The sequence below is a fragment of the Acipenser ruthenus genome, chromosome 21, assembly GCF_902713425.1.
Source record: "Acipenser ruthenus chromosome 21, fAciRut3.2 maternal haplotype, whole genome shotgun sequence".
Classification (NCBI taxonomy): Eukaryota; Metazoa; Chordata; class Actinopteri; order Acipenseriformes; family Acipenseridae; genus Acipenser; species Acipenser ruthenus.
In genome coordinates, this window is record NC_081209.1 from 22,678,227 (window position 1) to 22,797,661 (window position 119,435).

Consider the following 119,435-nt stretch of genomic DNA (forward strand, 5'->3'; position numbering starts at 1 on the left):
TTACAAGTAACAGGGTTGACACTTTGGTAACAGTGTTGACAACAGTAACATGGTTGACAGGGACAAAATAGGTTAGGCATCTGTTACCTTAGGCAGTGACCTAAGGTAACAGACACAAGGAGGACAAGAGATCAAGTGAAAAAATAACAGATTTTTATTAAAAACATTGCTTAAACATAAAACACCAAAGGCATAATATTCAGAAGTTCTAAAACCCCTTAAAAACTTTAAACTATTACTTAATTCATAAAAATAATTAAACTCTTTAATAACTACAAACTGTTATTTGATTATATATATATATATATATATATATATATATATATATATATATATATATATATATATATATATATATATATAATGCATTAGAAAAACTTTCTTAAAACTTAGCCTGTTGCTTTCAATTTCTAAGTTTATACATTCTTTTAATAGTTTTGGCAAATGACCATAAAAACAAAATCATAAAGTCACCAGTCAGTCTTTAAGTCACCACATGGCCTAATATATTCAGATGAACTACTCTGGACAAAGATCTACCCAACAAGCTCAGACCATATGTCTCTCTGAATTTCGACACGGCGCGCAGTGACCGGCAGGGGAGGTGGAATTAAGCGAATGATGTCAAACATGTACCATATCATACCCTCTCGAGCTGGCCAGATCGTTAACCTAGGGGTCATGAGCGAGGATATAGGGGTCATAGCTGACACGATCTGTTCCTTGGTAAATGGTTAGTGTTGAAAACCTACAAGGAGTCTGTGTGCTGTATCGTGAACCGTGAGTTTTTGTCTTGTGTTTGTCAGTGTTTTGTTAACTGTCGTCTGTTTTTTAATAGACTACCAGTTGCACGATCCGGAGCTGTAGCGAAAGCCAGCATAAACCCGGACATCACTTTCACCCTTGCATTTCACGGATAACTGTATTACAACACTTGCACGTATTCACTATCACTAAGAACTGTGTTTTGTGTTTAGTGTTGGTGTGTACTGGACTTTTTGGTTACGCGTCTGTAACGGGAGACCCGGACTAGCCATCTGACGTATGCACGATGCTACATGAAGAGGGTGTGTGGGCTTTCCCCCTCTCTGAGTAGCTAGGAGCCGGGTCTTGGGGTGGATTGTTGGTCCTATAAATTAATACTTTGTGTTTCTTCAGATCTGCCCCTTTAGACCTGTACAAAGCAAGCGGTCACGCTGCTCGGCAAGACCGCGGACGGACGGACGAAAACTTCCAAAAAGAAACTTAAAGAAAAGAATCTAAAGAAATAGAGAGAAAGTGGGGAATCCTTGGGCAGACCCCGATATTGTTTTAAGGTGAGCTGAGGAACAGCATAGCGTAGGATGGAGTCCCGGGTCGTACGGGTAGTGGCGACTGGGGAAAATCACGCTGCAAAGTGCAGCACCTTTATTTTGTAGTTTTTATTACTGTGTTTTATTTTTCCCTTTTTCTTTTTGCCTTCTCGTTTTCATTATTTTTGAGCACCTGCGAGTGCACCTGACCAGTACTGTGTACCCTGCCGTGGTATTCCCGTAGGTTCTGGATATCATAGTTGGTATCCAGACCACAGACAACAGCGCCCTCTGCGGGCTAAAATAAATCGGTCAAACCCGGGGAATTACAAATACCGAGTGATACACGCCGCTGTATCACTCCAACATTATTATTTACAGGTGTTTGCCATAAGGCTCTGGACATTGTTAATTAAATCAATAAACACCCTTGCACCTGGAAATCATTGTCTGTCTGTTTTGTATCTGCTCTGCACTGCACTCACCTGTATTCACTCACCACTTTGCCACAAGCCCTGTTAACAAATCTGAAAAAATTACTGCCCTCTCTACCTTAACCTCTATAATCCATTGTAATGTCAAATTAATCCCTATTAGCTCAGCCATCATAATAGATAATAGATAATAGATCATAATAGATGTTATCTGTAATACATTTCCTACCAGAAATTCTGGACTATAAATAGTTGCTCCAACCCTACCATTATCTGTAATAACTGTAATTAGCTTAGTGCCCTGCCTTGCAGAAGAGTTCCCGGTATGCAGGTAGAAACTGATCACTCTATTTGTGTTATGGTATAAACTAATTGATTAATATGATCTGTATAAGAATATATTTTGCTTTAATTGTTTGCTGTTCTATCACTATGCAATAATGGAAATAATGTTATTAAATAAATAGTATAAGTAGTTGTACTGTAATCAATACTTGTCATTGTCTATACTATTCACTAGTAAATCATATAAAGCTTAAAACTACAGGTGCTAAACAGATTATCTTTTGAAATCACCTAATTATTGAACCACTGAAGTTCTTTTTTTCATAGTAGTCAAATATGTATTTAGGAAAAAATGAAATTCCAGTACAAACTAAACTGTATTATTGAACAAACAAGAACAGCATTTAGACCTTCCAAGAGAAAATTACTTTTCAATTTAACGAAACATAAATGAATTCTAAAAACAAAACAAAACAAAAAAACTTGCAGTAATATGTAACAACAACCAATAAATGATCAGAAATATAAAGCCATACATACCATTATTTCTTACTAGATTTAGTGTAATTTTAAAGGAAACATAATTATTAATATGAAAACTTATACATTTCCATTACCACTTTAATAATAAACCTCTCCCCGTTTATATAATTCTCAAGTCCCAGTTCAGGCTAATCACAGTGTCTATAAACCTTCTCCATAAATAGCCTTGCGCCTGAGATGCTCTTCAAGACATTGGATTGCAATGTCATCCACTTGAGTGTCAAATTTATTGGCAAAGAGATGATGATGTCCGAGTATCCACTGAAGATCCCCAGAGCCGTAGATGCAAACTAATCTTTGATAAATCCCAGTGCAGCGTGGATAGGGAGCCCCTTTACTGACATCTCCTTCCAAGAATGACCATTTCACTAGCCGGGCAATGGAGATCATATCTGAGGCATGGAATTTTTCATTTGGTGGGTTGGAGCCCGGTACCCCAGGCATTCTTTGGAGAGTGGCCCACAGGTGCTCATCAGGGCTGTAGGTATCCTTTTCCCATTCAAAAAACTTCTGTGCTTCAGGGCTTTCAAGCAGGTACTCCACAAACTCCCTGGTGACAACAAAGTAAGCACTGCCTGAGAACATTGGGGTGCTAATAGGAGGTGGGCTCTTCTTTGTATCAGTCCTGCTTACGGAATCTGTGACCTCGTAGTGGTATCTCCAACGTTTTTTCTTATACCTTGGGGTAGTTTCAGACTCTAAGTTATTCTTGCCGTTCAGCACTTTAAGGCAGAACAATCCACAGTCATGTCCAAATAGTCATTCTCAGTTAAAGGCTTTTTCTTATTTGCAATAAGTAATTGGCTCAAGAGTGCATGCTCAATGGCTTCCACGTCCCCTTTGATGATTCTGGAGCAGTTACTGAGGAAATCCTGATTCTTTCCACTGAGCAGATGAACTGATCTCTCTGCATTGTCAGTGGGCTTGCAGGGCTGCCTCCAAAATTGCAGCTGCAGGACCATGAATAAAAAGACTAACATGAATAAACAAGACTTCTTAAAAAATGCATTAGTGATCCACTTTGTACAAGACAGTGCCATTCTATGAAATTTCATTATTATAATGAATCAATCCAATACTGTGCATACAAATTACAAAATATTTTGCTGAATCACACTATATATATAGCTAAATTGTAGTCTACCTTAAACCAATGCTCGTTCCGGGCACAAGTGCATGGGACTGAATCCTTTGGGCTGTGCTACTTGATTTAATTTACTCCAATAAGGACATTTTTTTCTTATTATTGTTATGCAAAATTACACATCATGGATAGCCTAATTTGAATACAGTACAGGAACAAGACAAAATCATTGGTGCAGTGAAATGTGGGTAGGCTGTCCTTGTGCTTTTCTGTACCCCTCCAACAGTACAAATGTACACACTTAGGAATTGAGTGCACATATTTCCCAATACTTGCAATAAGATCATTGCAGTCAGATTCTGAATGTGCCCAATGTTTTCTCGCATACTCCTAAGCTTTATTTTTTTTTCAGTGCACATAATACAGAGAGCCTCTTATATAGTTTTTAGCTAAAGTAATTTCTCTAAAATCTTTGTACAGTAATATATATCTTTGACCAGATTTGAAAACCAGTGCTTTAGCGAAAGTTCAGATGAGCTTGGTGTTGGGAAAATAATAGGGAACAAATGTAATTCATTAAGAAATAATGATCACTTACCTGCTTTTTGAAATGAGGGGATCCAACCCAGCTCACAACTTCCACGGTGACAGTTGCAGAATCAATAATGAATGACTCAGCCCCTGACGTTTGATCAAGAGAAGGTCCTAATGTCCTAAAAATACCTTTCTGAGTTATTTTAATCAATTAATCTCTCAACTATCTATATACAGGGATGGAAAATATGACTCCCATTACATAGCCAAGTGGTTTGATCCATTCTTGTTTTTATTACAAGTTTAATAAGACACACATGAGCTCAGGGTCGGATTCACGCATAGGCAAACTAGTCATGTGCCTAGGGCTCTAACTCAAGGAGGAACCCAAAACGATTATGTTTTTTTTTTAGTTTTTTTTTTACATATGCAGATTTGACTGGAAAAACTTCACTCACTAACATTAGAACCGAGGCATGTATCTCAAAATCAGATTGTTCTGACAGGTGTTTCTGTAACATTACCCCATAGAATTCTGTATCCCCACATTATTCCATGCTTGTACAGATGCAGTTTTTAAAAGATCGCTGGACGTGCACTCGCGATATTTCTGTGCCCGAGCCCCACTGTATTCTCTATTGAGTTCTGCTGCAGCTTGCAACAAACTTTGTAAACAAGACAAAATTAATTCTGTGGCAAAATAAAACAGCACATTTAACACCACTGATTGTCTACAGTACGTTCAGCAGTGGAGATTATGACTTTTATAACCTTCTTATTATAGGTGGTTTATTTAGTTGTGTGTGACCTGAGTGACAAGAAGTCTTTAAAGGGGAGGAAATGTGTGTGCCTACATTTATAGTGTTGGATGTACCTTAATGCATAGAACAGCAAAAATATAGACCTTTTTAATATCAATTTTATACTGTAACTGAAGACTAGGTGTGTAAGGAAAAATACTTAACATAAGACTTTGTACAATAACTGAATTTCTTTCTTTATAAACTTTGCTCGACATATTTTGTACAGCAGAGGTTTTTTCTATCGGTAATTTATCTAATTATTCTGAAGCTTAACTTGCAGGGCGTCCACAATTCTTCAAAACAGACAGAGAAAACGAGAAAATGAAATTTTCCTTCCATGTGTTGCTAAATAAGTGCAAGGAAATACTATTAAGTATATATTGTAAAAAAGAAGTAAAAAAAGTCTCGACCCATGTCTTTTATGTTGTAGGGAAATATTGGGAAATGTAGAAAACTATGTATGAACAACTAGACTGTACTTTGCAAAAGAAAGAGTCCACGTATGTTTAAAGAAGTTGTGTAAGTATGCAAGAGTGAGTAGATCAGAAGCAACTGTGAGTGCAAGTTTTGCAAACCGAAGGAGAAAATCCTGTTATTAGTACATTTAGTGGTAAATAGGACAGGTTTAGCAAGAACTCGTTAATGTAATGTAAAGAATGGTTTGAGAACATTAATAGGTTACCCGAGCTTAGCAGATGATTAGATACAGGGCAGGTTATGATGACTGATATAATCCAACTAAAGGTCATGAATGCACTTAAAGTTGTGTGTTGAGGAAATAGGTGGTGATGTCACCAAGTTGATAACAGTAATTAGCTTAGTGCCCTGCCTTGCAGAAGAGTTCCCAGGGTGCAAGTAGAAACTGATCACTCTATTTGTGTTATGGTATAAACTAATTGAATAATATAATCTGTATAAGAATATATTTTGCTTTAATTGTCTGCTGTTATATCACTATGCAATAATGGAATTAATGTTATTAAATAAATAGTATAAGTAGTTGTACTGTAATCAATACTTGTCATTGTCTATACTATTCACTAGTAAATCATATAAAGCTTAAAACTACAGGTGCTAAACAGATTATCTTTTGAAATCACCTAATTATTGAACCACTGAAGTTCTTTTTTTCATAGTAGTCAAATATGTATTTAGGAAAAAATGAAATTCCAGTACAAACTAAACTGTATTATTGAACAAACAAGAACAGCATTTAGACCTTCCAAGAGAAAATTACTTTTCAATTTAATGAAACATAAATGAATTCTAAAAACAAAACAAAACAAAAAAACTTGCAGTAATATGTAACAACAATCAATAAATGATCAGAAATATAAAGCCATACATACCATTATTTCTTACTAGTTTTAGTGTAATTTTAAAGGAAACATAATTATTAATATGAAACTTATACATTTCCATTACCACTTTAATAATAAACCTCTCCCCGTTTATATAATTCTCAAGTCCCAGTTCAGGCTAATCACAGTGTCTATAAACCTTCTCCATAAATAGCCTTGCGCCTGAGATGCTCTTCAAGACATTGGATTGCAATGTCATCCACTTGAGTGTCAAATTTATTGGCAAAGAGATGATGATGTCCGAGTATCCACTGAAGATCCCCAGAGCCGTAGATGCAAACTAATCTTTGATAAATCCCAGTGCAGCGTGGATAGGGAGCCCCTTTACTGACATCTCCTTCCAAGAATGACCATTTCACTAGCCGGGCAATGGAGATCATATCTGAGGCATGGAATTTTTCATTTGGTGGGTTGGAGCCCGGTACCCCAGGCATTCTTTGGAGAGTGGCCCACAGGTGCTCATCAGGGCTGTAGGTATCCTTTTCCCATTCAAAAAACTTCTGTGCTTCAGGGCTTTCAAGCAGGTACTCCACAAACTCCCTGGTGACAACAAAGTAAGCACTGCCTGAGAACATTGGGGTGCTAATAGGAGGTGGGCTCTTCTTTGTATCAGTCCTGCTTACGGAATCCGTGACCTCGTAGTGGTATCTCCAACGTTTTTTCTTATACTCTGGGGTAGTTTCAGACTCTAAGTTATTCTTGCCGTTCAGCACTTTGAGGGATCGGACTATCTCAGCATTGGTCTTGATAGGAAAGTCAGTCCCGCAGGTGTTCAGAAGATACCTCCATTGGACAGCTGTTGCAAGAAGATCCTTCATACAGTTCAGATCAGCCTGCACCCGTGACCAAGAAGCATAGACCACTTTCTCCAGCTTACTGGCCACAAAGACATTCGGCAAGCAGGACACGATGGCTCTCACAGCCTTGGTGAAGTCCTCTGGAGACTTCTGGTCTACATGGACACAGTATACATTCTGGGGATTGTAAATGGCCCTCAGAAGCCTTTCAAACATCTCGATTTTCTCATGCACCACAATGGAGTAGGCGATTGGGAAGTCTGTTTCCTCCTGGCTGAGTGGGAAGGTAAGGAATCTTCTGTTTTTTACAAAGGCAGGACAATCCACAGTCATGTCCAAATAGTCATTCTCAGTTAAAGGCTTTTTCTTATTTGCAATAAGTAATTGGCTCAAGAGTGCATGCTCAATGGCTTCCACGTCCCCTTTGATGATTCTGGAGCAGTTACTGAGGAAATCCTGATTCTTTCCACTGAGCAGATGAACTGATCTCTCTGCAATGTCAGTGGGCTTGCAGGGCTGCCTCCAAAATTGCAGCTGCAGGACCATGAATAAAATAACTATTGTGAAAAAATAAGCTGTCTTCAGAAATGTACAAGAGACCATATTTGGACAAGAAGGTGCTGCACACCCAATTCTTCTCCATTCTACCATAGCTACTAAAATGCAGGTAGTTTCTTAACTTTTTTTTTTTAATAAATAGGAAGGTAAATTTAAATATATATTTTTTTTCTTTTTATGTTAATTAATGTCTGCCTTCAATAAATCCTCTTTCCAGGCACGTCCAACTGATTTTTCTGCTGATGTGTGATCTTATATACCCCGAATAATTAATTTGCAAACAAGGAAGTATTACGTACAGACACACCCAGAGTGAAAGTACTGGCAAATAATTAATGGAGTTTTGATTAAGACATAATACGCAAACGTGGTCTCATTAAGTGAGGAAATACATCCTACTAACTTTCCTTTAACAGCACTTTGTGTATTTGTCAAATACTGTATTCTATTGCTCAACAATACTATTTACAAAGTGGGATTTCCTTATTGTATCCTCAAGTCTTTGGTATGAATTGTCCACTGGTGAAGCATTAGCTGAAACGTCTATTTGAATAAAAAATAAATCACAAGCAAATGCCCATCTAAATGTAATATTCAGTTGATAAAGTAAACTTGTTAGTTTTATATAACTAAGATTTGATTTTTATAGTAATACAACTTAATATTTATGAAGTTATGGATCACATTCACCAAACATCTAAGGCAATCAAGCATAAAATATAACTAAACATAAAATATAAGCCATCCGTCAGATATCAATACCTAATCTTAAAATGTGACTCCTTTTTCAAAAAACAGAAGGAACATTTTGATATTTCCCTTCGGTTTAAAATGTCTTACAAAAAAATAAACTCCCCTATTGTTCATTATAGGACATAGCCATGTGAAAAACATTTCCCGGGGTTAAATAGTAGTTGGCAACTAGGCCCTTTTCATATGTGAGCACGTGATCTGGAAGCAGGTGAGTTTTAAACCCTTTGTAGTAGCGATGTGCATTTGAAGAGGTTTTTGGAATCGGTTCCGAAACGGGTGTTTTAATTCCGATTCCGATGTTAATTGCAAATTTCACAAAGCTTACAATTAAAAGAAAATCTTTAACCAAATGTGCAAACACGTCAGTGTGTATGTTAGGATCCCAAACCGAAATACAACCCCATCGGCTTGGGGTTAAATTACATTTTTAAATTGCCGAAATATTATCATGTTCAGCTTGGGGTTGTCTTGCGAATGATCCCATCGAGGTTAAGAAAATTAATTTTAACCGAAGCAAATCTGAAGAAGATCCGATCATCCCTTCATGTCAAAGTAAGACTAGTTTGAATTATCTATCTGAGTTTTCATCCCTTCATATAAAAGTGAGACTAAATTATTCTCCAGGGAAATAAATATAATAATAAAAAAAACTTTAAAAACCCCTTAAGGCTGTAATAAATACATTGCAGCCCTTTTTTTATTAAATGTATTTTTGACAGAAATTTATTTTATTAAAAACATAATAGCACTCGCTGGACCCGGATCCCTGATATTTGTATCTGGTTCGTCGGTTCCAAAGCAGGTACTGGATACCTGGTTTCAAAGGAAGCGGTTTGCACATCACTACTTTATAGTGGTTTTGAGGTTATACATTCATATCCTAGCAAAACATTTCTGTCAATATGTAATTGTGTTTAAAGTGCTTTGTAAACTTTGATAAGTACTGTGTAGTTTCAGTTGTTAAATGCTATGCATAAATACTACTGACTCTACTGGGGCATTTAATGTAACAGAGTGATTGGAACACATAGAAAATCTACTGGCAGCAGTTTCTTTCGGGTTTCCTTACCAGTACAAATTGTACTGCCAGTAAGAAGCCCCCAAAAGACTGCTGCCAGTAGTTTAACATCAGGGCTGAAGAAAGAGAAATACTTTATTCACTTTAATGGGTGGTTATATTAAGAATTTGTTTTGTGCAGGTACTTGCAGCAGAAGAATCAGCTGACTTAGAAGAAGTAAAAATCCTAAAGTAATATGTTTTCATTAAATGCCATTTTTCATTTTTTATGCTGCCCATTATTAGTTAGGATGCAACACTAATTATGAATTGACCAACAAAATAGAATAGAAAATAATAGAATATATGGATAAAAGGGACAACAACAGACTTAGCATGAACAATTTTGTATTGGTTGTCAATGGATAACATTTGGGTCACCCCTGCACCTGTGTTGCAGCTTGCTCATTAAAATATTTAGTGTTTTTGCAAAGATGATACATTGATATTTAGTGAGCAAGGTAGGGTAAATGGAGTCAACAAATGGCGTACCCAAATGGGTTCTTTATTGGTTATATTGGTTACATTTGGGGTATGGCATGTTCATTAAAACGTCACCACAAATGTATAGAGCAAGTGACTATGTAGATCAGCAGATACCAAGATATTTACTGAGCAGGACTTATGAGTGGAGTATGTGTGGCAATCCATGACTAACCCCATGCATTCTCTATGGGTGATAATGGTTCATTATTGGGGTACTACCCGTACATGGGTACTACAGCTTACACATGAAATATTGTCGTATAAAGGTAGAGCAGAGATGAGTATCTTCCATAAGATGGCAATATTTGGGATACCGGTGATACAGCTTTCTTATTCAATATTTTTGTTTTACTTGAAAGAGGAGGTGATTGTCTTTTAAATGATACCAATATATTTATTGAGCAAGACAAAAAAATAAAGATCTTCTATTTTGTCATCTACAGTGTGAATGAGGAACTGGGGCTAAATATCCAACTGCCAGGTGGTTACACCCTAGCACTGTAATATTACTGTTCATATATTGATACCATTAAATGCAGGCCTTGGAGAATAAATATTTAGGAAGGTTGTTATGTCACAAACTGAGCATTCACATTTATAGGAGGTTCTTGAGAAATGTGTTTTTTATGTCCTTGTTCCTGTCTGTGACCCGGATGGCTTGTGGGTGATGTCAGACCAGGAAGAGATTGACACAAAAGGCAAGTACTATGGGTGAAGCACTGGTGCACACATTTAATAATAAAAAAAAGGTTAAAACAAAACGGCACATTGACCAAAACAAACAAACAAAACAGACAAACCAGTCTCTGATATTTGTATCTGGTTTGTCGGTTCCAAAGCAGGAACTGGGTACCCGGTTTCCAAGGAAGCGATTTGCACATCTCTACTTTGTAGTGGTTTTGAGGCTATACATTCATATCCTGGCAATACATTTCTGTCAATATGTAATTGTGTTTAAAGTGCTTTGTAAACTTTGATAAGTACTGTGTGGTTTCAGTTGTTAAATGCTATGCATAAATACCACTGACTCTACTGGGGCATTTAATGTAACAGAGTGATTGGAACATGTTAGGGAGCAACAGTAATTATGAATCCGGGATTAAAACACATTTTGAGTTTAGTCTCGGGCTTCTATTTACTTTGCAGCATTTTGGAACCACTTCAACAAGATTTTTCAAAAGTGCGGCCAGCTGCTTTATCAGCCATTGTGTTTAAATGATTCAGTCTCAGCTGTATGTTAGTTATTGTGCTATATCAATGCATTATGGCAAAATAAACATTGCATTTTCAGTTATTGATATCAACCATTACAGTTTTGCTAAAAAAAAAAAAAAAAAAGCGATTTCATTGTTGATATCAATAATTGTACTTAAAGTAGCAAAATAATTATCAGAAATGGTATATATCAAGAAATAATCCGATAAGGGAGTGGTTATGTTTTCTGATATCATAAATGTGCCACGACACCCTAACCACCTAAGTTAGTTACTTATTTCCCTGTTCCTTGTTTGCTATCTGGCTAACAGAATTGGAAAAGACTGTCATTTTGATTGCATTGTTTGCCCCACATATAGTGATTACTAAACATCTAGTTGCCTCAGCGTAAATAATCGCCTTCTTTACAAAAATAGATAAAAAAAAAAAAAGATGTGCAAGCGTAACATGGATGTAGGGTTACCACAAATCTAGCCCATTAAAAGCAAAATGACTAGGATCAATACAAATGACTAGGGTCAATACAAATGACTAGGATCAATACAAATGACTAGGATCAATACAAATGACCAGGGTCAATCTTTTTAAAAATAGTTCACTGATGGAATAAAAAAGACTAAAAACACCACTGTACTGTTTAAAAGGTAGTAACGGTTTGAAGGTACTGTGAAAGAGGTATTGTTTCCAAAGCCCTACACCAGCAAAATAGAACAGAAAATAATAGAATATGTGGATAAAAGGGGACAAGAGACTTGCCATGAACAATTTTGTATTGGTTGTCAATGGATAACATTTGGGTCACCCCTGCACCTGTGTTGCAGCTTGCTCATTAAAATATTTAGTATTTTTGCAAAGATTTCAGCTTTCTTATTCAATATTTTAGTTTTACTTGAAAGAGGAAGTGATTGTCTTTTTTAAATGATTCCAATATATTTATTGAGTAAGACAAAAAAAAAGATCTGCTACTTTATTATTTGTTTATTTAGCAGACACCTTTATCCAAGGCGACTTACAGAGACTAGGGTGTGTGAACTATGCATCAGCTGCACAGTCACTTACAATTACGTCTCACCCAAAAGACGGAGCACAAGGAGGTTAAGTGACTTGCTCAGGGTCACACAATGAGTCAGTGGCTGAGGTGGGCTTTGAACTGGGGACCTCCTGGTTACAAGCCCTTTCTTTAACCACTGGACCACACAGCCTCATGTACTTTGTCAACTACACTGTGAAGGAACTGGGGCTAAATATCCAACTGGCAGGCGGTTACACCCTAGCACTGTTTAAATACCTGTAATTGTTCCTGCCACACTGAATGACGTTCATGGTCATACTTTGTGACTGCCATGGTAATGACAGTGGTAAACACCAGATAGAACAGACTTCAGTCTCTTTATAAGGCAAGTGAAGATCATCTTTGTTTTGCCTAGTAATGGGTGTATAAGTAGAGATTCTGGTTTTGTTTGGTTCATATCAATTTAAATGGGTGCCTGATGGAAACATAATTTTGGGGTCACAAACATCAGTATGTCATGGTCTAGGGGTCACCCTATTTGTAACAAGGAAACAGGATTATTTTAACCAATGTGCAGAACTTTAGAACACAAATTACTAGGGTACAACTGTTTTTAAAGGCAATTTTCCACACCGCTTCCTCTTTTACACCCAAGAACTTGAGTGCGGATGTCAGCGAGCTACTGACCTCTGGAGGACAAAGGTCAGGGGTCACAGACATACTGTGACCCCGCAATTATTTTATCTAAGCCGAAGGTGCTAGTCCCCTCTCTTCCACTGGGGTCACTAGAATGATATTATTGTGTCTGAGGAGTCTGATTAAGGACCTGTTTTCTTCACAACGAAAGAACTGTCAATTAACATACTGTTTTCAGCCCACCTACTTTATTCCACCTACACACACTTGCAGATTAGCAGTGCAATTAGGTTTCCAGTGACGCAGGCTTTTGTGCGTTTTCTTTACCTCTTTTAGAGGTTGAGTGTTACAAGACCGGTCTCATAACCACATTTTGACAACACCACCTACCTCTATAGTCGTCTATAGAAGTCTTATACACTTCTGAATCTTAATAGTGTAACCAAAACAAAACAAAAAAACTGCCTGTAAGTTATGCAAACAGTCCAAAAAGCTTGTCTTCTCAGAGGCTTCACAGAAGCCTGGTTACACAATGAAAAATGAGTGACGAAGCAGTCAACAGATCATTGAATTCTATTGTAGTGTAATATTGTGTGTGTTTGTGGGACACTGCAGTTTTTTGTTTTTATTTTTTATTTTATCTTTTTTTTTTTAATTGTGTGTCCCATTATTATTTTACCCCCGATTTTCTCCTAATTTGGAATGCCCAATCGCATTTCTCCTCATTGAAGGTTCAGTGGGCGTCCTCCAATCCCACGACCGAGCCAGCTTTTTTTTACACCCAGGAACTAGAGAGCAGATGTCAGTGAACTACCAAGAGGACAAAGGCTAGCCCTGCAGTGTCTGCCTTGGAGCTTACTGGGTGCCTGGTCAGCAAGGTTCGCAGTGCAGCGCGATGAGGAGAAACAGTCTCTGCCAGCTTTGCCACCCTAACCCACAAGAGCGCCAGAGCCAATGTGACACTCCCTTCGGAGTCCCCAGCAAAGACCGGTGACTTCACACAGCCAGGATACAAACCTGTGCTGTATGACTCACCCTGCGCTTCTGCCAGGTGAGCCACTTCGGGACACCTGACACTGCAAGTTTAAGGTGACAAGAACTCAATAGGATTGGTCATGTTGTAGGACATGCCTTAGATATATATGTCCTGCATATCCCTGAGCTCTGTTCTTTGTTAATGGGGGGACAGGTTGACACATTTGCAGCCAGCTGGCTCAAGTGCAGGACAATTAAGTAGTAGTAAATCTGAGAGTTGAAAGATGAACTGACAGCACTGGTAATCTATCCTTTTAGATGTAGTGTACTAAACAAATCATTATCCAGTTATCAAATTACTTCATTCATGTATGGCTGTAGTGAAGTTAATTCCCAGCTTTTTGTGGAATGTCACACCAAGGTGATAACTTGGGCCCTGATATGATGTCTATTACCCAAGTGTCTGCTGCTTGTTATGACTAGAAATAATTATAGTCATACATACATACATACATTCATAGATATAACCACTGAGAATTCTAGAAACCAGTGGGAATTGATCCATTTAGCTCAATGTAATACATGTTGGGATATAGGGTTTTGGAGGGTAGTGCACTGTATATTAACAAACTGTATATTAATGATAAATGTAATCAAAGTATTTTCTTCTAAAGTAGTTCTGTAAAAAGGCCTTGCTGTGCAAAATAAAAAGCCCTGTGTAATTAACATTGTGATCGTGTAAATTGCACCCCATTTTACAGCCATGTTTATGAAGTCTAAGAAAGGCGTGATTAGTCATGTTCTTTCCTTGCGTGAGCTCATTGTTTTTTCATCAGACCGGGGGAATCCTTTCTCTTCAGCACCAGGGTGTGTCTTGAGGCCCTGCACAGCCATAGATGAGCAAGGTTCAGGGGAACTGATAATACAGAGTTGTCATGCCATGAGTGGTTGAAAGGAAGAGGAAAAGTGAGGCAGCCAAAGCCAGTGGTAATTAACCTCGGACATTAAAGAAACTCTTTCACTGCTCTTCCAGAGACATTAGCTGATCTGTTTTAGAAAGGGTGAGAATTGTTTGCTTTCTACACCGCTTCACTTTGATTTCCCTTGCTATATCTCTATGGAGGCAGAATTTGAATTTTCACACACAATTTTCATTAGTCGATAGAGCAGAGTGATAAAATTCTTGCAAAAAAAAAAAATTATATACATCACCTCGTCGACAACAGTACTTTAAATACTAGTGCTGAACTGCAAGTGAATCAATCTGATAACATGTTTCATGGGTGTTTGTTTTGTCTTAAGCAGTGCAGGAGAAGGGTGGATATAGGTGGCCAGTTAACTAAGCATTGCCATGCTACCAGGCATAGCACATTCACCAGGCATTTCCCCAGTGTGCTGCAGACCTGTCTTTTGTATATTTATACCCTGGATTTATGTTTGGTTTTTTTGGAGGGGTCAAATAAAGAACCATTGGCATTGGTTAGGCACATGGTCACATGGAACCAGTTGCCATGGACTTGCATTTATTACATTTTTCTCCTGTTTTAGAAACCACATTTTTAATAGAACTATATTTCTCTAAGCTTAAGGACAATAACATATTGATAATGCTCTTTAAACTAGGGGCTGGATATTAACATTTCAAGAGTTTTAGGGTTATTATTAACATTTTGCATCCCCAACCTCCCCTGTGGTTTCAGCTTTACATACATTCTCATGAAATCTGTCATCAGGTTGGGTGGGCATAGTTAGATGAAAGATTTTTTTATTTTTTTTTTTAAATCCAAAATATAAATCTGTTATTACGTCCTAATAAAACTGAGTTCTGTTTAAAGGACTTCATAAAGCTTGGGTTGAGTTCAGACATTTCTAGACAGGAAACGTCGATGACAGAAATGCAACATGATGTTTATGCATGTCATTTGAATGAAACATCAAAAGCTTCTTTCTAGTCAAATATGAAAGTCTCCCATTCCAACCAAGAAACCATGCTGTCACTGATTACCGTTCTGCAGTAAAAACAACTTGCAAATACATTTCATTTTTCTATCATGAAATGTTAACATTTAAACAAACTAGCTTGGTGCGGACTAATCACACAGCAGATGGCAAATATTGAAGGAAGACTTTAGATGATCAAACCAAAAAAATAAACAGAGGCTGGCCATCACTGTTTGACTGAACAAAATGTTCCTAGCTGACAGAAAGGTACCATGTGTTGCACAAATATAAACCATTGACCTACAAGGGGAAAAAAAGGAATGTAGTTCTCCCAAGCGCCAAACAAACTCCTGTGGAATTTCATGTCTTTGGGTGGAATATTTCTGCACTACTTTGTGTATATATATACAGACAAGAAAATCTTTTAAGGTCAAAGGTCTGAGATTATGCTCCTAGCCGTCGAATGATAACACTGTGATTCCTCCCTACAGTCAAGGCTTCTTCATGTACATAAGAGTGGGAGGTCTTTTTATATGGTGGCAGACACAACACGTTCTTGGGCTTGGATCACAGTTATTTACAAAGGGAACTGTTTTTCGACAGCTTTGCCAGTAAAACACCCTCCACTCTGGCAGTCGCACACAAAGACCACACAGGTCCCAAAAAAGAGAGCTGAAACTCTCTTCAGGCAGCCGCTGACCTGATACAGTCTCGCAGATCTATGAGAAGACATTCCAGGAGCCAAACAGATTCATCTGTTTCTGTGCCTATCTGCTTCACATTAATTATAGAGCCTGGTAACATAGTATTCAAAGCTGGGGGTGGGGTGCTTACCTACTGTCATTTTCAAGGCTACCCCATAACAGTAAAATAAAAAGTGTTAACTGCAAAGCACAAAATGCCATTTGTGGACATGGTACCATTTTGTGACTTGGGTCTATATTAGCTGGTCATCTGTTTGTTTCTTTAATCCTTTCTTAGGGTAGCTGTCAGTTGTTATTTCCAACCACTTTGCTATGTGCGTGAGCTGAATGCGCAGCACACTGTCTTGTGTATGATTTTTCTAAATAGCTCTATGTGCATTACCATTTGCAAAGACACTTTGATGTGATTTGCCATGTTAACACCCTTCTTGTTTAAGTTACAGATGTGGATATGTGTCCAATTCACCTCACTACAAAAAAAATCATTACACTTGAGAAGGTACGGTACAAAGAAGGCCAACACGGATTATTCAGTGATTCAATGGTACAGTATGAGCTGGGCGCATGGGTTACAGTTATTCTCAGTCTAGAAAAGGGGGGGGGGGGGGGGGCATTTATTTCAAAATTATGGCAAGAGGATAGAGGATAGTACATGCAAGATGAAAACTGGTAATACAAAGCAATACTTGCATGAAATGGTAACAGCTAAAGCACTAGCCGTAGTAATAATAATAAAACAAATGAGTCTTGCAATGGCCAAGCCTCTCTCAATAATTTGTGCAGAAAATATAGAACAATGAAATTACCCAGACTGAGGCAGTTTCAATGTAGTGCAGTATACAAGGGGCTGACATCTCATCAGAATGAAAGATAAAAAACCGAATCAGTAATTGTATTGTTTTCTTTGTCGCATTAATTGCCGTTTCCATGCATTTCAAAACAGAATATGCGATCACAAGATGATTGTGGTGTGAAACTGAGACAGGGCTGAAAAGCAAGCACTCTTTCAGGGTTACTCACTAACCCCACTGCATTCACCAGGAAGAGGCCACTCTGCTGTATGCAGGTACTTTATGGCATAACTTTTTAACACAATAAACATAACAATCTGTGTACTGTATTTGTAATATTTTACCTGAAGTGTATAACACCCTCAATGAAATGCATTGCAGTGGTATCATACTTATATATATTTTTGCAGCTTAAAAATGTTAGAGAGAAATGATTAATAATTCTTCCCAGTCTGTTTGAGTCAGTCCTACATAAGACTTAAAATACTTTGCAACCAGTCTTCTAAAGTTTCTAATGAAATCTAATAGACCCAATTGATATTCAGGTGCATTTCACTAAAAGTATTTTTATTTATTTTTTTTTTAAATGTATACAAAGCTGCTAATAGTATTATGGGATTTGATTTAAACTTTTTAGTGAGTCGAGGTAAAGCAAGGTAAAACTCAGAGAAGTGTGGCAAATGTATAGTCCATAGTAAGTATGGGAGACAACTGGCAATTCAGATTTACCATGTTAAACTTACATTGGGGTTTTCCCTGTAACCTCATATTTTATGTCCCCCCAAAGGCGGGATGCAATTCCAGTAAATATTATTTATCCAAATGAAGATCAGCTATGGCCAAAATGTTTCTATTACCCTACATAATTAATTAATTTTGCTTTATAAAGTCGAATGAAACCTGCTAATAATGTTCCGTTAACATATTGAATTACATACCGCTTTGTAGTTTTCCATATACTTAATGAAAAATGTGAAATTTCGAAATCTAACATGAAATACTGTACTACTATTATGACTTCCAGTGGACTTCTGAGATATCCTTTTGTAGTTTCTTTGATTACATGATGTTAAATAAAAGATCTAAATTATGTTTTATTATAGTTTATTTTTTATTGTCTCGATCCTAAAATTCTAGGTGATGTTTAACTTTTGGCCATAGCCGTATATAAATATTTTCAAAGATCACTTAAATTCCAATTCATACTTAAACAATTGGTGTCTGCAAAGGACTAATTTATCCCTTACCAAACCATTACTTAATTAAAGTACCAGTCGGTTTCCCAGAAGAAACCTTTGCAATCTATTAGTGAAACAAACTACAGTATCACAGACCATGGCAACAAATGGAGTTGGAACACGTATAGCACAGGGTCCTGACAGTGGTACTGTGAGGGCTTACCAGTGTGTATTGGTTCATTCCATTACCGTGTGGTACTATTCTGCCAGTAGTTCATTATTGTGTTTTTGCTACCATTTCCCATTGGAACAGGAAGCATTGCATTACCATTGAAGATTAGATTGTGATTGCTGATGCGTCACTGCTGTAGATCACCTCTTATTAACCTGTACCTGCTGTTCATTTCTGTTTTCAAATCCTCTTCATTGATGTTTTGCTTATGGCGAAAATGGTTCCAATGCAAAGTCTTTGACTTCACCAATTCCAGTTTGCAGTGCTTGGTGTCTTCATTCGCTGCCTTCTGTACCGCTGTCATTTTTCTAGTAATACAGTAAATCCAGGAATCTGTCGGTTTTCTTGTTGTATCTTTAAGTCTTTCTGCATGAAGTAACATGAAAAAAGACATATGGAAGCATACCCAAGACTGGGCCAGTGTAACACATCTGTAGTGTTTAGGAGTTATTTAAAGTGTCCACAAGTCCACATTGAAAACGTTTAGGGAAAATCTAAGTGACAGAACCTCAATCCATTACTAAATAGAGTATCTGATGATTCAACTCAAAACCAGAACCATGTTATGTTGTTTTTTCTTTAAAATACAGGTGTACTGTTTGTCATTTTACTGCTGAAACGACCTTTTGTGAAGTGTACTGACAAGCTTACAATCAGGTATGTATATTCCAAAGTTGGCATATTCATTCATTTTATGCTCAGGTATCAACAAAATGTGGATTTCTGTAAAAACCCCAAATACCATTGAATGGGCCCACACTGTGGAGTGAAGATGACACCAGTGTTAACAGCACACGTTTTTCAATTTGACATTAGCCTTTGCAGTAGCTGTTTTTTTCAGTTAGTTTGAAATAAAGTGATAAGGTGTTGGGGTGCCAGTAAATTAAAGATAAATAAATAAATAAAATAAAAAAACTATACACATGCTTAAACTTGGAAATATAAGAATTCTTATTAATTATAAGATAAATTAAAATATGAATAATCGTCAAAATCAGAATTGGTAATAAACGTCAAGGCTGTTATATTGTACCAATAGACTCCTTTTCATTCTGAAACACCTGAAAATATACATATGTTTATTTTAAGTTGTGTATCTTAAATGCCCTTCCAATGTTTTAGTCAAACACCTTTACAAACATCTTGTGTTCACTTTTTCCCCTCTCTTTAGTGGAAAATACATAGACTATAAAAATTTTGAGATTCATTAAATAGTATTTTTTTTTCTCTAAATGATTAAAAAAAATCCAAATATTCCTTTAATTTACACTGCGGGTGTATTGTATAAATATTGTATAAAATAAGGCAGTCTTTCCGTAGGATATCTGATACAAAATATCTGGGGAGAAAACTCTTTGAATTCCGAGGATGTTTTACAGTTAGTTCTCCTGTTTTTGAGACCTGGGAAGGTTACAATGTTACCCAAAAAGTTCATGGCTGGGATAATCACAGCTTCAGTGTGTATGCATACATTTTCCATTCCCTTAGGAGGAAACAGCTTATTCCTAATGACATCATCCCAAGTAATGGACAAAATATTAAAACATACGCATCTATTCTTACAGTGCAATAGAAAGGTGTCATTTAGTATTTTCATTATGAAAATAAAAGGTCTATACATCAATAAAATGTGTATGTATGGATATGACTCGTGTAAAACTGTAATGCTTTTAAAAGTCAGCTTTGGCTTTTTTTCTTCTTCAGTTTTTATAAATTCATAGAAAATATTAAACATCTAACAAAATAAATAAAATCAATAAAAGTCTAAATCATAAATGCTAATGATCAAGTTTGGAATGCTTAAAAAGCTCCTTCTTTTATACAATTAATTGCCCATCTTCGCAGACTGCACCCAACTGCTCCTTTGGGACTTGGGAGATGTGGTTCAGTAGACTTGTTTATGAGAAACAGTGAGAACAGAGAAGTTTAAAATGAAGAAGGAGTGTAGCACAAGTTTAGAAGTGTTTGCACCTTTAAAAAGTGCAAACCTAATTATGTGAACTTAACACGTACAGTATGTACACAGTACTCATGGCTTCTTTCAGTGTAATTTCTTCAAACTGTGTCGTCCTAGCCTTGTATCAGGCCACAGCAGTCCCATAAACAACAGTTTCCTCCATTCCTTCATCATTACTGTCTTGAAACCTGTTTCAGGACAACACTTGTTTCTGTCTGTTTGTTTTTCCACCTGGCATGCTTGCCCGGCGATACCGCGTCAGGTATACACAATAGGAATCCCATGTCACCTGAACCATAAAATCTTTAGGATTGTCACAGTCCGCAGGAACCAGTTGCAAACGCTGCTTTTGTTTTTGTTTTGTTTTTTAAAAACGTTTTTATGTAGTTAATGATAAGTCTATAGTTTTAAGGTACACCTAGTCTGGTCTCACTGTGATATTGCCATAACAGAAACAGTCTGTATCTTCATGAACAAGGGAGGTCTCAGGTGGCCACCCATCATGTTAATGATTGTGTCGTCGGAGGGGCCTGGTTGGTTATTCAGGTGGAGGTCGAAGACTCCGCAGCTTCTTTTCATCCAGTTCTTTCCAGTACTTGAAGTTGTTATCCAGGTGTTGCATTAGGTTGGGCAGGTCTGCAAATTCTAAACGACAAAACAAAGATATTTACTAACGAGAGCTGATGCCAAACAGTGATGTATTCAAAACTGAAATGTGAACTTAAAACTATTTATTATTATTGATGGCAGGTTCCGAAAAATATAGCGTTATACGTCCCCACGTGTTGCTACAACTGTTTAAATAATGTACCTGTAATTTTTATTTTAATTAACATCCTGGCAACTTTTTACAGTTACAACTTTAAAGTCTGTTTCAAAGCTCTTTTCAAAATGGCCGCTCTAGTGCACTGTGGTTTGAGATCTGTCCTCTAAATCAATGCAAGACAGATATTTAAATTAAAAAAAAAAAAAAAAAAAAAGAAACCACACACACAAAAAAAGTGCTCTAGCTTTTCTGTTCTGTACTACATCATGGATCATTGTTGCTGTGTTACCTGTTTGACAATGTGGGCAGTATAATCTTTACACTGTCAGTGCACTAGAGCAGAAATTTTTAAGAGCTTTAATTGTGCTCCTTGTGTCTGGTATAAAAACTAAAGTATCTACATATATCCTATTGCATTGTTAAGTTTTTAAATTGCAGTATTTAACTAAACTTAAGCATTATGTGTTTTCTCTTTCATATTTTCATTAGAGTGAAAACTGACAATTAACAAGGATCATTATATAGCATAGGGAGTGAACAGTGGAGCGTAGTAAAAGGATGCTTCTGTAACCAAAACATTTTATTAAGGGCAACACACATTTGGTATACTGCAGAACAGCAGTGCATTATTTACTTAGTCACATGGTCATAAAGCTCAGCACTGAAAGGGGGCTGGTATCAGCAGGAAAGAAACGTCCGCATTTTAGCCAAGAGCATATTACAAAAAGAGAACATTCCAGTGAAGCTCCACTGTGTTGTTGCTTTTAGTCTCAATCGCACTGTAGTTTTTCTTTCTCCGCTGACGCATTTATACAGTCAGTTGCTTTTCTTTGGTAGCGTATCCAGTCCTGATGACTTGCTTGACCATTAAGCTGTGACACTCTGTGATCTATATTGGAAAACTACAGTACTGTAGAACGACTTCTATTCATATAAATAAATATGAAGCACACTTTTGTGCACAGGCATACATTCTTTGCTACACATTTATAGATGCATATATAGTCTACTCGCCATCATTTGTCATGCCTTGCTTACTGCCCATCTTACAGAAAATAAATAAATTTCCTCCAATTCCTCCTGATTAGCACAAAACCAAAAATGTGAAAGAGTAGCATATTGAAAAGGAGCATTTTAGAATTGTTAACAGATGAAAAGCCATATCCATATTCAGAAACAACTCTTGAATGTTATTATCACTTGTGTGCTTTCGAATAGGAAAAAAAACAAACATTTGGCACACTCAAATGAGCCTCAATTGTTGTTTCTGAATATGATTGGTAATTCGTAATTACAGAGTATATGAAATATAAAAATAAAAACATATTGTACTTACCGTCCCAAGCATCAAACATGTCTGTTATGAAGTAATCAATGAAGGATATCTGTGATTTGGGGATGCTGCATGTGTTTCTGTCAAAAACAGGCATTACCACAGGGAGGCCAAGCCTTTTTTCTTCATCAGTCTGCACAGTGAAAATGACATGACAAATATTATTATTATTATTATTATTATTATTATTATTATTATTATTATTATTATTATTATTACCCTGAAAAACATCCTAACACGTGACGGGAGATCTACCAAACCTTTGCAACTACAGAACTACACATCTTCCAACCAAACCCAGCTCTGATCCTTCTTTGAAGGTCCTCCAAACTGTCCACTTGTATTACAGTAGGTTTGGCTTAGCCATTTCTCACTGGGAGGCTGAGCTAGATGTTCCAAGCAATAAACAATCAGCAAGATACACCCTCAACACATCTATCGATTACTGCTAACATCTAGTTAGTTAGCACTAATCATCATTAAAGCTATATATTTAAATGCGATTCATAGCATTCTGCATTAAAACCTTGTTTATAATCCCTTGAAATGATGGCTTGCTTACCTGTGCAAAGTATTCTTCTGAAATGCGCCCTGCCCACTCAATACACAGCTCTAGTGGTCTACAGGGATTGGAGATGTCGGCACACTTTATTAACATGCGTTTGACGAGAATACGGTTTTCAGGCGATGTCAAGATGCTTTTGACAGAATCGGCATCCCCATTTGCCTATACAGAGAAAGACAGTTTATATAGGTTTGGGGCAAATTAAATACTGTATTAATTGTCATCCTTACATACTGGAAATCTAAGAGTATTAGGCTAATACACAAAAGATAATGTATTGAGGTGGTCTTGCAAGTATGTACTGTACAGTGTTTGAAAAAAAAAACCTATACATCATTTATATAATTTACTCTATACTGTCTAATACATAACACATACATATTCTTCTATAGGGTGATGTTCTGTCTTTCATTATAAAGATGCCCAGGTCCTTTAAAATCCCAGGGCCCTGCATTCCTCATTCTCATGTGAAACTTGGTGGCTGCCTGTTAGATACCTGCGCTGAGTAGCAGTCCCCAGTACCCATCACTGAACACTGGAGTTATTTATAATCACTGTATCAGGATTCCCTTTTTAACTGAATGTTGTATTTAGTAGATTTCGCTTCAGTAAGGACGCATCCTATATACACGTGGATATGTTAGGATCCCAAGTAATAATATGAGCTTGATGTTCATATTGGATCATTTAAATGGTCTATTATAATTATCCACAATGAACTTCAAGCCCAAGGGGTCGTATTTGTATTTGGGATCCTAACACATATACAGTATCTAACTCTGGCACGTTGTTACTAGAATGCATCAGGATTTCTTTTAATGAAAGGAGCTATACAAAATAAATATATTAAAGTTATTATTATTATTATAGAACTAAATTAAAATGAAACACCATAGGATCCTTTTATTTTAGAGTATAGAAACAAAATCAGCTAAGTGATGAATTTAAACTTTTTTTTTTTTTTATTATTACATCAAATTCACCAGCCAGATTATATTTAATTAACTGGGTCGATTTACCTTTACAACACTGATATTATTATTATTATTATTATTATTTATTTCTTAGCAGACGCCCTTATCCAGGGCGACTTACAATGGTTACAAGATATCACATTATTTTTACATACAATTACCCATTTATACAGTTGGGTTTTTACTGGAGCAATCTAGGTAAAGTACCTTGCTCAAGGGTACAGCAGCAGTGTCCCCACCGGGGATTGAACCCACGACCCTCCGGTCAAGAGTCCAGAGCCCTAACCACTACTCCACACTGCTGCCACACTGATAAGATAATAAGACCCACTAGTTAGTAAAAGGACTTGTAAGTCAAGTGGAGTAAAATACATCCTATTTATAAACTTAAACTTCTCCATTTGTATTGTCAGTTTTTGGAAAGATCAGAAGAGCCCAATTGAACAGTGGAATATTAAATGCTGCTGTGTTTTTAAATGGGGCGTTTCAAAACATTACACATGTTGGATTTAGATACAGATACCGCGTTTTGTGGTGCTTATGATCAAGTCTTAAATTGCATTTGTTTTAAGGACAGGCTGAAGGGCTATACAGAACTTCCAGTATTCTGTGTTTCACTTGACCTTGCTTACCCCATTTTCTTCCAGTGCTGCCAAAGGCTTGTTAATGCTGTTCACAAATTTGTTGACGTGCTCAAAGTGCTTTGTCATTTCAGTTGCCAGAACCATGTCGATGATGGCTTGCCGGAGTGTTCGATATTCATTTCTATATATATATATAAAAAAAATAAAGAATGATGTCACTGTTCACCTCTTTTAATGGGGGTGTTTCAGCAGGTAAGAAAAGCTCCATTGTGTGCATTCTGTGGTCAAAGGGAGTCCTTCCATGTTAAAGATACCGGTACAAGATTAAACATTAAACGCATATTAGAGATTTTCACATGATCATTAAAAAAAAGGATGCACTGTTTTTTTTTTTTTAAATCCACTGATATGAATGCAAACTCTTATGGTCAAGTGACTTTGTATTGTGCTGATATTCTATAGATTCTGCATATACTGTATCATATAAAGCAAACACACACACATGCATATATATAGTATTTTACTCCAGTATACCAGGAAGTGGGGGGATATTCAGAATTGGGAACTTGCCTCTCCATGTTTTTAAATATATTACACTTTTCGTCTCGTGTGGTGAGTTGGAAAGCCAGCGCTGCATGGTGGCTCTCTAACACAGCTGTATCATTATAGAGAATCGCCAGCTCACTTCCTGCATTGCACAGGAAGGAGTTTGTCCTTCCGGGGTGGTCCACGTCATGGACAGTGGCAGCGATGAGGGCGGCTACTTCATCAATCTGGTCAAGACTTTGCTGCAGAATAAAAAAGTTTGGATAGGGTTGTTAAAGATCTATTATAAGCCAACTGGAACAAAAGCAGACAACAGAGTTACAGAGTCGCAACAGCAACAACCATCTGCAGGTGGCCAACATACAGCATACACGTTTCTGTTGGTATTTAAACACAAGTTAATAAATAAATAATGATAGAGGAAATCTGTGCAGCCCTCACTAGGGGCAGCGCAGTCAATGTCTGAAAGTATTTCTTAGCTGTGTCTGTTCCTGTCAGATGTCTTTCATGTGACCCCACAGACTTGTAAGGAAAGTGATATTTAATCCAGGCCTTTCTGACAAAAAACACACACACATATTATTATATATATATACGTATATACACACACACACACACACACACTTTTGGAAATGGGAAAAGCGAAATCCACACGATAAAGTACGTCTTGTGCAGTATTTGGTTTATTTGAATGTTCATAATGGGTCTCAAATGTTCTTTAGTGTGCAAAACATATATTTCTTTATTCTTACCTTTACCCTTTCTTTGCCAAGGAAATAGGCTGTTGCATGCAGTACATCGGCTGAGTGCGTGGAGTTGTGATAGGAGTTTGTTTGATGATAATTTGCTTCGATCACTTGTAGCCAAGACCTTAAAGTTACTTCAGAGCAGTTTAAGAATTCACAGACTCCAAAGCGAGAAAATACTTTGAGACCAAGATAAACCAAAGGCCTAAATGAAACAATAAAAAGGTAATGTATTACAGAATTTAAATAAATAAAGAAACACTACTCCCTACCCTACTTCATTTACACTTCAGCAAAGTAAGGATTGCTTTATTATGTTTTCATGTCGGACTTCAAGGCGTCTTTGACTCACACTAAATAGGTAAATTGTGTTTGTGAAGACAGTTACTCAAAACTGGAAGAGTATTTAATCAAACTTAACCTTTGTCCTTATCAACTCAGTACGGTGTAACATGGAAGTCATACTTGCTTTTATTGTTTTTGGATATGCAAATATTTAAAATACAACTCTATAAATAAAGTGCTGCATCCTGGTGCTATTGGTCACATGGTCTGATTGCGTGAGTTTGAACTACAACACATGATGCCGGTACCAGGATGCAGCAGGAACGTTTCATCTATAGCGTTATCCTTGAAACATCTGCATATTGACTTTGAAACCTTTTTTTAATTCTGAAGCCAATACAGGGCAGTAAAAGGCACCTGGATTGTAATGTTGGTATTTAAAGCAACCATGTGAATATTCGACAAATTCAGGACTTGTGGTCGGTAAAAAAAGCATTTTCCAATTGTAAAAGCACACAGCTAAAACACTAACCTTTTGATTGTTGCACCCTCCAGCTTACAAATATCAAAGTCCCAGGAGTCTTCATTTTCCATGGTCTGGGCTACGCGGGGTGGGATGTCATTGAGAGACAGTGGAGTGATCAGATGACTGGGGATATGATGGGGATCTGGAGAAAGGAACATAGTTTATCTCTTTTTCTTCGTACGTTTTGTCAATTTTACTTGAAATTTTGATTTGACCATACATATCAATTTCTGTGGTATTTCTGCCTCCCACAGATTTTAATTTAGAAAAGAAACTAGTGGCAAAAATAAAAACAATGGTTGTATAACTGTTTCGTAGATGTAAAATGTTTTCATAGCACTCAAATTGCTTGACTTAATAGTAAATCTGCACACTTGAAACATTTGTACAGCCAGTTTATACTTACGTTTTGTAGCTAAGAGGTATTCATTCCCTGATAACCTCCGCAAACCATCCTGCACAAAAAACAAAAAAAAATTGTCATTACATTTTCAGTAAAAATATCCTTACAAGAATTCCTACAAAAACACACGTTGTAAGGCATGCGTGTCCAAACCAATGTATTGATAATATACTGAAATGTACAAAATGAGCAGAGAATTAAACCAGTGATTAAACTAAAATTAAACACAATTACTTCAAGTATACATGATAGTTTAACAAGTTTACTGCATCTTCTGGAAAATTGGGGGTGGAAATTTGCAGGAATATATGTTTTCCAGAATGGACCACGGTCATCACTCGTTTCCTATAGTAATTTATGCAGTCTTGGATACAGAAGCAACGGCCAACCAAGCGTCTTTATAGGATGCATGCATTTAAAATGTTCCCATAGCAACATTGTACATTAAACATCAGTATATCTGTATCATGCACACCTACAGTGTTAAAGCAGGCCATGTTACAGTAGTTTTAAGCTGGCTGAGTGGAACATTAGTAACGTTTCCGGTGTGTATATTACGAAAAGCCCTGTTTACTTGTATAGTGAGAAAGGAAGAAAAAGTATTATCTCCTTTTGCTAATAGCTACATTAATACATTAATACATAAATGAAACATGAGCCACCCAAACAAACTTTGTATCTCATTGATATTTTCTGTGATGGTTTAATTTTTATTATTATTATTTTTAATTTCTTAATAAATTAGAGAACAAACCTTTGTTACTTTTTCTTTTCTAGATAAAGTAAACCTTACAGAAATACTTCATCCATAGATCACTGGGGTGATAAATTAATTCTCTGTAATTGACTGACCCCAATACGCAGATGCCGCTATAGTTCTGGTTTCAACTTTGTTTCCATTAATGATTTTCAACCATTAATATCTCGGCAATGGTAAGGGTAGCGTGGTGTCCTTTGGAACAAACACTCTGTCTCTATAAATCTCTAAACTTTCAATGGGATTATTAGTATAAAAGGAGTCAAAACGTTAAAATTCCTGTGTGCAATACGAATGATATCACTTTTTCAGCAGACGTGGAGAAAAAAAATACTACGCCACAGCTAAGGTGCTCTGGTCTCTGCTGACAATTTCCTGTGGTGGTTAGAATTTGATAGGATTTGTAGTTTAAGTTCTTTTTATTTTTAATGTCAGTTTTTCTGTCGTATGTACATTTTGAGTGTTTGAGAGTTAGTGGTTTTCCATCAGGTCTGCTCAGAAAGACGGCTTCCCTTATCACTGAATGCTACCATGCCCATCACATCTCAGTATCTCTGCTAAAAGTCTAACCTGGATGCAGCCGAGTTATGGGTGGTATGGCATTTTTGTGGTTTCAAGTTGAAGTTAATTTAATTGTCATTTTTTTGTAAGGAATTTCCTGACTTTTTTGTGGCTTCAAGCTTAAACCATAACTATTGTTTTTTAGTTTATTACACACACTCAATTAACAAACCACTTCCGTTCAAACCACAAGTGATTTCAAACCCAATAAGCGATCAAAACACATACTGCAGGTTAATCCATAAAAGAACAGCTTTACAATCATTTACATTGTTGATCGTACTTGGGAAGTGCATATTTGTATAAGTGTGTTTTTACATCTTTCCAATATAAAAGAGGCATCTAGGATTGAAAGGGACCCTTCTAATTTGAAAGATTTATTTTCTTCTTTCCAGATCTACTGTAGTAAAATATATTGGATAATAAATTACAATAATTTATCCATTGTTTCCACAACATAAAAGGCTACATCAACATGCATTTCATCAATACTTTCCAGACGTGAACACTCCAGTATGATCAAGGCACTGTTCCTGGTAAGCTGCCATTTGATGTAGCTGTTGTTCTGACTGTATTGTAATCCTGCTTCTAAGAACAATTCAATTAGACTGAAAGGATTTCTCCTGGGTTTTGTTTGTGCACCTCGCATACAGTAAGTATGACTCGTTCTACTGCCAGACAGACACTTCTGTTTAACTTTGCGAGCTATCGTTCTGAGGCAACACTGCTGGGTGTAGATTTCATTTACCGGGAAAAGAAAATTCCCCTTTCAAACCCTTTTGGGTCCAAGCTATTTCTGCCTGTTTTTTTTTTTAAACTTTTCTTAGACCTGTGTCAATAACTCTAATTATAAAGGTTACAGGCACATGTCATACATGAAATCAATGTGCACACACTAGGCTTTCATAAAAAAAGTTAAATAATCTGAGACACCCTGTTTCATGGGCGTCCGGAGATAGGCGCAAGGAGGGCACTTGACCACCCCCTGGAATCTGAATTTACAGAAAAATCCCTAATGGAGGCACATTTACAGTATTGTTTTTTAATCGGATTTTAGCTTAAGTCTGCGTTGTTAGAGTAAATGAGGCTTAGAAGAATTATTATGCAATCCAAAACCACGTTACCCAACTACTTTTAAACACCTTGCCCCCCCCCCCCCCCCCAAGAGTTAATTCTGTGGACACCCATGCCCTGTTTAGTACAGATAACAAAAAACACAGAAAAAGAGATGCTTTTTAGACAAACACATTATTTGTTGTTTATAAAATGTATTTTAGCATGGCCAGCTCAAATCTGACAGTGTACAATGAAACTTCGACATGTAGGGAACATGGAATTTTTTGTTTTAACAAATTGGTTAATAAATAAAGAAATTATGGCCATATATACAAATGGTACCAAAAAGCAACCAAAAAACCAAACAAAACATGCAAACTAAAAACAAATAACAAAAAAAAAACGCATTTAAAATGTTTCGTGCCAAGGACATGATCATGTGGTGTGAGATGGAGATATTTACTATGTCTTCAAAGCCATTCAATGTGGCAACCATGGCAACCTAATCCTAACAGCGGGCATCTGGTCCACAAAAACTCTCAAAATGGAAATACAAATATATACAGTACTGTGCAAAAGTTTCAGTTTCAGTTAATGATTGTGTTTCAACCTACATATTGAATTGATGATCATTAGCACCTGTTTGGTATAATTGTTTAATCATACACCTGACTATATGCCTACAAAATCCCTGACTTTGTGCAAGTGTACCTAGAAGAATTGATGCTGTTTTGAAGGCAAAGGGTGGTGTAGATTTTTCTTCTGTTCACTCACTTTGCATTTTGTTAATTGATAAATATAAACTATTAACATGTCTATTTTTGAAAGCATTCTTACTTTACAGCATTTTTTCACACCTGCCTAAAACTTTTGCACAGTACTGTATGTATCAGAAAATAGGTCCTTGTGCCTTCGATGTTGCCATTTCTCTTTTTTTGTAAAGATTTTGTGTGAAAATGTTTGTTTACTGCACCAAGGTAGGTCTGTCATACAATGCAGCAACAGCACTGCAAAACACTTTTCACGGCTGTCTACTGAGGTCCAATGCCGGAAATATACGAATAGGACATTGTTGTGAAGCCACAAGTCCCCTCTTTTGAACTGTGCTGTGCAAGCAGGGTTGTCTCTTACAGTGCCTGAGTAAAAAGAGATGGGAATCTAACACACATGACATGCTAACCCCTATAGCCAAATTAGGATAATTCTTTATTCACACATAGAAACCAGGGGATGTTTTTGAACAAACACAAGAAAATGCATTTTCATATTCCGTACGCAATGACCGTGTTTACATCTGAGCCCGACGGTCTTGTAAAAAGACATTTTTGAAAGTTAAGAGTGCCCATATAATGATTAACAGACTATTCAACAAAATGAGCGATTAAAACTGAAAAGCACAGACACAATTTGTGTTTAAAAAGTTCTTACTGCTGGTTTAGAGAACATTTGACTTTCCTTGTAAAACTATACAGATTCACAGACTTTTACTCCCACGTGCGTCTTTCAGTTGAAATTTGCAGTTTAGCAGCGACTGGTTAATATTCTGTGTGTTATGGACAAGGGCAGATACTGAATATTCTGAGACGGCTGCCTGGAGAACACATGGTCAAAGTACTACAATAAATCCCAGCATGATGGCTAGGGAAAGATGGCACAAGGAAGTAACAAAGGACAAAGATAATCATCTCAGGGAAGTCAATGTAAATGAGTTTATCATATACAATAAATTTAAGATTATTGCTGCAATAGCAACAAGTGGCCTCTCTGATACTAGGGGGAAAACCCCAGTGCTTTCAGCCAAATTTCAAGCATATCTGGTATATACTATATATTGTAAATATAACTGTTGAACAGCTAAGCAGAATGCACACTGCTACTATTAAATCGAAAATCAATTTTTCGATCGATTTCTCATTACATACATCAATATAAATACTGGAGAATCGATTCAATAATTACATTTTTGTAACATGCATAGTTAATAACGTTAAGTTTATCAACAAAAATGCACCGAACGCCCTGCCTTGGTATTTACAGTATTTCTGCCAGACAAGTAGTGGACGTGCCAGACAAGTAGTGGACGTGCTCTTCTTTTCCTGCTCGTGTTAACTAGCATCTGATTTGCTGGTCCCATCCTCCCAGCGAATCTGTTTTGAAAATGCTCTCTAAGTACGCCCCTGTGTGGTTGTTCGATATAAAAAAAAAAAAAAAAAGTGCGCCGCTTGGATCCAGAGCAGGACGACAAGCTTGTATTCCTGGCAAACAGCCTGTAAATAAATTGCGCACACTGAAGAAAACTGACTGTATAGAGTTTGTGCTTCTTTGGAGTTTAAAAATGAACTGTTATATAATTAATTTTTAACAATATTCAATAACATTAAAAAAAATAATAAATAAACGATCAGTGATGTTAAATGCAATTTTGGAGTAATGATCAGCTTGACCTATAGCAGGTATGCAGGTTGTGGTAAGTAAATCAATGTATTATTATTATTATTATTATTATTATTATTATTATTATTATTTCTGCATTGTGTGTTTCACAGATAGTGAAGTTAGCTGGTACAGTATTAACAAGATGCAATGTGTGATGCTGCAGCTGTCACTGAATAGAAAAAGACTTTTTCATAAACTATTGTCTAGTTTATATAGATTACATTCTAAAGTACTGTAATCTGTTTGGAATAAATATTTTAGTAACACCCCTGTAGTATGTTAAACTTGCTTTAGGATAGTTGTGAATGTTATGGTTTTTTTTTTCTCCTGAAGCTACCCAGGTGTAATTACCCCTTGTATTCAATTGTTGTGCTCAAGCTTTTACTTCACTGCAATGCAATTAAAATAATAACGCCGCGGGGAGAGGAATGGAGCGGAAATGTATGTGGGCGGTACAATCATCGATATTTACTCGAACGATTATACGTTGTGTGCCCAATTAATCGAGTGCTATTTTGAGGCTTAACTGACAGCCCTAATGCACACATCCAAACATTTTGAATCTTAAAATTCAACTTACTGTCATAAGACCGCCAACAAGGTTGCTTGTATGTGGATCTTCATCTTTAGCCCCAAACTGTGGGGAGTAGAGCTCTGTGGTCCGCAGGATCTCCAGCACTCGGTCTAAGGCTTCAGCTACAGGCATTGGGCTACTTTCTTGTGCAGCATTGATGATATTTATTACCTAAGTCAATAGAGAATGGTTAAATGGGTTAGAGGGTGATCACGAGGGCTCTGAAAGGCTCACGTGCTGTTGGAAATGTACTGAAGACTCTACCTTAGTGATGGGCGCTTCAATGGTCATGGAATGGATCCTGGCCATAGATGAGTGCCTTCGCTGTGAACTGCCTGCAAGGCACAAACAAAAAAAGAGATATCAAATACCTATCTAATATTGATGATGACACAAGCTCATCCTGTAGCTTCAGCTTACCATCACTCCCCCGTGAAGTGGTTGACTTAACATCTAACGAGCCTTTCCGTCTTTCTTTGTGCTTGCAAGACTGGATATCTGTAATGAAGGGAAACCTATTAGTGTTACAGTACAGTTTGTGGCAGGCTTTGAAACAGGACACATGGATAAGGCATGGTTTCTACACTTTCTATTCAGGTACAAACAATGGTTTTTGAATCAACAGCACAATAAGAAATGACATTCCCTTTGCTTATCACTCAATACAAACCCTACAACCTGAATAAACCACTTAAATAAAAATCAAGGCATATTTTTCTATGGGGGTGGTGGTGGACATTTATCAAAAGATGCAACAGCTATCAAGGAAACCCAATTCACAGACAGTGTTAAGATCAATCACACAGTTAAGGTTCAAGCGATCAGTTCATTCCCATGTTAGATGCATTATTCTGTACCTGTCTGAGATTCAGCCTGGACACGCTCACTTGATTTGTCAGCCTGTGAAGAGAAAAAGAAGCCGTGGTTCACAAGAAGCCTTATATAAACTACCAAACTTTTAATGAATGTAAAAACACACACGAATATGCAGCTTTACCTTATTGTTGTCATGTAATGGCCTTTTAATAGACACATAGTGTCTAATTTTTCTGCAAAAGAATGTGAAAAGATGTATTGATCACTACATTGTGTTTGTTTAAACATGCTTGCAATTCAAAAGCCTGAATTCAATATTAAATTACTAACTACAAACAGGTAGTGCACTTTACTTTGGGCACATATAGTAAATGCTGTTACATGTAAAATATTTAACACTTACCCTCCCTGTCCAATAACAGGTGTAATCTTCACATTTTGTTGTATGCTATCTCCATTTTTCTTTTTGGCATAATAAATCCCTTGCCACTCCTAAAAACAAAGGGAGTTATTAAAACATCAAAAGACGGGGTTTCTGGTATTATGAGAGTGATTAACCCTTGCCTATGCACTGACTGCATTAATTGCTTAACAGGACTACCCAAGGAGGGTTTGCATTGTCAACAAAGGAAGCGGTATTTTCACAGGGATGTTACCTCCTGACGAAGGCCTCCTTTGAAAAACTCTTATAAATAATCTGCTGGTGGACCCCTCTTGTTTACCTTTTTGTAATTGTTGTACTGTGAATAAAGTTTAGAGAAAATACAATTCATTCTAACGAAATGACCCTGGTGCGCTTGCGGACTGCCAAATTTGTTCCAGAACCAGGTCTTACAAAGCTACAGTCACCATCTATTTTTGTTGCCTCTACTTTTTTTTTTAAAGAAAAATATTCTAGGTAAACACAAACTATGATACATGTATGTGCCGATATACATACACTTCAAATAATCAAAGGGTGATAAAGTAACAGAAATCATTAATTTCTTTAACACTCTTCACAGTATACCTAGTTCGAAAGCAACTACCCACTGTTGGACTCGCTGTTTGGTTTTTCTAAAAAGTCACCTTACTATTCTCTGAACTGAATACACTCTGTGTCGGTACTGAACTGTACAGTATCCTTAAAAGGAACAAGTCTTTATTAAACCTAATCAAAATGCAGGCATCCCACTAGCCAGATAGCTCCAAAGATCAGGTTTGTTAATGGACTTTCCTTTTTTTAAACTATCAAATGTATCTTTAAAACATCTAAAGGGGATAGGTTTGTATATAGCTGTATACACAAATACTACGGAATTACCTCTCAGTGAAAATTATGGTTATACAAATTGTAACACTGGGCATGCGGCAATTAGAGTCCAGCACAAAAAGGTTATTGTGCAATGTGGCATCCTTCACTTGCTGCTTCAGCTACAGTGAACAAAGCTTTCAGTTTTACAGACTTCAAAAGGTAAATTAATTAAAATTAAATTAATTTAGTCAGTCATGAAGTATACCCTCAAAAGACCTTTATGAATCATCATCAGTCAAATAAAGCTCTTGAGTTGAAAGGGGGAGGCTAAACGCTCACAAACAAGAGCAGCAGTGTAGTAACAAAAAGGGATTCCCCATTTCAGTTTATTTTAACTACATTTTATACCATTTTGATTATATATTTCAACTGTTTTTTTTTTGTTTCTTTTTTTTTTGGATACTTTTATATTGTCTACATTTTCATAATGTTTAATTTCGTTCTCATTTAATATCCTATAAAGTGTTTTGTATATGAATATTAACTGTTGTTTCTTCTAAGATTATTATCATACGATAATGCTTACTACTACTACTACTACAGCACAAAATGTCACTTCTCATACTGTGTGTAAAGACTCTTAAAAGCTGCATTTCTGAAGCTGTTTGTAAGATCACCACTAGGGTGTGCAGTTGGAATTTCTGTCGTCTCTGTGACTGATTGTGTTTGTACCAACATCATTTAATTCCATTTACCAACTCCCAGTTGCATTGGAGGCAGAAATGACAGGGTATTTAGGTAAGCATGGTGGATAATGATCTAAGCAGGAACAGCAAAAGAGAATTATAAAAAGCACACAGGTATATTAAACAGATAAGAAATTAAATATTCCAGAAAGTGTCCCTTGAACCTCTGTATTTTTGTATTATTTCACTCTCTTTGAAATGATTTTCTAAAACATTAGTTAACAGATCAGTTGATAAAGTGCACTTCTTTCACTATGTCCTAGAGGTCTGTGTTATAAGAACCATCAACTACTCACCTTTCCTATCTTTATACAAGAATTAATGGTGTCAAGGAGGTCAGCTTTGTTGTTCTCACTTTTAGGCACTTCTGTAATGTCTTTCCCTAGAAGTTCCCCTTGCTGGTATCCCATAATGGATTCATAGGCAGGGTTTACATACTGAAGAAATTAAATGAAAAACAACAAGAATCCATTTAAGATTTTTTTTTTAAAAAGACACCACAGACTTTAGAAACAAAATGTAATGCCGTACACATGCATTCAAATCTAAAGAAAAAAGTAAAAACGGGTAAAAATTATTAATTTCCCTGTTTTCCTAAGTAAATATGTGGGTACTACTGACACATTGTTGAACTCAAGAATGACATTTCATCAGTAAGGACACAGTAATACATAGCTTTCCATTAAACTGGCAGAAAAGTGAAAATAAAGCTCCTTGATAAATGTATGGTAATTGCTACAATGTCATTGCTTTTAGTCAGCCATGACAACTTTCCCCAATAGCTCAATGAATGGACCACAATCCTGACCTGAACACACCCTGTCAAACAATCCTGAACTTTAGCCTGAGATTGCCATGGCAACTGGACTGAGACCTCCAGCCACCATTCACCAGATTCAGAGGTAAGGAATGAGAGTCTAGTAAATTACTGTGCTGTACCACCCAGCTCCTTTTAAAAATACATTTTTCAGCCAAATACATAGAACACTGATTGTATCGGTCCCAGGACTTGTAGCTAACTTTGAAAAGTCACAACCCTCACTTTTAACATGCACAGACATAAGGGAGTGCTTGGAACAGCGTTGTCTCATGTTTCTTTGATTACACATGATGGTACACTGCAGCAAAGTAAGAAACTGGATCATGTTTAGCGTCCCCTGAAGCGTACTATACAGAGCCATTTCATTCGAAACCCTTTGCAAACAATGAGCCTTTTGGTGTAATCATGAAGTCTTTACATAATATCAAAAACTGGTGAAAACAAACCTGGATCACGTGATCTTCACTTGTGATTTCAATGGCTTCCTGACTTTGCTCTAGTGCTGTGAAGATAGCATTGCATGCCCTTTAGGGAAAAAAAACACAAACAAAACAATTCTAGTACATCAAGCTGGATAAATGGGAGTTAGTCCCCGTAACATCAAATTTGCCTACTATGAAATGTGCTTATGTGCAACACATTTTACATATATATATATATATATATATATATATATATATATATATATATATATATAGAGAGAGAGAGAGAGAGAGAGAGAGAGAGAGAGAGAGAGAGAGAGAGAGAGAGAGAGAGAGAGAGAGAGAGAGAGAGAGAGAGAGAGAGAGAGAGAGAGAGAGAGAGAGAGAATAGGAATACCTTAGTTTGAACTGTGCCCTGACTTCCCCATGCTCCAACTGAAGAAGTTCATTGTAACAGGTCATAATATTGGTATTTTCTATGTATCTCTGTTGAATGTAAAAAAACCAACAAAAAAAACAGGAAACTTAATTACAAATGAGTTCTATTATATTAGCGCATGCATTTGATTCTACACTATTCAAAGGGTAGTCTGTTAAAAGGACAGTGTACTGCAAAGCTTGCTGTCTCCTCAATTTGCTGAACTGATATCAATGGCCTCAAAAGCATATCTGTGTTTGTGTATAGTGGTCAGATATTCCATGCTCCGGATTGTAGAGGGCATCACACCATTCATTTCAGTAGGGATTTGGTCAGGACCCAAAAACGATGCTTTATTCTACAGTGCCAGTTTGTGTAGGGTCTGGTGTGGATAGGTTTTACTGTATTTCAAAGCCGTTCTTTCGTTGGCTGCAGTTTTGGACCATACTGTCCTGTAAATATTTATGCAGTTGCATTTTGAGTGTGAGAGTTTCACATGCTAGCAGTCAATCCATAATGCAGCTCACATAACCCTCCCCTATCTATAAACCTTGATGCAGGAAAATAACGTTCCATAATGTGTGCTGCTTTATGTTCAATGTTGGATTCTCTGCGTTCGTAACGGAAACCCTGAAGTGCAACGGAGTCCAATTTCATACTGTAACATTCACATGTCTGCCATGGGCTGCAGCTAAACATCACTTCTGCTCTTTGTGCATATGACTATCAGGTGCAGAAACCTGACTTAAGATCCCTCTTTACATTGTATCACGTACCCTATTGAATCCAGCGTTAACCAGTGGCATAACAGAGGCATCTTCTCGATCCTGCCTTTAAAAAGAACATTTAAAATTAATTAAAAGGCGACGGGAATATGACCTCAAATTTTGCAGGCATTACAAAATAAAAATTTCAAATTTGAACAACAATTGCTAGTATATATAATTTTGAATGTCATTTTTTTTATAAAAAAAAAAAAAAAAAAAATCCTTGAATTTGTGTGCAACATTCCATTATACTTGCAATAAATAGTCATTTTTTTATTAAAAAAAAAAAAAAATCCTTGAATGTGTGTGCAACATTCCATTATACCTTCAATAAATACTACTACTAAATAATACATACCTTCTAACTACTGCAACAATGACTGTATTTTCTGAAGATGTTGCTGCTCTAATTGACCTGAACGGAAACAGCAGAACACATGTTAGCTTTTGAATCACAATAAAAACACAAAAGGGTTTAGTATGTGAGTAGCAGACATCCACTACAAAGCATAACAAACACATGGCAGTTGCCAGGACCATTTTAAGTTAATCAATATCAATCATGACTATTAGTCCCATTTGAAATATAAATCATGGTCTATTCTTTAACACAACTGAGCTTGCTTTTAATGACACTCATTTAAAATAAATCACATACAATGCTCCTAAGTTTGATCCTGAAATCTCTATGAAGGACATGTCGTGAGATGCTAGACCTTTTTAAACTTGCTCTGTGACAAAAGCATGTTGTGCACCAGTAACAGAACTTACCGACACAGTGCTTCCGCATCGAAGCTTCTGGAGTGTCTATGATCAATGATGATGATGTCATGGTGCTTCTCTAGAAAACTCTCCAGTGCAGATTCGGGTGTCTTGGCAGTGTTACACCTGAAGCCAGCTTTCTCACATGCCCAGCAAAATCCATTGCTCTGGCTATCTTCTTTGGCAAATACTAAAAGTACCTGTTGGTAGACATTAAAATTAAAAAATGTGATTAGTGTCAGAATCTTCAGTGTATTAGAAAATACGGCAAAGCCACACGATGTTCAGGGGCCTTATTTCTGTGAACTGTCAAACATTCCATCAATTGACAAAAAAAAAAAAAAAACACCTTTTCAAACAAGGTACCTCAGTAACACGTCATAAATATATATATATATATATATATATATATATATATATATATATATATATATATATATAATCACTACAAATGGTAAGAATAAAGCATTCCAGGTTTCTGTCCTATGAAAGTGGCTATGAATACATCGCCTTTTTTAGCCAGACCAAATCAGAGGCCAGAACTCTTTCTAAAATAGGTCTCTATGAACGTCTGGTAAGGCACGTCCCTGTGCAAATGACAAGCTCCTCATGATGCTTAAAAAGAAAGATTGTAATGATGTAATAAATTCAGAATAAGCTCTGAGACCAAAACCGCACACACACACACACGCACACACACACACAAACACGCAGGACTTCCGCCCTGCCACAGACAGACACAAACATTTAATCAATATTGTTTAAAAATGGTACCAAGAAAAGTTTAACATTCATTTATAATATGTTAATGTAAACTGAAAAAAATAATACAAATTCTAATGCTGTAAATAAATATAGCAAAATTTCAATATAGAGTACAGTTTATTGAGTAATTCTGCTATAAACAGTGTGCTGGTAACCAATCAAAAGCATCGGATAATGACATTTTTTTTTTACATAATAGGGCAGATTTTAAATATTTTTGAGAGGGGAAAAATTGGGAATGTTACACATAAGTAACAAAAACATTTCTTTTTCTTTAAAAAAAAATTGCATTCAAGTCCAAAGACCTTTGAAAATTGACTTACTGGGTTAGTGATTGTTATAACTAGTTTTAAAGTGATACACTGCTTAGACATGTGGCATCTCCATGAAGTTAACGTGAAACGTTTCTGTCAGATCAGCATTTAGAATCACACATAATGTCATTATTTCTGGATTCTTAGCTGCTATGTTCTAAGTGCAACAGATATTTTATTAATTCCTAATTGACATCAGCAATACTTTCTTTGTTCCTAGAGCTTGACTGGTCAAAAGAATTACATACAATTCAGAATGTACATTTATAAAATGGCAAAGCATTGAACAAATGGAGCTTGTGTTGCTTTTCCTAGAAATAAGACACTATTTCAATATGTTTACCACATCGGAATCAGTGTATCATTCATACATTTTAGGCGTGAAACAAGATACGGAGGGACTTATTTACTTGCAAGCTACAGTAGTTTTTTTTTGTTGTTGTTGGTTTTTTTAGTTTTAGTAAAACCAACCTGCTTATATGGCATTATGAGAAAGAAACTATTAAGCTGCATTTTCGGCCTTGTAAAAAAATCGAATTTTGGTATTTTCTACAACTAAACACAGAAAAATTAAATAATTACCAAACCAAAAAAAAACCAAAACAAAACAAAAAAAACAGGCCAAAATACCAGATATGACGACATTTATCAGTAATGTAGTCAAGCCAGAAAGGACATAATAGACAAGCTAAGTCACATGACTCACATCTCCTGCACAACTGTCCAATTCCTCTTGATAATAATAATAATAATAACTTTAATTTAAATATAGCACTTTTCCCACCAGTGTCCCAAATACAAATGACAGAATTTTCCAAATACATTGGTAAACAGTGTAAGCATAAAATCAAGATACAAAATCTCAGTTCATATTTTAAAAACTAGGATGCCTAAGAAGAGAAGACAACCAAAAAGAGGTGTGTTTTGAGAGAAGTTTTAAACTGGGAAACTGAAGCAGAATTTCAAATGCAGCTGGGCAGAGATCTCCAGAAGGAAGGGGCAATGCAACTAAAGCTGCACCCACCAAGAGTAATACGCTTAGGTGAAATTAAAAGAGCATTAGGAGCTTCCTCTATTATGAAATACCCCTTTAAGAAGACTAAAAATGATGATGAAGACGACAGCAAACAGTGCATCGACTACAACTGTGGACACTTACACAAACAAAGCTCTTCGGAGGGGCTCCCGAGTGGCGCATCCAGTAAAGGCGCTCCATGTGGAGTGCAGGATGCGCCCTATAGCCTGGAGATCACATGTTCAAATCCAGACTATGTCATTGCCGACCGTGACTGGGAATTCCCAGTGGGTGGCGCACAATTGGCCGAGCACCTGGGGTAGGGAGGGCTTAGGTCTGCAGGGCAATCCACGGTTCATTCAGATCTGTGTTGTCCTCCGGCACTATAGGTCTGGGTTCACTGTGGATCTGCAGTGCAAAAAAAGATGGCTAGGCAGGGACACATTTCGGAGGACGCGTGTGTCAGCTGCCATTTCCCGAGTCGCCAGGGGGTTGTAGCGGTGAACCGGGATTAATAAAATACAATTGGCGATTCCAAATTGGGGAGAAAACTGGGGTAAAATCATTGATGACAACTAAATTTATAAAAAAACAAAAAAACAAAGCTCTTCCATGTGGAATCCTCTCAGGTACGCCATCACTGTTCAGCTACTGACACAAACATGCAAAGTAAAGCATTCTGACAAGATGGAGAAAACTGTTTGTGAATTTGTATAATTCTTGTGTAAGAAAAACAGTAAAATATTGATTATCAGGTACTTTTGCATACCAATAAACAAGTCTCTGGATTGTTGTGTTATTTAATCTCAGACATCACAGGGGTTTGTGATCATGTGAATGCAAGATCAGCAATTTAGCCAACCTGTCTGAAGTAGCAAGGAAGACTCTGTCTGGAAGAATACACCCTGCACTGCCCTGTGTTTAAAAGGACAGAATGAAATACAGCTGGGCTTGGTAATAAAAGCCAGCAGAAACTTGAGCGAATCACCCTGGACTGGATCAACCATCTCTGCGTGATTATCCTGGGAATAAAAATGTGGGGTTTTCTGGAGCTGTAAAACGCTTTCAACATTTTACTGTACATGTAACAGTTTATTTTAGTGTTACTACATTCTGCAATTGAGCGTTTAATTTAGCTTTGGATACAAAAATAAATAAGAAACTTGAGTTACCTGATTTTATTAAGCTTTTCCTAGGAAAAGATCAGAAGAGAAAAATGCAGCTTAATGATGTACTGTTCAAAGCAGTTTAAAATGGTTTTAATAGGCAGGCGATCTGTCTTTTATGCTCTGTAAAGCTCAAACTACCTTTTGGTAATGCAAACAAACTGACAGTAAACACACTGGCAATAGTTTCCTTTCTGAAAAAATGTTTATAATGCAAAAAAGGGTTAAATATTGAAGACACTCTGGAACCGGATTTATGCAAATACATGGAAATAAAGAGTTACGTATATACTGCATGTAAAAGGAAATTCAGTTTGACAGTTGCCATGATTTTATGATGTGCCTTTCATCAAATCACTCTTAAAACACCACCAACCTTACGCAGAAAGGAAAGACAATCGTAATCGACTGTAAAGAAACAGGAAAAGGAAATCATTTTCCTAAACTCTGAAAGCTGAAAGCAGCAGGTAGAAAAAAAAACAAAACAAACACTGATGGCTCATTCCTGATTAACATGAAATGTCCACCACATACTGTACAGTGTACCTCATTAAACTAATGCAGGCACCGGCTGAAACATGTGATCATACAAACCTTCCTAAAAAACCAAGCCCTGTCAGATTTCAACAGGATTTTGTTAAGTTTCCAGTATCTAAATGGGGTGTTTGATCTTTGTCTTTAGCTTCTGTTATGTACATAAGTGGTCGTCTAGTTATATTTAAAACTCCTAAAATGTGATTTATATATGCTCATAAGCCTCCAAAATGGAGATGATCGTTACAGTCTGCTGTACCTGCATATTCAAGTTACAAAATGGTTTTCTCATGAAAGGTCTTGGATCAGTGTCACAGGGGTGAAGTGGATAATCTAAAATATGAATTTAAAAGAACACGATTCTATAATGCATGCTAGTCTATCTTACCCCACTTGCTTGTCATGAAGATCACACCTTTGTGTTGACTCCAAAGCACTCACACACGCATAACAAACACACCAGGTTTTATCATGCGAGAGTCACACCTGGTTCTAGGTGTGCATGTCTTTTTAAAAGTCAGGAATTATTCTATGGCTGTTGTGACACAAAATATGTTTTTTTTTTATTATTATTATCACTTTTGCTCTAGCTACAGTACTGCTATAATCCCATTCTGTAGATTAGTGCATCTATAAGTTCCATATTGATAGAAACTTTCACTTTTAGCATACGAGGAAGCGCTCATTAGTGTTAAACCAGTGACTAACACAAGCTTCTGTTATTTTCAGTGAATTCTAATAGGTGTATAGAAGGAGATCAAACTGTGAGTGTAATATGCATTACTCTGATTATAAGGGACAGGACATTTTTGTATTTAGTTTTTAATTTGTGCACACACCCAGGAGGGCAATATGGTTAGAAGTAGCCTTTTCAATAGATTCCAGAGGACGAAACTGGAATTCTTGCACATAAAATTGAAATTTACAAAGCGCAAACCAATGCAAGAGATATTAAAAACACCAATTACATGGACATTCTTAACGGTTGCATGACTAAGCTAGCAGAGGCTTTTGTAGCTTCTGGCAAACTGTTCCAGTGAACAGAATCTTTTTTTTTTTTTTTTTTGTAACATTTCTTTGCAACTGCAATGTACAATTCAATCTGAGTGGTTATCTAGATTTGAAATGCAGTATCGTTCGGCAAATTAAACGGAAACTAACAATCCTAGCAGTTACACTATATCCAGTTAGTGCATTCTGCAACGGTTTAACTCAAATGTCTTCTTATTCATTCTAGGTTTTTTGATGCAGTGTTACACAGCTAGACAGTGGAAATAGTACAAGAGACCAGCTTGATTACACTTCTAGCTAATTTCCAGTCACTTCCATTAAGCGTGAATGAAAAAAAACGTGCCAAACAGAAACCTGAACGAAAGGACCTCTGCACATCCCTATTAAAATAGTAACCTTCAGTAAGCACATGTGACAGTTTATTATACTGGAGTTGAGGGTCAGGAAGGCGTGATTTATGAGATTTTTATACATATGGTACCTAATGGTATGCAGCAGATAAGTACGTGGTTACATTTTTTACCATCCACCATCCTTTGATTTTGTCGCTATGGCAACAATGAGATCTGCCAATTACATGTTGCCCAATTTGCACATTGAAAATGCTCATTTATTTATTTATTTATTTACTTTCAATGCACTTCATGTTCTATTCAGCAGACTATTATCACTTGGCAAGTCATATAGTCAGGGGAGTGCAGGTTCGTGTCCTGACTGACAAAGTCAACGGTCTTCGCTGGGGATTCCAAAGGGAGCGTCAGATTGGCTTTGGTGCGCCTGTGGGTTAGGGAGACAAACCCGGCAGGGACTGTTTGTCCTCATCGCGCTACAGCGGACCCTGCTGGACAGGCGCCTAGTGAGCTCAGGTGGACACCTGCACGGTTGGCCTTTGTCGTCCAGAGGCCGGTAGCTCGCTGATACCTGCTCTCGAGTTCCTGTGTGTAAAAGAGGAAGCTGGCTTGATCGTGGGATCAGCGGGCGCCCACTGAACCTTCAGTTCTCCTGAGCTCTGTGGGGAATCGCTGCGGTGAGGGGACACAATTATTTCAAATTGGGGAGAAAATCAGGGGTAAAATAATTGGACACACTAAATATATAAAAAAGAAACAATAATAATAAAAATCAGAGGGCGGTTAAAATGATCTTAATGTGCACCTAATGTTGTTTGAACAATGTTATAATAAAGCTAGGGCCTATAAACCTAAGCACTTACAAATAAGGAGTGCAGATTTTCCCACTAGGAGATGCTCTGCTTGAAAATTAAGAGCAGTTGTTGTTTGCAATGGTTTATTTGCCTATACTCTGTTATTTCCATCCAAATACCTACTGAATAAACACATACCTGAAGTTGATCCACGTGGAGCTTCATTGGGCCGAACTGCACCTCTGTAAACGCTGTCTGCAGAACCAAATGAAAAAGTGCTGTTAAGAATTGTATTTGCTTTTTGCGAGTGAACCTCTTCCAAAACAATAAAAAAATAAGCCAAGACCAGAAACTAAACCGAATGTCTATTAATTATAATCGTTGCAGCATACAGTACAAACGTTTCTTGTAAATGATGTAAGTATAGTACATTTCAAAAGCAAGGTTACATAAAATAAAATCTGTTAAAAAAAAATATTGATAAGGAATTGGGTAACTGTAAAAAAGTTTTTCACCTCAAGAAAGGCAAGAATTTTACCAACCTCTTAAAACATCAATTACTTGAGAAATGCAATGTACATGTTACAGATTCACTTGCAATTCAGTCATATACCTCCAGATGTCTGTATAACCAAATAAGGGCTCAAATTGATCAAAAGAATAATTACATTACACTTTAACTAATGGTATTTGTTTATTTGAATAAGACGAAAGCCATAGAAATATCAAATGTCAAATAGTAAAGTTGAATTAATAAGATTATTAATATTTTTAATATTAATAATAATAATAATAATAATAATAATAATAATAATAATAATAATAATAATAATAATACCAAGCACTGTCATATCAGATACATTACTTGTGCCAGAGTGAAACGTTCAATCAAATTACTTAAATGTACAACTCTGATCACTGTAATTCTGATTAAATGCTTAACAATTGAAAAAGCTCCTTCATGAAAGACATCTATACAACTTCACAGGGATGTCAGTTTAAAGCAATTGATGTTTACGTGCCCCTCATTATTTAAATTGTTCTGTGTGTGAATCAATGATGTCACAGGTGTTTGCGTATAATCTTGGCTGATAGTTTAATTATTTAAGTTACTTAGCCTAGGCTAAAATGACAAATTGTTAGCCTAAATTACTGCTGAGCAAATGTTATTCAAATGATCTGTGAATTGCCCTACTCATACTGTAAGTTTAGGATACAGAGCTGCTTTTTAGGTACAATATTTTTGTAATCAGTGACTTCAGAGCAAATACCCTACAGCAGTGTGGAGTAGAGGTTGATAAATGATCAGGTTAAATGGTATCTTAAAACAGTCTAGAAAGTTTCATACACAGAAAGAAAACTGATAAAACTATTGTTTGTATTAAAACTAATACCACAAACCTCTATCTCGTCACTGTTACAATTAGTATTTACGTTTAAACGGTTAATTAAAGAAACAAAGAAAGACTCGGTTCTCGGTTGTTGTAATCACATTCCAATGGACAGACTGTCAGTATTGCATATTAAAAGGTCAACTCAGTGAAGCAGCCAGACAACCAAGAGGTCCTTGACTTATTCACTCCTCATCCTCATCAATGAACTGCAGGTTTGCAAAAAATAAAGTAAGAGAGCATGGAATATGTGTAAATAGGGTAAACCGTGCTATCTGATGAGAAGAAACATGCAGCTGCATAGACTGCAAACAGATGTAGTATTGGGAAGACAAACATTGCTGGAGATATTTTTCTTTAAAAAGTTCAGGCATATAAGAACAAGTAGTGTCCTCTTTTAAACAGTGATTAATGACTCATCTCTAGAAACTAGATAAGAATACAGCTAAAGCAGGGAGAATGGATGAGATGGGAGAGTGTGGAACAACGCAAGATCGGCTGGCAAGACCTATGAACAATGGAACAGAGCAGGATCAGTTTCCTCATCAGATCTACATATGATGTTCTCCCATCACCACAGAACCTAAACCTCTGGGTGGGTGAGGATCCCTCATGTCCTTTGTGTTCATCACCTGCAACATTAAGGCACATTTTGACAGGATGTAAGGTGGGTCTTAGCCAAGGACGGTTTACTTAGCGCCATGACCAGGTGCTGCGATGTTTGGCCTTAGCATTAGAAGGCAAATGTAACATGACCAATAAGTTGCCACCAGTTCCATCAAAGCATTACACACAAAAGACAATTCCTCCGTCCAGGAGAGCAACCACCAAGAAAAGGTGTTAAAACCAAGCATCACCCAGGACAACTGGAAGCTGCTAGAGACTGGAAAATGCTGGCAGATGTTGGTCAACGGCTTATTTTTCCTCCTGAGATTGCCACCACTAACTTTCGACCAGACACTGTCTTGTGGTCTGGATCAGCACACCTTGTTCATCTGGTAACAGTTAACAGTGCCATGGGAGGATCTGTGGATGAGGCGTATGAGAGGAAGAAACTTCGGTATGCTTAACTAGCTGCTGAAGCGGAACAGCGAGAATGGAGAGTCTGGGTTTACCCAGTGGAGGTGGGTTGTCGAAGATTTGTGGCACACTCTACAACCCAGTTTCTCAGAGATGTTGGGTTCAGTGGCCAAGAGTTGCGTTGCACAGTGAAGAACATTTGAAGCAGCAGAAAGGAGCAGCAACTGGCTGTGGTTGAGACGGAAAGATTCTGGCTGGGGATCTCAAGCACAATAGAAAGAAAGCAATGCTGATGTACGGTTAAGTAAGCTGGGCTGAGTTGAGTGGGGGGAGGAGGGGGGTGATGCTGGGACGCCAGAATCACTGTCGTGCCCTCTTGAGGTGTCGTGGGCTAGTCGAGGAAACACAGAGGGCGGAAGGTGCCCACTTAAAGACCCCAGAGATGTAACCTACTTAGCTCAATCCAGACGGTTGTCATGCTGATGCACTGGGGAGACCACACTGTGGTTGATCCCCGGAGCCAGCATCGCAGCCGTTGTGTGTGCTGATGCGCTGGGGAGGCAAAATAAGCTGATCCCTGGAGCCAGCATTACACTTCAGCCATCAACACCAGGCAGAACGATATCTACATCATCAGATGGAAAGAAACGCAAATGGATGGAGATGCAGATGGGTCACATTAGTGTACTGTAAAGCTACATCTTAGTTGGTGCTTAACTTGGCAAGAGCCAAGTTCAAATCAGCATGAAGTTTTAACATCTACTCTCATGTAATGGAAATCAAGAATGCTTATTTATATTATTTTAGGTTAATATCAAGTGCACTTGATATAGCACAAATTCAATTTTTGTTAAAAATAAATAAATAAATAAATAAATAAACATTTTAAATCCATTACCCTGGATATTTTTATATAAAAAATCCAACCGTTAGATCAAACATTTTGACAATTTGAATATCTTCCACCAAAAAAAAAATGTCCCAAGTGTGGTTTATGTAAGACAAAAGTTATGCCATGTTTCCATTTGCACTATAAAACTCGTTATAAACTGTCGAGGATCTTTCAGCCAATCACAGCACACGTTTCACCTTCTATATTCCACAACATATCAAAAAGAAATCCTATTCATGACATCAACCATGCCACTTTCGTGTTTTCTACAGATCAGCACGGTTCATGTCACCTGCTTTAAATAATGCTGAAAATGGTGACATCACAATCAGCCATCTACCATTACGGTATTCTCTTCATCAACCTTTCCCCTCTTTTCAATGAAATTGACAATGGGCTAAGTAAAGGTTGGTAATGATTAGAAAACAAATCTAGGTTGATTTTTAAATTGTGTATTAACAATAAAGCTGTATATAATAGTTATAGTACGGTGAACGCCTGTGTCTGGGTAATATGTATACTCTGCCTCTATCCGTTCACTTCTGCTCATGCCGATATTCCACCATCCACACACGTTCACAGTCCTGTAATAACCCTGTAATCTCATCTCGTTACAATATTGTACTGGGGCTGCTGCCAGTTCCATCTGCAGTCTACAATCAAATCTTCAAGGTCCAAGAAATTCATCTACCTGCCTCCAATATTTTACTGATTGATAAAATTTGACATTAGCCAAGTCATTGATTAACTACCCAAACCAACCAGTGCATTTCTGATGACAAATTACATCCCAATTTTAAAACTTGTATAGCATGAACCCAAATGTGGGCAAATAATATCACATTCTGATTTATTACTAAAATAATACTTTTACAGAAAGAACTACTCTCCCTTCAGAACAGTGAAACAACAGTGATAGGACTACACTGGCATTGTTTACAGGTGAAGCAATTGTCATAAAAGGTCTGTAGCTGTGGCCTTGACTATGTCTGGTTTCACAATTGCAAATTCAAATTTGTGCTCGGGTATTTTATTACATTTTATATTAATTTGACCCATAGTAATTTGTATCATTCCTCTATTTTCTTGTTGCAGCCATGAATGGTCTGCTAAGTATTACAGAAGGTAGAACAGTAATAGTGCCAAATGTATTTTTAGTACAAATATTTTCTGCGTAATTAATAAAGACTTTCGTCTTTTAAAAATAACATCAAAGTACTGCTCAAAACTTGATTCCCTGACAGCATAAACAAGAAAGCAAAATTATTACTATTTTTTAAATCATATATTAGAATCTTGGTCATAACGCAATAGTGTGCCAGTAAATGTTACTTGATACTTGAATATGCCCCATACGGGCCTTTTACTGCAGTCTAATTACCTATTTTTGAAAGGTTTTATTTTTATAAAAACAACTTGAGTGTTATTAAGAGACCTTTAATTATAATCCTTAGTTTGCTTCTGGTTTAGAAACAATAGGATTTAAAAGACTGGAATCGTATTTAGTGGAGTTTCACGGAGCCAGGTGGACATTGCAGATCTGTCTTTTTTCAATAAGTTGGCATTATTTATGTATTTATTTTTATCTAGCCACTTATTCCTTTCATAAACAAAAGCATCCAATATGGACAGACTCTCTTCTCCAGTCCTACTGTAGCAGTTACTATGGAGAATGCCATGGAGAGTTTACAGTGCTTGTTGTATTCATTGAGACCAATTTTTATTTCAATAACACTGCCATTTCTCCAGTCAATAATACAGTATGTGCAGGCCAAGCAGACAGCTAAAGTTCAACTCCATACACCTACTGTGTTTACTTAGCAATGCTGCATTTAACCCTGCATCCTGTCTACTGGGTGCATCCGGTCCTATGGATCTCTATGCTACAAAGCCCTTCATATAAACTGAAAGAGTGGCTTTCCACCAAAGCGAAAAACAGGAAATTTGATGACATTGTTCAGTGGGCAGACGTCAGCAGAGAGAGAGATAAAGAGTAAACAGCTCCCTAGCAGCAGCACAGGACTGGTCCGGAACTGCTGGAATCCTGGGATGCCTGTATTTCACATCACAATGAGTCCCTTGGTGTCACATTGTTCCAATTTTTATTACACAATGCACAGAATGAACCATTTCATTTTGTTGTCCTAGTATTTGTTTGTAACACCCTATATCAATGTATCATCATATGGGTAGCTAAACATGTATCATTACAGAACCCCATACAGATTTCACTTTTTTTTTTTTTTTTTTTTTTACACATTCAGTTTATGTTGTAGAATATGTGTCCACGTGGTGAAACTAAACAATGTGTGTTTTTGTTCTTCAGCCAGTGTCCCCACAGGATATACAGTATAGAGACATAAGCATCTAGTACAATCCTTGGTAGCTAGAGCTGAATGACAAACTACATCGTCACTAGCATTTTCCTTCTGTAAAGCATGTGCTTAGGGTTACATACACAAATGTATCAAATTATAGAAACCCCTAACCAAACAAAAAAAATGGATTCACTATAAAACATCCCTATAAATCTCAATGAGAAAAGTTATTTCCTAAAAATCTGAAGCAAATTCCAAGTTCTCAAACGGTGTCCAGTATGTTACAGCTGCAATGTATAATGTTTTTGAAACCAACTGGAAGCAGTTCAATGTACAGTGGTGATCAAGGAACATGAGCTATCCATATAAGCAACTCCACACATGGGATCTGTGGGCATTTCCTTTTAAACAGTATCTGCATAACAAAAACATCATGTCAGGTCCCCTTTTTCATTTGTTTACATTTTGTTTTGCTTCTCGGGGCAACAGTGAGCTTGCATTTGACATGAACAAACTCCTGCTGCTGTCAAATATGTAGAACATAGTTACCGTGGCGTCAGAATAACATTAAACATGCTATTACCCATTTTACATCATATAAACATGCTGCACTGAACAGCTCTGGCCAAAAGTTTTCCCTCACCCTATAGAATTAACTCATTTTGCTTCATAAAGTTGAATGAAAGCGGCTGAATAAAGTCACGTTAACATATTGAATTACATACAGTAACACTTTGTAGGTTTCCATTTACTGACAAATTGAAAAATTGGTTCTTCATTTTACCCAATAAATGTTTTGTTTTTTTTAGTTGTTTTCCCTTTTCTTTTCTAACAAAAAACATGTTTTCAGGAAAGGATTATGATTAACAACCTTATTAAATATATTTTAAAAAATAATACGACTTTTATGGGGAAATGGGTTTTCTGTTTAACCTTCTACAGTCTTGATAATATGATTTGTCACAATGGAAGAATTTTAAAGGTAACATCAATGAAGAGTTTGAGGTAAAGGTCTAATTAGGAGCTGTTTTCATGCTTGTTTTTTTACAGCAGGCCCCAGACTGCCACAATGAAAAGTCTATTCAGATGCTTGGGTGCCAGCCTCTTTTCTGCTTACACAGTTAGGACAAAACACAGCCTCTGCAGAAAACATTAATCATAAAGTAAAATTTATAAGACAGTTGGACAAACTGTATTTCCTAAATCAGGGTAACGATATACTAAAGAAAACCCAAATGTTTATCTTCCTGACTTAATTTTACCTTTTAACGTATGACTGGGTGTTTTTGAAATCTGGAAGAAAATATATATATTCAACTAAAACTTTTCACATGTTTCACCAGTACAACATTGTATGTTTTCAACTGAAAACTATTTGCTCCCCTCTCCCATCCCCCTACACTAAAAAAAAAAAAAAAAAAAAAAGATTTTTGTAATTGAAAGTGAGATTTAAAAATAAAATAAGTAGACAATGTCTCTGATTGTATTCATTTGAAAGGAGGTGTGGATGCTTTGTTTGACTAATTATGCAATCCCTGTAGAAGGGAGACACCCTCTGTGCCTGACCCTTGAAGAGAAGAACATACAGTAGCACTCTGGAAAGTGGCCATTTCATGTACAAAAAAAAAAACAACAACTTTCTTCAACCAATGATTCAAATAGAATATCAGATTTTTCAAGTCGTTTCATGCGACAATAATCTAGCAGACAGAGTGGATTATTGTTACACAGGGTAAACAGACAGATTCCCATGGTAGTTACAATACCCTGGACTGTATGAAAAACAAACAGAGCAGAGAGGGTTTACTCCAGCTCCACTTTGAAAACTAAGATGTCTTGAAAATAACATATTTTATATACTGTAACTACTGTGGTAGCCAAAAAAAAAAGCTTTTTGTTTTTAAACCTCAAATAATGTATATCTGCTAAAAATCCATAATTGATGCAACCAAGTCTTATACAAATAACAATAAAGGTATGAATATATTATTTGAAAATTTACGTTTAGTGAAGTCTGCTTTCTGCTTTCTGTACTAGCAAAGGTTACAAACACTGGTGTTGTTTAAATTGTTACACTTGGGCCCTCCCAGTCCTTTAGGGGTTTTCCATCACACTCTTCTTGTATTCTTCAGGAGACTGTCCCTCTTTCATTGTTTCAGCTTTCTGTTCAATTACCCAGGCATTACCGCAGTACAGTATATGAAATCATGCTACTGACTGGAGTATGGGAAGATACCTTCTCTTTTCATAACCTTCTGGCCTAATTCACAAGAGATTGCTGGGTAACATGAACCTCACTAATGTGTAGCAAGCCAGCGTAAAAAAACATTCTAGTTGTATTCCTTATGCTTGTGTCGAAACATGTAAGATGCTGTTTGCAATAATAATGTGTAGGCACCTATGTAAATCAAAAATATTAAGCTTCTTAAAATCTGTATCGACTAGAACACTATGGTCTTTTTTAAATCTGAACATCATCAATTTCACTTAAATAATCTGTCATTCAAAAGACCACAAAAAAACCAGCGGCACAGTTGGTTTTAATACTGAAAGCATTCTGTAGAATATACTGTTCTAGGGCGTTTCTTTGCTTTGAAAAAAATATTGTCTATCAACCAGGGTCTTCAAGGGCATACAGTACAGTACTATAGACATGAGGAGACAAAACAAAGCAAACAGATACACCATGGGCCCTCTTTTAAAGGGAAAATGACATTTTCAGAGAGCAAGAAACTTATCAGAACAATAATTTAACTGCAAGTAAATTTGTTCCTGCTAGATTTACATCATTACAATGCTCTTATTCCACTCAGAGAAAACGTGCCTTTGTGTTTTACACTTTTTGCTACACGTTGTAAACATTTACATTTCATAATCAGTAATGCAAGAGAACATCCCTAAACTTGTTCAGTTAGTTCATAACAAAATCTATGAAGAGTACCATTGACCTTTGCAGCATTAATAAAAGAAAGCTCAGTTACAGGTAAACAGATGTGAAAGCAGTGAAGAGGGTTCTACAGTACATCGGGTTTTGGTGACCTTAAAAACGCACTTGTAGTTAAGATTAGTTCCTTATTTGAAAGTCCACTTGGCTGTTGGGTTAGTCACAGGAAAGCCTATACAGTATGTTTTCAGAACAAAAGGTACTGTTTCCATGATACTCTAGAACAAATTCTACAGCACAGTAAGTGAAATATGCATGTTATCTATAGCAGGTGGCCACTTTTAAAAGCCCTGATATAAAATGTCAGCAACTAGCTAAATACTGATGTGGTCACTCAAGTTGCTATCAAGCCATTTTAAAATAAGGTATTTGATGCAACATAGCATGTAGTGTAAAATTCAGAAATATTGGCTCAAAACAAATCCTAGAAATGCCACAAAATTTTTTAAAAGGCCCACCTTTATACCAAAACGTATTACTTTAAAGTAATTGCAGATGACAAAATAGGTTCCATATGTCCCATGCCATGCACATACATTCATTATGTAGGTCTCAAATGTGCAGTTTTGAAATAAACTTCTATTTTTTTTAATTAAAAAAAAAACATGATATTGGGTACTATAGTAAATTAAAGACATTTCTGTTTACAAATCATGCATATAGACATGTACTTCCTGGGTTACCTGGAGGGTGAAACTGTCCCCACCCCTTCACTGGGTTTTTTCTGTCAATAACCAATCATCCACTTCCCCTGCTGACTGGTTTGCTTTCAGCCAGTAAGATGCTTTGACCCAGAGTGCACTGCTGGTGTGAAATGACCAAGGAAGTAAAGCAGTAACAGACTTCTTTAACTTTCTTTAACCTAGCGTAGTACCTGATGTTTGTTTTAAAATGAAAATACATGTTTGTTAAAACATGTGTTTCTTTAAAAACTCCACGAGACCTTTAAAACCTACAATACATCAATGGTTCAACTAGGAATGAGAGCGAGACATTAAAATAACTTTTATTTGGATTTCTTGTGGATTTTCCAATGAATCACACGGTTTGCCGTTTTCTTAAATCATAGGGATAAGCAGAAGCTCTCTCGCGGTGACTAATGTGAACACTCACCATATATTTGGTCACCCTTGTACAGGTTAGCAACAAATTGGCCTTGGAGAGCCAGCGAATTGCTAACTATTGAAGAGCGTACCGGACTACTGTAGCAAAACAAATCAGGAATCTTTACAGTAAGGCACACCTAGCATTAAATGACTTTGTTTCCATTTCCCATTTCCTGTTGGCTGTTGCCAAGTTCCTAATTAATAAGCACAGTTCTGACAGCACAAATTGTGAAAGAAATATGTCATTCTTACGTGTTTTAATATCCTAATATTTGTGTTTTCCATCATTCCAATTACAAAAAGATTAATTTATCAAACACAGTCGAGAAAAATATTCTTTTACTTTAACTATTTTATACAGAACTAATACGCAGGCAAGCAAACCATTTTGTAGCAAACACCCAAGTATGCATTTAAAGAATGGGCCCTTTTCAAAAAGCTTTGACTCATGGATTATTTCGGGTTACCCCATGTCTTTTTCAGAATGTATTTATGAATAAAATAAAATCCTGACACTGTTTGTAGGACTCTACAACAGAAATGTAATAACTGTATTTTATTCATAAAACAGACTTCTTTTTAAATAACTCTTTGTGAATCGGCCCAACATATACAGAGCACTGAAAAATGTTCTGGGTGACCTGACAACACAGAACTTAACACTTAATCTCTTTAAAACGGGTAGTTCTACAGTAGAAACAAAGTGCTAACGCCACTGGTCTGTGTTCTTTTTCCAGGCGACAACTGCTCCCAAACTGTCACTCGTATGCCTGTGTAGACTGTTTGACTGCTTGTTTCATGCCGCAGAAACCCTGATTTGTTGAGATGTGCTTTTTACGAGGCAGTCAGATTACAGAGTTGAGTGTGGTGGAATGTGCTCTCTCGAAAACCCATAAAGCATACAGCAGACAGAGTGCGCCTGTTTTACATCTTCAGGCAATGAATGCTCCCTGCCCATTACAGCTTGATGATTACCAGTCAATTCTGAACAAATGAGCTGCAGATTCAAAAAATATATAAAGTTAAAATTAGAAGAGGCCGGATTTTCATATATTTACATGTATTGCATATGATGCCACCCGAGTGGATTATGCAAGTCAAGCCCATTAAACATTTCCAACAACCTTAGTTAAAAAACAAAACTAAAAACAATCTAAAACGGCACTAAAATTAACCTTGAAGTTTTAAAAAGACGACCTGGCACCATCCTTTAATCATACTTATTTCAATTTTAATTGTAATACATTTTTGTAGATACATTAAAATGAATATGGCTCTGCATGCTTAATATACAGTATATATTTTTTTAAAATCAAAAATGAGTTTCATTTATTCATTCATTCATAACTTAATTCATAAAAAATCTAAATGAAGTTAAATAAACTTCATCCATTAACAAATGTCTAGTCGCAGAGTCTTATATCATGACATTGAGAAAAGCACCTTGTTGAAACCGTTATCCGAGTTTAATATTTTCTATTCAACTATCTTCCCAAATGTGACAACATTCAATGCATATGCACTGTAGATCTGAAGTTTGATGTAGAGCTCTTGTGCATACATTTGACTCTCATTAAATACCGTCTGGGGACACCAACTAAAGATGCATTTTATTATGTTCATTATAACGGCATTCAACATTGCTGGAAGACACTGCCGTATATACCACCTTTCAAATATTTGCTTTGTGAATGCAATTCTCTACATTTTTACCAAGCCATAATAACACAGGCTTCTCCAAAAAGTGAAATCCTATAGGTTTAATGTAACTATAGTTTCAGTTTGATTAACACCTACTACACCAGTGAAATGTGACACATTGTACCAACAGAATAGTCTACTTGAAGGTTTGATCTGACGGAAGGAGGCCAGGGCACCTACAGCTGCTTTGAGGTGATTACAATTATGTAACAATCCCAGAGACGTGCATTACTACAATGAGGCTGCTTCATTAACTGTACCTACCAGCAACAGGTCTGACAAAAAGGTACAGACACTTCTCATAAGTAAATGAGATGAGGTGTATGTTTATGACATGTCTCAGGTTTTAATGATATGTACAGCAGTAATATAAAGAAAAGACATCTACTGAAAACGTTTGTCAACACATTTAAGTGCAGGATTACTATTCTACTATTGAGTGAATATTCTACCATACATATTATGGTAGAAATGGTAGAACATATGTGCATATATTAGGGGTTTTAATGGGCTTCGATCAATTAAATAATCGATAATTGATCGATTAATCTTATCTACCTAAAATGATGCACGATATAATAATACATATAGATACACAATGGGATGAGGCTTAATAAACAGTTAGCTCTACAGCAAGCCAGTCTGCTTCAGCATTTACTAATTTGTCATTTTGTTTGTTTAAAACAGACACTACTGCTGTATAATCTGAGATTGGAAATTTCCTGAGGGGAAATGTGCAGAATTTCCCAAAAATATCAACATCTAAGCCCCCTGTCCCACCCTGATAAAGCTGGTCTTCAGGAGAAACGTTGACTCTATTTCAAAGAAGAAAATCTCCACAAGAAGCTACTGGGAAATGCCTGTTATGATGTCATCCTCCATAGTTGCAGTATATTAATACAAGGGGGTTCAAATGAAGAAATGAGTCATTGTGGTGATCTTATAGGGCTTTACCATATAACTTTCTTGCAATGCTCTTATAATTCCTTCATCAGTTTTTTTTTCTTCCACTTTGAGTCTGGTGAAGTCCAGTTAACCAGCCACCGCACCACACTGCAGCTCCTGAACTGGCTGACTTGAGGAACACACTCAGGCATTTACATTTACCTTACCATCTAAATGCCAACATTTTCTTAAAGCTATGAGAAGTCCAGCAAAATTAGAAAAAAAAAATATTAAAAATCAACAAACATAAACCCATTAACTCATTTTGTAATGTCTGACTATTCAAGTTAGCATACAGGGCTACCTCTAAGCTCCTGATTCAATAATGACAAGCATGTTATAATGACATTTACCTCCCACCTTCCACAGCTGTAAAATCTAAAATCAACGAAATCAGTAACATGAAAAAGTAGCTCACCATCATCCTTTATCCACTGCGTGCACATGTAAAAATACAGCATTACATAAAGACAGACGGAAAGTTATCATATACATCAAGATTATGATACATTCAGTATTGTGCTAAAGAAGGTTCTTCGCAAGTACTGTTTCATCTGGAGTTCTCTAGCTACTCTATATGCAACACTCTGAAGTGACATATACAGTACATCCACTCTATCCCCCAGCTGAGATGTACATCCCTAGCCAAGTACAAGAACACACTGTAGTTCAAAAAAATTTAACAAACAAATAAATACATTTTAATTAATCAATGTCGAAAATGTATTTTTCAAGCTCATGCATAATTGGATAGCATGAAACATAAACATGCTAATGACACAGCTGTAAAACAAGTACACCTTAGTAATATTTCACCTTCAAGGTATTTTTGTCCTTATCCTGATTACATACGAATCCGCACTAATGCCATCACATTAAGCTCTGTATGGTTCGGTCTATACTGAACACACAGCTTGCTTCTCACACTATCTAGAATCAGGTATCAAGTGTATTCTGTGTGCCCCTCAATTACAGTTACCTGTGCCGATACATCTAGTAGCATACTGGAACGAAGCTTGAGAATCTCTCCAGTTTTACAAGACTGTATACAAGGCAACAAACTCTTAGTACCCTGCTGAAACAAATGATCTAGAATAGGCAATAGGTCAGGCCTGCTTGCCCTGCAGTGTATACTGTACCAAATATAACCATTTTAAAATTCCGTTTTCATGTCCTTGCCTTCATTTCAAGTTCATCTCAAAGATTGGATTTCTACTAAATCTAACTGGGTTAATACAGAAATTGTGCTAGTCTTCAGCTAATTAAACCAATGTCCCTTTCACTGGGATATTTAATTTAAATAAAGGGGCAATTTCAACATAAGCTAACTAAGAGGAAGTGGGAACTCAAGGCCTCTGCTTTTTGTTTGTGTAAACACAGTCCTTTAAAAGGGCAATTAAGCAATAATTTAGTTAACTTACTATCTATTTCTTTGTGTATACGCGAGAACATTCTCTGCATTCCATTATGTGCTATTTTTTGCAGGATGTTTACATTTCTTTTTGAGCTGCAAACTCTCTTACAATATATCTTGCACACCCTCATAACAATGTAAAAAGGTGAGGTTTGTCTTATATCTAATGTTAAGTGTCTAATGCTTCCCCTATGTGAACAAAGTACTAAAAACAGCAATAAAACTTTACAATGCCACAGAATCAGGCAAGAGAAATTTACTGTAGGACTACAGTCTTTACCAGAACCCCACCAAATTCAAGAGAGAAAGTAGCTTCAGAAATTAATTTATTTATGTTTAAGAATCTGTGTCTGCAGAATTCCGTATGCCTGCTTTTTTTGTTTTGTTTTGTTTACTACCTGTATACAATTAAATATTGTGACCTTTCACCTCTGTCGGCTCCATATTAATAGTATGATGAAAGTGGGGTCATGTGATTTCGACAGAAGGCACAGATAATGTCAGTAGAAGCCCAGAATTCATGAGCAAGCAGATTATTATATTCTAATACTCCCAAGACTTTTCATCACACTACCACTACCACAGTACAATTATGACATACACATTAAATATAAAGCATATTGCTTGCTGAGGAGTACACTGCATTCATTACCTCTGGGTTCAACATGTTACTTCAACTTTAATAGATCCTTTTGGATACCCTTCTCGTTGTTGATTTGGCCCTGCATCCCTAAACCTGTGTGTGTTATTTCCCAGCAAGACAACAACACTCTCCCTTCACAGCTCTCTCTCTCGCTTCTTAATTTGTATTCTAGAAGTCTGCAGGTTTCAATGTTTCTTTCAATCTCGGATTCCTGGCTTGGCATCTCCCTTCATATTTTTGACCAAGCTCATTTACTTTGAGGTTTCCTCTTCTATGTTCAGACACGCCACTGTTCTCGTAGTACCAGGGAATGAAAACAGTCCAAGGTCATGAGTCACCGACACCTGCTGCAGGGAGCCAGGTTTGGACTGTAAAAACTATGCAAGGGCACCCAGGTACAGTGAAGGTAAATAGAATGCTTTAAAGAACTTCTTGAAAAATCTGAATTCCAAAATCGGAACCGCGTACATCATTTCATAGCTGCTATATGATACAGGGCCAGCAGGTGTCATTGGTGACTATAGGTGTGTAAGTGTCCAACTGGCAAACTACAAGATCAACTAAATATTCTGGGAATTTTATTCAATGGTTAACAATTACGGGTACCGCTGGCACCCAGAGTGTGACATTGTTTTTCTAGATTTCCATGTCATTGTACTGTCATCGTACTATTTCTTTCTAGATGTTAGAAATGCAGGCTCTGGAGGGGGCTAGCCAGCAGCATTTTGGTTCAATTGACATTGTCAGATTCTCGGAACAAATTGAAGAATCGCCATGTCACAGAGACTGAAATACACTTTCTAATCTTCTGTAATTCCATCTCTTGTTAAGAAATGCTTATCGCACGACATCAGAACATATATAACGGAAGGGCTAATGAAACTCGGTATCAAATAATAATAATAATAATAATAATAATAATAATAATAATAATAATAATAATAATAATTAAACCAAAGAAAGACCTAAAGCTACATCAGTGCTTCCCCACCGTTGTTAAAAGTAGTCTCAGGAATTTCACCACAGACTTCTTTGAATAATCTCAAAACAGGTTAATCTGTTTATACTGTACATTTTTTACAAATATAAATTGCAAATGCAACATATAGGTCGAGATATACACACCTCTAGGCTGTCACTGATAAACCACTGAAATCTCGGCAGCAAGCCAAACCCTCTGTGCACCTCAATCAATAAAACCTTAGTCCTTAAAATCATTGCATCTTATCTCATAGCATTGCGTTTATTTTGGTGGGGTTACCGGTACTTCTCCAAATTATACCTGCATTTCATGTGTACGGCATGAAGTATGTAGGTTTTCAAAAGCAAAAAATAATATTCTAGTGATCATTTTCTGTCTTGTGTTTTTTTTGTTTGTTTCCTGAAGTGTTCTGAACCTTCCATTACCAGCACACACACACACACACACAGTACTAAAACTGGGCTTACTTTCAAGGTTATTGTATATGGTGCTACTTTTCACTTGTAATTATACTTCCTATTCATACTAATAGCTGATGACGATAGCATAGTGATGGGACATTTCAAACCACAATTAAAACAGGAATAAATGTGTGTCTGTGTCTAGAGGGACCACTAGAGAATGGCAATACAGTAGAGTCCTGAAGTGTGAAATTCCCCACATCTGTAGTGGTGTTGGGGAGAGTGGAGTGGGTGACATTCTCTGAAGCCAAAAGACAGGACAAACTTACTGCGATGCTTGCAGAGAACAACCAACCCACATTCAATTCGTTTTTAGGGTCCAGATTCTAAAACAATTGATTTTTCCCACAATCTACATGGCGAGTGCAATAACTGCCTTAATTCTGATCCTCACCAAACGTTGATCAAAAAACTCCTTGCCTTTTTTTCAGATTGCATTTGGCTATAATCTGATAAACTCCTGATTTTATATAAATATTTTTGACCTTTTACTGTAGGTACTGTGCGAACCTGAAGACATTATTATTTGGGCTGTTTATCTCTCAGAGTTCTTGTTTATTTCCAAAGGAGTTTTCCTAACCACAGCTAAAATGTATAAACTAAACACTGAAAATTCTTAATATTTATCCCTGAACTGCTGCTGGGTAATGTGATATACTTGCCAAGCCAAGCTTCAAAGCACATTTTGACGTAAAAGCTGCTAGGCTAAAAGCCTATCAAATCTTGCGACAAGCCAAATTTTTTTTTTTGTTGCTGCAGAGAAGGCCTTGACTTTAACAGGTGACCAGGAGGTTCCCTTCAACGGTTCACTGAAAAGATGACGACAAGAATGTGTAAACTGTTTGCAATTATACAAGTAGGTTAAAAGCCTTTACCTGAGACAAGAATACGGGAACTCTGCACTATCAGATTACGTTTTGACAGCTGTACAGGTCTAATCATTTAGGGGAACTTGGATTCAGTAAATCCTTCTTCCTGGTACTGTATGTCTAGCCAGTTTCCTTAATCTCAGTGAAATACAGCAATGCATGTATAAAATATGGCCCTTCTAGGACACGTCACTGCAATCTGCGCATGGAACTAGTCTTTATCGCACTCATGAATGTATGTTTCATCTGACACATTCACATTAATAATTAACATCTTATCTCCCATTCCGGTTATTTTTTTAAGACCATAAAATTGTCAGTCTATTAAGGTATGCGCCTATTGCTGTAAGTCCATCATGGGGGAAGGGATGCTTGCTTTGAGAACTCTCTGCCTGGTTTTATACAAAAAGCTGCTACTTTTTCATTTGTAAGTCTGTGTGTTCTTGACGTGTATGAATGATCTGCTGCCCTGATCTTGCAATCTATCCAGGGCGTTCTTTGTAACTGTATGATTCATCTCGTCCTGTTTTTAAACTGCTTAATTTAACATTTTGCCAGTCAGGTGAGATGTTAACATCTAGACTAGAGGGAAGGTGTCTGGTGCACCCAAACCTTCTCCGGTAGCATGCTGTAAGTCACAATGCATTATATTGTATGTTCATTAGAACTGATATTAGAGCAGGTTATCACGTCTGGAGAGTATAGCTCTGATTCATTAATTCATTAATGGGATGATTAACACAGGCAGCCCTTTAGCAAATGAATGTAATAAGGAGTATAAAACAAGGAATAGTTCCAGGACTGGTTCAGGTATTTTAGTAACTGCATTAAATGGTTATAGGATGTAAATTACATTGTTGTCTTCATTCTTAAATATCTATACATTGAAAACAAATTAATAAATGCATAGCAAATGAGGTTTGGCAAAATCTTAGAATTCATGAAACTATTGCTAATGAGCAGTGCCACAAGTATTGATAATTTGTTATTAATTTAACCCCAAATGTTGAATGACCGTTTAGACTGGGTTAAAAGTCTGGTTTGTTAAATGTAATCTCATGTTTTATTCTCACCCTAAAGACACTCACAAAAACAGTGTCTAAATAATGTGACAATTACAAGATTGAAAGACCCCCTCCACAGGAAAACTGACTTCCTAAAATTATTTAGTTTAATAAACCAAAACTCTGGTATACTAAAATTCAATGCTAATAATTGGGCAACTTAAAATGCCTTGAGCATAAAGTCCTGTGATGAGTTACACATTCAATACCTACTTGCTGACTGCTAAAAGAACAGAAGGTTGGTTACTAAGTAAACACTTATGGTGTCTTTTTTTTGAGGTTCGTCTTTGAATAATGCTGTTTCAACAGCCTCAAAAAGCTATCACATGCCATCCCATGATTCAAACTCTGTAACCTTGAGGGAAAAGCACAAAAGTCTTCAGATTATCTACGACTGAATGCAGCCTTATTAATGACAGCTATTAAAAAAAATAAAAATTAAAAATTAAAAACACACACACACACACACAATGGCAAGGCCTGTTTCTGAAGTACACTCACCTTAGTTGACATTTTCACAGGGAACAGGCATATTTCAAAGCTGTACACACACTGCTTTACAACTGTGACATTTTTAAATTATATACACATATGTTTTTTTTTGGGGGGGGGGGGGGGTGGAGGGGGGGGGGCTGTTTTTGCTCAATTACTTTTTATTTTATTTTATTATGATGATAACATGTATAGCAATATTCTTCTTGATTATAATCAGGCTGGGTAATTGGGATCTGAAAATGTGGTTTGCCCTATTAGGTAGGGTTATTTTGGTACTGTCTATATTATGAAAGAATGTTCAAACACCCATTTTAGAATACAAAAACAACATGTTCCAAAATCATTCTTAAACAAAACTGTTTCTGAGTGGGTGGACCTGTACTATGTATTTTCTTTTTTCTTATTATTTTTTAGTTTAGAATTCAGTGAATACGCCCAATGTGTCAAAAGCAATGACTATAAGTGGATCTGACAGAACTTAATGAATGTCTCTGTGTTTACCGACTTCCCTTAGGTTTTTACAGTGTTAACTGTATTTCTTGTGTTACTTTGGTCCTCAGTTTTCCCCAGTCTTCCTCAGAGATAACTTGAGAACTGGAGGCCGCTGGTGTTTATTTTGGTGGTGTCTTTGAATGTGACCTTGTCAAACAAAATTTGTTTTGATGAGTCAAAGAACTGAATATTTACAGACATTACTGTAAGGCTGACGTAGGTAATGAAAGATAATAACACTGTAATATTTCGGCAGGTTTTTATTTGTATTATAGTGTGATTTGCTTATTTCCAGAAGTAGTTACTTTATACAAAAAAAAAAAATGCTCAAGAACAAATTTATTATCAGTGAAAACAGCTTTGTTAAACCTGGGAAATGTACTGTAATTATTTTGTTGTATCAAATCAATTCAAATCCTTTCAGTGGTTTTATTTTGGCAGCCTCGGTTTGTAAGGCAGTAAGAGGTTAAATATGTCTGTCTTTAAGTCACAATGAGAAGCTGCAGTACTTGGCGCAACTTACTGGATACAACCCTAAATCCGTCATAATTACATACTTCAAATCAATGTGATATAAATAGAATAGGTGTGGACAGGCTATTAGAAGACATTGTTATCCACTTTGTTCATCCAGACCGGCATAACCTACCTCATTGCTATACAGCAGATGACATAGTTTTGCTTGCCCTGACGTCACTTGTGAGATAAATATCATATCCAAAAGCCTGTCACCACCTATCCTTCTTATACATAAGATTATCACAAAACCACAATATTATAAGGTTCTAGTCAAGCCTGTTAACCCTGTCACTTCCTGTCAAAGCACAAATCAGTATCCACATACAACTCTTTCAGTGAGTCCCAAAGACTACCTACCTCAGCTTTTCTCTCTGTGGGGAAACTCTTTCTTTTAATAAGAGTATTTTTCACATTGTATTTCAGTCTGGAGTCCTGGACTCATACCTATTGTACTTTTCAGGTTTACATTTATAATTTTACACATATAATACACTACCTCATCTACATAGCCAGCAGTGAACATACAGTGCACTGTACTGTACCCGTTTTGGAGTAGTTTCTAGCTGATTTGAAGCCAATTTCTTTTCTAATAATGTGTATGACTAAAATATAGGTTTTCATCCTATTCAGATCAATCAGAAGCCAGAGGCTAGAACTATCATGATATTCTCAAGAACAAAGTTTAATCACACTTCTCAAAATGTATAATACATAATATTCTCCGCCACGGCCATCAATACAAAATTTAAGCTATCAGGATCAAGAAACTGATTTCTTAATACTGATACTCTCAATAATTTTTGGAAAGACTGTTGTAGCCAAGCTCTCAATTGGATAACCAGTTCACTAGATTTAAAGGGTACATAAGGACCTTTTTATTTTATTGTGTTACATGTTCCCATGTGTTGCTACAACTGTTTACGTAAAGTGTGTGTATTGTTTTAATTTTTTTTTTTTTTTTTTTAACAATTTGACCACTTTTTTAAACTTTTAAATTACATTCCCTGCCTCAAGATGGCTTCACATGTACCCGCATGGACCTCTCAGAACTACATTTCCCATCATCCTCCTGCTCACATATGTAACCAAGATGGATTTACCAGTGAGCAGGAGGATGATGGGAAATGTAATAAAATAAAAAGGTCCTTATGTAACCTTTAAATAAAAATGCTGGCGCCTCCACTAAATTGTTGGGGATAAAAAAAATAATTACCTAACAGAAAGCTATTGCTCATTTAAATCTAATCTGGATAAGTAAGTCAGCATACTTAACCATCATCTCCTCACAAACAGTAAGGTACTTAATTAGAGATTAGTACAATCAGGTTGGGATATACAACACACAATTGCTGAAATCAATTTATAATAAAAATGGAAATCATGTTGGTTGAACATAAGATTCCCCCTGAAAGGTCCCCACAGTACACTGCAATAGTAATTTAAAAACAGTCAAATCCTTTTCTCCCCCCACAATAGTTCAGAGATCCTTTTTATTATGCCCTCACATTTATATCTCTGCAGTGGTTCTGCTTCTAACAAAGTTATTGGATCCATTACTATTAAACCAATAAAACGTTGCAATAAAATAAAACTGGTTTCAGTGACAGAGATTTATTATCCTAGTGGGTCATAGAAATATATCCTCGATATGGACTTTACTGTCCATTCTTGAGCTCTACTGCACAGCCATGTCTCCAATAAACCCAGCTTCATTGGACTGTGAGAGGTAACGCTTTTTGTACCCAAGCCAGTGAAACCCTTGGTTACTGTACAGTGTCTGTTGACAGGTCTCAACCCTGAAGGAAACCAGGGATCGGAGGATGACTGGAGAGACAGAAGGAGGAGAGAACTGATCTCTGAAAATGTATGATTAACTTGACTGGGTAAATCCACAGGACGAGTGGAGCATAACGGTCCAGACTGAATAAAAAAAAAAATAATAATAATTTTACTATTTTATGAGATCATGTAAAAGCTTAAGGCTTGCCCAAAATGTATGTGGATATGGTCAATGTAATAATGTAAGCAGCCCTATATACATCTATATTACATTTCAACTGGTGTTTTTTCCTCGGGGTGACTTATTGACCATACTTTTTAACATTGCACCAAAACAAGAGTTGGAAAGAGATCTGTCACAGAGCAGTGTCATTAAAATCTCTACATGTTTTATATCATTAAAAATACACCTTGAAAACTCCATAGGGACAAAAGTGAAGAACTAGGAATTACAAACCAACAGAGAACTCCGTGGGAAAAGCATGTCAGCTTTCTGCTCTGGTACTGAAACTCTTTCACTCAGGGTTTCATCTGATCAACGCTACGCTGTAGGGATAAGCCGTACAGCTGGGATTTTTAGAGGATTTTACAGCACCAGGGTAACGAAATGCATGTCATCACTCTACAGACCTCAGTCTTTTAACATGCATTTATTGTACCGTCTATGGAGAGACTTAAGAGGAAAAAATAATTGCTCGGTTTTATAAATTGGCTGCCCTGCAACCACCTCTGCAATTTATTGAACAAATTATGAAAGTCCAGCCTCTACTACTGTAGCGCTGGTGTCCAGATGTTCAGTGTGATTTCATGGTTTGTGTCTGTCTTATCTTTATCTTGCATTGTCATCTTGGATTTTTATAAAAATACTAATCTAGTGACAGAACACGTGACATCATCATGAAAAGGCACAAAAAAAAAAAAAACCTTGTTCCACCTAGCTTAAATATTTTATTTTGTTTGTTTCGCTGTGTTATCGAGAATAATCCAGGTTTTCATCTCTGGAAAGCTATTTAATCTGATCAAAAAAACTCCTAAGAAACTGCTATTGTAAATGTATTGTTTTACACTGAACACATTTCCATCACAGTTTTGCAATACTTTAGCCTGCTTAGCTATGCTTTGTTACACTTCGCTGTGCCTTACCTTGGTTTTTATCATTGTACACGTTGTAAATTGTTACAAGGGTAAACAACCAAATTGAAACACATGTACAAAACATATCTCCTGCCTCCCTTGCAATTCCAGCCTGTTTTTATTTGGCTTGAAGGAATGCTGTATAAAGTACGCAATTCAACTTCAAGTATTCAACTGTTTTATCTTGCCCCAAACCCCGCACTGTACAGACACAAAGCAAGCAGTATGAAACCAGAGGAAATGCATGACGCAAGTGCTCTGTTATCAAGTGCACCCAGAAACATCATGCATTTATATTGAAGCACCCATTTCACACTGAATAATAAATACACTGTGTAATCTTTATAAACCTAACCCAGAGAAAAGGCAGGAAAAACAATTGTGAAACGCTGCAGTCCACTGTTTGTTACAAAACTCCTCAAGCTTTTAGTACACTTTTTAGTTCCCATTGTACTGCAGTACACTGTCACAGACACACACATGCCATGGGTTGACCACACTGACAAATACATGAAAAGCCTTTAAGATGCAGAAAATATAAGCATACATACAGCGCCCTAAGTGAAAAAGGAAGCTTAATAGAAATTAACATAAACAATCTTCTCTCTCTTTATATGACTCGTTTGGTTTTCTTGGTTGTATAATAATTACTGGAGTTTAAAAATAGTTCATTTTGTTTGAAGGAGAAAAGGGTTCTAGCGATTAAAAATAAATGTATTCTATTGTATGGCTCAGCTTAATAGAAGACATCAACCACCAACCCCGCTTTTTTAAGTCATTAAATCGAACCTGTCAGCAACGTTAATAAATGACTCTTATTTCTTCCAGATCCACTCCACCTCCTCCCCCTCCCCCTTGACTATGGTTTGCTCCTACTTAATAGCTCACTGGACTAAAACTGTTTCCGAGGTAACTTATTACAACATGTTACTCTGCTTTAATTAAAAAAAAAAAAAAAAAAAAAAGGTCACAGTCTACAAACAAAAAATATGAATGTTTGAGTAAATTGTACGTAGTGTAATATACCTACCACCATCATCATAAAAACTAAATGATACGGATACGCTTGGTATTATACAACATGTATTTAAGTATTTACTATTACATACAGCATTTACTATTATATACAATATTTATTATCTTGTTTCTGTAATTTATTAATATCGGAAAAACACGAGATACTGTATAAAGATAAAATTTTAGTTTTTAGCTGAACTATTAAATAATTTATATAATTCATTATATTCCCACATAACCACCATACAACAAACATGCTTTCAATATGCACACAACTACCACGCGTCCTCTTTATCATTTCAAAAAAGTGAAATCTTCCCATATTATCACAGAAAAATCTTAAGTAGTTGTAAACACCATTTTAAAGCAATGCCTGCTGGCTCCACCTTAACTGGTGTACAATGATGCCCACTTGCACGCTACTAGAAAGCAGGGTAAAACAATATTCTGTGGTATGACTGTAGCTTGACAACACTTTCATTCTGTTACAAACGTAGCCATTGTTTCCAAGTACCCACTGCAAATGCATTTCTCCACCTGGGTCTGATCAGTTCAGCCATATGCACTGACCGACCTGTTTCTGCACTAATTGCTCAGAACATAACAATATTTATTAGCAGGACTTGTCATGGCAACAGCATATAATAACCTTACAGCTCCACTGTTGAATGGATCTGAGTGCTGAACAGTTGGAGTGCCTCTTCACAAAACCGACAAAGGAGAGGGAACATTTCAGCTGCTTCTTTTTTGGCACAAAGAAATCTAATGTTTGAATAACTTTACCGTCCGTCCAATGTTAAAAATAGCCATGCTGTAGTGGCCAATATGTCTTTCAAAGCATTAACATCAGAGTGTTATCTGTTCTTCACTACTATGTGTGTGTGTGTGTGTAATTATATATATATATATATAGATATAGATAGATAGATTATATATATATATATATATATATATATATATATATATATATATATATATATATATATATATATATATATATACATATATATATACATATACACTACCGGTTTTAGAACACCCCCATTTCCCCAGTTTTTATTGAAATTTAAGCAGTTCAAGTCCAGTGAATAACCTGAAATGGTACAAAGGTAAGCGGTAAACTGTAAGAGGTTAAAAAAAAAAGTTTAGGTTACCAAAAACTGAAAAATAATGTACATTTCAGAGTTATACAAAAAGGCCTTTTTCAGGGAACAAGTAATGGGTTAACAACTTACAGCTGTTCTGCAGCAATGGAAGTAAATTAAGCCTTGAAAGTTGATGCTAACAATTCCTACATGTGTCCCAACTTTTAACCCTCTGTCTGTATAAAAGCAGTGTTGGAACAGACTGTGTTACTACACCCTCTTAAGCATTATTTGGACAGTATTGTACTGCAGGAAGTAGTATATTGCTCTCATAATGGCGAGAAAAAGGCAATTAACAAAGGAAGACTGACAGACCATTATAACTTTCCTTTAGAGAAATTGCAAAGAAAGCCAAGGTGTCAGTGAGTACAGTTTCCTACACCATCAAAAGGCACTTGGAAACTGGAGGAAACTCTGACAGGAAGAGGTCTGGCAGACCCAAAGCCACAACAGAATCAGAAGACAAGTTTCTGAGAGTCAACAGCTTGCGTGATAGGCGGCTCACAGGACAACAGCTTCAAGCACAGCTTAACACTGGTCGAAGTAAGCAAGTCTCAGTTTCAACTGTGAAGAGAAGACTTCGAGCTGCAGGTTTGACAGGTCGAGTGGCAGTAAGAAAGCCATTGCTAAGATGGCAAAATAAGAAAAAGAGGCTTGCCTGGGCCATGAAGCACCGCCAGTGGACTGCTCAAAATTGAAATCTTCGGTTCATCACGGAGGGTTTTTGTACGCCTTCGAGTAGGCGAAAGGATGGTTCCTCGGTGTGTGACACCAACTGTCAAACATGGAGGAGGAAGCGTGATGGTCTGGGGCTCTTTTGCTGGATCCAGAGTCGGCGACTTGCACAGAGTGAGTGGCACCCTGAACCAAAACTGCTACCACAGCATTTTGCAGCGCCACGCAATACCCTCTGGTATACGCCTAGTTGGTCAGGGGTTCATCCTACAGCAAGATAATGACCCAAAACATACCTCCAGGTTATGTCAGAACTACCTTAGAAGAAAAGAACAAGACGGTAGGCTTCAAATCATGGAATGGCCAGCAGTTTCCAGACTTAAACCCCATCAAGCTGGTTTGGGATGAACTGGACAGAAGGGTGAAAGCAAAGCAACCTACAAGTGCAACACATTTGTGGGAACTTCTGCAACAGTGTTGGGAAGAACTTTCCGAACAATATTTGATTTCCATTGTAGAAAGAATGCCACGAGTGTGTTCGGCTGTTATATCTGCAAAAGGTGGCTACTTTGATGAGTCAAAAATTTAGATTAAATTTTGTTAAACAAAACAATTCCATGATTTCTTTTTTTATCTCCAATTGCTTATTTGTTCTATGCTTTAATTTCAGAGTACACTGAGACATTAAACTGCGTAAATTTCAATAAAAACTGGAAAAATGGAGGTGTTCTAAAAATTTTGACCGGTAGTGTATATATAGATATATATTATAGATATATATATATATATATATATATATATATATATATATATATATATATATATATATATATATATATATATATAGAGATATATATATAGATATATAGATATATAGATATATAGATATATATATATATACACTGTACAAAACCACAATAAAAACAAAAACAACAATTATTTGTATTTTCGTGATTGATCACAAACAATATAGCTGTGAAGCAAATAAACACAGAAACAATTTTTTGTGCACGTGGAATATATTTTTAAAAAAGGCCTGCATGCACATGCTATATACGTAAAAAGAAAGGATTATATTGTAGTCTTTATTGATCGCCTTGCTATAGCAATATAAAGCTTTCCGACTCTCTCCAAATATAGAATATTGTATTTATTATATAGATTTACCTTCCAAAAATGTGGCTGACAGATAGGTAAATTGGTAGGTTAAGTTGAGGGGGACTAAGACGGCACTGAGAAACCCAGACTTATTTGTCACAGTAAAGAGAACTTAAATTGAAGACAAGTAAAAGACACAATTAAGAGAAGTGTCTAAAGCACATTATCTCCTGTAGTATGAAAACACATTATCAGTGTGTACAGTGTACAGACAAGAATGCATCTTTACAAACTAACAAAACTGCTGGGAGTCCTTGTACCTCATCATTTTATCATACAGCAAGCTGCCCAGCTGGCTTGTGGCCTTGACATAATATTTCCATCACTAGACATTTCACAGTTCTGTATTTTAACAGCCTTATCTCAACACCAGAGCTGTAGAAAACTCAACTAGCCTGACTTACGATGAAAGGATCTACCCCAACACTGTGAATTTTTTTAAGTGAATACTGATAGGAGCAATTAAACCATTTGGGATCTTTTACAGTCAGTTGAGATTTATAATTGTTCGGGAGAGTAGCTAAACTAGGAAAAAAACAGACTGATTTTGAAGCAAAGCCATCAATCATGCGATATATGTAGGATTATTTTAAGTGAAATTCTATCAGAAATACACCTACAAGGTCTTTAATCAATTTTTCTATTACAACTGACAATGCAACTTTGTAGTTCCAAGCCTTTTGTACTTATCTTTAGCCATGGGGCTTTTACTCGGTCAAAGGCACGAGTTTACAAACCTGTTCCCCTATTTGCAGGATTCTACTGTAGGTAGCATCTGGTTAATAAAATTAATATTGAGTTGTGTCATTCCAGCAAAACTCCTGTGGTATTATATTGTTTTATAAATTGTGTTGTTTTAAAGATTTTATTTCAATATAAAAATCCACAACTGGAAAACATTTACTGTTTAAAAAAAAAAAAAAAAAAAAAAAGTTGACATACACTGAATTTCTTGAAAACTTGATTTGGTTGTCAATCTCATATGCTCCTATGCAGCCATGCCAAATTTGTTTACGTTACTTTTTTGGGTCATTTCTAATCCCTCAGCAAGGCACGTGGTTTGAATCATTATAATTAAATAATTTCTACAATGTGTTCTCAAGCCATCTTCTCAAACCTTAAATTCGGAAAATTGATTTTGTTTATTTTGGTTTGGACAGGAACTGATCATAGTGAACTCACCACTGTACTGTAATAATGACACACTGATAAGTCTACATTGCAACATTGTACAGTATTCACCCGTGTCTAATCACCTCAATCAGATAAGTTTACACTGGTGGGGTCCTGGCACAGTCTGTAGTATCCAATTGTGGTCAAATATTAATTTATTAACAGTATTTATGTAAGGTGAGAAGGCTAACATGAGCCTCTGTATACTATATATTGTATTTTATCACATGAAAATGAATCCAGATTGTAGTCAGTTAAAAAGCTGGATATTTTGATTAACCATGCTATAGCCCTCTGTTGGGACAGAATGGGGCACCACGCCCAAATGATAGCTACTTACCCCCCTCTCACTCATCTGCCACACCTAGTGAAACACTGGTTTCATCTTTCAATTAAATCCAATACATCTCTGCTTCACATTTTAAATTTTCAGACGCCAGGTTTACAATGACAATGACAGGATGATTCTTCAAACAGGGCTGGTCCCTCTCGACTGAGAAACAAAATATGTTTTGGCAGGCTCTTTACTGTTAAGTAGAATGAATAAAAGGTTAACAGTATCACCGTAGAAATACCACAGGATGAAAAGATGCGTGACTAAAAACGCATTCCAGGAGATTTTAGAAAAGATTACACTGCATGCGAACACAGGCTAACGACTTGTGAAACATGGAAGCACTTTTAAAACAGTACCCTCTGGGTTCAGTTGCCCTTACATGTAGATAGAAATGGGTTACCATGGTACACTTTTGATTGAAAGCAAGTAAATATTTATTTCTGAGCATGGGAATATTTCACAACTGGCCTTTAGAAACAGAGTTTTGAGGACTGGAGGCAAGCCCATGGATAGTCACGAACGAACTCTTCAACTCTGCACTAAAAACACATACCAGCAAATCAGGTGTGGCAATTCTTCAGGTGACGTGGCATAGACAGCTTCTCGGTACTTTCTCACCACACTCATGAGGAATAAATGTTTGGGGGATGTAACTTGTTTTAGGGCACTGGGGGATGAACAGGGACCAGTTAACGAACCCAAGGTTAGTTGCATCACCTTACTATACCTCAGCAATTGAAACTTGGCCTGTCAGCTGTGTGTATTATCAGAAAAAAAAAACAAATAGAGGAAATGGAGACATGTTGTAGGGTGTTTTTGTTATTTTAATAAAATAACAAAATCCTATTCACCCTGCCCATGAAAGCAGTTATTTTAAATTTGCTAGTGTTACTAACCTTTGTATAGCTGCATGTTCAACTTATTTGTTACACATTTTACACAAACACATTTTTAGAAGTGTGAAACTGAACGTTTTACAAACGGCTCTAGTCAAACAGCTCTGGTCACCCCGGTTTACACAAACTCATCAGTGTTCTAAAACTGAAACGAGCATAAAACTAAGACAGTGTGCAGCCATTTACAAAGCGACAATTAGCATAGTTATCAAAAAATGACACTGCTGCAATATTGCAATCAATAGAAAATGCTAACTGTCTTGAAAGGGGCAGAATACCTTGCCTTGACAAAGAGACCTAAATCGACTTAGTGTGTCATACAAACATATGAAAAATAGGAGACCCTCTTCATTTTACACATTCCAGAGATTTCAGAAGGCAAAGTAGAGTAAATCAGAGTGAAAGACTGGAGACAGAAATCCAAGGTAGCAGAGAGGGATGGATATACATGAATGGGAACTGCACTGTAGTATAAATACTGGAGAAACATGTGTACTTGTATTGTATATGCATGTAAAATAAGTGTTCTTACCGGAAAAAAATGCATGCATTGGGTTGGGGTTTTATACTGAATTTGCTATCGTATTACTTTCAATGATGCATATTTCTTTCTCAAAGTATTCAATGTTGAAATGAGTTTTGGTTCACATAATTCTATCACTAGTGGTAAAGTGTAAATGATCTTACAGTCTTTAACCTTGCATGTGTAGGAATGATGCTAGTTACAGTAGACAAGTATTTATAAGCAAGGTAGAGTAAAGAAAAAAAAAAACTAACAAACCGAAAGAGAAATAAGAAAAGAGAAAGCCCAGAAGAGAATTGTAGGTTTGTTGACTCCCTCAGCGGGAGACACAAAGCTCATAAGGTAGCATGTTTGTCAGAGATGAACAGGGCGGCACAACTGATAGAGAAGAGGGTGCTGATTGATTCACAGGCAGATACACATGCTTGTCTTCCAAGAAACTACGTCAGGGACTGGAAAAAAAAATTAATTCACTTCAAAAAACTACTCGTCAACATAGTTTTTCCTTTACTTTGTTTATGAAGTCCCCTGTGTTGCTAAAACACCACATTTAGAGTAAAGGCTTAGCTAAGGCAATAATCTGACCTCAATAATACTTCCATGGGTGGCAAGGTAATGCACACACTCAATAAGTTTCCACTGTATCCGGGATGCTGTCAAAAGATTTTTATAAACTCCTGGCAAAAGCAAAACAATGGGACCTGGTGGATTAGAGGACGTCATTCCACGGTCGTTGTGAATTCTGTTTTCTTTGTACGGATTTGGGAAGGAAACCAGGAAATATGACTGAAACAAATTAAAGGACTTCAAGGTCACAGCATAAGTGTGATTTTATTAATATTATTATTAATAAATGGAAATGATATTGACTGCTTTAAATACATTTCTAAGAACTACTAGCCTATATTGTAAGTTGGTACTGTAAGTGCACCCAAATGTTTGAATCCCCACAAAATATGTTATATAGCAGTTGAGGATCCAGTAACATACTAGTTTTTGTAAAGTCTAATAAACTGAGTTGTTTTTATGTGCTGTGTTGTCCAATATTGTCTCAAGAGGTTTAATTTATTTTTTATCAACATATAGAACATAGAAAGTATTACTGTATAACATGACCAAAACTGCAGTTGCCCATTATTCAATCCCCAAAATTACCTTAAAGACACAAGCACACCAATAGAAGAACTTATTTCTTCATTTGAACCAACTTGTATCAATATTCTGCAACTACAGGGCCTCAAAATTCACTCTGTTGGTAACTTGAGACACCACGAAAGGCATTTCTGAATTCTTTCACAGCTACATTTTTGTGTTTATTGCACATGAAGTTGCTTTATAATTTAAAGCAATAAACGTAAGACGTTTTACAAGTAAGCTAAGAAAGGGAGAGGGCAAGAAGTCTGATTTAGGGCCAACAAATCCGCCCACAGCAGTAGGGGGTGATGTGGAAGAATGCACACTTCATAAAGCCACGTTTAATAAGATGTCTCACTGAAATGCTGTCAACACCATCCAGCACAACACCACCACCACTTCATTGACTGAAAACAACAAATATTTTTTAAAATTAAATAAGCTTGTTAATTCATCGTTAAACCTTTCTTGACTTAAGAAGTATTTTGGATTCTGTTTTAACAATGTCTAATCATAAAGTGTAAATGTTTTGTTCATAATGCTCAATCATACAGTCTAAGGCTTTCGAAGTTGTAACTAGCTAGCATCCACGTTAAGAATTGGATGTTTCACTGCATTTTTCTGAGGCTGATCTAATTCAACAACTCCACTTGTGCAACAAAAACACACTTACTGTGTGTTGGCAATGCTGTGAACACTAAAGGTTCTGCACAAGAAACCTGTTTAGCTCACCATAAAGAATGGCCTACAGATTCGGTTTTACTGAGACACATGTTGGCATGTCTCATGGGAATTAGTATAAAGAATATTAATACAAGGTTGCGGACCATACATCATACATTAGGTAGAACCGCAGGGTAATCTTACAACGTCATGAATGGTACAGTACATGCTAAAAATGTAGTCCAAGGAGCAATAAGATAACATGCTAAATGAATCCATCTGTTTCATAATGTAACTGGCTTTCCCATTTTAGCTTATATTCCATTTTGTTATGGTACAGTTGTTTTCTTTTCGGTTAAGTTACTTTAATCAATTTTTTAAATATATCTTATTTTGAGCTCCATTTATGAAAAAAAAAAATACCCAAAGGCTTATTCTTAGAAAATAAAACGTTCTTAATTTTTCGTAATAGTTTGATTGCATAGTAAACCAAAGATAAATTTTTTTTAAGCATACAAAAGCTGTTTAATACTTGGCTGACCGTGCAACTGCCTCTTGAACCTCAGAAGAACCACTCTAGTGGTTAAACAGAGAAACTGAACTGAAATGTAAACAACGTGACTTATGCCCCCAAGCCTGAAAACTCAATCCTTCCATCATTCCAACTGTACAATTCGGATTACCTGAGGTGGACAAGCTCATGAACAGGTTGATGTAATGCAACAGACTGTACTTTTTAATGTGGGCATAGAGTTTGGTGCTCTCTAGCCCCATGGGGGAAGGTCATAATACATTATCTTTATATAATATAATACAGCGGCATCTGTTTAATATGACTGATACAGATGCACATTCTAAAGCATGTAGCAAACCATGACCCTGTGCCCTACTCATTCACTTGGATATCAGCGGTTTGACAGAAGACAGAAAGCTCAATAGAATAGGACACTGTTACAAATGCGGCGAAGAGTCTAAAGTGGGTCAAATGAGGTTATTATCACCAAGTTATTACATATTTCTTGATGAAGGAAAGTGCGAAGCACAATATGTAATACTAATGCACCATCCACAGCCATATCCGCCACATACGTCTTGAACCTTATATTTGCTGGTGTTATCATTCTAGAACAGTCTGAAAATTTTTTATACAATCTGTCTTTTTAAATAAGAGCAGTCTGGTTGTAAAGCAAGCCAGAATAATCAATGCCCTTCGGTTGTTTCATTTCTGACTTGATTAAAACCCAAAACATTGACCAAACAGAGCACATCGAGGCCACAGTGAGCAGTTTATCAGATGATGTCTGGTATCAATGGTTTCCTTTTATTGTTTTTTTTTTTTTTCAAAGGAGAAATTCGATTTCAGGATCCCCTTACCCCAATTCACCCTTGTGCCACTACATACACACACACGGAAGTTGTAGAATTTACATTTTCTATAAACTCCCATGTCTGTTCTATCAATTAACGAATACAGTTGTTCACATATTACTTTTTTTTTATATATAAATGCTGTGAAGCACATCAAAGAAAACTTGAAACCTGTATTCAACAGGGTTTATATGTCAAGGCAAACTGCAAATCATTAAACGCTAGCCTTTAATCAGTTGATAAAACTGGCAGAAGACAGAAATGAAGGTTATGTATGTCTGAAAGATCTGTCTGGACAATGTTAAGAACTATTTGCTCTGAGTTTTAGCAGACACTATTCTGTGTTACCAAATTAAAACAGAACAACAATAAAATGGTGGATTCTTTAAATTTTATTTATGGGCTACGTGCTACTCAATGTCTAGTGAGCAGTGGAAGTTATAAGCTACAGTATAAATGTCTAGTTAAAAACAGAAAAGATCACCAAATTAATTTTACAGCTATGGCCAAAAGTTTTGCATCACCTAGAATTTTAGGATTGAGACATAATAAAAAAAAAATAACAAAAAAATATATGAACATAATTGATTTTTTTATTTAACATCATATTTTCAAAGAAACTATAAAACAATATAGCAAAAGTCTACCAGAAGCCACAATAGTAGTACAGTAATTCATGCTAGATTTAGAAATGTCACATTTTTCAGTTTTTGTTAGTTAAGTATATGAAAAACTACAGAGTGGTACATAATTCAATATGTTAACGTAACATTATTCAGCAGGTTTCATTGTACTTTATGAAGCAGAATTTCTTAATTCTATAGGGTGATGCAAAACTTTTGGCCACAGCTCAACATTGGGAATAATCTACATTGGGTCGTGCAGTAATGCTGAAATTATAAAATGGCCATGTACCATCAAACTAGACGTCTCTTCTATCATGGTCAGGCTGTCACCAGTCCGTCCGTAACAAAACTGCTTACTTGCATACATGCTGGTATTGAAATCTGTTGTTTAAAATGATGTAATCTTCCTCTATAACTTTACTTTTAAAAGGCTGTACCCTTGTTCCTACATCCAACACAAGCCAGCAGCTCTTCTAGGGAATCCAGGCTCGCTATTCAGAGGCATTTGCTGGTGCTTCACAGACAGCCTTAGTGGTAATGCTATACAGTATGCCCAGCACAGTCATGTGACACAGCATAAATCACAGCCCTTATAGTTATTACTACCAGTGAGCTTTAAACATTTTTTGCATGTATGGGAATAAAATGTAATACTGATAATCTACAGACTAATCAGCCTAAACCCCGTTCGATACTGCTGTTCATTCTATGCACAGGGATGTAAAAGAAAATTAACTTTGCCTTGGTTGGCTGAAAGATTTAACACTTTCAAACTACTGAAATGATGGCGCCTTTGATCTCTGACTAATATACTGTAAATCCTGCTTGTCCATGATTGTATCACGGTGCTAAATCTTACAGTGCTATAGACTCATTCAAGTGCGCATGACCATGACCTGGCACTCACCATTTAGGCATGTGCATACTTTATGCCGTGGGTACAACAAAGGTCATTTTTCACTGAGGTAATAAGATTGGCTAGAAATGTCACAGCGCCTATGGATTATTCCTCCTCATAACTTCAAACACTCAATAATATAGATAACTTCAAACACTCAACAGTTTGTCTACTTGACTTAATTCTATATGTCCTACGAATTATGGTTTGATCCAGAACAGATACATCTGCTGCTGCATTTATAACACAGAGTGATTTAGAGTTTGCTACTGAATATTCCCATTCAAATTGCGCTGAGAGCTCTTTTAATCATTCTGCACAAAAAAAGCAACTCAGAAATGTCTTGTTGTTTCTACTTTTCAGTACATGTGCAAAAAATGGCCATATGGTCATTGTATGTAACAACCTGCGTCTGACAGAAGCAACTGTGTTCCGTCAGTATCAGCCTACAAATCTTTCTGCTATAAAAGAAAGCACAATTCTGCAAAGCATTGGGGTTCCATTGGAGTCTTTGCGGGAGTCTAGGCTTCCAAAAGATTGTAATTCCATTGCCACCACTTTTAATAGCATTTTTCAAATTTTGCCAAGGGGGGCTGGGGGTGTGCTAAATCTTTGACATTACATACTTCACTCTGTCCCTCTGCTGATTAACAGTGTACTGGTAGAGGAAATGGACAATTTTATATACTGTATACATTTGTTGCCGGAAAAGACATATGGCAATCTCAAAAGGGATTTGCACACATGAATATTTACAGCCATCATTCATTTTTGTCTTCCACAGATATGTAGCAAGGAAAAAAAACAACAAATATATTCAAATTCAAAATCAAGAACCTCGCAATTTCTTTATGTATCATAGCTTATTAAACAGAAAGAGGAATACAGGACAGTTCCTTTTAAAAACCCTGTAAATTAAAAGCTAAGGGTTATAAGGAGGAAATGGGGATGAAATTACTACTTTGTTGCTTATAAAATACTGATTGTGCCAAAAATGTTGAATAAATTAAAATTATGGAGACAAAAATGGCTCACCGTGTCATAGTTTTTCAAAAGTGAGCTTACAGAGCTGTGGAAAACATTGTAAAACAACTCACAGTTTTATAGGCTTAAGAAGCTGTGCAGAGTAGAGGACTTAACACTTTAATCTGCTATGCTGTCACTTTATAGAGTCCAAAAAACATGTAGCATTTTAAACTAAAATAAACAGAACTGGATTAACTCTGCATTACTTGTACTTGGCTGTCAGGGCATAAAATTCATCCCCACTTGTGCCATTCTGTGATCCAAATAGGCATGTTCCATTAATACCTGGGCTTTTAAAAGACACAGAGATCTTTTACAGATCAGGAAGCAGAAGTTGACTTTCCCACATAGATTTATGGTTATACTGATAACATTTTACTGAATATACCTAGAGAGAGATGGTATTTTCAGCACCTTTAAGACCGAAGCTGAACTGTAAGATTAAGTGTGTAACATAAATCCAACAGCCTGGCTGTAAATATAAAAATGACACTGCTCAGTATCATGAAAAAATAAATAAATAAATAAAAATCTACTGGTAAATATGTGCAATTTATACATAGGTCAAATATCCCCTTGCAACACTGTGTACATTATAAAGTCATCATTTTCCACTGGTTATTATTGTGTCCTAAAATGTCAGGGATGGTCCTGTTTGGGTCGCAATAGTTCAAAAGAGGATGAAATCCAATGAACAGAAATCTTTCGGGTCGCAAGAGGATACAAGAGATTGTGCATAACTTTAAACATTCAATCATGATTTAGAAGTACAAGAAGTTTGTTCTAAATGTGTAACATGGCCTACATAACACCCAAGGACATAAAAACGGACAGACTTCTCATATATACGGATGCCCACATTACATCCGCGTTACCAGGGATATGAAGCATATGGGCTTAAAAAGAAACAGCCTTCTTAAGGTTATAAAAAGGGAAGCGTGGCAGGTGTGACAGGGTGTAGGGTTATATTATAACCTGTTCTAAATATATGTATTCATCCACACCTAAGCCAGTCAGAAACACTGCAATTAACAAACTTTCTAAAAATGGTCTTGTTTAAGAAAGCTTTGCTGAAATGTGTGGTAATGCTGAAGATTTGTATTACTCAGAAACACATAAGAGCAAATCTCTCTTTATTTGAGTTACGTAACAGATTTCTATGCCAAAAAGTGGATAATGCTGCTAAGTCTCGTTATTTACTGAAATTAAAAGCACAATGTGTATGGGGGGGTAAAGTCCTTGCATTTCTCTTGTTCGGTTTACCTGGATCACACGTCCATGTCTACCACTAGCAGACAAGCATTCTAGCAGTTCAAAGCTGACACACAATTGCCTAGTTTTCTATATTTCCACTTTAAAGAGGACTTGGTTGACAGTCCGCTTTGATTACATTCCTTGTGGGTAACTGTAGGGACACACGCCCCTTTCCTCTCTGTAACCTGTTTGCCATTACATAAGGGGGCATTGTAATGACCTAAAAAGAGGCAGCTCTCAATACCACCGGTTTTTAAATGTATATTATTCCTGCCTGCTGGTGTGTTAGACTGGCCACCCTTTTAACATCCCTGAACACAATAAAATGAGAGGTCCACCAATGATCAGGTATAGTGCAGTGGTATTACTGTTTCTATGGCAATTATTGGCATCAGACACATCATTAAAATAGGCCTCATTTTTAAGCATCTATAATATGAAAACATTTTGATCACATTTTTTCAGATTTTTTAAATATTCTTTAAAGGGCACATGGGCTATAACAACTTTCCTAAATATATAAAAAAAAAAATGAAACATTTTGGGGTCTGTATCTTTAAGACCACATTAGTACAGATGCTGGTTAAAGGTATTGTCTGTAGCAGCCCTATGTAAATACTATTCTAACATTTTAATAATACTTAATAAAACTATCTACATTACAATCCCCCAAAACGTTGACACTGACTGACGGAGTTTTTAATGGCGTGTGGTGTAACCAGAAGGCATTTAATACCTGCAAGATACAATTTAACTAATAAATCACAAAATGAGCCGACAACAAAATGCGATATTGGCTTCAGGAAAAATAGAAAACGAACGCTTCCAGTATACAGATGAGTCTTTCATCACCAGGAAGGCCATTAAAAGACAAAGCTTCTCCTCCAATATTTGAATGTAACTAATAACGGGGCAGCGTTTTGAAAATACTGGATAGGATAGGTTTTTTTAGAAAGATAACGAGTAATATTGTTGCCGAAGTGCCAACGGCTGTAACCCCGTTACCTTTACACTGGATCTGCCGGTCTCCATGCTCTGAATGCTCTCTTTCTTGAAGGAATTAGCCCTCACCTTGTATGTGGATGTGCTCGAGGATTTAATAAATAATCCTGGGACTGGATTTCCTTGCTGCTGTTGCTGAGACTGAGTCGCCGTGGTGTTGGTCTGGTTGGGTGAGTTCGAATCCTCTGACTCTTTTCCACTGTGATAGACCACCCTGCTTTCTGAGATGTGAATGCTTGAAGCACAGCCCATGCTTCAATGCACGTTTTTCCAAATGCACTTTTTTTTCACCTTGGCTATTGATGATGTTGTTGTTTTTTTCTTTCAAATTATTATTATTATTATTTTACTTGGATCTTCCTATCCTTTGCTTTTAACCTCCAAAGGCGAAATGATCTCTCACGTTTTTCTTCCCGAGATCATGAATAATATATTATCTTCCCGTTTCTTTCCCCCACCAGGAAATATATTTCCTTTCCGTTTTTTTTTTTTTACATTAAAGTATATGATAACATTCAGCGCATATATAACAGAGACTTCTTCTGCAAATGCACCTATTCAAAACCACAGCGGTTCATTTTTTTTTCAGTCTTTCAATTTCATACGCATTTCCATCTTTATTATTATCTCGTACGCATTATATTTACTCCCCTCTATACTTTTCAGTTGTCCTTAATTGGACAGTTTTACCCCTTTAGCAATCGTTTTATCCATTATTTTTCAAGGTTTGCCGCTGTTTTCTTCCTCCACACCCCAGAGTCAAAAATATCTGTTCTTCTTTCCTGTGTTTTTTTTTTCCTTATTGGTTTCTTTTTATGATCTCTAATTTTAACCCACAGGGTTTAAACCCGTTTTACTATCGTTTTTCCACTTCATAGTACCATCATTTCCATCAGCAGGCTATTTAAATTCACACAATATTCCTCTTCTTGGCAACGGTTCTGGATTGAAGACTCCCCACCACCAAAAAAAAAAAACCTTCTGTCCAACCAAACATTCCATTCAATTGCCAAAGAAATCATAATTAGAGAAAAGGGGCTTCTGTTTGAAGAACCTCCATTCAGATTCGCGTGTTTCGTTTCTTAATAATATTAATAAAAAATAATAATCTGCAGGAGCAAAAAAAAAAAAAAAGATTGCATATAATGTATCAAAGGCCTTCCATTTTTTACAAAAATATGCAAAAGGCTGTCAAATTATCATGTAGTACCACCGCTGAAGAATGGATTCATACAAAACACAGACTGCTCGACATTCTTTTAAAGTTTCAAATTGCGGAACAAATGGAGGCCAGTGTTTTAATATTTTTTTTTAAATCAGCCACAAAATGCTATTTTTTTTTTCTTTTTCAGTGAGCCTTTCTCTGCCTTTCGAGCGTTTGCCCTTCCAATTCAGCACTGCTTGACAGCGGCAGATCCAATAAAAGCACCCGCAAGGATTGACCTACAGCCTTTACAGACGTCAATGCAAATGAGCTGAAGGGGGCGAATCAGCAACTGCAGGCCCACGGCTGGGTGGAACCAGGTGGAAGGGGGAACTTCAAACAAATCTTCATGTAAGTAGCCAAGTGCACTGTGCACTAGCAATGCGTTAAAATGCGAAAACAATTGCAACGTTATGTAGAAAACACATGACTACATTATTCTGACTGAAGCACTGCATTGCACACTCGGCTTACTATTTAATCGCAGCATAAGTGCTTTTTAGGATACACATTTTTAAGCAAATTAAATGTGCATGCTGTTGTTTTTGGTAACTTTTTTAACTCCTACCTTCTCCTAGTCTTCATACTGAAATAAGAGGTGAGTTACTGCACTAGTCACATCATAGTTGCAAGGTATTTTGGAAGCAGGTCCAGTAGCTCTATAAATAACCCATTACATTTGTTTAGTACCACAGCTTTGAAAAGCTACCCAAACTACTGCATTATACTGCACTTTCTTAAGGGTAATAATAATCATCCATATTGTAATATATCTGTACTAGATTAATTATATAACTCACTTTATTGTGTGCTAATACTGAAATGTCCCTAAAAGCACCAAAGAAAAGGTACATACAGTACAGGTACATTAAAGAACCAGTAGCTGTCACCCAAAGAAATTCCTGAAATATTTAGTATCTCCACTGGCTATCACTACAACCATATCACAGCAAATATTAAATAAAACAGTAAGTATTATAATGAACTTATTTTATAAAGAAAAAGCAATGTACAGCTTTAACTAGAATTTTAGTGCATGTGAAATAAATATTAATATTAACAATTGGTTTTCATGGCTTTCTCTAATAAATCTTTTGTGAGTGGCTGACCATTAGGAAGAAAAGCAATTGATAAACTGAAAACTCACCATTTCAATAATTAGCTTCAGTGTTTCAGCTGCTGCACTTTGTAGATAGCATGGTAGAAATAGTCAGGTAGACGGATGTTGTTTTTAGCCGAAACCTAGCTAATTATTAAAATAGTGAGTTTTCAGTTTTCAATTACTTTACTTTTCAAATGCTGCAAAGTTTGCACCAGAGTAAAGTAAAACTGTAATGACGTCAAAGGAGACCGAATTTGTGGTTAACGACTTCATCAGCATTAACCAAACGCCTGTCACTCTGACAGAGTCACATTAAATCTCTGTAAATCTGTCTCTAGTAGTTTTCAACATGCTGACAGACAGGTATTCCTACAGTTTAGTCGAAACGTCACAGATGCTGCTTAAACACAGCGTACATGAATCTGAGAAAAAGCCAATATAAACTGCAGGACTTGGCACTTGACACTTGATTTGGTGAGAGGAAAAACATCTCCACTAAAACTGTCTGCAAAAGGGGCTAGCCTGGGCCGAAGTGTGGCTCACTGCCTTCCGATCACCTGGCTTGAGATAGACTTGCTAAGCGATCAGTGCTCGACCCCTGTCTTTAAATAGGTTTCACGGTCCATTTTATTATTTCTACTGTAGATCATGAGAAATCACTGTAGATAGCATTTCAGTTGCCTGCGAGTATTAAGAAAATGAGCCTGACATTCTGAGACTGAGAATGCATGTGACCTTTGGAAGCCTGAACAATATAGACATACACCTAATATTGCTGCTGTCAAAACTGTGGTTTACAGCTCTAGGCCAATACACTTTTAAACTGTTATTCTACACCAATTGTACACCAGGCTCAGTCTTTCATTAGGTCACAATGCAGGGTGTCATTTCATCACCTGATCTTCTGTCTAACACAATAGCTACATTGTTTACACAAGTACCTAATGTGAAAGGCTTAAAGCACATCACATATCAATGCATAAATACTCGTTTAATTGGTATACAGTTGTAATGCCGCTTGGCACAAGCTGTTTGACAAAAAAATAAATATGGTGATATTATAATTTTTGGGGGCTGTATGGTAACATTTCTGACACAATGCTTTAACAATTTAAACATTAGTCTTGTAGGCATATTTGGTGAGGTTCTGATACCTGAAAAATGTGGTGTTGCCAGGCAGGCACACAATATATTTCAATGTATTTTATCTAGTTCTGCATACAAGCGAGCATTGTTGGATGGTAAAAAAAAAGAGACTTCAGTACGTTTTTTAACAGTTGTAACAGATCTTTAGAGAGCTGTGGCTAAATATTTCTGCCAAACTTGAGCCTGTAAAGACTTAGAGAGGCCAAACCAAAGATAAATACAATAGTTTGTAAAGAACAGGTTCCTGCAAGTTTTGCCTACCTAACCTGCAGGAGCACCAAGCCAATGCAACACTCCCTCAGGAATCCCCAGAAATGACTGCCAACTTCACACAGCCAGGAGGCTAACCTGCGCAGTATGACTCACCCAGCACATCATGCCGCCCTGCTTTCTCCAGGTGAGCCACTCAGGAACCAGGACCTTAATCTTTCTTTGAAGACCATGTGGTATTTCATTCATGATACTGGTAAACTTCGCAAGACTGGTGTGTTTATACAACAGTTAATCTGTACTGACCCGTTTTTAATCCCTCTTCTACTTCTAGTGCGGTATAATACTATATTTTGTGGTGTTTTAGACGTTGGAGGCAAGATATGGACAGAGATAACAACAAAGAGGACGTCAATTTATCTCCCTCAAGAGCATTTTTTAGTAATTGAAAATGGTAATAGTAGGCAGTATTTTAATTTGTAAATTTCCTAAATTACAAATTAAAATACCACCTACTACTACTATTTTCAATTAATAAAAAATGCTTTCTATGTCCAATGATTTGCAATGATGGTGGTTACCCTCCTGTAAAGTTCCCTGCTTTGCCACACTATATATTTAAATATTGAAATAAAAGCCCCTTATAAATTGAAGGGGTTTTATCAGAAAGGAGTTGCATGTGAACACACTTCCAACCCACTTGCACTTGTACTCCCTGCATTCACACTATGGGGCACATTTAACAGTGTTTGACACTCCATAAGTCCTGCCCAGCTTCAGGTTGAAATATCTCACAATCAGAGTTGAGAGTTAACACTTTTGTTCCATGTTTGTTCAATATGTGCATATCTCATAGTTAATTAGCCACGAACAACTATAAAGATGCATGCTTGAGGCCTCAGCTTGTTCATTCTGCATGCTGTCGCTTAGTTTTGCTAACCATGTGATAAGGGTTTCAGCAACTTATCTTTAGTGGAGACATACCATTCAACTTTACAACAAAAATATATATGTATATACTGGGTTTGAATTTAGCTCAGTGAAGTGGTGGTCTGTCAACTGTTATACTCCACATATTCTTTCGGACCAAGTATTTGATGGTTCTAATTGGTTAAGATTGTATAAATAACATAAGGTAGGCAAAGGTAGATAATAAAATAATTTCCCATTCCTTCAGGTAGTTAAAGGCTTTAAAGGTGTATTTTACTATACCTTTAACTGGAAATGTCCTGTTTGATGGGGATCTTGTATTTCTTTCTTTTATTCAATAGCTCTAATCATTTATTGTGTGTTCATGCATTGCCGAACACTGAATATGAAAACCAACAAGTCGACTATTTCATTTAAAATGTTTAAAAGGTAAATGCCCATTTACACAGACGATTCAAACATGTAATCCATTAAATATAGATTTCCTCTCATGCAAGACTTTAAAGACACAGGTCTGAGTAGATGAGCTTACAGCTCTAAAACGTCATAGGAATGCCTTATGTGGGGGTCTGTGCAGATGAGCTTACAGCTCTAAAACGTCATAGGGATGCCTCATTTGGCTTAACTTACCTACTTCATAGCTGAGCTAAGGGATCCCCCTAGCTCTGGTATTTCAGTCTACAGATTTATGTAATCCTGTGCATTTAATGATGTCATCTTAAGTCATTTTGTAAGGGGCAAATGGTCTGGACTGACTAAGCACCTGCTACAGTGTTAAAAGTGTACATCTTCTCCTGTGTACAGATGTCACACCCTGCACAGAAAATACAGCACAATTCTAAAGTTAAAAAAAAACACTAAAACCATTTTTTTTGTGTGTGTCATTGTAGTTCCTAAGTACAATCTTTGTTTTTCTGATTTTGAGATAACGGGAGTAGTTTACTGCCTATATTATTTCCAAGAAACAATGAAACAAGGGATCCCCTTGGTGCCATCACAATGGTTCTTTAATTGGTTAACAAAGAAGGCTCAATCAGAAACCCTGGCAGCCACTGACAAACAGCACATAATAGAGTGCCAGGGTAGAGAAAAAGGCTCACCACAAGCATTTACCATTTCACTGTCCTTCACAGTTAAAACAAAGCGCTGTGCTTGAAGACAAGATCCATGTGCTTTAAAGGGTTCCCACGTTATTTACCTTAGCAGTACTAATTCAAATCAAAATAGTGCTGTGGGATAGTGTTCGTGTTCAGATCTTTGGAAAAGAAAAAGGACTACTCTATTAAATACATTATATCAGAATATTAATATGAATGACATAACCTCCCCCCAAATGCAAGCTTTTGATTACCATTCTTAGCACTTGAGGACACCACAAATCACTGCATTTTTATCACACTCCACATAATTGCTTTATAACACCGAACCAAGCAATAAATAAAATATTGGCTTACAGTGTTATTTGCAGAACACAGGCAATATTGACATGCTGGACAACTTATATACTTAAATACAACTTTGATTTTAAGGACTAAATATAAAATAACACCGTGTAACAATTTTTTTTTTTTTTGGTTCCTGGGTAGTAAGTGTTATTTCCTAATTGCTTATGCCTCAAAAGTATAGCAAATGGTTATTATTCCCCACAAACTTTGCTTTTGTGACCAGGACAGTGATATTTTGAAATTTACCTATTTTCCAGAACATTCCAGATAGATTCAGTGCTGAGTAAACTTGGAGTAACTTCTAGAACTTTCTAGAACTTTCCAGTAATATAAATAGTGTATAAATACAGGGGCCTTAAGCCCACCAGTTCAGTTTAGTTTCAGCTGCCTAAGTGGATACATATCTGCATTTTTCTGAGATGGCATCAACAGGCTGCAATGGTGACATTCCTGATGGGTCTCCAAGGCGGTTTTACCAAGTTTCCCTGCTATCTTTGCCTTTGGGACAGCAGGGACACCAAGGCGCACTACCACAGGCGGGACTGGCCACAGCGGACCGAGTTCTCTGTGGGGAGGGACAACGTCAAGTGGGAGCCACTGGTGGACCCCCGGAAGGTGCTGATGCCACCACTGCACATCAAATTGGGCCTTATGAAACAATTTGTCAGAGCTCTAGATAAGGAGTCGGCAGCCTTCAAGTACCTTCAAGACTTCTTCCCTAAGCTGTCTGAGGCAAAGGTCAAAGCCGGTGTCTTCGTCGGACCACAGATAAAGAAGATCCTGGAGTGCAATGAATTCCCCAAGAAGCTCACTAGTAAAGAGAAAGCGGCTTGGAACAGCTTTGTCGCAGTGGTTCGGGGCTTCCTGGGCAATCACAAGGCCGAAAACTATGTGGAGCTGGTTGAGACTCTGGTGAAGAACTACGGCACAATGGGCTGTAGGATGTCCCTCAAAGTCCATATCCTTGATGCTCATCTTGATAAATTCAAGGAGAACATGGGAACGTACTCGGAGGAGCAAGGTGAGCGCTTCCACCAGGATATACTGGACTTTGAACGCCGCTACCAAGGACAGTATAACGAGAACATGATGGGAGACTACATTTGGGGGCTGATTCGTGAAAGTGATTTACAGTATAATCGTAAATCTCGAAAAACTACTCACTTCTAAATCTTTTGTAGTCATTTTTGTATTACTTTAGTATAAATACATGTTAATTTGGATTCATATGTTGTCTTTTTCTGACTTTATGTGAACGAAAAGACACAAATTCGCCCGTTTTCTCATTGGAAATAGGTAAATTTCAAAATATCACTGTCTTGGTCACAAAAGCAAAGTTTGTGGGGAATAATAGCCATTTTCTATACTTTTGAGGCATAAGCAATTAGGAAATAACACTTACTACCCAGGAACAAAAATTGTGTTACATAGTGTAATGTAAGAGTTATTCCTGTTAAAAGGGTTCACATAACTGGTACAGACTTCCATATTGTTTTTAAGATGCAAATGCATACTGTCAGTAGATTTTTAACAGGAAAGCATTTTTCATATAGGCTAAGAGGTGCTCATGCTTGCAAGGTCAAGCATATTATCTGGCTGTGAACCTAATGATAAAAGTTATGTGAAGCCCTGTTTATAATGTTTAGCTGGACATTCTGTCCTAGTGGAGCCACCATAGAGAGACTGGGGAGAAGTGAGCAAAGGAGAAAAGAGGAGAGAGAAGGAGAGAGGAGTAAGATTGTGATGTGTATTTGGAGTGACCACTGCTATTTAAATTACTGCAAGCTGTTTGTATTCATAAAACACAGTCTTTGAACCCAATCAAGTCTCCTGATTCTACTACAGGACTTGTATACAAGAAAGAGAGAGTCTTACACTGGTGGCAATGGTGGGATAATTAAAACCAAGACATCACCTTACCGCCCTATGTCTAATGGGATGGTGGAACGTGAGAACAGATCAAGGATCAATTGGCAAAAATCCTATATGATAAAGGTGGAGAATGGGAACAAAACATCAGCCAAGTAGAACTTGCTTACAACACCCCAAGCACACCCCATTCTTCCTCGGTAACGGACGAGAAGCAAAACTGCCAACAAATGTGTTCCTCGATGGTGCCTTTTCATCACCAAAGGCTACAAAAGGCACTCCAGGAGTATGCTGCAACACCGGTGAGAAAGCTACACTCATCTTTTAAAACAGTGAATGAAAACAGTGACATAGCTTGGGCAAATCAAAAGCTCTATTACGACTGGAACATGCGTCACAAGCCACAGGGATCTTGTGTGGATTGATGACTCAGCTATGCCTCGTAATAAGCTTTCACCACATTGGAAAGGACTGTACAAAGTACTCAAACGAATGGATGCCAGCAGAAGTGAATTATGAACTTCAGAACTTCCAACCTACAGACTGTTCTACAGCCATACAGAGGATAACACAGGTGGGGCAGGACAGCCTCACTATCTTAAAGACATGTTGCTTTATTAAGAGATGTTCTTTTTCATATGGACTGCAAAGGGCATGTTTGTTAATTTTGTTGTTTTGTTCTCTGTTGTATATCACGTTTCTAGTTTTTTAAAAAAAAGAAATAAGTCACTTATTTGCATAGTAAATTGTAGATCAAGTTCATCTAATGGATGCTTTGCTGTTCCCTTTACAAACGAGGAAGCTTCTTCCAACAAATGGGGAAGTGTATGTAAGAATTATTCCTGTTAAAGGTTTCTATAATGTTTAGCTGTCCTTGTGGAGCCACCGCAGAGTGGGGTGGAGCGAGCAAAGGAGAAAATAGAGAAGGCGAGAGGAGTAGGATTGTGAGATGTGTTTAGAATGACCACTGCTATTTAAATGACTGCCAGTTGTTTGTATTAATAAAACACCGTCTTTGAACGCAATCGAGTCTACAGAACCTCTATACAAGAAAGAGAGAGTCTTACAATAAGCTGGAGCTGGGTACTGTGTCTCTCACCTTGTTTCATTAGAAAAACGCATAACAATTACATGTAAAGCCAATGTTGTTTCGCATGAACCAGTCTTATGTCGTTGATCAAGTTTCAACTAACGAGACCAAAAACTGCGTATTTATGCAGTTAAGCTATTGGAGTCTCGCCTATTATTTTAATATATCAAAAATACAAGGCTGGAACAATAATGATAAGCGTATTCATTTACCAATCCGAGACAAGGTGGGCAAATCTATATACTGTATCTCATTAGCTGATTTACCCTTAAAGTCACAGCACTCATTTTTTTGCCATCTGTCAACTTTCACACAGCACACGCACTTTTTACACTCGAGATTTCTAAAAAGAAAATACAAGCTTGTGGTTTATCAAACCTTGTGCAGTGGTCCATTTGTAACAATCCCTTCTTGTTCTGTTTTCATTCTGTTGCGTTCTTCCATCTCCGAGTTCTAGATGTGCTTTAGCCTTCCTTTGACAAGCTCTTCCATACAGCAGAGTTCCCACAGAACACGTGAGAAAACAAAGAAACTTTTTTTTAAAATTATTATTTGAATTTTTTTAAAAAATCACCAATATTCTGTTACTATGGCCATCTGGATGTCTTTTCTCGTCTCCCTTTGGTGTGCCCACTGTTCAGTTAGTTCCAGCTGACCAGTTCTTGCTACATACAGTATAATAAGCTGATTAGGAGCAGTTTTCCTTTTAATGTAATTGACAGCTCGATGTGCAACTTCTCAGCACTATCAGCGGTCAAGGCGATTTCATGACAATCAATAATGGGAAACGTGTCTTGTTTCTGATGGTAAATTCTTTACTAGCTGCCCTCGTAAGTTTGTGAACACTTCAACAGAACCAGAAGCGTTCTGCAAACCGATGGACCACATTTTTTTATGCCACTCCCCTTTATGCATAGACCTGAACTATAAAACTCAGCAGCAAGGTCACTCACTCGTCAACCACAACGTCGGCGTCATGAAACCCAATAAAACCTATTACAATATTGCTTTCTCTTTTACCTCGCAGGTTAAATAGCTGTGCTCTTACACGCACAGTCTTATCTCTAACCCAATTGCAATGTACGTCAACAGCAGTGCCTTACGATATAGGTTCAGCGTAGGCTACATGATAAAAGAAACAGCTTCTACTGTTTTGATGTTTATCACTTGTTGGATTCTTTAAGTTCACGTTACATATTATGATTTAATTTTCCTCCCAATTACTTTATGGCAGCAGATGCATTTTTCTGTTTTAAAGCATCACAATTCACGTCTGGCAGAATTATATAGGATTAGTGTTAGTTAGCATTGGAAAGGTCAGTGGTCAATACTCAGTAAAATAACCCTCTGAATGAACCCTTTTAGTGCAGCCCTCATTAGCTCCTGCTGTTATGCAGGTGGCTTGCAAACAAATTGTGCAAACCTGCAAAATAGGAATGTCTCAAGGAAGTAGGCTTCCCTAGCAAAGACGCCAAGCGCCCTCTACTGTGTAAAGTAGGTTCAGCAAGACAAGAATTCGCAGTTAAAATACATTTACTTAAAACTCGAAACACTAGAGGCTGGTTTGTCAGAGACTGCCTAATATTACTTTAGCTCCGGTAGTCTTTCGATGCAGCACAGAGACCTATGTCCCAAATTGAACTGACCACAGCTGGGAGCTATTGCATCATTATATAAGCTGTAGTAAAACTTAGAGTTGAAAAGTTCTTCAGTGACGTATTGAGCAGGTATTAACCATATACACATGACTGAGATTAGAAGGTATAAAAACAGGCAGCATTTTACTGCAGTATTTAGCAACTCATCATAGCTAGGGTTATAATAATACAAACCTGATAAATGGAATTCAGTTATTGTTAGTAATCCATGTTTCAATTTAAATTATTTAGTGATCCAAGATTAATAGCAGATCCTTAGAAATAATTTTTAAAAATACCTATACAATACACTATTTGGAAAATGAATAGCAAAAATGGTTTCAGTGCAAGTAAATAATGCGTACCTAGTGTTGCAGTGAAATAAAAAGAGAACACATTTATATTTATATATATATATTTTTTATTAGTATTTTAAAAGACATTTACATGCATCAAAAAGTATAATCTGATAAAAAAAAAAAAAAAATAGGTTTGTAATTTTGCTCCACAATTTGTATGACCATCCTCCCCTCCACACTTACTTTAAAAGACCCAATTATCACATACAGGTTTACAGCTTAATCAAATAAAGCAGAGAATTCATGTCAAAAACAGTTCTGTTTTTTTTTTTTTTTGGCTGTGGGTTTGTACATTTCAATAATAAATATTGTACGTTTAGTACAAGTGTTTTCAATTCTTATTTTCAACAACATAAGTGCTGTAATACAATTATGTAAACATACTGTAAACTTTGTTTAAAATTAAAAACTCTTAAAAGAATAAGAAAAACAAAACAGCTGCATAAACTAATGTCATTACGAAGAAAAAACAGGTAAAGAGCATCTTATTATGAGTATGAAATATGAGTTGTCTTAATTAATGTAGTGTTGTTGTTTAGATTTACATTGTATCATTATTTTATGTTTCAGTCACCACTTCCTTCTTTTCAAAGACAATGGGCTGTGTTGCAGGGGGAGCAGAATACTCGTTACACCCTGGAGTACCTGATGTTCAGTCATGATTGTAAGAGTTCCATGAGAGCCACAGGGGTCCTTCAAACTTCTGATTATTAAAAAGTCACAAAGACATGACGACAGAATTAAGATAATGATATTCCATACATATAACAAGTTACCCTTTATTAAATCCTATTGCTGAAACATAACCTCACACTTTTCTCAACCTTGTTTTCATTGATTAAAAAATGGTTCGGTATCCATTGAAATGGTATCGTTTCTAAGAGGGGGTGTAGTTTATTTTCCTTTTTGCCTTTGACGTTGCACTTGCTTGTAAAATCGAGCCCCCTGAAAAATCGAGCCCCAATCTGAACTGCGCTGTCTTTCTAGCACAATACAAGATTTTATAAAATATGTTAAGGGGGGAGGATGAAAGAAGCAGGGAATATGACAGAATGATAAGGGAATACAAACATGTAACAAAAATGGTTTAATACGTTATAAAAAAATACTCAAGTGACCGAGTCAATAGTGCCAGTACAGACCCCCAATTACACCAACTAAATAGAGTTATATCCTTTACTATTAAATAGACACCAACACATAAGCTGGGGACTTGTGTGTTGGTGTCTTCCAGAATGAGATGAGAAAGAAGCTTTTTGCTAGACTGTAAAGAACAGCAGTTTTAAACAGAACATGCATTTATTTGGCCAAGGGAAATCAATAGCTTCTTGTTCCTTTCTAAGCCCTAGAAGCTGAAAGAAGACTGTTCATCTTGGCATGGTTAGTTGAAGTAGGATTCCAGGGTGCCACGGCGACGGATGTCACATGTCCAGCAGTGGAATCCCCCTCCTAAAGAGTTGGCATGGCGAATGTTCGCTTTAATGGTTTTTATTCCTGCAGGTGCCAAAAAAACAAAAACAAACAAACATTAAATACTGTGCAGACAGATTTCTTATAGGATTATCATTATTAAAATACAATACTATATATATATATATATATATATATATATATATATATATATATATATATATATATATATATATATATATATAATTATGTTAACAGCTGTCGCACGGCCCCTGTAAGATAAAAAGACGCACATGCCACAGACTTCGCTTTTGAACTGCAGCACAAGCTAACCATCAAAATCAAAAGATCAAAGACAGAAAATGCGCTTCTGTGATTTATAGGTGAGCAAACCTTGAAGGAATTAGTCCTATGATATACAGTTGGGCGTACATTATTCATTATTTTATTGTGAGAGGAACAGCCTGTTAATTACTCACAGGATTGCGCATAATGAACATTTCACCACAAGAGGGAGCCATCCCATGAGCTTTATACGAGTTAATACAGGCTTACCAGAAAGGTGAATAATGGCTGCAAATATTAAAAATTCTAATGTATGGACCCTGTGGTGTTTGTGGGTATAAATGGATTTAATTATTACGAATAAATACATAAACTTACCAAGCCTTTCAAACATCTTTTGGGTGCTGATTTCACTGGATTCAACCAATACACGTTTTTCATCCAACATCAAGACATTCATTGAGAGCCACTTGGAAGACATCCACAGAGGGTGGTCTGTAGAAACACATTTGTTTGCTTAAGATTTACAAAGCTACACCGCTAATTGTTTTACCATAATGCTACTATGTAACAGTGAATAACCAATTATACAAACTATGACATCTTGTAGTATTTGCCCATTATCAATACCCTGTTTAAGGGCTTACCATCTGGAATCAGTGGGGTCGGGGGTTGTACTATCGTCCACCCAGCCTTCTTGAACATTTCAATCTGAAATATTGAAGAACAGTACACATTCCGTTTGAGACTAAAGAGCTTTTCCATCTTTTTACCACAAGAGGGCAGCAGTGCCCTACGATTATTATTATTATTATTATTATTATTATTATTATTATTATTATTATTATTATTATTAATAATAATAATAATAATAATAATAATATGCAAAATAGATTCAAATGTGTGTGTGCTTTTATTCATTCATTTGTTAATTAATGTATTAAGTGAATACATTACCTCTCAGTCTTATTAGCTGCTGAATGTCCAGTCTGCAGTGCAGTCCCCTGGTCAGCCCAGAGGTTCTATCTAGAGCACTACCATCACCAGCCTCCCACAGACATGTTTCAATAGTCAAAGGCGCCTTCTATGATGTTCCCCAGGGAACCCTTGTAAACGAGACGCTACACCTCAATGGGGTTTATCCTGGTACAGCATTTTAAAATAACGAGTGAAACCACAGCTCACCTGGTGACACGGGCGGTCTGGGTTAGACAGTACCAGGCCAGGCCCAATGATGTTGAAAGTAGCATCAATGTGCATTGGATTGGGGTCCTTAAACGAGAGCAGGTGAATTCTGTACTCAGGTCCAAGGTGCCTGCGCATCCACTCGATGCCCATATAGTTTGTAACCTGAAACAAGCAAATATCAAACATATGCTGTTCATTTTAAAATGTAAAGGTAGGGTTTACCAAAAAAAACGTTTTTCTTGTCCAATTTAAAGAAAGAAAATAAATAATTTCAAAGAAAATTCTACTTTATAGGTTTTGTCATACGATAACAGAAAGAAAAAAAAACGTACTTGACTCCTTTGCGCAAAAATGTCTCTCCCAGCCCTCATGAAGTCAGCAGCATCAAAACAGGGCTCGAATTCAGTTGTAACAAACTTTCCCTGCGCCGCCAGTTGGTGCCTATCTTCGACTGTACGCATAGGGTATTCCTGCAAGGTTAGAGTATAGACAGCTGGGTGTTGTGTGTGCAGTCATGCACAGGTTTCAAACATAGAAACCAACAAGCTACATGACACATACAGTACATGTGAACCACCTGTAATACACATGTATGAAAAAAGGCACACAAATAATGCAGCTCACTAAATGTATTAGAAAGGGAGCATTAAAAGTGTGGTGCTTCCCTGCAGATTTGGTCAAATGAGGTCAAACAAATAATATTACCCATTAAGTAGATACTGTATCAAGCATTTGTAAAAATTGTTCCTATAGTTTATAACTGTAATATATATATATATATATATATATATATATATATATATATATATATATATATATATATATATATATATATGACATCTTGTGGGGAGGTGGACTGTGCTTGTTGTAAGAAATCTATGCTACTGGCGTATGTAGGACGTAAAAATATTGAAATTACTATAGCAAATACACAATTGTAGGGATAATGAGATGTTTATGGTATAAGGGTTTGCACCAATCTGCCTGTTACTACAATATTGAAGAATGTAAGGAATAGTTTACCTGGTCATAAAGATCATCAGCCATGGTAGGTTTGGGGGCTGTTGTCCATTTAGCGCCTTGGTTGAAATACTCTTTAATCAGAGGTCGGTATGCTCGGTATTCAAAGAAGCGAGACCGCCAAGCCATTGGGGCTTCAATGATCTCATTGCCCACAACAAGAAGGATGTCCCTGGGCATAGCGCTATATAAACCTGGTAGCACAGAGCAGAAATCACATGCAATCAGGTCAGGGGAGGGTCTTAAAGCAGCAGCACCCCTATATCTTACAAACCTGCTCCATCACATACACCCTGTCAGATTGCTTGTGTTGACTCTTTCAGCACTAAGACTGGTAAGCTGTTTCAGTGGAGGTATCTTTCCAATACAACTTGAGTGGTCTGCAGGTCCCAAGAGCTGTATACAGGTCTGCAGTGTTGAAAGAGTCAAGTGATGTTAATACTGTAAGTGGAAATAATTCAACCCCCAAGTCAAATATGCATTTATATAACAGCTAAATCAAGCAATACATGGTGGCTGTTCTTAAGCAAACACTGGCCAGGGACAATGTGTTAATATCTAATAACTGTAAATGTACAGAGTACAAAATGATAATGAACAAGGAGATACCATTAAGAATGAACATATGTGCCGTTTTTTTTTTTTTTTTTGGGGGGGGGGGGGTTAAGAAGCTCAAGGTTACACACGTTGCTTTTTTCACTTCAAATGAAAGCAGTTGAACAACCACAATTATTGTGTCGCTAAAATAGAATTTCTTTTGGAATTGGAATTGGTTTTAAAAAGGAATGCAGACAGCAGGTAAACTCGTGGAACAAGGTATAACAAGCTGACTTCTGACCGTCGATTATCTGTTAAACATCAACAACAGGCTTTAAGTTAGATAAACAACTGCACTGGCTCCAATTTTAACGTCTTACCACACTTCTCTGGGGTTTACCAATCTTTCAATGCACTTTGCAACATTTTTCAAAGGTTAATCGAATCAAACACACCTTTATTTTCTTCTATGACAGTATATATTTTACAATGATAATGCAGACCTACCTGTAGAATCAAAATCAGGTGTTTTGTAGTGAGTTAACCAGTCAATAGGCTCGGGCCTTCTAACCTTGACTCCTTCCAAGCGTAAAATATTGCACATTTCCTCAATCTCACGCACAGCTTTTTTCAGGTGTTCTTCAGGGAACAATTGACCGCCATACTTCTGGTAAAAAGGCCAGTGTTTTTCATAGGTGTTTGCCTGCGAGAGAAAATAAACCATCTAAAATAATACACAAAAAAACACACAGGCCTACAATGCAGAATAGTTTCTGTGCTGCACACACATGAAACAAATAGGGTATTATTTGTAAATACAAAAGTGCAGCTCAATAAAGTATAGCAATAATATCTTCATGTTACATGAATGAGCCACAAATGGTATCATATAACCTGACTTTCCGATGTTACCTGATCATTAGTAATATTGTGCAAGACACAGTAGAGTTATAAATCAGAAGAATGGTGTATTATATAACCTTTTTTTATCATTAGAAGGTGCCGATTTGTTTTTCCCACCACTATCTGCTTCTGATAGTAAGAGTAATCTATTCTGAAACATACTGGTCTCAGCACCATAACAGATATGAAAGTGTAAGTCAAGGATTTTTCTTTGTAACAAATATTTAGTCTTCACTAAAGGTTTAGGGGGAAAAGGTCTAGATAAGATGTACAAATAATAACATAATTCTACATTGAGATTTGTTTTATTTCAAAAGTTTCTATCTTATGCTTTTAGATGAGGGTAATTTACTGGGAACACTTGTGACCATGTCTCACTGTGAGGCAGCTGGAGTGATATCAAGGTGGCTCTTGTCCAGCTGTTACGGTCAAAAGTCTTGAACTGGTGACAAGGTTATGTTTTTTTAATTAAGTTGCAATGGCTTGATACTGCAATAAAACTAAAATAAAATAAAACTGACACTGGAAATGAATAGCATTCCATTAAAAAAAATAAGATTACACAGTAGCGTATTAAATGTCCAACGAAGGATAAACGAGCTTTTTTTTTTCCCTAGACTATACCTTGACTTCCACGGTAAACGGTGGAACACACGCATTCTCGGCTCTTCCAACAATGACTTCTTCTAGTGTGTCCCATTCATTGAAAGAGTTGACGGGACACTCATCGGGAACAGGGTCGACAGACTTCGACATGTTATCCTCCTCCGCCACCGCAGCCGAGGTGCCTTGGAATGCTTTCTGCACCCAGCCTGTGGCAGCTCGAGCAACCTAAAAACAAGAAATGATGCAATACATAACTAAATCATAGTAGCCTCCTCAAAACCAGACGACAAACCAGTTGAATTAATCTTAAAAAAACTTCTAAAGGGGTTTTAAAACGGAAAATAAGGCGGGACATTAAAAAGGTATTTTAAAACCTGCCACGGGGTGCACCCTGTTGAGTTTCAGGCTATCCTAGTGGAGTTCCGATGGATCAGCTGCTGTGGACAGCTGACTGGTGGTATTTCATTTTAAAACGAGCTATGAATGATACACGTGCAGACTCAAGTGAACTCAATGGGGGGAAATATATTTTTTAACATTCATATGGTATACGGTAATTAATATAATAATAATAATAATAATAATAATAATAATAATAATAATAATAATAATAATAATAATAAAAACTATTAAATTATCCTGCAGGCTGCAGTAATCGTAATAGGATTTTTTTTATTTTTTTTTTTTTAATTCAATTTATGATTACTGTATAAAGTAGCTTTGAACACCAAAATCGTACATACAATACCCAAATAAAACAGCATACCTTACAAAAACAATGTATTTTCTTACTTCTGTCATTTTCGGTACTGTTTGTTGAGAGAAATCGTCGTATTTTGTCTTAGCCCTAAAAGATCTTATTTAATGCATGCACAAATATTAGAGTAATTCTGTGCAAATGTTTAAACAAATAATTGGGTGCTCATTTCCTTTAAAAAAAAAAAAAGAAAAGAAAAGAAAAGCTCGATTTGTTGCAAAACTAATTCAAATGTGTTTTACAACTGGGAATTAATAAAACATGAAATCAATACTAACCATGGCTCCAATCAAATGAGCTGCTTCAGCTCCCCTGCTACCTCCTCTCATGCATCTTACTCGCAGCATTTTCCTGTAACTTGATTTTTGCAGGAATGTTGGAACCCTGAAACGCTAAGTGTGGACTGACACAAAAAACTGCAAACCAGCTGTAAAACAGAATTTGTGCACTGCAGCTTTTTATACCCAGTCTGAACCTTGCATTGGCTGCTATAAACAGCTGGGGCTACGTGACGAGGTTAAATGGGTCACGAAAGACGATAGCTTGGGTAGCGACAGCACATTCTTGTGTTTAAAGTCACATCCAAAAACACTTACATTTAATGTGAAGGGGTCATTTATAATTTGCCAGAATTATTTACCATGTCAGAGTAGGAGATGTGCAAATTTCTTCTGCAATATTTTAAATGTATACAGTACTGTAAATCACACCAGTCGCGGTATTTTAGTTCTTGTTCCATCACGTGACACAGAAAGGGTATTGAATAGCCCATAGGAAAATATAGCCCGCAAATTCAGTACGACTATTATTATTTCAACTTTTTTTTTTTACACCCTCGTGGAAATAATGAGTCCAAGAAAATTAGGTACATTAAAATTATTTTATAGCAGTCCTAAAGTCCATGTTTTGCCCCTCTGAATTAACCTATCTACCCTGACGAGGCCATTCAATATTTGTTACAATTCCCAACTCTTAGCTGGTCACCGGCTTACCAGCAATTGGTGGTATTTTCAATAGTGCAGTAATATGCCAGTAAACTGCTTGTACACCTAAAGGGCTTCCAGAACTTAATCAGCTTATTTATTTGAAATATTTGGTGGTTTGCATAAGACAAAATGAAAGAAGGCATACTCTGATGAAAAGGGGAGCCGTTACACTGCCCACAGAACTTCACCAATTGTGCCGCATTGTGTAGTGATTTAGCAATGTGGAGGCTACATTTCACTTGATATTTAAGCTGGATTTGAACCATCAACAGACCATTTTACTGCTGCTTATTTTGCTTTCCAGAAACTGATGTAAGTTTTTTTGTAAGTTGCCCATGCAGCAGTATTTTGTGTCAGAACACAATACAGTACGTGCAGAATCTCGTGGACCTGCTTTACCTCAGTGGGTCTAAAGTCCATGTTCTCTTATGTTATCTCACTGGGAAGTTGCCAAGTTATTTGGAGCAAGGTTAATGTAAGAACAAGGATTTTCCATTTAAGTGAATAAATAGTTTTAACCATTAGTTGTAACCGTTTATTTTGGCTGTTAATGTATCAGCGGTTTCAGAGTCCTCCATTTATGCAGTAAGACCAGAAGCACGGTGCTCTTATTCACTCTTGTTAACACTTCCTAAATAATGCGTGATCGTCACATTTTGAAAAAGTGATTGTGAATCGAGTGAATGGCAATCATGTGCTTTCAACGTGTGTTGATAGTGCATTACTTACAAAGTGTGGAGAGGGTTTTAGTGAAACAAACGCATTACATGTTTTACAACTGGTACAACCTAAAAGTGTGCTTGTCTGCAGCGCTCTCCCAAGAGGCTGTCAGCAAAGCCCAGACATCATTAAGAAATATTTTACTTGTCTTACTCAGCAAGCAGTGGGTTTGCTGGTGTAGGAATAGCAATGTAGCTCAGTTTCTCTACTGCATGAACTTTAGTATTTTCCCTTTTCTTGGACAATAAAGTGTCAGTATCCTTCGCTTATAAAATTACAAAAGCGTATCATTTTAAAATAGTGCTAAAGTGACAGTAAATTACTGTCAGGCAAATTCCTTTTTGAATGCAGCCCACGGATTGAATAGTTCATGTCAGATTGTGACGACAGCTGGTCTGGGACGTGCCAAGCTTGTCACAAGTCTGTATTTCTGCTCCACACTCTAAATCTGTGGCATGTCACAAATTGCTATTAACTTCACTAAATCATGCAGAATGATCTGATTTTAAAACACAGCTTTTGGATGCAGCACAAGAACATCGATTTCAGACCTTTGAATGACTTCCTCAACTGCATCATTCTTATGTTCTGGGTTCTAACAAGAGACCAGTAACTTTGAATGGCTGCCTCTAATGACCAACATGGTTACTAAATGCCATTAAGGCTGTTTGTCACTTTTGAACTGAATAAACCCTGATGATGGGATTTACCCTAAAAATAAAACAAGTTCTGAAAGCTGAAAGGTTTGCTCTAAAAGGGAAGACTTAAAACATGATTTTAAAAGCAAGGACAGCGGTACTGCGTCGCTCAGCCTCCCACAGCAGATATTCTAAGAACTTTACCAGACAACCTTGGCCAAACAGCAGTGTATTTGAGGAACAAACATTGCAAACAAGCTGAATGTTTAACTTCTCTGTAGATAAGAGTCAGTTTTTGATTTTATAACGGTTAGAAACATCCACAACTTCTCTGACCTGCTGTGTCGGCAAAATGTTCAGTTGCTGAGAAACAAGCAACCGTTTACTTGCCCATGAACCTTTTCAGTCCTGAATTATTTTTGTGGAGCCAAATTGAAGTTACACAATTTTAAAAGGAACTCCTTTACTGAGTATGCATGAGAACGGGCCACTTTTTTTTGTTTGTTTTTTACATATATTTTGGTAAATATTTTGGTAAATGGGATTGAAAAATAGCTTGTGTAATTACAGTTGATTAATCTTTGGCCTCAAACTTTAAAACATGTTTGTATAACTTGTATAAACTTGTATAACAATACAGCTGATATACTATTTTTTTACTTGCCTTTTATCACAACAATACAGAAACCTTTGTTGCTTCTCAATGCTTCTTTCCTTCTCACAGGCCGTGGTATTCTTTGAAACTGTTAGATAAGGTGGGACCTCAGGACTGAAAGGGTTAAAGTCTATCAGATGTTTGCTGTGTTACCAGATCAGAGGTTTTACATTTATTCTCAGGGCAATCTGGAGGGAAGTAATGGGCAAAGTTTTTATTTTATTTTATTTTATTTTAAAGTACATTTGTAATTTTAAAGGAGTTTTTTCTGTCTGAAATCATTTTTTTTTCAAAGATTTATTCTAATGTGCAAATCCTTCCTTTAGTAAGATGGCAGTTGCACTTGCCTGTTGCCATGGCAGCTGCGACCACTGATTTCTATAGAATTTCTCCAGACTTTAGATTTACTTTGATTACCGCAACATAACAAGATTACTTCATGTGCAGCAGGTATTAGGGCCCCTAGGCCCACATAGAGCTGCATAGCATTTGAGTGAGAGGCACAGGTGGGGCTCAAATACTTGTTACACAGAAAGTTAATTCAGTTGTAATGGCAGTGTCTAAGTGTTGTACCAGTCAGAGAATATCTATTCTGGAAAATGAAGAAGAAAAAAAAAACACTTACAAAAAAACCCCACAAACAATTGAAATGTTATTTTGCTGATGAGAGGTAACTTGCAAGTATTGTTTTCTATCAATGGTTTTACCATTTAGCCATGTTATGTCAATATAATATTAGGTTTATCTAGAGGTTTAAGAATTATAAAAGCACAGTATATTCCAATTCATTGCTTACCAGATAATTAGTTATTCTTGTTACCATTAAGAATTGTGAATCACATTTCTTATGAAAATGCACTTGCAGTAGATTACTGCATATCCCAATTTTATGGTTCACAATTGTATGCAATTATCAGTTATACAATGAATTGCAATACACTGTATAAATGTTACTGACAATGGGCAGCAGTGTGGAGTAGTGGTTAGGGCACTGGACTCTTGACCGGAGGGTTGTGGGTTCAATCCCCAGTGGGGGACACTGCTGTTGTACCCTTGAGCAAGGTACTTTACCTAGATTGCTCCAGTAAAAACCCAACTGTATAAATTGGCAATTGTATGTAAAAATAATGTGATAACTGTATAATGTGAAATAATGTATAATGTGATATCTTGTAACAATTGTAAGTCGCCCTGGATAAGGGCGTCTGCTAAGAAACGAATAATAATAATAATTGCATAAAAACGGGAACGAGCACTGGAATTTGAGAGTCGCGGGTTGGAAGTTGCATAAACACCAATACTCTAACCATAAGTTGCGCTTGTTTTGAAAGGCAGCACCGCTTTCTTTCTCGTGAGACTTGGCAACACTGAACTGAGGCGCTACAGCGCTCGCTGGGCACGTATTTTTCAAGGTATTTAGGTGCAATTCTAAAGGCTTCCATTCATCTAGTTTTTGTTTGTTTGTTTGTTTGTTTTTTGTCGGGTGTGTTTCTGTTGCCCAAGTGACTCGCCCAGAATGAACATTACATAACTACATTCAAACAATGTGCTTGGAATACCGTGTTGTACATTACCAAAGGGGAAGGAATTCAACAGCTTGAAAGCCACGGTGCATTAATTGGGGTAGACGAGGTACTTTTGGATATATGATTGTGGTCTAACGATAGTTTAAAAAGTTATCCCGTAACTTTTCTAGAGAATAACAACCAAACGCAACAAACAAAAACCCGATGAACTGGAAATCCGATTGCTCCGCCTTCGTGATGGAGGCCTGTGGTTAGTCATTTGATTTTAGGCGTGTATCGGCGTTGTTCAGAGGTTACTGTAGCAGTACACAGTTGAAATTTCAAGTTTTATAGAATTACGTGTTTTACTCATGGAAGCATAAAATATCAACGAACGCAACAACACACATGTATATCCTATTTACACTCTTAGCAAGCGTGGCCATTTTGCCTCTGCTTCTGTGTTCATTCTGTCCTTGCTTTGTGCCAGATGTGTTGTACATTGTAAAATGCATTGGACGTGGAATTCGGATAAGGAGCTATGCAAAGAAAAAGCCGTTCTATTCGACTTTAGAAAAGTTTTTGGAAGCGGTGCAGAAGCAGCCGGACAAACCTTTTATAGTGTTTGAAAACAAAACCTATTCTTACCTGGACGCGGATAAACAAAGCAATAAAGTTGCCAGCGCTTTACAGAAGCACGCTGGCTTGAAAGAAGGAGACACCGTTGCAATGTTTTTAGGGAATGAACCAGATTTCATTTGGATCTGGCTGGCTCTGGCTAAATTAGGATGTGCTGCTGCATTGCTGAATTACAACATCAGATCAAAATCATTGCTGCATTGCTTTTCCTGCTGCGGGGCTCAAGCGCTAATCGCTGCACCAGGTAAGATGTTTACATAGTATTATATCACTCAGCGACTATCTCATACTGGGGTTGGGTGTCACAAACTATGTTCTTGCGTTTACAGTAGACAATAATGTTTTGGTTTTTTTAAAATCAAAGTTTCTGTGTACAATAACAGAAGAAGTTGTAGTTTTACTTTTTATGTGAACATAAAAAATAGACCTATATATTTGAAATGTTGACCCATGCTACAAAATAATACCACAGCCTCCACAGAACCAGAGGACAAACAGTAAATAATTTAAATAAGCATTAAATGGTGCCATATCCCACATGTTGGTGTAAAAAAAAATAGAAAGAAAATATGACTTCTTCCTATAGGATTTACATGTGACAACCTGCCCCAACCAGACTTTACATGATAATTTAATTCTCTCAGTACTACTGGGAGAACCTACTGATTTTGTTTTTACACCAAAAGATAGCCAGTATCGGGTTCTATTTAACATGGCCATCAGTTCAAACAAAGTCAAATACTTATAAGAGTTATAACATAATAAAAAGATATACATGTTTTACATTGGGTATGAAAAAAATGAAATCTGAGCTAACCTTTATGTTAGATGGAATTGACCTCAAATTACAAGATGGTCGAGTTCCAGACAATAGAACACACATTTCAGTGTTAGTATCACCAGCATGCACCATCTAGTGTCATAGTTATGAGCACTGTGACAACCAGCCCTGGTCTCCCCTATATTCTGGGCAGTTGCCATTTGGTGTTTTAGTTTTTTTTGATATTCAGGTAACTCAAAAGAAACCTCATATAATGAAATAATAGATATATCGGGTCTTTCATGTACACTAACACATGGGATGGCGTTTTAATTAATTTCAGTCCAAGATATACATGGAAAGTCAGTTTATTTTGTGTTCCCTTGTGATGCTGCATCTTAACAGAGCTGAAAGGTGCTGTTGAAGACGTGCTGGCGTCTCTCCAAGAGCAGAACGTGTCTGTTTTCATCCTGAGTGAAGAGTCCACCACACCGGGGATTGAAAGCCTTAATGACAAGATTCATCAGGCTTCTGACAAGCCACTACCCCAGTCTCTGCGGTCCAATGTTACCATCAAAAGTACTGCAGTATACATCTACACCTCTGGCACCACAGGTAGGGAAATCGAGGCTTAAGAAAAGTGACATCATTAAAATGCTAGGGATCTATAATTAGACCATGAAATATTATTCAGCCAATCATATGATAGGTCCTATGAGTACAATAATGTATTTATACATCAGTCACTGTGGCATTTCCATACAAGGCATTTGATATCAAGACATGTCGTATCATATGAATATCAGCGCTCTCTGTAGTAGATCTGCTTTTTAAGACTTGCATAGTAATAAAACATTTTTTAGTTATGTGACAGCGAACAATCTAGGTCTGAAAAATGACAATTTAACAAGTGTTACATATTTAAGCTTTAGTTTTGATAATTTTAGTCATTCATTTCTTAGCTGCATTTCTTTTTTTTCAGATTTGAAATATATGAATACTGAAAGCACTTGGATAAAATGCCAGATTTTTTTTTTTTTTTTTTTTAAACTTCCTCTTTGTGAATTTCTTCCTGTGCTGATTTCACATTTGCTTTCTTCTGAAGGACTCCCGAAGGCTGCAGTGATCACTCAAGAGCGGCTGTGGGCAGGAGCTTCATTCCTCAGAATCAATGCTGTTCTCTCGCAGGATGTGGTCTACATTAATTTGCCCCTGTACCACAGCGCTGGCTTCATGATTGGATTAATGGGCTCAATCGATATGGGTATTTATTTTCTCAGGACAATATCCTGTTCCAGTTCCACTCAAGGACCACAGAGCCTATGGCATTACTGGCATTGTAGATATTGTTACAAATAAAAAAAAAAAAAAAACTTAAAAATGTGAAAATAAACTTCTTGCAATTCCTAAAACAATTGAAAAATGCTCTCCTGAACTCCAAACTTCATTTACCCAACTATGTGCAATATTTAGTATCCAATCAAGATATGCTCATACAACAAGAATCACACCACACCATAAGACCTTAACACAGACTGTGGAAACTCTTGTACAACTGTAGACACTTCTACCCAAAAAACAATGTGATACCAGTATGCTGTAAATCCATACTGCATTTACAACCAAGCCTGTTCTCTGGTGCAAACTTTCATTCATACACTGTTTTTAAACCAAGGGTTTTAAAACTTTGGGTAACTGAATATCATAACTCCTTCAAATGGTAGTTCCAAATATGACCTGTAGAGTCATTTATGAACAGAAAATACCCTGGCTTGCTTAATGTAAGATGGTTCTTGTTTGTGTTTGTGTGTATGTGTGTTTAATATGTATTTTCTCATTCACCAGAGCTTTATTTTTTTTTCCCCAGGTATAACCGTTGTTTTACGGCGCAAGTTTTCAGCCTCTCAGTTTTGGGATGACTGTCGGAAGCACAATGTAACAGTTATACAGTACATCGGGGAGGTGCTGCGCTATCTCTGCAACGTTCCGAAGGTACTTCCACATCCCAAACATGTTGCCAATACCTTCTTCAGTGCAGTCAATCAAAGTTTATAGCTGTGACAAGTATATCCTTAGTATGGTTACAGCAGTGTCATCGTTTTGCATGAAATTAAGAATGGATTCATTCTTGCATCCATTTTGCTTTATAAAGTCGAATGAAACCGGCTGAATATGGTTACGTTAACATATTGAATTATATACTGCTTTGTAGTTTTCCATACACTTAACGAGAACTGTCTCAATCCTAAAATTCTAGGTGATGCAACACTGTACTGTGTTTGTATATTGTAATGTAGTTTTTTAGAGGCAGGTTCAGCTTTCCTTCGATAAAGAGTAACAATAAATAAACACGGCTAACAACATTGTTATATAATTGAATTACTGATGTTTGAAAGAAATGGGGGAGGGAGGGGTCAGCGATCTATAAAAAGTCGGCCACACTCTCCTTGTTTGGCCTCTCTAATCTGCGTAATTCCTTTCCATGAATTGACTACCCAAGTGTTCTTGCTAGTCAAATAGCAACAGCTGACACTGCCTGGCGTCGGCCTCAGCTTCTGTGTTCCTTTCAGTCTGTGACGATCAAATCTGTCACCGGCGGTCAATTTCACGCTTCTCTCAGCATGTAATCCCTTAAATTTTTTCAAGAAGTACTTAATGATTTAACAATGTGTAATCTTTAACTTGTGCAGATGTTAGCTAGCAGAAATTTCTTAAGAACTCAGGTTCAATGTTCTCAACCTTTTCCCCCTAAAGTTACGGCTACTGCTCCACCCCCTCACTTAAAGGTGTAGTCACAAAGTGTTTACCAAGCTGTTTTTACACATCGAATCCCTTATAATGTTGAAAATGTATCCTGTTGAATATCACCAGGTGTAAATCTCTGCTTGGTAACAGACTGGAGGTGTATTTTTATAACCTCTTGCTGCTGCAAGTAGTAGCAGGAGCCTATCTGAATGTTAGAGTAACATAGCGACAAGCCAATCTGGGGAGAAAGTTTGTGTCTGTCCTACTACAGAATATTGTGAGAGGGTAAACAAAGTGGCATGTCAACAAGGCTTGCTTTCTGATAAAGTACAGTGTTGTCTATTGGAAAGTTATCCTGCCTGGTTAAATATCCAACATAGAAAATGCATTCCAGCCCAAATGGGCCAATGTAGTGTGTGTGTGACAGTTATATTTATACCAACTGTAAATCATTTATGAATAAGATATATTGACAGTTATGACCAGCCTCCTATGTGTGAAAAGGTTATGCAACTTGAACACACTGTCAGTTTGTGAGGCTCACTGAAATTGTATCTCCTCTCCTCAGCATATCATCCAAAGGGTTTGGGTCTCATTTATCATGTGATTTCTCTTGGAGGCGAGAGAAATATAGGGTTCCTTTCTAGGAAGCCAGTGGCTTTTACTTTGTAAGATAGATCGTGTAGTGTTATATAAAGTCCGATTTGACGTACTGTACCGGATTGGTTTCAAACATGATCTTAAAAAAAAAAAAAAAAAAAAATTTACCCCCATAAATTATGACAGTCAGCATGCATTGAATTTGCTGTGACATCTGTGTTGTTTAGATTCACTGTGAATTCACTGTGAGTTACTTGCTGTATGTTACATAGAAGAACCAGTCTTTGGTTTCTGTTTGCCCAGGGGTATGAGAGAGAGAGTAGTTAATTATTATTGCATAACGCTAAAGAAACAGTTGTCTACGGACTCGGGAGTGTATTTAATATTCACACGATTGTGTGTTTTAAACACATGGATGGTGTATTTGTAAGCTTTGTATATACATATTTTTTTCTTTTTTGTTTCCTATAGCAAGACAGTGATCGGGATCACAAGGTTCGGATCGCTATAGGCAACGGTGTCAGAGTAGAGGTTTGGAAAGAGTTTTTGAATCGCTTTGGAGATATCCAAGTCTGTGAATTTTATGCCGCAACAGAGGGGAACATTGGCTTCCTCAACTACGTAGGAAAAATCGGTGCTGTCGGACGTGCTAATTATTTCCACAAGGTAAGAACTGAATTTGAGGCACTGCTAAAAATAATTTGATTGCTAAAACATGTCTGAAATGTTTTGTATGGAATGATTAATAGTTAATATTAATGATGTGAATAATAGTCATTTAATGAACGGCTAAAAAAAGGGTTAACATGCTAATTAAATATTGTGTTGATTTGGCTAAAACAAAGAAACTGAATTTGGGGAGTAGCTTCAAATTGAATTTTTACAGTTCTTGAACTTCTAATTTCTCTTCCTCATTCTGAGTAGTGAATATTCATGGCTACCAGCAGTGTCTCGTAAACCTCAGTGATGTTGCTTTAAAAGTCCAAAACAATCTGATGTTGTCCTTTGTAAAGTACAGTGCGGACTGGACCGTAAATTAGATTGTATACACATTACATAGTATTATTAAATGTAACATAACACTAATCAAATGGGCGAATCTAAATATCACTTGAATAAACCTGTAGTAAAAACTGAAAAACGTTTCAGTGAGTGTCAAAAGGGACTCCACTGGTTTCAATGGAAATTATGTAAATAATGAAGGGTATTGTGAAACAGTATGTTTTACTCCTGTCATGATCAAAGTGAAACATCTTTTTGAATACATTAGTTCAACCGGTTTCCCCATCTGTTGATCCCTTTCAATTTAGTTTTAAATTGTGTTTTAGAAACTCTTCCCCTACGCGCTGATTCAATACGACACCGAGAGAGAAGAGCCTGTTCGGGACTCCCGAGGTCTTTGTGTACCGGCTCCCAAAGGTAAGGAGTAGAACTGGTATGGCAGATCCTTGTGCTGCACCCCCTTTGCACACTTTTATTGAAAAGCAAAATCCATCAATTGATTGAACCATTCCATGTGCATCTCCAAAATGCTTCAGAAACACACGCAGGGAGACGGATCCCTTAAAATTGGCACAGTTAACAGTGCACTATTTTGAGAGGAGGGAGGGAGGCTCCGCACAGGTTGCACCTCAGCCTCTGTCAGCCTGGTAATGTGTGCCCTTTTTGGAAATATACCTGCTTTGTGAAGCACTTTTAGGTACTGTGAAGTGGTCATGTTTTTATGGTGGTCTGCTTGATTGGGTCATTCCAACTCAAGTAGATTCAATTTGTGGCCGATGATGAAAAAAGTTTTGTACTGGACTAACTTACATACCGGTTTATTTAACTGTGTTTTTGTTTCTTTTCATGTAGGTGAGACAGGCCTTCTGGTAACAAAGATCACCAAAGTGGCTCCTTTCATCGGATACGCAGGAAACCCGCAGCAAACTGATAAGAAGAAGCTGAGAGACGTCTTTGAGAAAGGAGACCTCTACTTCAACAGCGGGGACCTCCTGAAGATTGACCACGACAACTTTGTGTACTTTCAAGACAGGATTGGAGACACATTCAGGTGAGGCAGCATAGTCAGCACCTGATTATCTATATCTCATTAATCAGTCACGCTCATTGAGCCAGTGTAAAACCAGCCAGTGGTGTAACAGATTTAGCAGAAAGTTTATAAGAAATTTAAAACTAAGAGAATATAGTGCAAAAACTTCAAGTAAAAACTTTAGTCAACGCAGAATGGTACCAGTCTGTATCAAACATATTGTAGGCTTGCCAAAAAGAAGGTAATCAATTTTGGTAACCCTTGCTCGTGTGCAGTACCAGGCAGAGGGTGATGTTAGGGGGGTTTGGAATCCAAGGTTTATATGATAAGTGATCTGTTACATACAAGAAATATCTCTTGGTACAGGAAAGGGGGAGTCAGTGGTGAACTATATGGACTCATTAAATCATAGGAACTAATGAAGACCTGGTATCTTCTATTAATGATGGATGACCTCAATAGAGAAGCAGGTAGCAGGTGATTCAGAACTTGCCTGAACAGGATTTCTGTAAGAGAAAAACAGAGAGAGGTCACGTTTAGTTTAAAGCACTGAATGGCTAAAATGGGACTGTTATATTTTGACTGAGAATACTTGGATATATAGTTGCCTGCTTAGAGGTTTGCTATGAGCCTTCTACCAGCCCCTATCCAATGTGTTTTAGTTAATTGTTCAACCACATCTATACATGTAATGAAGCCTACCAAATATATATATATATTTTTTATTTCATTTATTTTTTTGACCCAGGATTGGGATAATTACACCAAAATAGGTGTTATATATTAAACACATCTTTCTATGTATTTTTTATACTTGTACTGTATTCACATGCATGCTGTGTTCAGGAACTCACTGGTACCAAGAAAAAATAACATCAGTTCAAAAGTTCCTTACATATTTCTAGGGGATGATGGTTAATGAATTTTACGGAGGGAGTTGCCGGGTGTTTTGGGAATGTTGTTGACTTGAACAGGAGCTATTAAGGTTGATTAATGTTTAAGACTTAATTGAGACTTCTGACATAAGAAGCAAGGCAAAAACTCTATAAAAACCGAGGTAAAGTCTTAGTCAAGTTTCACTCAACTTGCTAACTACAAGCTGATGTGATCCATGCTCTAAAGATCTTTGATCGAGCTGATTGCTGTTGGGGTCATTGCCTTTGAAGACAGTTTCTGTCCTTACATTATATTCTACACTTCCATATACTGGAAGGTAAGCATATATTTTGAATCTATATCTCTTTTATATTGATGCATTGCTATAAGGTATATGACTTATGTTTTAGTCTATGAGATTGACATATTGGATGTTTTAGGATTTAGCGGTGGGCGTTTTTAGTTTTATGCATGTGCAAATCTGACATCATTATACAGACTTTTCACATCCTTTGTTTTTTTTTTCTCTTTCAGGTGGAAAGGGGAGAACGTGGCCACCACAGAAGTTGCTGACATTCTAACCATGATAGATTGCATTGAAGAAGCTAATGTGTATGGTGTTACAGTACCAGGTAGAGCCCCATTTATATTAATATCTAGTTATCCAGAGCTTGTAGAACTGGTGACTGCTGAGACAAGTTATGATATGACAGTCGATGTGCAAAACAAATGTGATTTGCTTTTGAATTTGAGTTTACTCATCGTAAGCGTTGAGTAGCTCCAGTGTGTCCATGGTAACTTAGGGATGCAAAATCAAATACTGTACCTAAAAGAAAATATAAATGACAGACTATGTTGAAACAATTCGTGCCTGATTCAAGAATAGACAGGTTCCGGATTACAGAGGGGATCACACCATTAACCTCAACAGGGATTTAGTCACGACCCAAACATTATGCTGAACTAGAGTGTGAGCTGGCTTTCAGCTGGACTGTTTCTTCTGACCGTGTTGATGTTTGGTTTCCAGATCACGAAGGACGAATAGGAATGGCTGCTGTGAAGCTAGTGGAGGCTAAGCAACTTGAGTGTGACCAGATCTACAACCATGCTGCCAGCTATCTGCCCAGTTATGCAAGACCGCGTTTTCTTAGAATTCAGGTTGGAAATTGCTACCATAAAGGACTCCTGAGAAGTTTCTAGCTAGTTTTAAAATATTTAATTCCACAGTGAAAATGTTTCTTTCGCTTGCTTCAAAATAGGCCAAATACCTTCAGAACTGCTTTCCTGAATTTGACGGTATTTAGCATGGCCATTTGTTACTACAGTACTGACACATATACTAACAGCTGTGTCTTGGGAATGATATTCTGATTAATTTATGCGTGAGAATTTCGTATCGGATCTTACATGTCCACAGCATAGATGATATGGAATTAGTGTGTCAGTTACAACCACTTGAAGAATATATACATTCAGGCAAGGTTAAAATATTTATCTTAATATTTTTCTTAATTAAAATAATATACTTTTCCCCTTTTCTTTCAATTCTAGAATTCCTTGGAGATCACTGGAACATTCAAACAGATGAAAGTCAAATTAGCAGAAGAGGGTTTCGACCCAGCTGTAGTCCAGGATCCACTCTACTTTCTGGATGAAAATGAAAAGACATATGTACCGATGACCCAGGAAATGTACAATGTCATCATTTCAAAACACGTCAAGCTATAAAAATGACTACTTCCAAGAATACATAGCTAATTTTACTAATTCAAATGTGAGTATCTAGGTAATTAATCGAAAAAAATACTAAAACAAAAGGAAATTCACCTCGGGGAAATAAAAAGTGGTTTACATTTTCTTTGCAGTAAAGAGTTGACAGAACCCATCAGAAGTCTTGGTAGCGGGTTGATGTTGGTTTGGTTGATATGTGCAGTTTATTATTTTTATAGCAACTCTACAGAGTATTTCTCACTCCCCCCATTTTCAACATGTCATCCATGTTCCGCATCTTCGATTTAGTTTTAAACAGACAATATATTTCCCCACCAAAAAAAAAAAAAAAAAAAAAAACGCCCATCGCAATTCTTGTACTGCTAAAACTGCTTTTTTAATTTCTGTTTTTGGATTCTGATCAGAAGTTTAAGGATGTATTTTATCGAGGTTGGAGAGTGAGAACGAGCAGTACAGAGGAAATCAATCTGAGAATAAACAAGTGTGATAAAGGTTTGGAGCTCATTGTTTACCATGCCATGTGTAGTTGGGTTGGTAAGGTGTGGGAATGTACTGGCAGTGTATTACCTTGGTATAGGAGCTAGTCGAGAATATACAATATACTGTGTTTTTATGTATAGCTAGTCACTTATTGGACATACCCTTGGTTTACCAAATTCCAGATTTTTAAAAATGTTTTTAAAAAAGGAAAATAAAAATACAATCAACGTATATATATAAAAAAGATTGTGAAACAGAATAGCTGGATACTTAAAAGGGGACCAAGCCTACCTGACTAAAATTCATTTTGACAAATGCAAGATCAAATGACAAGTATTTAACAGCATCCGTCCTTTACAAGGTAGAGCAGTACTTGTAAATCTAGAAAATGATTTCCATGGTTTAATGTTTTTAAATACTTCAGAAATGATGAGCCAAGTTTCTTAATTTTACATTGAAATCTTTTTAACTTGTCGTAATTTAGTTTTCAGTCTATTAAACTAACACTTTATTCTACTTTATTTGGGACGTGCGGATATTTCAAATACAACATTATAGGGGTAGATGTACTGAAGTGTTGCGTCTGTCCCATTCGTTGCAAACCAGCCGGAAGTGTAGCGTGAAATGTACTAAACAAACGCAACGCTGTTGGCATGTTTTAACAAATGCTTTGCAGCCGTAGTTATTTGCGCTTTAGCCTTAAATTAATATGTAATTCTGGGCGTTACTGCAGAAATTTTCAAAAAGGGGGTGGAGATATATGTAACAGTATTAATATAGGTAAAATGAAGACAGAACAGAATGCATTGTACAGATGTTGTTTACATTTAACCCTTGCATATATATACGTTATCCTTCAGGCACCCTCTGCTGCAGCAAACCACAACTCAACTGCCGTTATTTTATTTTTAAAAATGTTGCACAACTCTTGCTATAGATCTCGCTAAGATGACGCAATTAATATTTAAATTAGTATAGCGCGGCTCTCTTCATTAACCTATTGTTTCTTTGTACATACGACAAAATGTGCACTTTGTTGTAACGAAAATGCAAATTGCGGTATGTTTGCGCTGCGACGAGCCCATCTTCGTACATCTACCCCTCAGTGTTATAGTTGTAACTTGGGAAGCATTTGCATATACGCACCCGATCTGCTGTGAGATCAGGTTGCAACCAATGGCTGATAATGACCTGCTGGTAGGCTCAGTAGGTATCTACTGCCTCATTAAAATCAGACTGATAAATACTGATAACATCCATTCAATGGTTAATAACATACCGATCGGCTGCAACACATGCAGGTAGCTACTAGTTTTCAGGTACCTGAAAAACAGGCTGCCTGCATACGTGCTGTAACAGAATCCTGCTTGTATAATATGCATATATTTAACCCAATAATTAACACTGGAGAAATACCTTGGTACTTGGATAACCTTTTGGGTAATTTCAATTTAGAAAACTAAATAACCAATTGTTATTATCTTCTAAGGATCTCTCACCTTTAGGCTTTAAGATGAGATATAGTGACATGCAGGGTGGTAGCCTTAGTGTGTGGGCAGACCAGAAGCATTACTGCACCTGCCATAATCCACAGGGATTTAAAAAAATAATACATATAATAGGTAACACGCAATTGTGTGTAAATGGACGATTTTAATATGTTATGTATAGACATTTATATTTTAAGTCAAATAAATAATCATTCAATCAGTCAATCCTTTTTTATATAGCGCCTTTCATAGTGGACCACCATCACAAAGCACTTTACAAGATAGTGAGGAACAATGCATAATCCATTAAATACCCCCATGAAGGGAGCCTAAGTATGCCATAAAACCTCTAAGATTGTTCTTTTTAGTATTTGTTAAGAAATGTATGTCACTAACTTCAATGTCTGTTTACTATGATGATTTTTTTTTTTTTTTTAATGGTCATAGAACCCTATGATCTGTATAGGTTATCAAACTATTAATTCACAGTGCACAACAGGTAGAATGGTATGTGTTTGTTTATATTTGTGGTCTTTATATGTGGTTAATTGTTTATTTTGATATATTAAACCTGTACCATGTCTGACTTGTGTGAGTTTTGCTAAATGTGCCCTGTATACAATGGTAAACCATAGTAACAAGCATGATGAAGCACATACAAGCACAGAGCAGAAAGCATAGCAGAAACACATAGGCATGGGAAAAGCCTCAGAAACTGCACTGATGCCAGACTGTCCTCCATCATAAAGTCCCTGAATAGCAAGGCTTTTCCGATTGCTTCGTGTTCCGAGCTAAACTCAGCAGTGCCAGGAAAGATGAGAGAGTCGCAAACCCCCAGTTCCGACAGTAGTAGGAATGTTATGGAAGTGAAATGGGTCCTTAAATAACACACCCCTCCGGGCAACAAATCAAAAGCATGGAACATTTTGTACTTTTCTCTCCATTACACACAGACGCTTTGAGCTAGTTTGACCACACTTTGATACAAACAACTTGCATCTGTCCTCTACCAATCCCCATAGTTCTCCTGTTTTGAGAGCTGATACACATACAGCAAGAGGACTTGAAATGTAAGGTGTCCGATGTTACAGCTGACCCCATGGTCATGGTCAGTTGTAATGGGGGGTGGGGTGCATTGCCAGTATCGCTCACAGCCGTGTCTTTGCCACGGTTTTGTATGATATGATATCCTATTATACACTCAAGTGTTATTCATTTGCAAGTGCAACCGGGTATGGACGATATTGTATGCTAAAATAATAAATAAATCAGCACGTCTATATTTATTTATGCATTTCTATATGTATTTATATATTCATTTATTTTTTACCAGTTATATGAAACTATAATTAATATAGATAGAATATACATATACAGAAGCTACCAAGGGAATTTCGTATTCCTTATTATTAGTCATATATACTTATTTTTTAATCAACATTATTACTTTGCCTCACCTTGTAAAAAAAAGTCTCAAGTAAACCTTGGTTGTTTCGAATCCATTCGAGCGAGTTTAACTAACAGCGGTGGTGTATGAACTGAGCCGCGTGATGTCGCTGTAAGCCTTGTTACACGATTCAATCCGCAGGCAACGTTGGAGCAATGTGTTGGATTTGTTTATTTATTTTGTCTTTGTTATTCTCGTAGTTTATTATACAGCCACACGTTTTTTTTTTTTCAAAACAGCTTTTTTTCCCACTTACATTAGAATTGTTGTGATTCAAAATGTGTTATTTTTGTTAAAGGTATGATGTCACCTTGGATGTAAACATCAATCTCTCTTTCATATATGAAATGGCAGCCGTTTCAGTCCAGAGATTATAGACAAAGAGAAGATGTGATACATTTTATTGGACTAATTAAACAATAAGAGGTATCACATGTAATTAGGTGGATTTTATTGTATTTGTATGCATGTTTGATTTGAATTTTCACTTATAAATATTTGTATTATGTTGCACTTTAGTTTAATTTGTACCTTCACTTTTTATGATTTAGAATTGAGCACCTTATTTTTGTGTATGTATGTCCTTTCTTCCGCTGCGTATTGCCGATTATTAATACTTCCTTTTTAAAAACGAAGCAGCAGTGGGCGTGTTGGGTTAAACTTTGCTCGCCAGACGGTGTGGTAGCTAGTCCTCGTGTGACTGGTTGATTTTTTAAGATGCTGGTGTCGTAACTTACTTTTTTTTTGTTTTAAAAGCTTGTCGGGAAAAGATTTCGAGTGGTCCCCTTGTGTTTTAGACTCGCCCTGGGAGTCGCGGATGGCTGCAGAGAAGCAACTGAGCGATTATTGTCGGACCTGGTCCTACATTGCAATTATTCCTATCCGGTCCATTGTCGGACCCTGTCCGACATCATCAAAAAAACGCAAAAAACGGGTTTCTTGTCGTTTTTTCTCCGGAAAAAGCCGAGAAAACCATTCAATGGCCGAGTGGGAGCGACAGGAGCCGAGACAAGCCGATAAAAAAAGGCGTATCTCAATACTCATACTTGCCATTGGCATCCCATATGGGCGGTCATAAGGAAACAAGCTGGATGTTACTGTATCAGCGCACAGACACTACCACGGACATTTGCAGAGCATTTCTGAGATATTATAGTAATAAAATAATGACGGATTGCATTATTGAGGAGTTTGGTGATAAAACGAGTGATCAGGAGATGATTGATCGGTATGTACGATTATTATTATTATTATTATTATTATTATTATTATTATTATTATTATTATTATTATTATTATTATTTATTTCTCAGCATATGTGAAAGCGATAGCGAACGAAAGGGTGGGGCGGAGTTGGAGATGCCTAGTGAGTGCTTTGTTGATATGCAGGGCCTTTTAAACCCGTTTGACTGTGAAAAAAAAATACTTTTAAACAGCGCGTCTAAAATTAACTGCGCGTGTGAAAATAAATTGGATCTGACGCGCACTTAATAAATGGACTGCAAAGGGTTAAGAGGCAATGTACGCGCTGAGTTGGAAAGCACCCGTTTGCGAGATGTTGTGCATTTTGGGTATTCATAGCGGTGAGATGTTTGTAGCACACAGCCCTTTCTCTTGATGAACTAGGTTTTGAAAGAAAGCTCCGCTGCCATCCCTAACTCCAAGGGCAAGCCTACCTTTTTGTTGAGCACTGTCGTTCAGTTTATGTTTGTGTTTGATTTGGGAATCTCCCGTGTGTGTGTCGGAATACGAGAGTGAAATGAGACCACGTATTCTTCATCTAAATGAGTGGCTGCTATATTAAACTATGTAACAGTTTAATGCCTTAGAAAGAATGACTGAACTAAATTGAAACAATGTAGCAAATTGAAGGATAACCGACAGCACTAGTTTGTGAAAATACTGTGTTAAATTTATTTTTTTTTAAATCGGTTTTTATTGGGATTATGGCCGTTCGTGATTATATGTGTTCCAGTTTTTAAGAAACTTTATTGGAATGTGTGCAATGTAATGAGAAGTGAAACTAACTTTGTTTTAAATAAATATGATTTTTTTTTTTTTTTTTTTTTTTTTTACATCTTGCCATTCTATTTCGTGTTGTGCTTGGTCAGACCTCCTCCTCTGGACCAAATTTAAAAAAAAAAAAAATGGTGCTAACCTATATATATGGCGCAATTCCCCATGGAGTAGTCAGTCTACAATGTTCTATAAATTATTCTCCCATTTCTGTAACAGAGCGGGTGTTACCCACATCTACTTCTCTTTATCTTTCACCTGAAGAAAGTGCGGAAGACAGACCACCTGATTGCATTTAGTACAATAAGAAGGGGAAACTGATTTCCCATGGGGCACTGAATTCTGGGTAACAAATTGCACCCATTCCACCTGCCGGAAAACAGCAGAAAAGTGTTTCATTTTATGATGGAAACAACGTTCGGTATAACAGTCCGGTTAAAACAGACGGAGACAGCGAGTTTCGGACTGTCGGAAGGCACTGATATTCAGGGACACACATGTCTGTTCAAATAAAAATGAATTTACCTACCAGACAGTCATAAATAGACATAAATACTAAAATAAAACTAGTAAAAATTGTTAGCAAATGTTTCGGCTAGATCAGTGTCTGGAATCCCACTAGTCAATAGTAAACAAATACGTGGTTTATTAATAAACGTTTTGTACAGCATTCATTTAA

The 119,435-nt window shown here is 36.8% G+C and overlaps 5 protein-coding genes and 1 long non-coding RNA gene across 9 annotated transcripts; 2 read left to right on the forward strand and 4 right to left on the reverse strand.

The window, feature by feature from the left end:
* Positions 1-2,564: 2,564 nt before the first annotated feature.
* Positions 2,565-3,310, reverse strand: LOC117963161 (beta-1,3-galactosyl-O-glycosyl-glycoprotein beta-1,6-N-acetylglucosaminyltransferase 3-like; the record flags this gene model as incomplete). Its single annotated transcript, XM_034902165.2, has 1 exon — positions 2,565-3,310. A coding segment is annotated over one exon (615 nt), but the record flags the coding sequence as incomplete, so codon positions are not given.
* Positions 3,311-6,377: 3,067 nt separating this feature from the next.
* On the reverse strand, positions 6,378-7,702 carry LOC117428322 (beta-1,3-galactosyl-O-glycosyl-glycoprotein beta-1,6-N-acetylglucosaminyltransferase 3-like). Its single transcript, XM_058995074.1, has one exon. It carries the CDS (start codon positions 7,677-7,679, stop codon positions 6,468-6,470), a length of 1,212 nt encoding a protein of 403 aa, XP_058851057.1. The 5' UTR covers positions 7,680-7,702; the 3' UTR covers positions 6,378-6,467.
* An 11,896-nt stretch (positions 7,703-19,598) lies between these two features.
* LOC117428468 (high affinity cAMP-specific and IBMX-insensitive 3',5'-cyclic phosphodiesterase 8A-like) lies at positions 19,599-91,267 on the reverse strand. Of its 4 annotated transcripts, none has more exons than XM_058995078.1 (22): positions 91,113-91,267; positions 44,873-44,929; positions 38,735-38,925; positions 38,322-38,378; positions 37,973-38,027; positions 37,176-37,264; positions 36,803-36,881; positions 35,833-35,973; positions 33,960-34,048; positions 33,738-33,789; positions 33,598-33,640; positions 33,161-33,238; positions 33,005-33,075; positions 32,747-32,911; positions 27,360-27,408; positions 26,960-27,095; positions 26,149-26,347; positions 25,421-25,638; positions 24,899-25,031; positions 23,290-23,454; positions 22,731-22,860; positions 19,599-21,273 (listed from the first exon to the last, which is right to left on the reverse strand). In XM_058995078.1, exons 1-22 carry the CDS (start codon positions 91,176-91,178, stop codon positions 21,167-21,169), a joined length of 2,370 nt encoding a protein of 789 aa, XP_058851061.1. In that variant the 5' UTR covers positions 91,179-91,267; the 3' UTR covers positions 19,599-21,166. The 4 variants fall into 4 exon arrangements, with proteins under 4 accessions (XP_058851061.1, XP_058851058.1, XP_058851059.1 ...); XM_058995075.1 differs by lacking the exon at positions 91,113-91,267 and adding an exon at positions 81,742-83,116; XM_058995076.1 differs by lacking the exon at positions 91,113-91,267 and adding an exon at positions 81,808-83,114.
* Positions 83,184-90,625, forward strand: LOC131699124 (uncharacterized). Its single transcript, XR_009308039.1, has 3 exons — positions 83,184-83,293; positions 85,463-85,587; positions 89,621-90,625. It is a non-coding gene; the product is annotated as an uncharacterized LOC131699124 (long non-coding RNA).
* Positions 91,268-93,802: 2,535 nt separating the features above from the next.
* On the reverse strand, positions 93,803-99,879 carry LOC117429023 (glycine amidinotransferase, mitochondrial). The gene is made up of 9 exons (XM_058995080.1): positions 99,715-99,879; positions 98,698-98,904; positions 97,678-97,873; positions 96,637-96,827; positions 95,946-96,083; positions 95,611-95,775; positions 95,073-95,136; positions 94,804-94,920; positions 93,803-94,224 (listed from the first exon to the last, which is right to left on the reverse strand). The coding sequence occupies exons 1-9, from the start codon at positions 99,781-99,783 to the stop codon at positions 94,112-94,114; spliced, it is 1,260 nt and encodes a 419-aa protein (XP_058851063.1). The 5' UTR covers positions 99,784-99,879; the 3' UTR covers positions 93,803-94,111.
* Positions 99,880-103,734: 3,855 nt separating this feature from the next.
* On the forward strand, positions 103,735-115,876 carry LOC117429022 (long-chain fatty acid transport protein 2-like). The gene is made up of 10 exons (XM_058995079.1): positions 103,735-104,823; positions 105,745-105,954; positions 106,445-106,603; positions 107,207-107,331; positions 109,156-109,350; positions 110,013-110,103; positions 110,539-110,737; positions 112,127-112,224; positions 112,620-112,750; positions 113,144-115,876. Exons 1-10 carry the CDS (start codon positions 104,349-104,351, stop codon positions 113,318-113,320), a joined length of 1,860 nt encoding a protein of 619 aa, XP_058851062.1. The 5' UTR covers positions 103,735-104,348; the 3' UTR covers positions 113,321-115,876.
* The last annotated feature ends 3,559 nt before the right edge of the window (positions 115,877-119,435 follow it).

Bases quoted from the DNA above. Each gene is read 5' to 3' on its own strand.
- LOC117428322 (XM_058995074.1), bottom strand. From the start codon at position 7,679: ATGGTCCTGCAGCTGCAATTTTGGAGGCAGCCCTGCAAGCCCACTGAC.
- LOC117428468 (XM_058995075.1), bottom strand. From the start codon at position 81,990: ATGGGCTGTGCTTCAAGCATTCACATCTCAGAAAGCAGGGTGGTCTAT. The intron at 33,790-33,959 runs GTAAGTGTTAAA...ATTCTTTTGCAG, and splicing joins CCTGTTATTGGACAGGGAGG to AAAAATTAGACACTATGTGT. The intron at 27,409-32,746 runs GTAAGTTGAATT...TTTTTTGTGCAG, and splicing joins TTGTTGGCGGTCTTATGACA to GATGGTTTGCGGAGGTTATC.
- LOC117429023 (XM_058995080.1), bottom strand. From the start codon at position 99,783: ATGCTGCGAGTAAGATGCATGAGAGGAGGTAGCAGGGGAGCTGAAGCA. The intron at 96,084-96,636 runs GTAAACTATTCC...CTAACCTTGCAG, and splicing joins CTGATGATCTTTATGACCAG to GAATACCCTATGCGTACAGT. The intron at 95,137-95,610 runs GTGAGCTGTGGT...TCAATATTTCAG, and splicing joins CAGACCGCCCGTGTCACCAG to ATTGAAATGTTCAAGAAGGC.
- LOC117429022 (XM_058995079.1), top strand. From the start codon at position 104,349: ATGTATATCCTATTTACACTCTTAGCAAGCGTGGCCATTTTGCCTCTG. The intron at 106,604-107,206 runs GTATTTATTTTC...TTTTTTCCCCAG, and splicing joins AATGGGCTCAATCGATATGG to GTATAACCGTTGTTTTACGG. The intron at 107,332-109,155 runs GTACTTCCACAT...TGTTTCCTATAG, and splicing joins ATCTCTGCAACGTTCCGAAG to CAAGACAGTGATCGGGATCA.